This window comes from Atractosteus spatula, chromosome 1, assembly GCF_055471065.1.
Source record: "Atractosteus spatula isolate fAtrSpa1 chromosome 1, fAtrSpa1.hap1, whole genome shotgun sequence".
Taxonomy (NCBI): Eukaryota; Metazoa; Chordata; class Actinopteri; order Semionotiformes; family Lepisosteidae; genus Atractosteus; species Atractosteus spatula.
Window position 1 is genome coordinate 34,105,489 of NC_142706.1, and position 144,179 is coordinate 34,249,667.

At 35.7% G+C, this 144,179-nt stretch overlaps 3 protein-coding genes across 6 annotated transcripts in view; 1 reads left to right on the forward strand and 2 right to left on the reverse strand.

Annotated features, from left to right (window-relative positions):
- Positions 1–1,426: 1,426 nt before the first annotated feature.
- On the reverse strand, positions 1,427–64,208 carry tbc1d19 (TBC1 domain family, member 19). Its single transcript, XM_088918977.1, has 21 exons — positions 63,836–64,208; positions 56,501–56,573; positions 55,674–55,719; positions 53,123–53,198; positions 52,243–52,317; positions 49,570–49,633; positions 46,229–46,275; positions 37,980–38,090; positions 37,356–37,428; positions 31,840–31,878; positions 28,484–28,596; positions 25,960–26,034; positions 25,293–25,355; positions 15,195–15,279; positions 14,401–14,445; positions 14,187–14,219; positions 12,585–12,694; positions 12,162–12,253; positions 7,593–7,708; positions 3,923–3,993; positions 1,427–2,267 (listed from the first exon to the last, which is right to left on the reverse strand). The coding sequence occupies exons 1-21, from the start codon at positions 63,932–63,934 to the stop codon at positions 2,193–2,195; spliced, it is 1,581 nt and encodes a 526-aa protein (XP_088775103.1). The 5' UTR covers positions 63,935–64,208; the 3' UTR covers positions 1,427–2,192.
- A 7,795-nt stretch (positions 64,209–72,003) lies between these two features.
- Positions 72,004–92,567, forward strand: cckar (cholecystokinin A receptor). Its single transcript, XM_088920535.1, has 5 exons — positions 72,004–72,130; positions 72,847–73,098; positions 88,512–88,773; positions 90,455–90,582; positions 92,053–92,567. The coding sequence occupies exons 1-5, from the start codon at positions 72,004–72,006 to the stop codon at positions 92,565–92,567; spliced, it is 1,284 nt and encodes a 427-aa protein (XP_088776661.1).
- A 6,600-nt stretch (positions 92,568–99,167) lies between these two features.
- Positions 99,168–144,179, reverse strand: part of LOC148840806 (suppressor of hairless protein homolog) — an 87,030-nt gene continuing 42,018 nt past the window's right edge. For 2 of the 4 annotated variants that reach the window (XM_088919087.1, XM_088919169.1), the window contains 10 exons: positions 138,294–138,332; positions 124,703–124,798; positions 121,614–121,779; positions 118,612–118,786; positions 117,869–118,006; positions 117,231–117,343; positions 116,332–116,472; positions 115,602–115,757; positions 114,945–115,048; positions 104,049–110,127 (listed from right to left, as the gene is read on the reverse strand). In XM_088919087.1, coding sequence (XP_088775213.1) covers positions 109,812–110,127; positions 114,945–115,048; positions 115,602–115,757; positions 116,332–116,472; positions 117,231–117,343; positions 117,869–118,006; positions 118,612–118,786; positions 121,614–121,779; positions 124,703–124,798; positions 138,294–138,332 — 1,444 coding nt within the window. In that variant the 3' untranslated portion in view covers positions 104,049–109,811. Of the gene's footprint in view, positions 99,256–104,048; positions 110,128–114,489; positions 114,754–114,944; positions 115,049–115,601; positions 115,758–116,331; positions 116,473–117,230; positions 117,344–117,868; positions 118,007–118,611; positions 118,787–121,613; positions 121,780–124,702; positions 124,799–138,293; positions 138,333–144,179 lie in introns of those variants that run through there. The other 2 variants (XM_088919342.1, XM_088919256.1) reach the window with 2 other exon arrangements.

Here is a 144,179-nt window from a genome sequence, read left to right on the forward strand (position 1 = left end):
ATAAATACAGAGGACCCTGTGCTATAGGATGTGCCATCCTTTGGTTAAAATGTAAAACTCAGTGCTTGACTATTTAAAGAGGTCATTAAGGATCCCCTGGCACTATCCATCAAAATAAGGTTGTTAACTCCAGTGTCCTGGCTAAATTCCAATCTAGGCATGCTCAATCTGGCCTTCCTAAATATCTCCGTTAATTCAAGCAATGAAGTATTTTTTCTTATTTGCTGTGTTGTCAGGCTGCTAGCACAGAATGGCTTCTACAGTACGTGTCATCAAAGTAGGTGTTGCACAAGTTTGCCACCTGCTATATACTGTATAAGGTGCTTTGGGATTCAAAACGGTACACAAATGCAAGGATCTGTTCTTAATTCTCATGAAATTAGTGTTTTTTTTTCTTCTGACCAAAGAAGAGTTCTATGAGCTACAGTATGATACAAAAAAAAAATATTCAGTTATACAATGTTTGGCATTCAAAGGTTAACAACAAGATTAATGAAAAGTACAAAAAAATAGGTACCTTATAAAAGGTCTAAAAACGAATCTTAGATGGGTTCCTTCAGGTATCAAGGAAGGAATTAAATAGTTCAAAAGGACTGTATGCAAGAAGCTTGAGATTTCCCTTCCTTTGAAGTTAGGGCTTGACTTTATACGCAGCATTAAAACCAAAATTATTTGGGAATAATTTGGGAAACCAAAATTAATGCTTTAGATCATGAAAACTCTTGTTCTTTGTGGAAGATCTACTATATAGGAATAGGACCTACTTTCCATTTTCAGGAATTTATGTTCCACCCAATGTAACAACTAAATATAGCACAAAATTATAAAACCTGGAAGGCTCGCATTTACTTTTCCTTGGTTTATCTTGTTTTTATTCAGGGGCTTTTCTGGCCTTATTCTTCTTTAGGGGCCTTTTTAATGACCAGCATTTTTCGTGCTACTGCATATTCTGCCAGAGATTGCTGAACCCACAATTGGAACAATTTCCTCAATAATTGTACTGATGATTAATGAACAATGGAGTAGATTAGAAGAAAGAGTGGTCCTGCATTCAGGTATGAAGAACTTGAAATCAATGGGCCTAGGGTACATAGGGTTCTGCATTACAGTTTAAGTGATTGATGGAATTGCACGTAATCAAGGCCCTGCTGCAGATTCCAAGGGGATCTGCCAGTTTAAAGTTCACCCCACACTTTCAATAAGACAAGAACAACAAACTAATGACAGACATTGCTCTTGGAAGGTAAATGTTTACTATTAAAAGATTTTTAATATTTTATTGGCTCCAGCAAGTGCTATAATATGTTTACTATTAATGCCTCAATATGTTTACTACTTTTTAAGTACTCTGAGCATTGATTATGCATTTCTTATATATTGTGTCTAAAAGAGTATTGGCAGACATAACCTCAAACACAGCTAATGAGTAGTAATAGACATTTTTATTATTACTACAACAACAGTTTCATCTAAAGATTTTTAATTCTGTTTTAATGAGTTGACAAAGCTTCAACATTATTGGCATCTTACTAATAACTTACTTAGGTAAGCCTAAGTGTCTATTGATGTGTTTTTGATAAAGATTCAGGGAGCTCTAGAGATTGCAGATTTGAGCCTGGATTTGATCACCGGTCTTCTGTGACCAGGATTCCCCATACAGCAACGCACAACTGGGTAAGCGGTGGGAGTAGGAAGCCAGGCCACAGCAGACACGAGAATCTCTGTGGCCCTCTGGGTACTTGCAAGGGTGCGGTGCCATCAGTGAGGTACATGCCTCCAATTAGCATTGACCCTCCTGAACAAGGCTGTGTAGCCTGTGACGGCTCAAAGGAGATATGCATGCATTTACTCATTCTCTACCGTGTGTGTTTGTAGGGTCTGTAGTCGTGTTTCTGAACATGAAAATATTGTATTCACAAACCGCTAATCCAATTTGGGTGGGCTTAAAAAAGAGATTCGGTACTTAATATCCTTCTGAATACATACTGTAGGTAGTATTAATGCAAAAGAAAAAAATATATATTTAAGCACTAAGCTTTTATTACAAAGTTAGATAAAAAGAATATACATTGGAAACATAACACAAAGGAGAACATGCATATATTGACATATTCCATGCAGGATTTTCATAGTCCTTGATCATTTGCATTGGCAAAGCAGTGGCTATATGGCACGAGATTCTTGAGAACTGCTCAGATGACAGTAGCAAAGAGGAAGATCTGAAGGAGAGGCATGACCTTTAGAGTTGAAAGGTCGGCAAGCACAGCCTGTGTTATGTAAAAAAATGCACAGCACTTAATTTTGCACATCCAATAAAAACAAAGACGTACATTCTATAACAGATGCAAATTAAGACTTTCTTAAGGGTTTATGATTAGCAGTTTTCTTATTGCACTGCTGCGTAAAACCCATTGACATCTTAAACAGTCATGAGTTACACTATATACAGTATAAGCAACAATAATTTACTCAAAACCCCAACATCTTTCACATTTATTAATATATCTATCTTTGGGTAAGGAGAAGCCAAGTTTGTAATTGATCACAACAAATCAAGGTATACTCTACAAGTTCTGTCAATAAGAAAGGTTGCAGTTATTAATCCTTCACATTTACAGTATCAAACAAATTTACATTGTTCATGTGCCATGATGGTGGTCCAAATCCACAAAAATTTGTTTTGTTACTTTGTATGCATCCATAAAGCGGAAAGCCTACTATTTGTACTACAAAGCACAGATCTATCACAATTAAATGTTATCTGAAAACAAAATGCCTACAATTCTGGTAAAAAATCACAAAAGAATTGTGTTTTTGTATAAAGGAGAAAAAAGCACTGAGTAAAAAAGGCAGAACAAATCAAAATGTCTAAGACTGTTTCACAGCAGTGTACAGTATATCAAGAGCCTGATGTCTCTAAGTTCTAGAATATCATTTAATCATAAAGTTCAGATACATATATTTTCGGGGACTTAATCTCAGTGTGCTTAATACAATCATGCTGCAAATATACTGTACCCCTTCTTGGCCTTTTGGTTTAGATTAAATTTAGTGACCTATCATGCTTACAGAAAGAGTCTAATATTTCACCCTGCCCATGCTAAAAATAAAGGCATGTTATGATACCTTTTCCAGTGAACTTGATGGTACATGAGCAAGCAAATAATGTCTGACTGAAGCTTAAAACCTATTAAATGTGACGCCAATGTGTCACTATGGATTAACTAGTATCTAAAGTTAATGTTTCTGTTACTGTCCATTTTAAATGAGGGGGAACATCTCCAACATTTCAGTGTTAAAAACGTAAAATCATTTTGAGTTCTTTATACTTAAGAAAATGCTATGCATTTGGGTGGGTTTGTGACAAGGGTAGATCTGTTAAAAAATTAATAATGATAACGATAATTTCCAAAACTATGGTGACTATATTTTATGACACAATTTTAAATCACATAAAAGATTTTTTGTAAATCATACAAAATTTTCTGTCAACTTAAACTTTAACTAAAAAAAATACAAAACTACAACTTTTCATTTGTAAAACCTCCTACAGTATATTGCTTTGTAGTACTAATAAGGCAGAAACATTTAAAAAACATGCGAGTTGAACTTTGTACGAATAGCCAATCAATTGATCTTTCTCTTGTGTTACTCTTGCTGGAGGAAAATTAAATATTAGATCACATCTAAATTATTTTAAGAATGTGACTAGAATCGTAACGATATGTTTTCTGTTTCTTCCATGAAATGTAATTTTCTTAAGTAGCATCAATAATATTTTTTGCAGTTTTAATCCTGTGATTTAAGGATTTAAAATGGAAACCTTGAATTTTAAGACATCTGCATATGAAGATTGAATTACTTGGGTTGGCAAGGAGGGAGGTACTATTTCAATCTGTACTTGAGTGTAACAAATACTTACTTCAGCTGCAGCCAGTGATGTCACCTCCATCAGATTCTCTGCGCGGAAAGCAAACACAGCAGCTGCCAGTACTGAAAAATATCATACACAGCATTAAACTGCTGCCTTACTAATCTCTAGTAAATAGCAATTTATACTTGTATAATTTATAATTAACATGTGATGCATTACAGTGATGCATATTTATATATACTAAGACATATTACTTGACAAAATGCAAAGTTCTGATTTACTCATTTTCATTATTCTTCCAGCAGCCTGACAAAAATAAAAATGTTTCTCCTAGATTTGCAGATATATACGTAAAAGCCTCTACCTAGAGCTCAGTAGGAGCTTTATTTCCTGGGAGACTGCTGGTTCAAAACCAGATCAATTCAGTTCAAACAGTTCACTTCAGAGACTGCGGTCAGCAGCTCAGTGGCACCTGTAAATGGACAGGGTGCCACTGGGATTAAGAACGGAAGAGCACAAGGTGATATTTTTCGAGTTTTGTCTCTCCTCCATCTGGCTCTGCAGCTCTGCCATTCTCACTGCAGTTAGCAGGTGGCAGGGAATGACAATCACCCTAACATGACACTGTGTTAATGTGTCTTTGTCTCCCTGAAGGTCAGTTCAGTTTGAAACACTTAACTTTTTTATTATTATTATTCGTTAGGATATTATTAGCACTTAAAAAATTCCAAAATCAGAACAGGTTACTGGTGAAATAATAAAATTGTACTGAAACGAACAGTCTTGCTTTTCTTTAATTACAGTACAAAAAATCAACTGGGTTGCATAATTTACATATCTGAAGTAATCAGGGTTTCCCTCTTTCCACAAATCATACAATTTATATGGTAAAAACCATCAGAGGTGGAAGTGACTTAATCTGTCAAATTTGAACACTGTGAAGCACTGTAGTAACTGGTACCTACACTGCAACCTGCTATGGTAAGGTCAAGCATAATTTTAAAGACTGCATGCCTTGTGAAGGTATGCTGTCTTTATATGCAGGTACTCTAAAGTATGCATTGATTTCTGTATGTTAAGTGCACAATAATGTTAATGTACAAACCGCATGTGATGTGATTGGAATGCAATATCCTTGATAATGACAAGACATGTTTAAAAGGAGCAAAAGCCTTGCAATTCACCACAGTGACAACATATTTTTAGTTATTTCATTATATATACTGTATAACATTGTATACAGTGTTTAAATTCTACACACCCCTTTCAAAATTTCCACCTTTTGTTGTCTTATACCAAGGAATTAAAATGCATTAAAATGTGTTTAAAAGTTGTTTTTCACTTATCTGAACATCCTACCACATAACTAGATTGTTTTTCAATTCTTAAAATTTAAAAATAAAAACTGAAATACATTGATTGGATAAGTGTCCAACCCCCTTGTAACAGCAACCCTAAATTAGGGCAGGTGTAGCCAATCGCCATCAAAATCACACAACTGTTAAACCGTAGTGATTCACATGATTGCAAGATAAATTCAGAAGTTCCTGCTGGTTCTCTCTGCTGGGGAATGCATTTCAAAGAAAACATTAAACCATAAGTTCCAGGGAGCTTAAAAAACACTCTGGAGTTGTGGAATGGCAAAGATCTGAGGTATAAAAATTTCAAAGTCCTTGAATATCCCTGCATGGTCAAAACAATTTATTAACAATTTATTAAGACTTGGAAGGTATTGCACCACCAACACCCAGCCTAGACCAGACTGCCACTTAATCCATATACAGTCGCAGCCCTAAGATAATAACCATTAGAGTCAGCATGCTATTTGGGCCAAAAAATATAAAGTATATAAATGCACGAATAGTGAACCTCATGTGAAGAAAACCATGTTCTTCTGCATTAGGCAAAAAGGTGATTTTGTCTCATCTTAATTTAACAAGAATGCTAGGCCATTCAGCTTTTGTCATTGTCATTCGGGATTATACATTTTGTCAACAAAATTAACATTGCTTCAAAATGGAAGACTGAGAAGAAGGCAATTGATCAGAGAGGCTATGAAGATGGCAACGGTAACTTAGAAAGAGCTACAGGCTTCTGTGGCTAAGACTTGTCAAAGTGCACATGTGACAACAACATCCCAAGCACTCCATGGATTTGGCCTGTATGGCTGGATGTGTTTACTGAACAAAAACAGAAACGGAGCATTTAAGCGATACTGCAGACATGTGGCAAAATATTTTATATTTTGACCCGAAGAAGGCTCCACAACCGAAACGTTGTGTTTTCTTTCTTCTCTTTTCAGCATGGAATAAACCTATCACTTGTTCCTTTGCAGCCTACGCATGTTGAACGCAGCTACCCACCTAAAATATTTTATGGTCTGATAAAAGTTAAATGGAACTTTTTGGCCTAAATGCAAAGCATTACGCTTGGCCCTTACCCTAAACAGCACATCATTTAAAGAACACCATCACTACTATGAAGTATGGTGGTGTCAGCATTATGTAACAGGGATGATTTCCATCAGCAGGAACTGCGGGGCACTTGTCAGGATAGAAGGAAAAATGAATGGAGCAAAGTACACAAAAGTCACTTAGGAAAACCTGCTGCCCTCTGCAAGAAAGCTGAAACTGAGGTGGAAGTTCACCTTTCAGGATGACAACAACCGGAAAGCACACAGCCAAAGCTACACTGGAGTGGCGAAGGAACAAAAAGGTAAATGTCCTTGAGTGAAACTGAGTGAAAATTTCAACCCAATTTGAAAATGTGTGGCTTAACGTAAAAGACTGTTGTCAGTCATCTCTCCCCAAGAAACATGACAGAAGTTAAGCAGTCTTGTAAAGAAAAGTGGTTAAATTTTGTCAAATCTCAAAGTACAATGTTCTTATTCTAACAGTACAATGTTGATATCCTAACAGATTCACAGCTGTAACTGCTGCAAAAGGTGCTTCCCCCAAGTATTAACTCAGGGAGGTTAGGACTTATCCAATTATGATATCTCACTATTGTATTTTTGATATATAATTTTTCCCCAATAAAAAACAGTTTTCCCTTTTAAAAATCTGATTTAAATGCATCAAACTCCAAGGCTCTGACACAACAAAATGTGAAAAAGTTCAATGGGGTGTAGATTTTATACAGGCACTGCATATTAACTATTCTTAGGCGTGTTTAAGAAAGACAGATGCATGAAACCTGTCATCAGTGCAAGCAAACCCAACATTCCTCTGTGTAGCATACACAGTATCATCCAAGTGTTCACCCACTGAAGGAAGTACAGTACATATGTCTGTTACATTACTATGCAGAAGGGGTTTCATAGTATGCACAGTATAATTAGGGGAGACAAAATATGGGTTTATCAAGTGACACCGCCTAACCCTAACTTGGCACACAGTGTTTTTCTTCTCTTTGCCCCCTTAAAGAAGCACCTGCCCAGCAGACAATTTATAACTGACAGCAAAGCAGCAGACACATCTAGAGTTTTACTATGCCAGATTTGGTGTGTCAGCGTGATACACATTGCTGAAAAGGTCTGGAAACCCTAGAGAAGTGATTTATACCATATTAGTATTGGTTATGGCAGTGCATATACAGTACCAAGCTCTTTTTACTTCATTAATTGAAACACCATCACATTTACCCATCAACTGTAGAATTCTCAAAAATAATACATTACTAGTTATTATTTAATATAAATGAATAATTGTCAAACTACCTGCAAGAATTTCTAGTGAGTTATATCCAAGAATTCTGTCCCACAGGAGCAAAAGCTGATCAGTAGCCAGATATCCTGAAAATGCCCGTACCATCCATTTAAAAGCAATGCGCAACCTGCAAAAGATAATTAATTCAGAACCAGTGAGAAACCAGTCTATAGCCTATATTTGTTACCAGAGTTCAAACCTGAACCCATAGGCTAATTACAGGAGCACTCCATACATTATCTGATTTTGTTTCAGTGCAATATTTAAACCTAAATCAATTGTTTACAGATCTGCGACACATTAATAATAATCATCATCATCATCATCATCCATTATTTCAGAGGGAGACAACTACTCTGGTCCTTGAATGACAGGTTCCAGTGGATTTTAGAGGCACCAGTATAAGTTCAGGAGAATGGTCTTTTCATCCACTTCATTTGTTCAATGAAATCATTAAGATCTAGGATGGAATGACAACCAGAAACAAATGCAACAAGTGACAGGCAGAATAGATTTAATTGCAGAACTGGTTAAATACACACAAATACCTGCTGATAACAGACTAAAAGATGTGTCATACTATTTTTAAAGTTTGCATCAATAAAAACATGTAGTTCTTATAGAGCTGAATAAAATGTTTCACACACATAAAAGTGTTTAGCTCAATTTACAATACAATCCAGAAGAGCAAGGAAGCAAGAGCCAGTTTGCACACCATGTTTGTGGCTGGACTGAAGGCTAAAGGGGATGACTGGATCAAGTAAAATTGTGTCTTAAGCTAACTTTTGTCTTATCACATCTTACATAGCATATCAGAGTATGCGCATAAATTAATTTGCACATTATGACCACTAGATGGCGATATAATACTTTAAAGCCATCTAAAATGACAGCCAAATGACAGCAAAATTTGAAGATGCTTTAGAGAAAGTGTAGAAAAATTGGATCTACATACATCATATATACATAAACCATTAGAGAAAAAAATATACAGCCACCAAAGATTAACCATGTTTAACTTTTATGTATAGTAAGGTATAATGTCTATAGTTAAATACTATATCAGTAAGTCAAAAACCAACAGAAATAACTTTGAAATAAAATCTTGAGTGAATGTTTTTTCTTTCTTTAGTTAAGCCTACAACACATGTCATGTTTACATTTGAGTACTGGGTTAGCTGAGTGTGTCTTTTTTTAATTCTTACAAATATATACAGTAAAGGAGTTTTCTTCTATCTGATGTTTACGTGGCTGCTGTGCTTTCTGGCTTGCATCACAAAAAGAAGAATACAGACTGACTGCAAACATCCAGTACATGTGTGTGTGTTCACTCTACATCTCTCCAGCAATGTAGTGAGAGCCATAGTGGGAAAACCTTTTTCTAAAAAGCTAATTAGCTGTTCTCAATCCTGTGCAAGGGCTGAGAGACAGTCACTGCTCAATAATCACAAAGCTCTTTATGGAGGAATGACATTATTAATTTTTTCTGGCCATTATTAATAAGACTGTTAGAAGTTAACTGGGATTTATACCCTAATACAGGATACAGGAATGACAGGTGGACCCATAAATTTTTCTGTCATGTCATTACTTTTGAATAACAGTATTACTACTTAACCTATTCATCCATCCATATTCTAACACACTTAATCCAGTATAGGATTGTAGGGGGAATCGGAGCCTATCCCAGTAAGCAATGGCTGCAAGGCAGGGTACACCCTGGACAGGATGCTAATCCATCACAGGTAATTTTTACAGAAGCCACTTAACATACCAGCATGTCTTTGGACTGTAAGTGAAAACTGGAGCACCCAGAGGAAGCTAACATGAACATGAGCAGAACATGCAAATTCCACGAAGATAGTATCCCAAGAATTCAACCAGCAATGCTAACCACTGCACTACCATGCTGCCCTACTTAACTTATGAGGACAATCAATTGGCATATGTCTATCAGAAAGAAGTTTGTTTAATTTTTATAGAGTCTGATTTTTTTAACATAATTTACTTCTACAGCCATCAGTCAGTTAACATACTGTACAATATGCAGTACTCAGAAAACAGCCCATTTCCCTTTGCAAGACCTTCTGAAAACCAGTGTCTTTCTCTTGGCAGTTCTTGCATTTATGATCATTTGTTTTTCCACAATCAACATTAACAAGTACAAAACACAACAGAACGGATGCACACCTTGCTGCAGTATACAAAAACAGATGCACACAGAACAGATGCACACCTTGCTGCAGTCCAAAATGTCTAAACTGATCAGTAGCTGAAGCCAAACATCAACAAATTAACAAAACATAGTCTTTGTCTGGCAAATACAAATAATTCTCTGGCATGCAGAAGTTTTTGCTTAAAAAATCTGAATCTGAAACTTTTTTTGCAAACATCTTCAGTGATATTTCTGTTCCACCTCGAGAATCTGAAGACTGATACTGGCCTTAAGGTGAGTTTGAATCAATATCAATATAAAATAGGAAAAGCAGTGATCCTAAAACAGATCTCTATGGTACTCCACTAATTTCATAATTGTGATGCCTTTATCTATATGCTTTAATTCCTGTCTAATACAAATTCTTAATCCAAGTACATGCACTACCTTGTATGCCTACTGCCCGCAGTTTGAAAATTAATATTTTATTATGAAAATCATTAAAAACTAATATCATAGGCTCTATTAGTATCCAATGCTGCTGTTGTTTGTCGAACAAAATTCAAAAAAGGTACTTTATCATTGACTACATTTTCTAAATTCATGCTGAATACTCCTTCAAATATTTATTGGTCTATAATTACTTGGTTGAGTTTTGTCACCCTTTTAATGGATGGGTTCTAAAATAATACCCCTGAGTGTCAAGAGACTGACAGATTTTTTTAACAACAAATGAATAACAGCTCTTGTACCCTTAATCACAGTTGTAGAATAGAATCAGACCCTATAGATTTCTTGTAGGAGCTTCTAGCACCTGGAACACTTTTGCCTCTTCTATCTTAATATTATTTAAAATGAAAGTTTGCTGTTCCTCTTTCTAAGACAATTAAATATTTTGCCTGTTCCTGCCTTGCTGCAAATGCCCAAGTAAAATATTATTTCAATAATTTAATTTAGTCAGTACCATGGCATCACCTAAAAATTTCCTCCATTATCTCAAAGATACTTGTCTTTATTATACAGTGCCTTGAGAAAGTATTCAGACCCTTTACAATTTTTCAAATGTTGCTGGATTATAAATCATACTTACACATCCTTTTCTAATCAGTATTTGTATTGCAAACTTACATGCTCAAACAGAAAATACAAAACAAAAATAGTTATTTTGCAGCAGGTACTGTATCTTACAGATATTTGATTTATTATAGAAAATTCAGATTTCCCATACTGTGGCTCAGGCTAAAACTCATAATTCTGTAGTAAGAATCTAGAACACACTGCCTGTGTACAGTATATCTGTATATAATGTTCCATAGAGTTGTGTAAGTTATTGTTACTGAATACTTATTTATTGCATTTATGTTTTGAGTTCATTCTTACTCTAACCTCACCACTGTGCCAAAGAATGTAAGAAACACATTTTATGTTATTCGTGGTGATTTTCTGCCTGACATTTCAGTACAATATAGTTGAAGGTAGGATTCCGGAGGATTCCCCTGAAATTAATGTCCTGGTTGGCATCATCTTCCAGAACATGCCCGTTTTATTCAGATTAAAAACATTTTAGCATTTTGAAGCTGATAATAATTGCTTACACTTATATAGCACCTTTCTGGATACTCCACTCAAAGCGCTTTACGGGAATTGGGGCTTCCCTTCCACCACCACCAATATACAGCATCCACCTACTGTAGATGATACGACAGCAGCCACAGTGTGCCAGAACGCTCACTGTCTTCCTAACACGCTCACTAACACGTCTTCCAGCAGCAACCTTAGTTTTTCCCAGGAGGTCTCCCATCCAGGTGCTGACCAGGCTCACATCTGCTTAGCTTCAGTGGGTTGCCAGTTGTGAGTTGCAGGGTGATATGGCTGCTGATACCCTGGTTTCTTTCAAGAAACAGCCAGGTGAGATCCCTGGATAAATGAGCTACTTTAAAATAGGCAAAATGGGGGAATGGCCTCCTCTCACTTGTAACTTTTCTTATGGACTAGTCACCCTCTTCAACAACCTTCAAAAATTTACCCACGTAATTTTTTCTTGCCTTATCATCTATGCTTGCAGCCTCCCCTTGCATTAACACATTCCTAAGATATATCTGTTCTTTCTTGTTGTGAAATTTAAATGTAAAAAATCTATATTTTTATAAAACAAATAAGAGTAAATGTGATGTCACTAAAAACTGAAGCATGGAACTGTGAATTCACACTATGCGGGGACATGTTATGCTTATACTTGTTGTTGTTGCATGAAATAGCACCTCTTTCTCAAAAACTTCAGAAAAAAATACTCTTGACATTTTTTTGTTATTGCTCTTTTGTGATGCATTTACACATTTGACTCAGTCATTTCAAGTAAATAAATTGTCTGGACTGCAGACAATCAGAAGTGTGATAAAAACAAAGGATAGATGAGAACACTTACGGCTGTGCTCCAATTTCATGCAGGTGATAGAAAAGCTGTGGGAGATGTGTCTGGAGAAGAGTTTCAAACTGCAGGCACAACGACACAATACCCTGCAAGTACAAATTCTCAGGTATTCTTAACATTTACTCTACTTCTAAAATGTTATAACTATCTCTACAGTTTTGCTTAACCTGCAAAAGACCTGTACTTTTACATACATAGTAGAAAAGTAGCAAAAATGGTGATGACTGGTTAGTCTTGTATGTAAAAAAATAACTGCTTCATATAATATTATTAAAATAATGCTTATCATCAAAAATATGTAAATATGTGCAATATAAACTACGTATTACTACATACATGTAACAAACCATTTTGTTCTAACTACAAAAAAAAATTTGTAAAAAATTCACCCAGTACGCTCTAGTACCATTAACTTACCAAAGAAGACGAGGAAATAGAATGAAGCCTGAAGAAATAGCGCACATACATCTCTCGGAAAACACTGTAAAGCTTGGAAGGCTCATTGTAAAGAAAACAGAGCGGGGCAACTGAAAGAAAAATCAAGTCAAATACTGTGAATGAAACTCCAAAATAAAACATCTCCCAAACCCTAAACAGTACATATTCTGTATATATAAACACTTGTCCTCCCTTCGCAGAATAAAATGAGTACCCCTGAAAACAACTGCCCATTATCCATGCTGACTTCCATGTAAAGGATATAATATAAATGAAGACTGTGTAGGCTGGGTGCATAAACCTAGACTATAATCTACAATCAGAGTAGCAATGGCTATAGTAATATTTCACCTCTTACCAGATGCCACACAGTTGTCTACTTTTGATGTTGCCAAAGTCAGAGTAATTGCATGAGCTCTCATCGTATATGTGTATAATATCACCACCCAGTTTAATTACAAATGCATTAACACTTGCCAAGCAACACCCCAGACGCCTATCAAGCAGCATGCTATTTGTTAAAAGAGCATCGATATAGCCAAGAACAAAAAGATGCTCAGAAGGGATTGTCAGATGTTGCAGTAACAGCAGGCAGCAGACAAGATACAGAATGTGAGATGTTTCACAAATTTTGCTAGGTGTAGGTAGTACTTTTCCTGGGCTTCTAAATGTGTCACTATATTGGGAAGAGGACAAGAGTCTTTTTGGTTCAGGCAGTGATCTTCCCAACATGTTGTAGATGAGAATGGTCAATCATGGTATCTTTGTGGTGGTTTGTGCTGGCATTTAGATATGGTTGTACAAAGTCTGCAGGTTACATCACTATTCAGCAGACCCACATCCTGTTCCTCTTTCAACAACATTTTACAGTCCTACACCCATATAAATTTATTAAAACTGTGCCATCAGCCACATAGCCAACACAGTGTGAAAAAGGAAAAACTTCCATCATGGTTTACATAGAATTGTGATATAAACTGTTCACAATACAGAAATAAGGCATTAAAAACTTCAAGCATTATGCAATGCACATTTTAAAGCAACAGCATACTGTATTAGTACAATAAGCATCACTCCAGGCCTAATTGTAATAAAATAAAATGTAATGCCAATGTTTCATGGATGCTTATTGCATTCTGTCAAGATGCTGTATATAAAAAGTAATATGAATTAAGCTTCAGAACTGTTCTTGATCAATGTTTTGACAACCACGTCAAAATAAGCAAGGTCAGGTCAATGGCAACTGAATAAAAAAAAATAGCTAGACAAAACTCCATATGCAATAAAATTGATCCTAAATTAAAAAATAAAGTGAGAAATAGGTTTTACATAATAAGGAAAGAAAGCAGCATTCATTCTGAACAATAAAATACCTTTGAATAGAGTTCTGATACCCATACACATTGCAGTATTATGTACATCTTTGTACCTAAAACACATTATTGAGCTCACTAACAGAGCTTTAACCTCTGCCCTCTGATTGTAAAAAACTGATATGTTGTCTTTTTTTTGCATCATTGTGCATACTTGTTGATTTATTTTATCTTTTTAATATAACTGATTACAGCACACAACACTTACCATACATGGAAAATCCATGAAATGGAATGACACCTATGGGTAAAAAAAACATATATGAATAGGCAAGATGCCAGGCAAATGTATAAAAATGTATTCTAGACCAGATACTTAGCAATGTGGCTAAGTGTTATTTTTTGTAATAATACCCCTGTACCTCATTCACCTGCTGTAGTATATTATAAATCACAAGAGGTAGCTTTAACACCATTCTTACCATTTGGAGGGTAAACTACAGCATATTCTTCTACACCCAGCTTCCCTATGAATACAAAAAAAGACTTTGAAGTAAATGTATTTATTTGCAGAAAAACTTTATTTTTTAATAACTTATTATAACCACATTTTAAGTAGTTATAAAAAGATGCCATGTTCAATGATGAATTTAAAGGCAAATTAAAATTTTCTACTAAGAGCAATGTAACATTTGATGCATATTATACTGTACATGGATTAAACAAAGAGAAGCTTAAGAATTAATTTTTCTTATATAATCTTGCATTTCATTTCATTATTTCCAGTATCATCCCCTGAAAATCCAATCTACAATAAAAACATTTTTTTTAAAGTAAAATAATAAACATTTAGGTGACTATTCACAATCCTTCATTCAAAGCATGTGCTTGTGGTTTCTAATCCATGCCATTCCAACTGCTGACTGAAGCCCGGAGTGGAAATGGCCAAGCACATATGGGTTTGGACAGGGTATAGCTGTATGATGTCGTCAATCATCGGTGAACCATGATTAGGTGAGAGAGGCTCCACAAATTCAGTGTCCAATCTGTGTATGGTGCAACAGATATTTTGTTTGAATGTTAAAATCAAGTGCTAATAAACACAAGGGATCATTGATATCGATATCCCCTGATGTATAGAGGTGGAGAAGGGGGCTAAAAGGGTGAAAATAAACCAGTCATTTTAAATAAAAAAAACGAAACTGATTTATCTTATTTTCCTTTGTTCACAATTCAAACAGAGAATTAAAATCCTCAAGGCATGAATTTATTTTACCTCGTATGTAGGATTTGGGTGGAGTGGCACTGTTGTAACTAAAATGTTCCAAAACCATGGTGTCTCGTGAAAAGCAAAGTAATACCTGTATTCACAAAAGAAAAAAAGTTATGATTTATAGAACTAAAAAGGTAAACTACTGAAAAAGAAACTTGCAAACAGTTTGTCAAGTGATCTCACTCTCAACAACGCTTCTCACAACCAGACCACATTCAATAATTCTGACAGTAACAAGGCACTTTTTATTAATCTTAATCTAGTGGGGAATGGCTATATCTTTTATTGTTCCAGAAGTAATTTAAATCATGTCCTTTCAAAGCATATTTCTACAATTAATCACTAGTGTTGGAAGTTATAATTCAACTAAAATACCAAACACTTACTGTAGCACCTGATAGTTTTAGAAAATCTCTTATCCTAAAGAACAATATATCTAAAAAACTGAGCTAATGTAAATCAATCAACTGATCAGCATCAGCATTCAGAATTGAATTTGAATTTAATTTGAAATCTAAGCAAACCCAACCCATTTAGAAAAAGATGTACACGAAGAAAAGTAGTCCCTACTATCTCCAAAACAAATAACAGTTTTTCTGAACAGCAAAAATAAAAAAACAAATATAGTGCTGTTAGTCTTAGTTGAATGATGGATGAAGAGACTTAATACCTAGAAGACAGTCCTAATGATGTCTGTCCAACATATTTATATTAACATTTACTTGCAATAATTGCATTTACTTTAAAAGCAAAATATTTATTTTTAAGTAAAATGTATTTCATTTAGGCGTTGCATAATATTTTCCATTTCTGTATAATAATATCTGAGGCAGTCACATCAGTGTACAAAAATAAAACTACTATATCCTCTAAACCAGCACATATTTTTGTAAAAGTGAAAAAGAAAAAAATCTAAAAAGAATAAAATATTAACCATTGCCATGATTTAGTTTAATTCATTTTAAGGGCTGTGAATCATGCTCACTAGATTAATTAAATTACACAGTAAGACCACAAAAAGTAAACACAGTACATCATATTAATAAAAAGCTTAAAGACTACAACTACAGAACCAGAAATATATCCTCTCATGCAAACATTTCCCATTTAACTTAAGTTTAATTTTCCTCAGCCAGCTTATGCTCACAAATATTAGCTTTACAAAGTTCTATTAGGAGGCCTTTAAAAAATCAATATTTCTAAGTGGTCTCACATGCTTTATCATTTGACACCTGGAGTCTAAAGCTAAATTATTCACTTTACATAATCCGTGAAATGTTTACTGATCTGTTAACTATAGACAAAACTTTCCTTTAGGATGACGACAGGCCTTGGTGACAGAGATGCAAACCAAAGCACCCAAAGCAGTGAAAACTACTAAATTGTAATTCACAGAAGAATTATATTCTACGAGAAAAAATCCAAACTAAACTTTACAGACTTCAAAAGTTTTTTTTACATTAGAAAGACAAAATTACACGACAGTGACAAAGTCAATCTGGGACTTCAGAATGAAAACTGAAAAAAAAGAGGACACAAGTGGGAAGTGCATTTAAAATTGATAACAGGAGAGACTTTACAAAAAGTCATGTTAAAGCTGATACCCTGACGTATAAATGACATCCTTGGATCGGTTAACTACTAGCACACAAAAATGGCTGAATGGACAGAATGGTCTCTCGATTGTAACTTTTCGTAAGTTGTAGTCACCCTCTCCTCGCATTAATGACTTGGTCCCACATATTATTTTCTGGAATGTCCACAACTACAGTAGACTTTGACACTGTTTTCTTGAAGTCATGCCCCGATAATCCTAGCCCTGTGTGGTCTTGCATTGTCCTGCTGAAAAATTGATGTTTATCACAACAGTTTGCTGGAAGAAAAAAACAGTGGACTCAAGGATTTGGCTTGAAGGCTGCCTTCAGTCTGTTCCGTAAGGCATTTTTATGTTAAAGGATAGTACTCTCTATATCAGCATACTTCCATCACTACACTGGTTAACTACAATAAAGCAACCGTCAGCATTACATCCCTGCATTTTTTCCATCAATTCTATCAAAGGCAAAAATGGTTTTCATAACTGAATCACTTTCTCTGCCTCTACTTCAGATATTCTCTGACTCACACAAGATGGCAAGTTTTGTCTCTGAGAAATCAACATTACTGCTGAACAACTCTAAGTGAGTAGATGGTTTTAATATAGGTGGCAAACTACAGTTCAGTCATTCTGCTAAGACTGTACATGTTGATTCTTCCTCTCATCCTGCAAGTACTGCAGTCTGAAAATGATTATACAAACGGACCAGACAGATGTGGCCATCTTTGGCTAATGTGATGCTACAGTATGTGGTGCTACAATGCTCCTCTTACAAAATGTGACACAATGCTACCTGTTTGTATAGCAATGATCACCTACAAGTACTCTGCAAAAATTCCTGACCTAAGAGAAATAGGAAAAAAGTGCCAAAAAATCTAAATATTTCATAAACTAAATGTCTTTATTTGCATTTAACAAATGTATGGGAGAATTCTTTTAAAGAAACTATTACAATATTATATGACTGGTCTTTGCTAAAAACACTGTCTCTCAAAATGTGATGACAAAACTCTAAATAAATCTCTCATTCTCTAAAACTCTCTAAAAGAGACTGAATAAGACAGACAGCACACATTATTATTTATTAAGGACAGATGATGAGTGAAGCTTTCCTTCCAAAAACATTTATATTTGTTTCTAAGTATGAAATATAAAATTTCATCTCATATTTTGAAATATAATATATATACATACATACATTTTCTAATTGCCTCATCCAATTCAGGGTCACAAGGGAGTAGGAGCCTATCCCGGCAAGCAATGGGCACAAGGAAGGATACACACTGAACGGAACGCCAGTCTTTGGACTATATGAGGAAACCTGAGCACTGAATGGAATCCCACATGAACAAATGGAAAACATACAAACTCCACACACCCCAGGAATTGAACCCAGGGCACCAGCGCTACAAGGCAACAATGTTAGCCACTGCGCTGCCCTATAAAATACATTTGTAATATACAGTATATACAAATATAAGTTTTTTAATCAACATGAGCCACTCAGTAATTTTAGTAAATTTCATTAGCAAAAAACACAAAAAAAAACTATGTGAAGACATATAACAATAAAGAGATGGATTGTGTATGCTGTTTTTATTTTTAGTTTTATTCTCTGCCTCTTCTTCTAAAAAAAATCATTTTTTCATTTCACGTATTGGAATTCTTCTGATACACACAGGGTTCAAGAAGAACATGGAGACTCAAAATAACACATTTTTAAAACAGATTTTTCAAAAAGAGTGTTGCAATGGCATAGGAAGCTAGTAACAGTTTTTGTGTGAAGCATAATCAAGTATTTAAAAAGATTTAAAAGTATTAAAAGCTTATTACATGGCTCATCCAGCAGACCCTTTCACTCAACATTAAAGAGAATCTTCAAGGCTTGTACAGAAGAACAGAACAAGTAATAGGTTTATTCCATGCTGAAAAAAAGAAGAAAGAGAACACAACGTTTCGGCCGTGGAGCCTTCTTCAGGTGTGAGAGAGACAGGGCAGTAGGCAAAGGTAAAGTAGCGGGAGAACAAAGGTTGGGAGGGAGGAGGAGTGAGAGGCGGAAGCAGGGGACAGAAAGAGAGGCCAATCAAGAGGTGTGAAGTCAGAATGGGTGCAGAGAGGTGTGAAATGAAACTTCCAATGAATGGAGAAAATTTAAAAGAACATTAGTCTGTCGTTAAGGGAAGGGAGAAGGTGTGATCCTAGCTGCAGAATAATTTTAGTTTCGGTGGTCTTTCTGATGTATGAGTTTGGAAAACCGTCTTTGAGAACACAGACGGAGAGATTAGAGTGGTCGTGGCCGTCAGAGGTGAAATGAGAAACAATGGGCTTGGAGAGATCTTTAATCTTTACAGCCCTGACGTGTTCTCTGAAACGGTCTCCGAGTCTCCTTCCTGTTTCTCCAATGTAGATGGCTGGGCATTTACTGCAAGAGATACAGTAAACAAGGTTGCTGGAGGTACAAGATGCTGTCTGGGTGATCCGGAATTGTCCTGAGGGGCCTTGAATGAGTGTGGTGGTGGCTGTGTATTTGCAGGTGATACAGCGAGCTCTGTTGCAAGGGAAAGTGCCTGGTGTGGATGGTTGTTGAGGGCGGTCAAGGGAGCTGTGAACAAGGAGGTTACGCAGATTAGGTGGTCGGCGATATGAGATAATAGGGCGATCAGAAAAGAGGGCCCCAATGGAGGGATCATCCTGTAGGATGGAAAAGTTGTGGTTAATGGTCCTGGGGATAGGAAGTGTGTTAGGGTGGTAAGGAAGCACCAGAGGAATGCGGTTGTTACGGCGGGAGTTCCTGATCGGGTTGATGGTCCGGGGGGTGTTTTTGGCTCGGGCAAGGGCCCTGTCAATCACACTGCTGGGGTATCCTCTGTTGATGAAAAATGAGTACATTTCGAGGGCTTGGTTCTCGAAGTCGATGTCGTCGCTGCATAATCGTCGTAGCCTAAGGAACTGTGAAAAAGGAAGAGAGTTTTTAGTGTGGTTGGGGTGAAATGAGCTGTACAGGAGGTAGCTGTGTGAATCCGTGGGTTTGTAATAAACTGAAGTGGACAGTCGGGGGTAGTTGATAGACAAGTGGATGTCTAGAAACGGAAGAGTAGTGGAAGATATGTTAATCGTATATTTGAGGGACGGGTGGAAGTTGGTGAAATGGTGCAGGAAGAACTCAAGCTGATCGTTGGAGCATGTGGCGGCACCGACGCAGTCATCAATATATCGTTTGTAGAGGTCAGGGACATAGCCAGTGTAGGAAGCGAAGAAGCGTTCTTCTACCCAGCCGACAAAAATGTTGGCATAGCTGGGTCCCATTCTGGTGCCCATGGCAACTCCACTGACCTGTTGGTAAAAAAGATTATTGAAAGAGAATGCGTTCAGTGTGAGGACCAATTCTGCAAGGCGAATTGTTGTGGTGTGGCGTAAGGATCTATACATCTCTGAAGCCTCTAGACAACTAACTGACACTTCTGCCTACCTCCCTCTCCAACAGGACCCTACCACTGACTACCAAAAGGAAGTGGTATCCACCATTTCTCTTCTTATCAGCAGTAATGAGCTCCCCCAGGAGGCAAACCGGCTCATCATGGAACATCCACAGGTATCTCAATTTTACCTCCTCCCCAAAATCCACAAACCGGACACCCCTGGACGCCCCATCGTATCAGCATGTAACTGTCCAACTACTTACATCTCAGCCTTTCTCGACAGCCTCATGAGACCGCTGGTTGAAGATCTTCCCTCATACATCAAAGACACCAACCACGCGCTCCAACTTTTTAATGATTTCCAATTTCAGGGTACCGAATGCTACATTTTTACCATGGACATCACATCTCTGTACACCGTCATTCCCCATAATGACGGCCTTACAGCACTCAAGCACATGCTGGACAAACGCACAGTGCTTGATCCACCCACCCACACCCTGGTACGCCTTGCAGAATTGGTCCTCACACTGAACGCATTCTCTTTCAATAATCTTTTTTACCAACAGGTCAGTGGAGTTGCCATGGGCACCAGAATGGGACCCAGCTATGCCAACATTTTTGTCGGCTGGGTAGAAGAACGCTTCTTCGCTTCCTACACTGGCTATGTCCCTGACCTCTACAAACGATATATTGATGACTGCGTCGGTGCCGCCACATGCTCCAACGATCAGCTTGAGTTCTTCCTGCACCATTTCACCAACTTCCACCCGTCCCTCAAATATACGATTAACATATCTTCCACTACTCTTCCGTTTCTAGACATCCACTTGTCTATCAACTACCCCCGACTGTCCACTTCAGTTTATTACAAACCCACGGATTCACACAGCTACCTCCTGTACAGCTCATTTCACCCCAACCACACTAAAAACTCTCTTCCTTTTTCACAGTTCCTTAGGTTACGACGATTATGCAGCGACGACATCGACTTCGAGAACCAAGCCCTCGAAATGTACTCATTTTTCATCAACAGAGGATACCCCAGCAGTGTGATTGACAGGGCCCTTGCCCGAGCCAAAAACACCCCCCGGACCATCAACCCGATCAGGAACTCCCGCCGTAACAACCGCATTCCTCTGGTGCTTCCTTACCACCCTAACACACTTCCTATCCCCAGGACCATTAACCACAACTTTTCCATCCTACAGGATGATCCCTCCATTGGGGCCCTCTTTTCTGATCGCCCTATTATCTCATATCGCCGACCACCTAATCTGCGTAACCTCCTTGTTCACAGCTCCCTTGACCGCCCTCAACAACCATCCACACCAGGCACTTTCCCTTGCAACAGAGCTCGCTGTATCACCTGCAAATACACAGCCACCACCACACTCATTCAAGGCCCCTCAGGACAATTCCGGATCACCCAGACAGCATCTTGTACCTCCAGCAACCTTGTTTACTGTATCTCTTGCAGTAAATGCCCAGCCATCTACATTGGAGAAACAGGAAGGAGACTCGGAGACCGTTTCAGAGAACACGTCAGGGCTGTAAAGATTAAAGATCTCTCCAAGCCCATTGTTTCTCATTTCACCTCTGACGGCCACGACCACTCTAATCTCTCCGTCTGTGTTCTCAAAGACGGTTTTCCAAACTCATACATCAGAAAGACCACCGAAACTAAAATTATTCTGCAGCTAGGATCACACCTTCTCCCTTCCTTTAACGACAGACTAATGTTCTTTTAAATTTTCTCCATTCATTGGAAGTTTCATTTCACACCTCTCTGCACCCATTCTGACTTCACACCTCTTGATTGGCCTCTCTTTCTGTCCCCTGCTCCCGCCTCTCACTCCTCCTCCCTCCCAACCTTTGTTCTCCCGCTACTTTACCTTTGCCTACTGCCCTGTCTCTCTCACACCTGAAGAAGGCTCCACGGCCGAAACGTTGTGTTCTCTTTCTTCTTTTTTTCAGCATGGAATAAACCTATTACTTGTTCCTTTGCAGCCTACGCATGCTGACGCAGCTACCCACCTGAACTACTACCACCAGAAGAACAGAAGTCTACTTAGAAGCTCAAAAGAGAAACTGGACATGAGCTTTGCATTGTGGTTTTGATTATTTTCCTCATTTAATAAATGAATACTGGTTTTGTACTTTATAGCTGCACTTCTATGTATTTTACCTGGACCTTCCTATCGAAAAAATCACTGCTACAGCACCCCAAACCCTGGGTCTTTCACCAGTAAAAAAAGAATGCTCGCATTTCCAAATTTAGAAGGAAAAATGAATATCAAAGATCTAAGCACATTGTGATTGGTCATATCTAGGTATCTTCCTAATCTTATTTCCAATATAAGATAATATTTCTTTAGCACTTCCCTTGCTAAAATCAACTTTAAATAAACTAATCTGGAAGAGTCTTGTTTTAGCAAAAAATAGTTAACATAACCATAAGAAATGCTGGATTAAACTGTATAACTCAAGTAGTAAAAATCCTCAAGGGCATTAACAAAATCATTACTATGGACTTCTTCATAATCAACTACGAAACAAATCATAGGTTTTAGAATGTCTTTTTACAGTGTAGTGCATTTCCTGCAGTATATAGTTTATGGGGAAATTTGGGCTATTTTTTGAGCCCATATGGTAAAAACTGCATCAGGTTTTTACGCCCTACTCTTATGTTAAAGAATGCAAACCACATTTTTTGTTTAAATTTAGAGCATAGCAAGATACAATAGCTCTCGCATAGGTACAGTATTTTAAATGTGCCCTATCATTCATATTCATAATTACTTTAAAATGAGAGGGATTAACATTAAAATTAGCACTTGAGGTTACTGTAAAATGCAGAAGAGAAGGTACTCTCATCATTAATCAGCATGATGAGACACTTCAACAATTGTAAGTATAAGCAATTATCATTCACATCCAAGTAATCTCAGAGATGTGTTCAGCATTCCAGACATTATCAGATTATAACATATGGTATAAAGCCTTCCCAACATAAATATTCATAGCTGTTCAAATTTCATAAACTATAAAAACAAATGGTTTATTTACCATACAACAGGAAAACTACCTGTTTTTTTAAAAGAAATGCTTACAGGGCAATCAAGAAAATATTTTTTCTCAATATAAAACATGATAAAATCATGTTGAATTTATATGTAATGTAAAAGGACCACATCAACTGAAATGATATGGCAGTCTGTTTTATAGAACATTACAGTAGGTTAACACAGCTTAAAAATGCGAATGACAAAAGCTAAACAATAATGTGTTACAAAAATTATCTGTATAATCAGACAATACATATTTAAATCATTCCATTTACAATCATGACTAAACAGTATGCCAATAAAAATGTTTATAATCAAATTTTATCAGTATTATGCTGAGTTGTCAAAGAACACAAATACAGACACACACAGTCTTTCAAACATGCATTTAAAGATTTTTTAAAAGATGCTTTTACCATAATTATTATTTTTCACATTATGTAGCTTTGCTTTACTAGAAGAAAATAAAATGCATTTTTCAATGCCACATTTACTGATTTTGTAAGCATGTCAGTTCAAAGACACATCTACAAGCAAAACTAAAAAGCCATATCTAAAAAGGATAAGTATTACCTCTATTAAATAATTAGCTGTGAAATATATTAGATTGCTGCCTGTCATTGATTTTGACATTGAAATTCCATTATCTAAAAATGAGGTTCAGAAATGTGAGAAAAATTGAGCTGGAACAAATGCAATAATTTGCTAATGAATATGACCTCAAATCAAACTTGTTTCATAGTCGCCTAAGAAAGTATCAGAATGTTATATATTCAAGTAGGGACATGTATCAGTGTACAAGCTGCAAAGGAGTAAGTAGAGGTTAATACACTGGCTATCAAAAGTATTCACCACCTTTGGACTTTTCAACATTTTACTGTGTTACAATATAGAAACACAATGTGTTTATATGGGATTTTTTTGTCAGAGTGTTTTCTCTCAATTATTAGCAAACACTCTCAGTTAATATGATTTCATATTGTAATACAATAAAATGTAAAAAAGTCAGAGGGAGGTGAGTACTTTTGATAGCCACTGTGCCTTAACCTTAAAGTTACAATTTAAGTAGAATGAAATACATTAATTTAAAAAATGTTTCAACTTCAAAATATATTTTTGTTGAAACTTGTTTTGGAGAAAAAATAAATACACTTTACAGTTATCCTGTAATCAAACAAAAAATGGATTCCAAATTTATTTTCCTAATACTGTACAGAAATCTCATCTCAATAAGTGTGTGAGCTGGTGCCATTTTTATGGTTAATTTATTGTTTGGGACTCAATTTAATCATTGATCATCCACATGATCAACTACCAATCACAAAACAAGAAACCATTACTGATATAACAGTGAAAAGCTTAATTGAGTCTAACAGCATTTATAAGAAGAATGAAAAGACCTAACCAAAGAAGACAAATGGACAAGACTTATCTTCACAACTATCAAAATCAATAAAACCTTGGAGACATGGCAGCCAAAGTGATATCAATCCTTGGCTGGTTATCTTAAAGAGGAGTAGAAGAGCAGGATATTCCATCTCAAACATTCATGTGGTGGCAGAGAGAACAGAAGTAGTAAGAACACAGACTACTTATTTTAATGGTTTCATTATTTACAAAATCATCACTACTCCTTTCCCTCATTAATCAAACTCACTATTTATTGTGAATGTGAAACTATTAATGAGGTCTTTCAGTACTTTTAAACTATAATGCTACTCCTCAATATTTAGAAATATTATAAACATTAAATCTGTATTCCCACTGGTAATCCGATTCTTAACTAAAATAGCATTCTTTTCTATTTTGTGGAATCATGTGCCATTTTAGGCATAAATGAAAAACTAGATGCACCTAAAAAACATTTGTATTTTTATCACATTTAGCTTCTGTTTGCTTCAAACATTTTTAATAGAAATCAAAATCCAGCACTATTGGATTAGTAGTAGACTGCACTACTTGGAGACTACACTACTTGGACTAACTGAAGTGATGAAGCGAAGAAACAAGTACTTACCTGATATAAGTAATCTTCAAACACAAAATAGTAATCATCGTTACTGGCTGTCAGTTTAACATCCTGTTAAAAAGTGGTTTGTTCATAAACAAATGTAAATATACATCTTTGAGACTGAATAGATCAAGTCCAAAGGAATGATTTGCTTTGTCTAATATTTAAAATGTTTATATTTTTATGCTCATTGAAATGTTACTTAAAACACCAACAATTAAATTCGACAGATGAATAAACTACCTTTACGACTGGATAAATCATACTTCAAACTAGTTCATGCATGTTAAAATGCTTCTATGGCCTACACTAAACTAAATGTTTTGAAACACTTTAAACTAATACAATCTTTTTTTTTATTTAATTCACTAAATTTTGTCTAGAGGACAAAACAATGCATTATACTGGTTCTACAAGACAGCATTACATTTTCTATGAGGATTTTCTAAATAATATATAGTATCCTTACAATTGTAAAACTTTGTTTAAAACTTATACTTTGGCTTATTAATAGTTACAGTAAATATCTGTTTGTTATATATAGTAGTTAATTATCTCTAAAAGAAAATCTTAACAAATAGCAAGGACCCATTTCAACAGTGATTCACAGCTTAACCTCTACAAACAAAATTGTATTTGGGAAATCTAATACTATACATGCATGGAGCCTTACCTTGTATATTAGGTTGTCAACTAAAAGGTCATGATGGACGACACCAGATTTCAATTGCTCATAATACATTATATCCTGTTAAAGAAACATACCAAAAATAATCACCGTTTATAAGATAACAAGTGACTATTATTCCACATCAATAGGATTGAAAACAAACTACTGTACAAGAATATTTTTGAAAGAAATGCATTTATTATTTTCTCTTAGAACACTACCTAGCTCGACCCATTAAAACATTAATGGTACTTTTTATTTTGACATTTATACAGTGATTTCTACCAGTAATGTTTATAGTCACACAATGTTTGGAAGAAACATGTCTCTTCAGTTCAAAGTGAGACAGCATATACATAAACACTGTGTTCTGCAACCACATTCAGCAAAGATTAGATACACAAAAACTCTTAATACAGAAACAAAAGCAATTTCCCTGCTCACTGAACAAAACTTAAGGGATTTTAAAAGGGACAGGAAACCCAAGTGGCATAATGTTGATAATGAACCTCTGTGTCTATTGACTGAAAGAAACAAATAATGGAAGTACATACAACAATTCAAAATAACCAGTTTGAATTAGAAAATTGCATGGAATTTGTCTTAGGTAAATGCTTCTGTAAAGCTTAGAAGGAAACTTATAGAATATTGAATAGAGTGAAAAATATTCCAGGCAAGTAAGATTGATATACTACAGTTAAATTTATAAAAACTAGTAAATAACATAGACTAACAAAAATAGCTTTACTTAATTTTTGGGACATTTTGTTGAAAAGCCAGATTAATGTATTGTTTATATTTCTCAAATAAAGTGTCATCTACAATATTTTTTTTGCTGACAAACAGAACCTAACACAAAAATGCCAAATAGCTTCCTGTAACTTTAACTTGATTCCTGACTAACATAACAGCAACTTTTGCCAAGTTGTCCATTTATTTTTGTGAAACCTTTCACACAGCTTTGTCTTACTATACCAATACTTTTCAGAATAATAGTCTGTGGTGGTCACAATGTAATTTGTAAAACACGTAGTAGCTAGGGGACTTTAACAAACTGACTGGTTACTGAGGAAAAAAGAAAAAGTTTTTTTTAGTATTCTATTTTATAGCTAATTATATATGAGTTGTAGTTCTGAGGTAAATATATATATTATTCCAAACATGGAAAATAAAATTGATCCAATTATTAGGAACCCCCATCTTACATTTACTCATTAAGATTATTTCTGGTCTAACTGTGTTCAGCAATTAGCATAAACCAGGAAGCTTCTACAGTGAAAATCTGGGTTTGTATAAACAATCTGAAAGTTCAAAAAACGTTATGACATTTTGTGTGCATCATATAACCACTTGAAAACATATTACCAAGGTGCTGCTCAATGTAACATTTGCAGGGTCAAAAAAAAGGGCAAATGTTGCTGACTGGTGGTTACACAATTTCAGAAGACACTGCCATTTACCACACATGGAGTTAACTGGTGTTAAGATAATTTTGCTAAATTGCCTTATGTTTGATTACATTAGCATTTCAAAGCTAAGACAAGTTATACTGGTTCTATAAACATCATAGTGAATTTATAGCCAAGATGCAACTTGGACTCTCTTAAAAACATCAGATTAGTAGTCTATTATTTATCAAGTTAAAGGCAGGTCTGCTAATCTTCATCTCAGTAGCACTGTTGGCAGTCCTTGTTTCCATACTGATTAAAAGACAGCAACAAATGAGGAAATTATAGTTCCTACTGGAATATGCTGTAACATATTGATTCTTTAAGTATTTTAAATATCCACAACAATAGGGTTAATTAACAGATTATTAACTAAAAATAGCAAAACAAGTAACTCATGTCAAAAGTTGTCATTTGTTCTAAATATTCTGAAATGTTGTTAACAAAATAATCACATTAATAAATGCGGACAAAAGATGAAAAAGACCTTGAAGATTGTCTTTACTGTAGCTTGGCTGTCAGAATAAACAAAACATTCTCGAACACTGAGACTGTTCTATATGATAGCACTTCTTCAGAAATATCCTTAAATGAAGTACCTATGGAAAACAATGATATAATATTTAGACCATCATCCTAATGGCCCTGTCTTGTTTGTTGCTATCACTAACATAATGCTAAATCTATAAGATTATGTACAGTTATTTTTTGGTTGTATGACAACTTCTAAACTGACTTTTAATAATTACTATCAAGTCACTTCACTTTCACTTAATTTAGAAAGCTCATAAAATAGTAAGTGCAGTTCTTTCCATCTAGGTGTATCTTCACAAAGCTAAAATATCCCTCATTAACTAGTATATAAGAACAGATAGATCTAGTGTCTTGAAAATGTATGATGATAATATCCCATCTTGTTAAATAACAAATGATATAAAACAATTTTAAAAGTTATTTACAACAAGATCAAGGTTGATTTTGGTGTATTTTTGTGTTCATTGTCGTTGATTGATTTGATATGCAATATCAATGTTGTAATGGTGTCGTAAATAGTTTCACTGTGCATGCTGAAATCCTACCTCTGGCTCATTGGTAACATTGAGAATCAATGCCCAAAGTTCTGCTCGCAGACCTGTGGGGCAGCCCTGTCGACTGTACTGCTCAGCTGCAGCACTGTCTTGTTCTATTAGAACTGAAAGAAAGGAAATACAGTTTCAATCTACAGACAAGGAAATATAAATATAGGATGAGTGTACTTAGCTATAAATTTCTGGTCAGACATCACTTGAAGAAATAGATTGTTAAAGTTTTTCCACAGGAAAAAGCTTACATTCCATTCTGCTACCATAAAACTTGTATGACATGTTTGAATCTTAAAAGAACACGATGTTAGTTAAATCATGAGGAATACAACCAATGCAAATACTAATTAAGATGGTGATATAATGGCAATCTGTAAATAATGTTAAAGACAATGCTGGGTAAAAGCAAACTATATTTATTAACTCCAACAAAATTAAATCCTCAAATGGAAGTTATCTGTAAGCTAAATATATTGTGAGGGAACATTCTGAAACATAACCTTATAAGAGGAACGTAAAAAGGGTCACAGATGAGAGGAGGCATTTTGGCCCTCCTAGCCCATTTGATAGTTAGCAGTTAATTGATCCAAGGATCTCATCCAATCATATCTTGAAAGAAGCCAGGGCATTGGCATCAATAATATGGCTTAGTAGCTTGTTTTATACCCTCAAAAGTCAACTTTTTGGTTGACTTCTTCAATGTCTTTAAGGTTTTTGAAAACAGGTCTTCTCAGTTCAGGACTAAAAAGGTTCACTTCATTCAGCCTGTCAGTGTAAGACATTCCTTTAAGCACCAGAACCTATAGGTTGCTCTTTTTCCAGAGCAGCAGTATAGTTTCTATAATGTGGTCACCAGACTTGTAGGCAACATTCTAAATAAGACCTTACTAGTGCATTACACATTTTTAATATAGGGTAATTAACCTGGATTCTAAATTCTACATTTTTACTTACATATTCCAGTCATTAACTCAACTAAATCTTTTTTAATTTTATTTTGCTTTTACACTGATTGCTAAACCTCCTAAATTGGTAATCTGCAAACTCGACTAGTTTACTATTTAAGAATCTGGATCAACTACTGTATATAAATTAAGAAAAGCAGTGGTCCTAGTACAGATCCCTGTGGTAATTAACTAATTACATCATTGAGATTTCACCCCTTAACAGTACTCTCTATTTTAAATTTGTTAAATATTTTTTAAAACAGACCACTAACTGAAGGTTACAGTCCAAATAAAAAAGCTATAATTTTTATTATGGCTGTATTACATTGTTCCACAAATGACAGTGATTAAAAACCAATACTTCAGCTTTTAACTGCCATTAAAACTAGTGTTCATATCTTTTTAAATAATTTAACTCCAAAGTGACTGAAAAAATTTACTTATTTGAATACTGCACTCACACCCATAATAAGCTCATAATTAATGTGAACCCCATTTTCCAGCAAACCAATGGATGAATGTGTAGTGCTGGCTCTGTAAATTGTCTCTTTAGGACTTCACCCATCCTTAAAGCTCTCTTTGGCATTTAAGACAAGCTTTGGCCTGTGCATTCTTGCTGGAGAGACACCTTTACTTACTCAACTGGAAGAGGTTATGAAATCTGAAAAAAATATACAACACAAGGACCTATTCAAGAGTTTAACACAGTGTAACAGTCTTTCCTTCTCCATTCTGACAGACTCTCACTTGTTTTCTATTGATTCTATCATGTAATTATTCTGATTTTTTTCTTTTTTTCTCTCTCCCTTTATGCATTTCAAATTATGTTAAGATTTGGTTAATTTATTATGTATTTTTGTTCTATGACTGAAAACTCTGGCATTGGCTGCAATCTGTTTACATATTATGGACTAAATTTGTGATTGTGATCAAATAATAATTTTGTTTACCGGAATTTGTGCAAACCAGTTAAGTTTGTTTTCTACATACATATTAAAAAAGTTTGCTGTGTAGTTTACTATTAAGTGTTCCCCAACAGTTACATCTCTTATTTGTTGTTTAAATTTGTTTCAATGCACTGATCAAAAACAATACATGAACTCCTGTCTAAAGGTTTCCCAATTCTAGGCTTTATTAAGTTATTTGATTTCTACAACTGTGGTTCTAATTCACAAAAAAAGTGATATGAGCACATTAGGAAACTGTCCAATGACTAGCAACAATTCTTTTATTATTATTTTTGTAGATCTTAAAAAAATCCTGCAATTTATGCTTTCTTCACATTCTCCATGAAAGGTACAATTTCTTATTCCAAAATTACATCTTTGACTATACTACACAAACAAAAAAAATAAGAATCCTAAGTAAACATTGTTATGATGTAGTTGCTCGGGCTGACAGCTGTGTCTATCGACAGGCAGGCAATCCAACTGCAGATGCTCGGCGATTTCCAGAGATTGTGAGAGACTGCCGAGAATAAAGGAGGAAAATTGGCGGAAAGAAGTTCTGAAAAAGCCAGCAGGCAGAGCTGAACCTCAGGCAGGGAAAAAGACTGGTTACACAGGCAGGAAAATGAGACATGGGGAAATTTCAGGCAGAAAACGTTTTTTCTAGGTTTTGTTCGTAAGAAACAGGAGACGCGAGGACAGGTCAGTGTGTAGCAATCCCTGAGAGCTCAAATGACAAAGTGTCTTCCCCGTGGCAGTTCAGGTCTCTTATAGATGGTCAGGGTTGATTAAATGAGGAGCCAGCTTTGTAGATGGAGGGGTGAATTGGCACGCAACCAATAATAATTGGAGCCCAGTGAGGAATGCGTTCATTCGGGAGAGAACTACATTCCCACATGGCTACTGTGGGCTGTGAGCCGCTGCCTGGCTGGGCATGACAAACATATGTTGGAATAGATGAAAGGTTACAAACAAGAGGTAGTCTCATGTAGTTTGTTTTGTTGTTCACATCAGCCTTTATTATAATCTTACTTTGTGATCAGTTTCACTTCCACTTAAAAAAGATACAAGACATTTTACATCTTCATCAATTAACATGAACCTTAGGACATAGCTGTATAGCAAAGTAAATACTGATTCATTCTTAAACCTGCCTGTAAGCATAAAACAAAGTCAAATGGCATAAAACCATTCAACCACCTATCATGTCATCTATCCATTCTATCTATGCATCTATCCATTTTCTAGCAGATTTATCCAGTACAGGGTTGCAAGGGAGCCACAGCCTATTCCAGCAAGAAACGGATAAAAGCTGGGATATACTATGGACAAGCGTATGTCTGTGGACAGTGGGAGGAAACTGCACCAAAACCATGTGAACACAGTGTTTCATTTTGCACTTTCTACACAAAAAATGCTCTCAAACGCTTTATCATATAAAGTTTCTTTTTCATCTTACCTTTCTTTCCAATACTAAAGTGTTCACTTTCAAACATATCTGTAGATACAAAAAGAAATGTAAAAAAAAGATTAGAGAGTAAGAAAAAATATTTGACTCATATTCATAGCTAGAAATCAGATCATTTATTACTGTATGTGTTTATCACAAAGAAAAAAATATCATGGAATAAAAAAAAACATTTTGTAAAAACAAATACCTTGTCAATTTCCTTTCACCATACCCACAGGCACACTGTTAGAACTAAGACAAACCTGGGTAACTGGGCAATTACTCAAACAGCTGATTAGATTAAAGGCACTATTACTGTTGTTATTATAAAGGTCACTTAAGGTGCTGGAGAGAAAGAGAGGAGAAGAGAAGAGCCACCATACAGTCAATCTGCATTACAGTTGTGCTTTGATTGATTTACCGTTTATACACAAGTTAACACCCATGGTCTACATTTTTCATTTACAAAATATATTTTATTTTGGAACAAATGTCTAGACTAGAGCATATAACATAACAGAAAAATAATCAATAAAAAATTGAATGAATCTGGTGAAACACAACTCATTTCCTATTAAAATGGAAAAGAAGGTAAATTCTCAGTAGCTTACAAATTTTGTTTTTTTATACAAATGATATGTAGGCTGCATTGCTTTTACTGTATTTTCAACAGAAAGAAAACAATAGCACCTGCAATATATACAGTAATCAAGCACAAGATGATTATACAGTATACAGTGAACAGTGTATTGGGACAGAAAGGAAATTTATCATTTTTCTGTGCACTAATTAAATTTGCATTTCAGATGAAAAGATTAATAAGAAGCAAAAGCAAAGAATTTCAGCTCTTGTTTCTTGGTTGTTTAGCATACAGTTGTTTGCAAATGTTTGGGCACCCCTGGCCAAATTACATGCTTTTTGTTGAAGTGAAAGAAGTTAACACAACCTCTGCAGCAAACAAACGTAAACTTGACATATTTCTGCAAATTTTAATCCACAGTTACTATTGATTTGCTGAATTGAAAAAGATTGCAAAAAATAAAAGAGTAAATGTGTCATGTGCAAAAGTTTGGGCACCTCAGTACTTAGTAACACCCCCTTTGTCAGAAATCACAGCCTCCAAACGTTTCTTGTAGCCAGCTAACAGTCTCTCTATTCTTGCTTTACGAATTTTTTCCCACTCTTCCTTGCAGAACGCTTTTAATTCAGAAATATTCTTAGGTCGTCTTGCATGCACTGCATGTTTGAGATCTACCCACAAATTTCAATAATATTCAAGTCTGGGGACTGTGAAGGCCATTCCAAAACCTTAATCTTTCGTTTCTTGAAGTAGTTTATGGTTGATTTTGAGGTATGTTTTGGATCATTGTCTTGTTGTAATATCCAACCTCTTTTCATCTTCAGTTTCTTCACTGACTGTGGGACATTAGCTTCCAGGATTTGTTGATACTTAGTAGAATCTATTCTTCCCTCTACCTGCACAATACGGTCTGTGCCACTGGCTGCCACACAACCCCGAAGCATAATAGATCCACCCCCATGCTTAACAGTTGGCAAGGTGTTCTTTTCTTCAAATGCTTCTCCTTTTTTCTCCAAACGTACCCTTGGTGATTGTAGCCAAATAATTACATTTTTACTTCATCAGAACACAGCACTTGGTTCCAAAACACCTCTGGCTTATCTAGGTGTTGTGTTGCATACTTCAGATGTTGACTTTTGTAATGAGATCGAAGGTAAGGTTTCCTTCTGATGACTCTTCCATGCAGATCATGTTTGTGCAAGTAATGCCGCACAGTGGACCGGTGCACCACTACTCCCATGCCAGCTAAACCTTCCTGCAGGTCCTTTGCACTGATATGGGGGTTTTGCTTTGCATTCCTGACCAGTCTACGAGCAGTTCTATCGGAGATCTCCTGATATCTTGGTCTTTCACATCTTGTCTTGACTTTAACAGTTCCCCTTAACTGACATTTATAATGACATTTCGGACAGTGGAAATTGCAAGCAGTAAGCGTTTAGATATCTTTTTATAGCCTTCCCCTGCTTTGTAAGAGTCAATTATCTTTCTTTTCTGATCCTTAGCTGCTTAGAGGAGGCCACGGTTGTTGAGTGTAAGCACAACACCCTGAGAGGTTCGAAAAGTCAAAGAATTTATTAAGCTCTGGCCTTGATTGACTAAGATTAAGGCCTAACGAGTCAATTAAGTTCTGAGACCTTACAAAAAAATAACACTAGCGGATCAACTGGCCAAACTTTTGCACATGCCACATTTACTCTTTTATTTTTTTCAATCTGTTCAATTCAGCAAATAAATAGTAACTGTGCATTAAATTTGCATAAATATGTCAAGGCTAAGTTTGTTTGCTGCAGAGGTTGTGTTAACTTCTTTTCACTTAGAAAATCAACAAAATATGTAATTTGGCTTTTGCATACAACTGTACATGTTAGGACAATGTCATGTGTTGTGTTCTATCCCCCCCCCCCCCATTTCTAATTTCAGTAATTATATTTAATGGATAATACCAAATAATTACATAAGAATCTTACCTGGACAAAATATTAAAATGTTAAAAATTCTGTTCAAAGAAATATAACATGCAAATATTTTAAGTAGAAAGCAGGTAAGCTGTAAATTTAATTTCAAAAGAATGCAAAACAATTTTTGTGCAAATACAAATGTTAATGTGTCCACTAATGAAGCAATGGCTGTGGTGAACTGCAGAATACAGTATGTCAGCATGTGTACCTCTCTTTTTATTACTAACAGTCAAGTCATCTTTGCTGACTCAGAAGCCTAAGAGGATACATTTTGGGGATTGGCAATGCAGCTTTACACCATGTTTTTTAGAGCACATAATTATTATACAAAGAGCTACTATTCTCTGAACTGTAGTTTGGAATGATTTCTTCTTGATTTTTAGACTGAATTTCCCCTGCAAGTTTAAACTGTCTAGACTAGCTCAATCAATGTTATTCATCCATTCAGATTTAAATAGAAAGCACTCTCTTAGCAAATACATTGTAGCAGCAAGACATATTAGGCATATTATACTTAGAATTAATTGTTATCAGAGATTTCTATTCATCTTTCTTCTTTCTTAATCATTCTTTCTAGGGCTTCATTGACTTTAGTTAGTCTATTTCTGCCAAAGACCAAAGGTCAATGTTCACTGTCAATTACCCAAAGGAAGATCTGCCAAAGAGGGACCTGCAGGGAACCAGAACTATACCTGATAACATTCCAACCAATCATCAGCTCTGATCTCATACCTTATAAGCTGCACTATTTGTGGTTGGTTAACAAACTGATCACTCTTCTCTGCCCAACTGTACTGTCAATCCCATGACTACAAACAATCTGAGTCAGGACTCTTCAAGACACAAGGCCAAAAATCTGCCCAAGATATCCTTTCTACAACATAAGAAATATTGTGTTCTCAGACACAGTTATTTTCACCTGCACAACGAAATTAAGATAATTGGACTCCTTTTGATCGACATCCTTAATATCCAAGTACAGATGCAGCCATTTAAAAGCTGTGAGGTGTTAGGCGACAAACCACAACAAATGCCGCAACATAATGAAAAGCAACTGTAAATATAAGTGGGTGGGCAGCTGCGTCAGCATGCGTAGGCTGCAAAGGAACAAGTAATAGGTTTATTCCATGCTAAAGAAAAGAATAAAGAAAAAACACAATGTTTCGGCCATGGAGCTTTCTTCAGGTGTGAGAAAGACAAGGCAGTAAGCAAAGGTAATGTAGCGGGAGAACAAAGGCTGGGAGAGAAGAGGAGAGAGAGGCGGGAGCAGGGGACAGAAAGAGAGGCCAATCAAGAGGTGTGAAGTCAGAATAGGTGTAGAGAGGTGTGAAATGAAACCTCCAACGAATGGAGGAAATGTACAGTAGAAGAAAAGTAGTCTGTCGTTAAGAGAAGGGGGAAGGTGTGATCCTAGCTGCAGGATAATTTTGGTTTCACACGTAGAAAGACGTACAGTGGCGTGTGTTTTGTGTGTTTCTTAGTAACAATCATGCAAGTTTTCATTTAGTTTTTTTTATTCATATCATTTCATTTTGAAACACACAAAATTCTTTGTTATAACAAACTGCTTGTGTGGCATGCAAGAACTCCACCACTGATCCCAAGCATTACTCTGCTTGTAAGAGCTAAATTGAAAACTACAAACCTTTAATTTTCCATTATGCTACATAGAAGCATTGTATATAATATATAAATATATATAAACAAAAATTAAAATTTACTATTACCATTTATCTAAATACATTATATGTATATTCATAAATTAATTTAAAAAATGTTTAGAAACTTTTTTTTTATTTTCAGTTACCAAAATTTCATTTTAGTTGCGATTCCATATTAATATTCCATATTAAGTGGATTTAAAGTAGGACAATCGATTAAATGAAGATCCTGTCCAAAAGTGCCACCTATCAATCTTCTTTGGCCAGTGAAGACTCTTTGGGTAGTATGATTTGGCATGCAGAATCACACTGCGGTATGGTGCAGCCAGCTCATCACTCTGAATGGCTGCATGTGTATGTTCAGTAAAAGTCATAGCCAGGCCAAGCCTAGTTTCTCATTATCTCACTTGTGACTCAATACAAGCAGCAGACATATGTGAACATACTGTTTTAAAGGCTAACTTCAGTGATGTTAACTTCTGGCAGAGCTCTTCTCAACAATGCTAGGCAAAGCACTGTCCACTCTCTCTGTACCAGGACACTCCCAGCACAGAGCGAGCAGCTGACAAGTCGGACTACAAGCAAACCCAGACAGCTTCGTCTTCTCAGCAGAAAGTTGAACTCACTAAGAACGTTGGGACAACAGTCTTTGAATATGAAACTTCTATATTCACACTGCAGTTCTCAATAGTTCTCAATACTATTTTAAACATCTTTGATAGTTATATATTTACTTGTATCTGAGAATATGAACTTGATGCAATTATATGAGACTGACACAACCTAAGAGCTACACCATAATACACTTCAAAGTTCATGTATTTTAAGTCTGAAGTTATAAATTCTAAGCGATGAGCCTTCCGTATCACAGCAGATCGTTTCACAAATACATGCTGTTACATTTTCTGTTTTGTTACGCATCTCTTCGGTGTAATATACATGGAATTGTTTGGGAGACTGTAAATTATGATGTTTGATTGTTTTTCTATCAGTCATCAAATACTCTTCTAATTTACTGTTCCACTTTCTAATTGTTATAGTAAATTAAAACCCTCATATCACTACAACATGCACCCACCACATTCTTTATTGTCTTAATAGAAAACGCAATGTTAAGTGTTAAGAAACAAAAGGAAGATCCGTACTCAACAAATGCCATCAACACAGAGCAAATCAAATCAGAAAAAAGAGAAAACCGGACTCAAAGCACAATGTTAAAGGTGTTTAATTGCTGACTTGGCAGAAACCAATATAAACAAATGCACCTAAGCCTTCAGATATTCTAAGTAAATATCATTAATGTAACAGCTTATCCTTTGAACTAACCTGGAAGCACATTGGTGTGGTCATCAATCCCCAGCTGCCCACTTGTCAGATCCAATTCTGTGAAGGCTTCTCTCTAAAAATATTTAAACTGAGTTTTTATTAAAGATAAATTTACATATACTAAAATACATGATATTAAAAAATAATATTGTACTGTGGATAAACAGCTGAAGAAGAACTTTTCTTTAGAACACCTTGAAATTAATTACTTTTTTAATTTAAATTTTGTAAAAAACATTAAAACTTGATTTTCTTTTTCAGCTGTACACATTAATTATATGGATCAGGGTATCAGTAACAAATTAGTTACATGTCCTGAAAATACAATAAATAAATATTTCATAATATGTTTACTGAACAGAAAACAAAGGCATAACTGAAAAAAATAATGGAAAGCCAATTTTGCACCAATTCTAGACAATACCTTTTTGCACAGAGCACAGTTAATACACTAGAGTTGAAGTACTATTGTAAATGTAATATTACTTAGTGTACAGGAACATAACAAGCACATACTGTATAGACTTAACTCTGTTTCCAAAATTAACATTTCTTGTGTTCTCAGGTTCTGTCAAACACAGCATAACTTGCATACATTTTCAATACCCATTTACAAAAACCCACCAGCTCTGGGATATCTTTAACATTCAGTGGAACCTGGATCAAACTCCAGTGACTTTTGGAGTTAGCCTGATCACTGATATCACAGTTTGGATTTCGGAGGCTGATAAGCACCTGAGGAAAAAACACAAATATACTGCAGGGCATAGTTGCTTTTTACATTACCTAATAAAATAAAATATCTTAAATATTAATAAAAACAAAACAAACATACTGTAGCAACAATCAAAATTGCTTATAACTGAATACGACAGACACAACCAACTCAACTCAGGTTACATTCTTACATTAAAAGAAAACACTACAGTAATTCAACAAGTTAATAAAGAAGTTATAAACAGTTGAACTTTAGCATGTTGTGTTGTGCAAGCAATCATTTTTCTGTGTTTGTACAGTATGCATAAAAAACAAATTCAAGAAGGATTCCAAAGAGAGCCTATCTAGATTGTCTTGTTGCTAGCATCCAAGTGATCCAAAGATCTTATCAAGCTTTATTGAAAGAAGCCAGGGTATGAGCTTTTAAAACATTACTGGGTAGCTCTGTTCCAGCAACGCTTTGTGTAAAGAAGTGTTTCCTGCGAACCTAGCTACTAAAAAACAAACAAGCTGTGTAGGCCAAATGGACAAACACTTAGACATCTGAAAATTGCCCGTGGAAGAAAATAAAACGCATTTATGAAATATAACAATATCAAACAAATCTGGGAAAGAAGTGTGCAAAGTATTAAAGGTCCTCGTGGGATACAATATTTCTAAAACATATTCTACTGTTTATTGGATTTAGATTATTAATTTTTACATTACAAAGTAGACTAACAACTTATATACTGAGAGGCATTAAAACACAACTAATGCTATGGGTTTAAAACTCTTTTGCTGCATTTGAATAATTCTCAGTATAAATAATGAAGCACAACGTAACTGTCATTTATTAAACAGCAAATTTGAAATGATTGATCCCAAAGTAAAAATTTGTTTTACTACATGTAAATTTTATTTAAAAACTAGCAAAGTCAATATAAAAAGCACATTACAGTACACAGTTTCCAGATGTATTCATACCCAATATAAAGGGAACAAAAATACTACATTAAACCAAGATTTCCACAATGTAGTGAGGAAGAATTTTAGCATTTACCTTTTTTTAAGTGTATAAGATAGTGACTAGTTGGCTTTAAAAAATGCTTTTTACCCAGCAACAGTATGAAAGAACAATTGCAAGCATATTATTTGACATTTTGATATTAATGGTACAACTGCAGGATGTCTAGCTCATTTCACACCTTTTATTTATATACCTCCTTTTGTCTGTATGCAAGGTAGAACTGCTTCTTAAGAAGAATGTGGTCAATTACAAAGAAATGTTTGTAGAGAGAAAAAACAACTCCTAATATGGAAACTTAGAAAGAGCTTCCTGTGTGAATTTGCTGTATAAAACTCATTGCATTTATCATCTCGGTGGAGAGGTTACTCACAGATCTGTATGAGAGGCTGCTCTCAGATCTGCATGATTATATCCTCCCCATGCGCATGTATAAAGGGACTCTGCTTGACCACACCTAACCTGAGTGAAGACTTTTCTTCGACAATTTCTTGGGGTCACGAACAGGATCACAAACCCCTGTGGAGAGGGAATTTTTCCTAACGAGTGAGCAACAACAAACCACAGTGCACACCATAAGAGGTAAGGGAGCCTTTTGAAATTCCCTGAGTGGTTGCTGTTGTCGCTTGATCGTAGAAGGGATTTTCCCAATTCAACAGGGTACGTGATCCGAGTTTTATTGTGTGGTCAGGTGGACTATTAAGGAATCGGTGGGTTCGAGTCCCACTAAGTCCGGGTTCGAGTCCCGGCAGGAATAGGTGGGTTCGAGTCCCGGCAGGAATCGGTGGGTTCGAGTCCCACTAAGTCCGGGTTCGAGTCCCAGCAGGAAGAGGTGGGTTCGAGTCCCACTAAGTCCGGGATCGAGTCCCGGCAGGAAGAGGTGGGTTCGAGTCCCACTAAGTCCGGGTTCGAGTCCCGGCAGGAAGAGGTGGGTTCGAGTCCCACTAAGCCCGGGTTAGAGTCCCGGCAAGAAGGAAAATAAAAAGTTATAGTCCGGGTAAGAGTCCCGGCAGAGAAAGAAAAAAAAAATTTTAAATTAAGTTCATGAACTGTAAAGCTAGAGTAATAGGTGTAAGGGAAAGTATTTATCAACCGAAAGAGGCGCCAGGGATAATAATAGATTTTTGCATATAGTAGAATATAAGCGTAAGTATATAAAATATTTTAAAAAATAGAGAAGAAAACTGCAGAATTATATTTTGAACTACGTGTATTACTTATAAGGAACTTATTAACATTTGTGTAGGAGACAAATGTATTTGGATCACTAAACCTCTGCTGTTTAAATAATATAGGTAGTTTCTTAGTAAATATGGGAAATAATCAGAGTTCTCAAAATGTGCCAGTACCTCAAAAGGGAACTTGCACATGATTTATATATGATAATTAGGGGCCCATAACTATGAAGGATCTTTGTAAGTGGTCAGAATGGACAGGGGAAAGTGGAATTAGGAAAAAGAGGTTTCCTGAAGATGGGATATATGACAGGGATAAAATAGAAAGTTTAATGGGAAAGTTAGAAGAGAAGGAGAAGAAAGGAAAGAAAGTGAATTGGAAAGCTTATATGTCATGGAAAGAGGAATCACAGAAATGATGGGAAGCTTCAAAAAAGGCTAGTCTTGAAAATAAAGAACAGCAAGCTGCAGCTAAAGTCATGGCCATGCGTACTAGAAAGAAAGTCTCCACCGAAATTAGAAAGTGGTCCGGAGCCAGAGCCTTTTTTCCTTTGAGCACGATCATGATGACTGGAACCCTCACTATTATAAACCATATCGTCCACCTCCACAGGCTTCTCCCAGTGCACCTCCACCAGCCTATTCTGTTGGCAAATGGGGAGTTGTAATTGATCCTCCATCTGCAAACATGCGCTCACAAACGGGGCACTGTCAAATTCAACAATTGCAGCAACTTCCACCTGCTTAATCAGACAGAGGACCAGTACCTGGTGCAGTGGGAGAACACCCACTGGGTTCAGGGTTTTCAGGGGCAAGTGGCTTTGTTCGTGAAATGCCAATATGTGCTTTTCCAGGTCCAGAAGGAACTCCAGCATATGTACATTGACCTTGGTCTCCTAGTGAATTATTTGCATTACTCAAGTCTTTTCCTAAATTGCCTGATGATCGTAAAGAATTTAAAAGAAAGTTAAGCCTCGTCATTGATTGTTATAAGCCTAATTACAGTGACATTACCTTGTTGCTAGATCATACTGGTCCTAAATGTTTACAACATCCTCAAAAAAAAAACACAAAAAAAAACGAGGAGGCAGATTAGCCGATACATGACCCAAATGATGAAGGTGGCTTTGATGAGGCGGTGTGAATGAAAATAATTTCCTTAATGACTGACTTGATCAGTATTTGGTTCAGTTAAACAGTTAGAGCTCTTTGAGGACATGACCATCAAGCCCCATAGCTCTAGATGAGATTTTAATGTGCTAGGCTTCTCTTTGCTAGGATGCTCTCAGATGCTCTCTGTGTCTGACTGCTGTGAGCAGATGTTTTTTCTGCAGCAAGATATAGGATGGCTGTTTAGACAGTGTAGACTGACTTTGAGACTCATTGCCAACTTCCCTTCATTAACCTGTCTGCCTTTGTTGTGAGTCATGTAAAGAGACAGCCCTTGTTGAAATTGTCCTGTATCTATTATTCGAAAATTATTGAGATCATTAATAGCTCACACTAAATAATTACTGTATGTCCTTACCGATTCGCTCTTCAAGGCAGTGTTGTATTTATCATGTTAAATTAGCTTGTGTTTTGTTTTTGTAATAAACTTCTGATGGCTCTTTGATCTGTTCTTAAAGCTGCTAAAATGCCACCCTCGTGCTCTTCTCAACAAGCTGACTTGTTTGTTCCTACCCATGCATGTTGCTTAGAAAAAGAAAAATCTTTTAATATCTTTACAGACTCATTATATGCTTATGATGTAGTGCACGATTTTGGCACTCTGTGGAAAGAACAAGGGTTTCTTACTTCAAATGACACCCTTATCTAGCATACAAGTCTAATTTCAAATCTGCTAACTGCTATACTCTCACCAGCTTCTACTGCAGTCGTGAAGTGCGAGGTGCGCACAGGAAGATCAGAAAGTATTTTGTTGGAGCGCACTCAGACTCCTTCCTTAAGTGGCATGGCTGCTCTGCAGGCAGCTACTGATGAGAGGGAACAGGAGTCTTGGATGGGCTCTGGTTGCTGTTATAATACTGCTAAGGGACTGTGGGTCTCCCACGACGGCCGCGTGGTGGCACCCTGTTCTCTACTCCCATGGTTTGCCCGCCTGGAGCACGGTGTGGGCCATATGGGCAAAGGGGGGATGTGTCAGACGGTGCAAACTCAATGGTTTGCCCCTGGATTCACCAGTGTAGCAGAACAGCTGAGAAAACAATGTGTAATTTGTCAGCAGCATAACCCTGGAAAGGGTCCAAAAGTTGCTACCTCTGCACATCCTCCACCATGGTGACCTTTTGTACATACTGTATACATATTGATTTTGTACAGATGCCGAAGTGTTGTGGGTACGAAAATGTGTTAGTGATTGTGGATATGTTTTTTTAAATGGGCTGAGGCCTACCCTTGCAGAAAAGCTGATACCACTAGTGTTGTAAAAATTTTAATGAGAGATGTGGTGTGTAGATTTGGGAACCCAGTGATGATTTCTAGAGACCGAGGAACTCATCTCACTGGATAAATCATGAAAGAAATGTGTAAGGCCTTACAAATAACACAGCACCTAAACTGCCCATATCACCCTCAGTCTGCAGGAGCAGTGGAGAGACAAAATAGAATCCTGAAAAACAAATTAGCTAAAATTTGCAAACAAACTGGCTTTAAATGGCCTGATGCGCTGCCCATTGCGTTGATGGACATGTGGTCATCCACGAACAGAAGAACTGGACTCTCGCCACACGAGGTCCCGATGGGCAGGCCTATGAGGCTGCCGGTATCTCCTCCCTTAACATTGAAGGAAATGGATATTCATCAAATGGATGATGCAATATTGTCCTTTTGCATTGGTCTAATTCGAGCTGTCAAGGCTTTTAATTCGCAGGTGCAAGCAGCGCAGGCTGAACCAACAACCGAAGACTGTCACTCCTTTCAGCCGGGTGATTTTGTCTACATCAAGGATCACCGACGAAAGAACACACTGCAACCTAGGTGGGAAGGCCCATACCAGGAATGCAAATAATAGCACATTAAACTGTTCCCTGACTTGGGAACCACCACTGGCCAAATCAGGAGGCCCTGAAGCAGATGACACCAGTCCCGTGCCACCAGGAACATCGCAGGCCCGGAGTAGAGGCCCAGAAGAAGATGATGGGCGGAACGTGAATTAAGTACAGACTGAAAAGAAACTGTGAATTGATGAGCACACCCATGATAAGGGAGTGAACGGCATAAATACATTTTTAGCTCTGTCACATTTGTATGCAAGCAGAGAGAATTAGAGTTCGTGTTGGGTTTGCACAGCGGTGTCCAAAAAAAAAACTGCTGTCGGGGGGTTACCCTTGGGAGTGATTCCCCTAGATGCAAATGATTATTGTGGTTTGTTTGTTCATAAGATGTTTGGCAGGAACGGAACAAAGAGAAATTTTACAACTTCAGTTAGAATTGTTCTGCAAAATGTTTATTAGTTTATGCTGGGCACCAGCCCACAGGGATCTACCTGTGCTGTAAGAACTAAAGGCACAAGATTTTTAGGAAATTCCATCTGTCGATTTAATTTCACGAAGAATATAATGAGTGAGAAAGAGGATGCCTCAATAACAAGTAGCGAAGTCACATTTCGATATGGTCCTGGTGACAATAAGACCTTTATGATAACTCGCTTTAAAGAATCCACACCTCAGCCATCCCTACACGGTACTTTTTGGATTTGCGGGGAGCACTGGCTGCCTGAGGGATGGTCGAGATCATGTTATTTAGGATGTGGTGCCCCATATCAGGTTACAGAAAGAGCCCCTTCCAGTCTAAGCCTGTTTGCCAGAAAAGGAAGATCATGGAAACTGAAAGGTTCTTTGCTATTGCCTTTTCGCCATATGGAGGGGCAAAGCTGGTCTTTGAAGCTACAGTATAAATAAGGCTGATTCATTGGAGAGATTGGCAAGTGAGACGACCAAAGGTCTTCAATCAATAAATGTGGAATTTGTGGCACTGAGGACTATTGCAATGCAGAATCATATGGCACTGGACTACCTTTTGGCTGCCCAGGGCGGTATGTGTGCTGTGATAGGCTCTGAGTGTTGCACCTATATTCCAGATGATTCTGAACATATCAACAACCTGGCTGAGAAGAAATATCTTAACTATAATCCTGATGATTTGGGAATTTGTAGTTGGATGAAGAATTTATTTTGACCCTGGGGTGCTACCCTAGTGCAGTATATTTTCTATGGGTTTGTGATTTTGGTTATCATTATTGTTAGTTCTGTGCTTAAAGAAACTATGCTCACTATGTCTTATCAAAGTAACTCATCTTAAGCCTGTCCGAATATCTCCAACTCTGCTGCAACCTTATGAAAGTGAAAATGAAGATAAAGCATTTTTGGAAATGTGTGTTATAGAAGTGTAAAAGAGTGTAGTTGTCCTTAAAAGGACAAAAGGGGGGAATGAGGAAGAATTTTAGCATTTACCTTTTTTTAAGCGTATAAGATAGTGACTAGTTGGCTTTAGAAAATGCTTTTTACCCAGCAACAGTATGAAAGAACAATTGCAAGCATATTATTTGACATTTTGATATTAATGGTACAACTGCAGGATGTCTAGCTCATTTCACACCTTTTATTTATATACCTCCTTTTGTCTGTATGCAAGGTAGAACTGCTTCTTAAGAAGAATGTGTTCAATTACAAAGAAATGTTTGTAGAGAGAAAAAACAACTCCTAATATGGAAACTTAAAAAGAGCTTCCTGTGTGAATTTGCTGTATAAAACTCATTGCATTTATCATCTCGGTGGAGAGGTTACTCACAGATCTGTATGAGAGGCTGCTCTCAGATCTGCATGATTATATCCTCCCCATGCGCATGTATAAAGGGACTCTGCTTGACCACACCTAACCTGAGTGAAGACTTTTCTTCGACAGTAGCTTCTTTAAAAAGAATCATCATGTTTTCTGGAATTCACTTATGACCTATTCAGTCGTTACTTTTACAGTATAACATTTTTAGAATTTCTTTTAGCACGACATACAGTATACAGTATGTTATGCAATGTGTAGCTCATTCTGTGTTTTTATTTCCTTTTTATTGAGGGAATGAATAAACCTGAAGGGCACTGTATGTACTAAGCTGCCAGAAATTATGAATGATCTTTAGTATACAGATATGCACCATTAATTAAACATTCAATACCAAATTAAATTTCTTTCCTCTGCAAAGTGTAACACAATGACTGTGAAGGCAAAAATTTGAATGTTAGAGTAACAATGTGATATGCCACATACAGCATTCCACTAAACTTGAATTTGAGGACACTTGTTCAATATGACAGATTTCATATGTAAAGTAAATACAAATGTAAAGTAAAGACAGACATTTTTGGTGGCAAAAGACTCAGAGCACTGTATCAAAAATGTCACACAGTAGATGTTAAGTAACTTCAAAGTGTGATGTGAACCATTATTAAGTTTGAATAAAATCATATTGGATGGTATTATGGTAATTTACAAGAAAGTGGACACATCTACACTTACACTCCTTTTCATTCTGAATACCTAAAAGAAAATGTCTGATGTGCCATTGAAGCTGAAGTCACATAAAGTGATAATTTGCCAGTACTGTTTTGCATGCTTATTTAAACTCCAATATTGTCTCTGTCAAAATCTCATTTACAGTACAAGACGTGAATAGTTTCTTCATGTTCAGACATTTCTAGATTACTGCTTGCTTTCTCATTCTCATCTATCATTTCTCATATCAAACTAAGTTACGCTTCTACTAGAGAAGATAATCTTAATAGCTAAATATGTTTCCTTAAAAATGTAGGTTTCTTTCTGTTAAGAATGAGTGAATTTGTACATTGAAGTTAGTTATTATAGGAAATATAAAGCATGTTTGTATATCTAAATATTGAACAGATGCATGGAAATACTACACACACATACAGTATAAATGTTGCTCATGTGAATGTCTAAACAGAAAAAAAAATCCTTACCTCCAGAAAATCTTTAGGAGCATAAACAGGCCTAAAATGACTTAAATCTGTCAATTTAAAAAGAAAAAGCAAATGAAATATTTTATTTTCTTCAAAATCATATGATTTTATTTTGCAGTGTTTTTGCAGTTAAGAATATCAATAGGTAAAACACTGAGATAAACTAAATTAAAATGCTACTCGTCTTCAGCATTTGAAATTATCCATCTAGACATTTTCTTCAACCTATTCAGGATAGCAGGGAAGCCGGAGCCTATCACGGCAATCAACGGGTACAAGGTAGGGCAAACCCAGAAGATAATTAACCTACCAGTATGTTTTTGGATACTGGTATCCAAAGACACCAGTCTTTGGAAGGAAACCAGAGCACCCACACGAACACAGGAGGACATACAAACTCCACTCAGATAGCACCACAGGAATTGAACTCAGGGCTCCAGCACTATGAGGCAGCAATGTTAACTGCTGTTGATATTTTAAATATTTGTTTTACAGTGAAGAGCAATCTAATCTCAGGGAAGAAATATGTTTAAAATGCGGTTACATTAAACAGTTACTTTTCTTGTAATGTCTTAACATATTGTATATAAATTCCAGAAATATAACTTGGAGTTCTTACCAAAGAAATAATCGGTCTGAAAATGAATAAGGAAGCAATAGCTACTGTAAGAATAACTAAGCAGTGAACAACAGGATTATTGTTTTAGGTATCGTGCATCAAAAGGATTATTGTAAAACCTACCATCTGTTTTACCTTGGCAGTTAAGGTTGTTACCATCTCATTCATAATTAAGGTTTATTGTAAAGATAGGGGCATTACCATTACTGAAGATAACACAATAAAACAACCTTATATTCCATGTGAATACACTAAAAAGTATGCAAAAAATGATAACTGTAGATAGCTTCTATCAGCATGAAAACCCCATGTAGTCAACTTCTGGCATAACAACTTAGGCTTATTAAAAGTTTAATTATGTTTATTCAGTTTTCAGATGTTTAAAGTGTTAGTATCTGACATCATGTTTTGTAATAAATGTGTTGTTGTGTCAGTAATTTCAGTTATATTGAAGTCTGGGAGCAATTTAAATTTCTGATGGTAACCTATTGGTAACGTCCAACCTTATAAACTCAACAGAGGGCCTTATTTTGATGCTGTCACTAAAAAGAAGAACACTTTACAAGCTAAGATGTGAATTCCAAATATTCCAAAATTTGCTGTTTTCCATAACCCATTTTCTGTAAATGTATACAAGGTCTAAGAGGATACTTTATATAAATGTAAGCAATCAAACTGCAGTGTGACAAATTTTCTAGTATTGATGTTGATATTGGTATGGTGGCACACTCACACAAAGGTTAGCATTGGTGTGGACGGGTGCTGTCTGCATGAAGTTTATATAGGTTTTCTCCGGGTTTTCGGTTACAGCCTACAGTCCAAATACTGTACATAGTGGTAGGTTAACTGGCTTCTGGTAAAACTGGCCCTGGTTTGAGTGTTTGTGTGTGCCCTGATGGAACAGGCTCTGGCTCCCCTGTAACTCTGTATTGGATACAGAAAATGGATGGATAGATATTGATTATACCTTAAATTATACCTTTTATAAAAGAATGTCAAATTATTACATTTCAAATATCCTTTATAACTCATTAGCATGGTATAGTCAATCATTAAAAAGTGGAAGACATACAGACACTGTCTAGATTATGCTATTCCTTTAAAGTAAGCAACTGGGCACGAAGGAAACAGGTTAGGGATGCCACTGTGAGGCCATTAGAGACTGAGAAAGAGTTAGAAATCTGTAACTCCTGATTGTATCTAAGATAAGAACATAAAAAGTTAAAGATGTAAGTAGACCTATTTCACCCAATTCCTTTCTTGAAAGAAGCCAGGCTATCCATTTTAAGAATGTGATTTTGAAGCATATGTCTAAACACATTTGCACTGCCTTGCACAATAACTTGATATTCTAGTCTTTTCTTGAAATGTTTTTTTTTTAGTTTTCAAACATTAAGAATCTGCTTTGGTCTTCTACTTAAGGAGAGAGATTAAACAGCTAGTGATTAAATAATACTTTTGAGGGGGGATTCCGACTTAGAGTCATTCACTCATAATCCCACAAATGTTAGCTTCACACCACTGGTTCCTCAGCCAAGAACATTGAGGGGGGATTCCAATTTAGAGTCATTCACTCATAATCCCACAAATGTTAGCTTCACACCACTGGTTCCTCAGCCAAGAACACACACCAAATGTCTGTACCTGTGGTTCCTCTCGTACTGAGCAGGATTACTGCTGCAACAACGCATCATCAGTAGGGTAAAATGAACCTGTCTCATGATGGATCTAAAGCCAGCTCACAATCCCGATCAGTGAGTAAACAAAAGCTTGATTATGAAATATTAAAAGAACGGTCGCTCTAACAAAGTGTTGCCTTACTCCGCAGCCAATTCTTTTTATTTTTAATATTCCATAATTAATTTAATCTTCCAAGGAATGACTTTGTCACCACATTTTTTTTGCATCTAACATCAATAGCTTTGAAGTATTCATTTATAATGTATATGTTTTCTGGCAAACTTTTAAATCATTAAATCTTCCAGTAATAATACAGATGATTAAAACTGAAAATGCAAGTCAGAAATAAAACCAAAATTGTGGCAATTTTCAAGAATAATATTTTGATTAACTTTGTACATTTGACAAAATATGTATCAATCACCATTAAAGTCTGTATTTCTAACAGCAGTAAAGCAGTTTTGAGGTACTTTTCAATCTCTGCAGGGCCACCTAATTCTGTTCTCATCCTCTAAAATAACATTGGTATTCGTTTACATTTTAGTTACACAATCATGAACAAATGTTTGCATACCCTTTTCAAATCACACTGAGTATAAACTGCAAGCTATGTAAAAATATGCGTCTGTATAAACATAAGGTAACATATGTCAGTAGAACAATGGCCCACATATGCACAGACACTAATTTGACATTTAACAAACGATGGAACAAGTAAAGGCTAATTCCACACTTAAAAGTAAAAAGAAAAGCCACAATGTTTTGGGTGTTGTGCTCACAGCTGAAAAAGTCTCAGCCAAAACTATGTTTCTTCTACTTTTCACTTTTTACCTTTACTTGTTCCTTTGTAGCCAATGCTGACTGATGCAGCTCCCTGCTTGAGCCATTTAACAATAGTCTTTAAAATCCTGTTTGGATGGGCATTATTTAGTTCTATAAAAATGCATCTTAACAGAATATAGAATATACGTTATGTTTTTTTTGTTATAAAATGCATCTTTCAGAAATTTAAGATACATGCAGATATTATAGAATATATTACCTGGCTCATCAGTTCCCATTTCATTCCACTTGCTTAATAGCTCTTTTTGCTCACTTACAGGCCTCTAGGAGAACAATCAGTTAAAAACTCATGAATTAAGCCTAAAGCCTTATGCAGAAATTACACACTTAATGCAACATTGTTTATGAGAATACAACTAAAATTCAACTGTAAAGTCATTGCAGATCCAGTAAAATTACATGCAAATTCAACACTTTTAATTTTTATTAACTCAAACTGGGTTCATTAAGGAGCCAAAGCAAAACGTATATACTGATATACTGAAAATTCCAACAGACGTTTAAAAAATCACATCTTCCTCTTCTATTAATAAAGATGTTCAGTAAAAATTCATACATGTTTAGGTTAATTTTAGTTACTTTTAGGTGCATTAAAATAACAATAAGCACATTCATTATAAATACAAAAAATATGCTAAATCACACTGAATAAGTTAAAATAAACTGGAATAGAAACCTGACAGCTCATTACAATTTCAAGAAACATGCAGCGCCCTCCAGACGGAAAACAAACCCTAACCACAGATGAAATAGGAACAAAAAACTTAATATAGCAGAATGAGTTATGGATTGGATAATGTGTCTCATTTAAAAATTCTAATAATGTTATACTATAATTTTAACAGCATTGCACAGAGCAAATCCAAATTTGTCCAAATAAACTGAATTACTGAAGTATTCCTTTTAAATAAGTTTAAACAAAAACAAATTTGTATTAACATTATGCTCTTTCAAAGTGCAATGCATGTTTCCTGAGAGGTTTTCTTTTATATAATAAGATGTAATACATGGAAAACATTCAGTTGTAGCAGGATCACCACGGTTAAGGTCAGTGAGTTCTTCAAATGTTGTTCAAAGGCAAATGGTTTTTGACCGCCAAAAGTGTGGGAATGGTTATATAAGAATCTACAAAAAGCTGAATCTAGTATTATCTACTGTAGTGTCCATTTAAAAATATTTAAAGGTTCTGGTTTAGTACTAACACTGCCAGGAAAAGGATGCACTTTAAAACCAAAGGCAACAATTGGTTATCTCCAATACACACTGGCATCTTTAGGATAGAAAGTGTTAAAAATTACATAATAATAATACATCCATACATTTTCTAACTACCTTATCAAATACAGGGTAGTGGTGGAGCCTGAGAGCCTATCCCAGCAAGCAACAGGCGCAAGGCACAATGCACCCTAGACAAGACACCAGTTCATCGCAGGGCACACACAGACACAAACACAACCAATTTTCCCAGAATCCAGTTACCCTACCAGTATGTCTTTGGACTGTGGGAAGAAACCCATGTGAACATGAGGAAAATATACAAACTGCACACAGATTGCACTGCAGGAATTGAACCCGGAGCCCCAGCGCTGCAAAGAAGCAATGCTAACTATTGTGCCAATGTCCCATCCTACATAATAATAATCAAATTATAAAAAATCACATAATAAAATATTTTGGGGTCTAAATATAACAGGACATTTCTCAGACACTGGACAAATTCAAGATGTCAGTTCACTAATGAACACCAAGGTGCATTAAGGATTTAGAGGACTTTTGCTAGATACATATTCATACACATTCCCTCTAAAGTGCCAGAACCTCATAGTACACTAGAGAAGGTTTCTAGTCAGTGTAGCCCCTGACAGTAAAGAACTAAGTACAGGGATTTTGCTATGTGCAATTATATTAAGATTACCGTGTAATAATTTCAATTTTTTAAGGAAGTATCATTTTTCATTATCCAATATGAAAATCTATTTGTTATTTGATGTTTATTGTTCGTATGAATATGTTTTGAGGGCATTGTATCTCTTATGTCCACTATGTCTTGAACAAAAATGCTAAATGAATGAAGCATCACTCTTACTTAAATCACTTATGGTTTAAAATTCATTAAACTTAAACTCTGCCTCTCTGAGCCCCAGTCACAGTCCTCACAGATTGGACAGCAAGACTAAGTCCTGAAAACTACAGAACTTCATCTGTACTTAAACTGTACTGTACTGTAAAAAGGCACCATCCTTCGGATGAGACGTAAAACCAAGGTCCTGACTCTCTGAGGTCATTAAAGACCCCAGGGCGTTTCTTAAAAGGGTAAGGGTATAACCCTGGCATCCAGGCCAAATTCCCCATACCAGTCATGGCCTCCTAATAATCCCCATCTATGAATTGGCTTCATCACTCATGTTCTCATCCCCACTGATAGCTGATGTGTGGTGAGCATACTGTCGCATTCTGGCTGCCGTCGCATCATCAAGGTGGATGCTGCACACTGGTGGTGGTGGAGGGGATCCCCATTACCTGTACAGCGCTTTGAGTGGAGTGTCCAGAAAAGCGCTATATAAGTGTAAGGAATAATAATAAACTCTCTCCTGTTGCCTAGATTAGGCTTTGGATCCTCTTGGATACTTTCTCCTATGGGTGTTTTTCTTTTGAACTTTTCCTTATCTAATGTTTCTTTATATTCTTATTTTTATAGATATTTTTATTCCTTTTCCATTTTCATCTTATTTGATTGAATATATAATCATCCAAGCCCTGCCAACATATTGATTCATGTATCATCAAGCTCATCACTTGTAAAGCAAGTTGTTGTATAGGGTGGTAAAATTATTGATTGATTCGTTGGTTGATTGGTTGATATCAAACATACCTTTCGAGCCAATGGGACGCCTAACTCAGTGCACATGCTGTTCAAACTCTTGAGGATACGCTTTTCCCAGCTCGCCTAAGGAAAAAAATATAGGAAGACATTAGAATTAATCAGATTGTGCAAATACACATAAAAGCATGGATCAAAAACAATTTAACTTACTGTACTGTATTATCATCAAGGTGTAAATAAAATGCATTCTAAATAATTAGAAATAATTACTGTTTTTCAGTTATGAAATGATACAGATATGTTTCAGACAAATGTGTTCTAAACCTTTTTTATTGGAACTGACAGTTACTTATGTTTTTTATCCCTTCTCGATGTGGAATGATTGTGAAAGACTCAGCTTTATGTGTATGACTCCTGTACTGCTTGGGGAGAATGAGGACCTACAGACAATCTTCCATAACAAGTACACCTACACTAACAAAGCCATTACTTTTTGACATACTACATGCTCCACAGTGCCTTACGGGGGAGTTTGCATTGACTGGAGGAATAGCACTTACTGATGTCACTGTCAAGTTGGAGGAGTGAGTGTTGCACCAAAAGTCCAGAGGACCAGGACTGACTAACAGCCACCCTACTACAGTGGTGTCCTGTCATTTAGGAGCTATACAGGTAGCTTGAGAAACCACGGAGACAGTCAGCTGGTGTCTTTAAGTATCTTTACTTTTTGTGTCTCTTGGGAGCCCCCAAACCATTTTTGAATAATTTTCATTTATATGAAAAAACAAAACAGAATCAAAGGAAACAAACCTTGTGAGTGATACATTTTTAATATTGTAATATAGTCTTCTTTTCAATGTAGGGAGTACAGTTTCAAAACAAACTTGAATAATAACTACTAATCACTTCCCAAGAATGAAAAACCAACCTGTGCCTTTCTCATATATGCCAGTGGCTCCTTAATATGCTCTGGAGGTGCAGCTGGGTGGCTAGGAGGAGGAAGCCTTGAAAAAAGATTTTCAAGCGGTTAAATATAACTGTGTTGCATAATATTTACAGTAATTCATTTTAATCTTAATTATTTTAAGGTATGTAATTCCTTATCTTCATACTTCTTTTTTCTGTAGTTAATATTCACACAAATATTGATGATATTATTTTGTTACACAAAAGAGCTCACTGCACGGGACAGTGTTTTGACATTTACACTAACCAGACACATTTTCTCTCTGGTTCAGCCACTTATCAGTTAACTTCATGATTTCTACTGCCATCACCAAAAACAGAACTCTTCGTGGAGTTCTACAATAAATCTATTGTCATAAAACAGTCATTCTTTGTGTATACTTTATACAGGAATGAACGTGAAATGAACCACACGTTAAAATGAAGAAAGAATAATTCCACTTGTGTAAAACTTAATTTGTCAAGGTGTTTTCAGCTTGATGGAAGAGCCATCATAAGCGAACCTAGAAACAAACAACTTACAGTGAAACACTTGAAGGATTTCTGAGTTTGTTAAGTGATACTTTGATTAAATTGTCACATAAAAGTTGAAAATTACTAACAGTCCAGAATTGAACAATAATGCATTCATTGCAAAATTCAGAAATTTGATTGTCTGTAGTTTCATTCAGAAAGGGTTTGTAAACATTTTGGGCTTATTTTGATCACAGTAGAAAGTTAAAATTCTAGGAGAAAGCTCATTTTCATATGACTATGGTCATATAGTATGGCCCAAAGCTGATACTAAATGATGCACAAATATTTCAGTGGCATTAAAATAGTGACATATTTTGCTCTAGCTTAAGCTACTGAATACAATTAGCATTCAATTTAGTAGAGTTTCAATTATACTGTAGCAGCTCATATGAAATATGTAAATGACACATACATGTACTGTATAATCTTTATACTTCCATAACCATTCATCTCCTAACCACTTCACTCATTTCAGGGTCTTGGGAGAGGCGGATCCAATCTTGGACTTAAGGCAGGGTACACCCTGAACAGGACATCAGTCCATCACAGGGCACACATAGACTCAGACATGCATACACTCACATTCACACCAGGGCCAACTTTCCCAGAAGCCCATTAACCTACCAGTATTACTTTGGACTGTAGGAAGAAACTGGAGACCCGGAGGAAATCCACACGAGAACATACAATCTTAGAAGCAGAGAGCATAACAACCTTTACACTGACAGCACCCTAGATCTGGAACTGAACACAGGGCCCCAGCACTGCAAGGCAGTAGTGCTAAACACTGAACCACCTTGCCACCCTAAATCTACAACCTTTTTTTTAAAAACAGTAAAGTAAGATAAGTGGGGTGAAGTAGGCAGGAGTAGAAATTCTTTGTCTTCCATAAACCTGTCTGGAAAATAATGTATGCACCAAAAATGCCTAAAAATGTGGTATGTAACACTAGCTGCAGTTACATCTGCAAGGGATTTTATTGTTCCTTCTTTGTTACAATGAAAGTGACAATACTAGATTACTAGATTATCCTGACAACTAGTTTCCTTCAATGGACTTTAGATGTTACTAAAGGTGCTACCCTTTGAGGCAGCAAGTGGTACTGTATAGCTAAAAATGTTACTACAGCTTTAGTGAAATCTGCATGGCAGTATGATGCATGTCGCATGAGTTGCAACAGCAAATAAAGCAGGAGTGTTCTTTTAAAACTAAAGGATTGTGAAGAGCAGGCATCGTTTGCATATCCTATTCTAGTAAGAATATATAGAGAACTAAATGAGGAAGGAGACGGTGACAATGAGGAGCAGAAGTCCAAAGACAAACTCCAACAAATCGCTCCTGCCTCTTCTCGGCACAGAATGAACCAGTATCCCGGCTGACGGTTTTCTTATTTTTCCTACCTCTACAGTCCCAGCATAGGCTGAAGCGCAGCTCTGTTGTGAATGTACTAGTTTTCTGCTATAGAGCAAACTGTTTTTTTTTTTTAAGAGTGGAAACTGGAAAAGACACTTTCTGCTAAGTGACAGTAGATTTTTTCCTGGCTAGAAAACTGGCAAGAGCCATTTTCGGCCACAGCGCAAGGCTGATTATTTTTCTTACCAGCATCCTAGCTGGAGGAGCCACTTTTCTGTCACACGCACATATAAATACATATAAATTGTATTAAATATAAATTTAATACAATTTAAAATGTAAATATAATTTAACAAACTACTATTTCACTTAAAATCTTGTGTGTTGGTTCTTAGAATCTGAACCCTATTGTAGGGTGCATCACAAAAGCCTACAGTATACATTTTAATGTAAAATAACAATATAACAATAAAATTCAAGGAAAGTTTTGTTTGACTCTCCTTAAACATTGCTTTGTTCATGGAATGTTACAATATTTACAACATAAACTAAAAAGGTTGTCATCACAAAATAAAATCGGTAAATCATAAAATAAAGGAAAGAAATAAAGGAATTCGTTGAATAACAAACATTTGGCTACTCACACATGTAACTCACGATAAACAGCATTCTGTAACTTCTTTTCCCATCCTTTAAAGAAAGACAAATGGTAAGTGCATCCATGAATCTGCACAACATGCAAAAGCTTTAAAATGCTCAGAAACAATTTTACTTCACATCTAGAAAAATAAATAAATATAACACACATCTTTTTATGCTTTTATAAACAAATCCAAATGTTTGCCATTAAGAGATCCATGTGGATTTTTAAACAAATTTAACTCAATGTCAGTATGTAAAAATAACTTTCAATCTATCTTACTGCTTCACTAAATGACTGGAGATTATGTTCAATAGCCTACACTCATAAATGTGTTTTAAAATGTTTAAAAAACTTAACATGGGCACAGATGGGATAAAAATGTTTTTCCACCCTCATGTACTGTACAAAGGAAGATGGCAACTTATTTTTGCTTAGACATTTATAACTCCAGCAAAAGGACTTCAAAGTAATCTAAACTGCATTTCTAGTGGAAGGACAAACATTAAACAAGGGCTGTCAATTCAAGCTACATCAGAAATTCATACACAGCAAATGACATTGTTCTAACATGGCCAAACATGTACAGTATGCACAAAAACATCCAGAATTAAAGATGACAATCAGTTTGCCACTTATTTATCTTTTGATCTGAAATACAAATTTGAGTAGTACACAACAAAAATGACAAATTTCACTTTACTATCCCAATACGTATGATTTTCACTGTAGATACTCTTATCAGATTTTGTTTAAATTCTGCTGTGGGAAAGAAACTGAGAATTTTGAACTGAACACAGGCACTGGACATTAAGGGAGATTAAGATTTACCTGAGTTTCTTAGGAAATCCCGTACATCATCTTTTAGACATTCAAGTTTAATTTCTGGCTTGTGCAAACACTCCTGATGAACAAAAAGAAACAAATTTAGCTCATCCTGTATCAGAAACATCAAACATATTTCTGAAGAATGTTTAAGCTGCATGAAGTTGGCCCTACGACAAACAGTACAAAAAATGACACCCATCATATTCATTTGTGCTACATCTGTGATTTTAAAGCAGAGTTTGTGCTGCTTTCATTCCACAGATAAAATGCATTTTGGTGTGATATCACTCCATCCCCTGCAACAGCCCAGGAAAACCGAACCAGTTTCATTCATTTCTGCTACGTTTGTGCCAGTTTATGCCATTAAAAGTACAGTTTGTGCTGCTTTCTTTTTCAAGATATAGCCCCTTCTAGCTTCAAGGAGTGGCATCACTCGGCTTGTAAAGTTTCCTTCCCCTACAAATAGAACAAGCAGGGCTAACTTCCCAGATATGTGATTTTAATTATTTATAGTCACATGAATGCCTCTTTTATTGGCGTGTTTAGGAATGTGTTTCGTTAACATTTGAATTTCCCTATCAGTCATTGCTCTCTGGTATTTGTATAAATGGCTAAGGTCATACAGCTTGTTGAGATATGTTAGTGTGTCTTTGAGATGGTGAACTGTTGATGTAAATTGTAATCTGGCAGTAGTTGGGAAGAGGGGATTGTGGCTTGACTGTGAAAACTTTAATAGAGAAGGAGTCCAGCCCAGTGAGAACATAGCCCCCCACCGTGCTGCCCAGTGCTGACTGTAAGTGAATTTTCCCAAAGAGTCCCATCTGATCCTGCCTTCATCAATGTACAGGGTCAGTCCTAGACAGATCTACAGTAACAGATCTTGTCTGTTCTTGTTACGTTCGCTGTTCTTCAGTGTGCATCTGAATGAAGTGACCGGTAGACACTGTTCACAGAGGGAACTGTTCACATATATGTGGGTTCTCCTGTGTGCCAGTGTAATGTGTATGTTTGTGCACTGAACAGATCACCACATTTCCCTGGTCCTTGAAGTAGCAGACCATCCTGTGCAGACTGTGGAAAATTTCTTTACTGCAATACAGGGATTCTGCAAGGGAAATATTCACTGCGGTGGTTCTTAGGTCATTTTATTTGTGCCATTGGAACCAGCGTTTGTGCTATTTTGGTGTCTGAAATATCAGACATTCTTTTTTAGGGAAGTGATGTCACCTTCTCCCCTTACAACTTTATGGTTTAACTGAAGTGGAGAAGGATATAATAATTAATAATAATTGCTTACACTTATACAGCGCTTTTCTGGACACTCCACTCAAAGCGCTTTACAGTTAATGGGGACTCCCCTCTGCCACCACCAATATGCAGCATCCACTTGAATGATGCGACAGCAGCCATAGTGCGCCAGAACGCTCACCACACACCACACGCTAATAGTGAAGAGGAGAACAGAGTAATTAAGCCAATTGATAGATTGGGATTATTAAGAGGCCATGACTGGTAAGGGCCAATGGGAAATTTGACCAGGACACCGGGGTTACACCCCTACTCCTTTCGAGAAATGCCCTGGGATTTTTAATGACCAGAGAGAGTCAGGACCTCGGTATTATGTCTCATCCGAAGGATGGCGCCTGTTTACAGTTCCTTGTCACCATACTGGGGCATTGGGACCCACATAGACTGCATGGTGAGCACCCCCTGCTGGCCACACTAACACCTCTTCCAGCAGCAACCTTAGTTTTTCCCAGGAGGTCTGACATCCAGGTACTGACCAGGCTCACACCTGCTTAGCTTCAGTGGGCTGCCAGTTGTGAGTTGCAGAGTGATATGGCTGCTGGCTAAATGACATCCCGTATCTATCTATGACCTTTGGTAACAAGATGAGTAACCAGATATAATTACTAATAATCTACTATGGAGTAGTTACTGCAAATAAAGCAGTGTTTTAGTTTTTACTTTACTATCTATGAGAAGGACTGAGACTGTTTCACTTTTAATTTTTTTGCTTGGCACAAACATAACAAAACATTAACACTGAAAGGGAATGTTTTGGCAAATGCTGATGCCTACTAATTGGTTTCTTAGTCTGTCCAGGATTAGAAGACCTACTCCTTTTGAAGTGATACCTGAAGATTATTTTCAATGCGTCCATATGTGTGAATTAATCATAAATTGTACATTTTAAACTTCAATTAAACAGTTAAATGCAATTAAATGCATCTTCTTATTCCTTTTTTTTTTAAAGATGTTGGAAGTTAAGAAAAGCTTGGATTTTCTGGAAAATATATAATTAGCAAATCTTAATACTTCATAGCTGTATAGTTTTAAAAGGTGAAACATAGTTAAAATGGCTAAATGGCTGCCTGCAAATTACAAATTCAGTTTAATACGAGCAAATTAATGTAACTCCTTATATTAAAAGACTGGTGTTTGTAGTACTGTATTTTGTGTGCTTCTAATACAAATATATTAGTAAATAAAAAAATACAAAATATATAAAAATGAAAAGGACTAGGCTATTGGAATACTGTATACGGTGTCTTGCAAAATTATTCAGACCCTTTAAATGGATTATAGACCCTTTTCAATGGATTACAAATTATAATTACACATCTTTTTATTTATTGCAAACTTACAGGCTCAAAAAGAATTTTTTTAAATGATTTTTTTTCAGCAGATATGTTAAAGAAAGTCCAAAACTGAAATATGCTGCCTGCATAAGTATTTAGCTACCTATGTACTGGTAGCTCTAAGTTTACACAAGTGAAAAAATTGCATTAATAAGGATAGAATTGTCTTACCACTGGCCTCTGCCTGTGCACCATTGAAGTTACTGTTACATTTACTGGATAAAAAACCCATCTGTTTAGAGATCATTGGTCAGGCAGTGAAGCCAAGAAAATGAAGACTAAATTGTATTCTAAGAAACTTAAAACTTTCCATCTGATCAAGAAGGAGACTCGTGATGGAAGCCAATGAGAAGCCAGCAATCACTTTGAAAGACCTACAGAATTCACTGGCTGAGAAAAGACTAAAGGTGCATGAGTCAACTATATCTTGAGCTCATAACACTGGCCTGTATGGGAAGGTAGCAGAAAAGAGGCCATTACTCAAAAAGAACCATCTCAATACCCATCTGGATGTTTGACAGACAGCACAAGAGTGATCCAGCTAAGATGTGGGAAGAGGTTTTGTGTTAAGACGGTAGAGATTTTTGCCCAACATTCAAAGAGCTATGTGTGGTGCAAAGTTAACACTGCCTATGCCCCAAGAAACAAAGTGTAGTGGCAGAGGCATCATGTTGTTGAATCTGCTTTTCATCAAAAGGGACTGGGAATCTTGTTAGAGCTTAAGGAAAAATAGATGGAGCAAAGTACAGAGAAATACTACAAGGGAACGTGATTCAGTCTGCTAAAAAACGTGAGCTTTGAAAAATATTCACCTTTCAGCAGGAAAATGAACCTATGCACTGGGCCAAAGCAACATTGGATTGACTCAAGAATAAAAAGGTAAATGTTCTGGAATGGTCCAGTCAAAGTCCCGACTTCAACGCCATAGAGAATCTGTGGCATGATTTGAAAATTGCAGTTCACAAGCGCTGTTCAAGCAATTTGAATGAGCTGGAGCACATCTACCAAGAAGAATGGGTGAACATCACTCCTAACAAGTGGCAAAGCTGGTAGACACCTACCTCAAAAGACTTAAAGCTGTAACTGTGGCAAAAGGTGGCTCTATCAAATATTAATGTGTGGCATCTGAAAACGTATGCAAGCACTATATTTCAGTCTTTGACTTTCTTTAAGATATCTGCAAAAACTATGACAACTAATTTTGTTTTTTAAAAAAATTCTGTTTCAGCATGTGAGCATGCAATAAAAACACTGATTTGAAAAATATGTGATGCGTAAGTATCATTTGTGATCATGCAATATTTAACATTTGTAAAGGTTCTGAATACTTTTGCAAGGCACTGTATATCTGTCCAAATAATGGTACTACTATGTACTTAGTCAAATGGATTTTAAAATAAATCCACAAAACAATATTGTAAATGTTACCACCTCACAAATGTAGAAAACAATATTTCAATGGTTCTAAATGAAAATACAATTTTGACTAAACAAATTTGGGAAAAATGAATTTTCTTTGAATTGTAATTGTTTTTTACAACAACGTTTATTTATGGGAACATACAGTGGAAAGCCGTATGGGGTACTGAAGTAAAAATTTTCATTTCTGCTGCTGTGTACTAATGAAATTTGTATTTAGATAAAATATTAATATGAGGCAAAAGTATAGAAATTCAGCTTTTATTTCTGAGTAATATTTTGCATACATGTTTAGCTATGATAGAACAATGACATTTATTGTATTCATTCTACCCTTTTCAGGTGCACAAGTATTGGGGGCAAATTAATTTAAAATAAATGAAACCAGTAGAAATGTAATACGCAGTTGCGTACCCCTTATATGCCATGACTGCTTCAAGTTAATAGCTCACTTACATCATAAAACTCTTGATATATTATTTTGAGATGTTTTGCAAAGCCTTAACTGCAGCTAGTTTTGCTGTTGATTGTGGACCTTGGGTTTTCTGAGTTTAGTTTCCTACTCAACAAGTAAAATCCTTGCTCAATAGGATTCAGATCAGGAGATTGACTTTTGAGCTGTCAAAGTTTCCACTTTCTTTCTGATGAAATCCTTGGTTAAGTATGCAGTATCTTTTGAGTCATTGTTGCAGAGTGAACTGCCACCCAATTAGCTTGGAGATATTTTTTGGACCTGGGCAGACAAGATGTTAACGTACACTTCATAATTCATCCTGCTGCCATCATCAGTTACATAAAAAACACCAGTGAGCCAGCAGAGGCAGCAATGCATGCACCATGTCTCACAGATGTAGTTGTGTCCTTAGGATCATTTGCAGTTCCTCTCTTTCTCCACACTTTTACCTTTCTGTCACTTTAAAAGTTTATCTTCATCTGTTCACAGAACTTTGTTCTAGAACAGTTGTGGTTCATTTTTGTATTTTTTATCCAAGTTCTAATCCGGCCTTTCTATTTTTTATTCTGATGAGAGGTTTACAATTTGCATTGTAGTCCACAGAGATGTAAGATACTGTACTTTCACCGCTGCACTCTGGAGAATGTCTGCAATCTTTTTGGCTGTTATTTTATGGTTTTTAATTCTCTATTTTCTTCATCTTGGTTTGTGCCTACTAACTGAAAACCAGACCCAAAACTTAAACAAAAAGTTACATTGTTAAACTTGTATGCAAAATTTCCAAAAACAAGAGCTGAAATTCTATACTTATGCCTCTGTTTTCAGATCTTTTGATCTGAAATCCATATTTCATTAGTACACAGCAGAATTTGACACTACTGTCCAATATGTATGCTTTTCACTATATACTGTATATTGTCTATCTTGCAACAATTACTGCTTTGAAGCACACATCATAATAAACAAACCATAAAACATAAATATATAAAACAGTAAATAAAGCCTGAGATTTCAAGACAAAAAAAATCCACAGAAATAGAAGGTGAATATATTGCAAAACTGCCTGAATTTACAGCAGACTTCGCCCCAGCTGAAAAATTATATAATGATAAAGTCATTGTAAGAAGTATAAACTTATACTGAGTAAACAAAGATCTTAGCAGCCTAATATCTTGGAAACTAAAAAAGGACAAATGTTACTTTTAGCACCAAAACCCGGCACAAACATTATACAAATGAATGAGACTGGTCCGGCTCTCCCGGGACATTTTAGACAAGCTGAGTTACACCACATCTGAAAAAGAATATATTTTATCTTGGAAAGCACATCACAACAAATGCTAATTTCAACAGCACCAACAAATGCAGTGGGGGAAACTTCACAGAGCTAAATGTTTGTTGTTTTTACTCTGACAAAGCAAATACCATTCATACAGTATATGTATACTGTATATATAATTATGTGTGCAAATTACAGTTGAAACTTTTACATCTGTAGGCTTTCGGGAAAGACAACTCATGTTGACAGTCAACCATAACGATCATGGAGAATTAAGGAAATAAGAAGTCAATAAGAAAGTACATTTACATAACTCTCAATGAATGTAGCATGGCCCTAATATACAGTATTTTATTATAAGCTATGCTTACTTCATAGCATGTGTTCTTTACCTTAGGGTCTTCAGAACATTACTTCGTAATGCACTTTCTTATAAATTTGATATTTAGTTCACTGTATTTTTTCACATACTGAACAAAAACCTCTGTAAACTATTATATACATTTTTTAGTCTCATGTTCACCTAAGATTTACATGTTTGAGGACTAAGACATAAAATAGTCATTAAGACTTTTGAAAATGTAGTAAAACAGAAATAAGCCCAAAATATAACAAGTTTCATTTGGGAGAAACAGATTGAATTCTCTTTATGTAAACAAAATTCCAGTTAAAAAAAAACGTATTCTTCACACACAAAAAAAAAACCTTGTGTTACAAACAATTGCTTGTGGATCTAAAGTAGGATGTCAAAGATTGTTTTTTGAAAACTGCCCTTGGCTAACAAAAGAGACTACCAAGTTAAAACTACAGTTTCTTTTTTTCACCATCTTAATTCAGGTTGCCCATGTCAATGAATAGAAGCACTGTCATTGATAAATGTCCTTCCTCTACAATAAAGGAATAGAGCCTTCATAATATGATTACCTACCAGACTAGATAGAAAGCAAACGCATGATCATTTCATTACTCGTCTATGAAATGCATATATCCTATACGTTTGTGTGTGTTTCATTTCATGATTTCGTGATTACTGTTAGACCCATATCCATTTAATATATATATATCAGTTACTCGTAAAATACATAATGTTTCAATTACTGTAAATTTCTATGTTCACATAACCTTGAACACTTGCACACATTTAACTTTTACAGTACCGGTATACTTTCGAGATTCGAAATTTTTCGAAATTCGAGAGATCGAATTTTAAATGAAATTAAAATAAACAGTTATCAAAATACAGCACGTAATCTGGGTTTCTGAATAGTAAAAATATCGTGTTTTACATTAATGATTACGTAGTTTAGCGTACGCAATAAAAACATTAAGGTACCGTAACAACAGAGGACAATGTAGAGTGAAATTAGTTTGAAAATGCTAAATGCTGCAAAACTAATATTAAGATTATACATAACATTTTTGTTGTCTTTTTTCAAGCCCTGCCATACGCTACATCAGGTACTGCAGTGTACAGCAGACCACAGCTGCACTCGTCCTGCAGAGACTCCGATCAGTCAGTGTTGCGTTATGGTCCGGGTACTCACTTTGGCCTGTCTCTCCAGCTGGGAATGTAAATGGGTCCCCTTCAATTTCTGGACCACCTGTGCAATTGTCATTGACAACTCCGTTCCTTCATCCATCATTCGAAAATTTTCATGTACCTGTGAAACTAAAGGCTTGCTTTATTTTGTAGGAACATACCCTGCAACTACACAACCTGCAACTGTATCTAAGCAACCACGTCCGACTATTTTTTCCGACACGGTAAGAAACAATTTTGGAAAAAAGGTTCCTGCTCTTTCAGATGCATGAGAAACATAGAAAGCGCATTAGTAGTATCAGATGATTCTGATAGTATTACCATTCACCCACATCAGCTCTCCCTGACCTTACACTAAACCCACCTACTGTAAGCATAAACCCTAACACTAAACTCTACCCCGTCTCTCGAGTATTTTATATTTATTTTAGTCATATGCTGAGTACAATCAAAACAATTTAGAAGAGCACAGAACTCTGCAAAAAATTATGTTCACAGTGAATATGAAAATCTACTAGAACTGAAATCTTCGAGAAATTATGCATGAGGGGTGACAAAATAAAAACTGCAACCTTTAAAAACCTTTATTGTGCATTGAAATGATGTAAAAACTAGAATGTGTAATGGTCTCCGAGAGGCATTAAGTTGGTCTTCAACTGCCATTAAATCAAATCAAATCAAAGTTTATTTATCAAATGCACAACAATACAGCGTGCAGCAGTAGTTGCTGGCAATAACATTTCTTTTCTGCGAGCTCACAAAAATCACAAGAATCACAAAAATCACAAAATTAAGGTTAATTTTACATTACATTACATCCCAACCTCTCTAGCAGATGCAAGTGGTTTATATAAGCAAGAGAACCATGGAGGAGGAAGGTAATTTGGCAAAAAAAGGTGTCATTTTGGTAATGTGAAGTTTCTTTTGAACGTAAAATTAGACTTTTCTCTGTAATTTGTTAAACAGTAATGCCGTATTGGTCATGGAACAAGCATTAACTAAAACAATTTTAACAGTGTATCCACAGTCAGAATAACTCTTTAAGGCAAAGTTATGAAATCTAAACAAGAAACATAAATCAATAGTAGGACGTCTAGATAAATTAAAACCCCTAGTTATCTTAATGATATAATTTGACAGTGTATTTTAATAATAATTGCTTACACTTATATAGCACTTTTCTGGACACTCCACTCAAAGCTCTTTACAGGTAATGGGGACTCCCCTCCACCACCACCAATGTGCAGCATCCACCTGGATGATGCGGTGGCAGCCATAGTGCACCAGAACGCTCACCACACATCAGCTATCAGTAGGGGGGAGCAGAGTAATGAAGCCAATTCATAGAGGGGGCCATGATTGGTGAAGGTCAATGGGAAATTTGGCCAGGACACCAGGGTTACACCCCTACTCTTTTTGAGAAACACCCTGGAATTTTTAACAACCACAGATAGTCAGGACCTCAGTTTTACTTCTCATCCAAAGGACAGCGCCTGTTTACAGTATAGTGTCCCTCTCACTATACTGGGTCATTAGGACCCACATGGGCCACAGGGTGAGCACCCTCTGCCGGCCCCACTAACACCTCTTCCAGCAACAACCTTAGTTTTTCCCAGGAGGTCTCCCATCCAGGTAATGACCAGGCTCACACCTCCTTAGCTTCAGGGGGTTGACAGTTGTGAGTTGCAGGGTGACATGGATGCTTTAATTTTAGTTAAAACTGTGACCAAATTCCCTTTGTAGATATTTTGGCCTGTGCAGTGTGTCTTTTATATACAACAACATTGAGTTCAGAGAAAATAGCATTCAGATTAGTAAAACAGTTTATTTGAAAGCCAGTAAAATGAGTCTGTGAATATCTGAAGTACAGGATTTCCTAAATATTCCGAAATGCAAACAACTAAAATAACCCTAATGATTCAGCAAACACTGATATGACAGATAGGGCAGATCAAATCTAGTAGTTTACAACAAGTTACAGAAGTACCTCCTTGGTATTAGTCACTCCAGTCAGATGTCAGATTCCAAATATTCCAAATCATCCCAGTCTGCAAAGAATTGGATCACAAAATGGTGTTCCAGCTAGCCTAGAGCCTCTGAATGCAACACATAAACCTAAGTAAACTAGTAATATTTAAACTGGGTCTATACAGTACATTTAGGTCTGTTTTTCCAATCCATTTTAAATTCTTCAGTTTTAAACATTGCCTTACTCTTCAGCAAAATAGACTTGACTCTATTATGATTTACTGTACAGTTCCACCCTTGTTGGCATTTTTGATTGTTTAGCTTCAGAAGAAAATAGAGGAGTGTAACCTACTTCACTCCCCTTCAACCGACAACCATTTTCACTCCATGAAATCTTATGGGAATAAACTTGAACATAGATGGAGGGACTTTGGCCAGTCTGTTCATTTACATTCCCTCTGGCGTCCTTGGCAGTCCCATAAAAGCACCATTTTTAGTTTAGTGCTTTTATGGGAAGTTAATTGAAACAAGGAAAAGGTAATCCTAAAAACCTTTTCCATGATTCATCATCTCTTAAATCAAGGTAAGAAAACCATTTTAAGGGACTCTATAATATAAAGAATTTTTCTACGTTTTTGCAATAAAAAAATAATAATTTGTGGAGTCTGATTGCAAGAGGAGCCGGTCCAGGCTCCCGCGAAGCATAGTTCAGGACCCTGTGCAAACAATATAATACGGAAGCAAGTGGATAAGGATGTCAGGGAAATGTACAACAGGATTAGGACGGGTTGACAGACAGGGGGGTGTGATGTCGGTGATCCGGTGCTCGGGGGGCGTGGCAAGGGCAAACAGATCCAGACAGTCCAAAGGGGGGAATCCGGGGCGCAAGAAAGTCCAAGAACCGGGGGATTCATCCAAGACAAGACGAGACAAACACTCTGCACTTCTGCTACCAACAATAATTCATGCACTCTCAAGATCAGTGCATCTCACTTATGTTTCTTGTAATATTGTCATAGCAGCTATCTGAAATAACCACTAAAATGAAACCCACTATATTTTCCTTGGATTCTGCCCCCACTATCCTGTTATATTGTAATTTTTTTAATTATCTTTGGCAATGTCATGCATTTCAGTAATAAATCAATAAGGCCTGGTATTAATCCATCAGCCTTTACAATTCCTTTAAAATACCTCTGTTTAATAAATTAGTCTTGCCTCATCAGCAACTTTCAGCAAGTGTCTAAATGACTATTTTTAGAACAGACAGTTGCTGTTCAGTTAAAAGCTCAGTTATCTGCAAATAAGATGTACGAGCCTTTACGCTTTTGGTTCAGATCAATACATAGTACAAAAACAACTCTTTTTATAGTTATCAATGATAACTGCTGATGACTGCTGGCTGTGTTTTGTTTATCCATTCCTGTCCTGCGGATCAAGTTATCAATTCTGTACAGTTCCTTAGGATTACAAAGTAGTAAGCTTTTGTCATGTAAGTCTTGTAATTTCATAAAAATGCCAGATGCTCAGTTGTTGGTACAGGTATTTGAGCTGAATCAATCCACATGTATCGATTTTCCAGCAGCACAATACAAGTCGAACTATGTTAGAATTGCACTAGCATGACTATTGCATATATAGCATGACATGACAAGTATGCAACGCCTACAGTAGCTTTTGCTGTAGCCAACTTTTTCTCCTGTCCTAAGTCCAATATAACATTGCTCATACTCAATATTTACTTTTTAATGTTTTCATTGGTACAGTATGCCATCTTTCTAACTGAGAATGTTTAATCTTTTTTTATTTGAATACATGTTCACTTTTCTGTTTGATATCTATATTTGTAATATGTAATTAAATCTATTAAATATGAGTTTGTCTCTGAGTAACCACAGCTGTAGGAAGTATGTGATTCCATGAGCTACAGCTGTGGCCAGTCTTACAAAGCAAAAAGAGCAAGACAGGGAGTCAGTATGATGCAAACTCCAGACAGAATGGACGTAAGAGTGCACCTCCTGATTCATGTGGTGTCTTGTTAGTATTTCACCCGGCACATGTGGGGTCAGGTGAATTGAAGTCTACAGTATGTGTAAGTTAAATATTTTTGTTGAGTTAAATGAATAGGTGTGAGTAAGAAATACAGTATGTGAGGACCAGAGAGTATTCGTGAAGTACAGAGTGGTGAGAAAGGGACTGTGTAGCTACTGGTCTCTGCTTAAGACTCTGTGGGGTTGTAGCATGACCCTATGGAGGCTGTGAGATGGGTGTAACTTTTCCTTGGGTTGTGAAGTGCAAAGCACAGATTGGCGAAATGAGAGGTGAGGGATTTCCACTTGTACTACCTGAATGGGAATGGAGTGTAAGTCTAGAAGATGTCTTGCTCCCTGAGCAAAGGATAATGAGAGTGAAGGGCTTAGTGATGTTGAGTTAAAACCTCGAGTATGACCTTGAAAGAAGTCATTAAGATAGGACCGAGGCGTAAGATAGACAGGGACAAAAGTGGTGCTGCAGACGGCAGTTTATTTGGCATACAGTTCTCTGAGGCTGGGATACTGTGATGCTGTGAGTGAAGGGCCCAGAATACCTTACTGAGGCTACAGCTGAGACAGGGTAAAAGGGAAAAAACAATCCAGATGTTTTCTCACCTAAATAAATTCCTAGTTGTCACAATCCTCATCCCTCTTCTTAAAGGTGCTCCGACCCTTTTGTATTTTAGTTCATTACGTGCACCTTCCCGTTTGTCTGTCATTATTTAAGGTGGGCACTCCCACTATGCCTTGCTCAGCATTGGAAGATGGACACCACAAGGTTTGCCTACTTCCCCGGGCTCCCAGGTAGCCCGAGGGCTGGTCTTATTCCATTTGTTACTCCATTTTAACTCCTTGTTCCTGTTCTGGATTCCGTTCCGGATTTTTACCCTGTCTGTCTCAGATGGATTCCCCAGTTCCTGGACTCTGGACTGTGCCCTGGTTTTCCCCCTTTTTTGGCTGTCTGGTTTGTTTGCCTTCGCCCTGCACCCCAAGCACCGGATCAACGCCATCACTGCCATCACTGCCATCACCGCCATCAACGCCCACTATCTGTCAACCCATTCTAATCCTGCTGTACCTTTTCCTGATATCCTTCTCTGCTTAGTTCCCGATTATACCGTCTGCATAGGGTCCTGAACTACGCTTCACGGGTGCCTGGACCGCCTCCCATTACACTAGCATTTACCCAACGATGGGGACAAGCTACAGCACTACTTCTGGACGAGAATATATGAAAACGGAAATCATAGTGCAAAAAGTTTTCCCCAATGGGCTGTGAAAGAAGTATTAGTCATCATAGCCCCCCCTGGATCTCACACCCTTAGGTGGTTGCTGCCCCATGTGGCATCACACTTTGTAAAAATAAACAGAATTTCTTGAGAATTATTTGGAAAGACATATAAGTCCATAAATGTCTTTGGATAATTACATTAGAGAACATAAGGGTCCTGAAATAGAGATTTCTCTAAAATATTGTCACAGTAGTAACTATATGTAGGTACTGTACCTGACCCAGCCACCTAGCAATTTTAAAGCTGCAAAGAATTTTCTCTCCACACAACAGTCCCCAGTGCACCCACAAACTACTTCAAGACAGGTAGATGACATAATTGACATTTTTATTCCTCTAACTATAACAATAAAGTAATGTTCCCTACTTAGTTCAGGTGGGTAGCTGTGTCAGCATGCGTAGGCTGCAAAGGAACAAGTAAAAGGTTTATTCCATGCTGAAAAAAAGAAGAAAGAGAACACAACGTTTCGGCCGTGGAGCCTTCTTCAGGTGAAGAAGGCTCTTCATCACACCTGAAGAAGGCTCCACGGCCGAAACGTTGTGTTCTCTTTCTTCTTTTTTTCAGCATGGAATAAACCTATTACATTTTCCCTACTTGTCTACAATAGCATAGCAAGAATTAATATCCACAAGGAACACCCCTCCAAAAAAATAACAATTTAACACACTTTAATGCTCCTAAGAAACTAGGATAAGAAAGTAATCCCAAGAAGCATGTCCTGTCTCTCTCTGCTCATTGCCACATTCCAAAAAAATACTGCAATTCATTCTCAATTCAATAAAACTACTTTACCTTTATCCTCTCCCACACTTGTCTCCCTCTGTAGTCCCCATGAGTACTCACTCAGCTCAGTCCAGCCATCCAGCTATCCTTTCTTATGCTCTACAAAAAAGAAAAACACAGTTCACAGTTCAAGCACAGTTCTTCAGCTGTATCTAGCGTCCTCTTCAGTCCCAACTGCCATAGATATGTTCTATTATATCTCCCTGGGCACATGCAGCTATGTGGTGTAGGGGAAAAGCGAGCATGGTCCCTGTGCCTCAACTCGCTTCAGTTTTTATATATATCTTTCTGACCAGAACTCCAGCACCTGATCAAGAGAGTTAGGCAGACATAAACAAGTGGGGATCACTTGAGGAACTGACTTCATGCAGATTGCTAGGTGTCACAATGCATTGTCCCTCCTTTCTTTCCCTTTTGTCTTTCCTCCTTGTTCCAGGTCCAGTCTTCACCTGCTCAGCACCTCCACACCTCTAATGTGTTGCTTTTGACCATGTGATATTCTGACATTCAGTCTGTGAAGAATGTCATCTGTTGAAAAGCAGGAATCCTTAAAAAAAGAGGGAAGCAGGCACTAAAATCATACCAAATCCAACAATATTATATGCAAAGCTTAAGTAATGATAATGCCATTATCATAACTTGAGCTTTGCATATTAATATTGTTGGATTTGGTAGTCACTGGCCTACTCAAACCTTTGTCACCCTGTGAAATATTAAATAAAATCTCTAGATAACTAGACAAGATATCAAAATTGCTGTAAAAGGTTTGTTATAAAAATTCTGCATTGATTGAAGGTTAAGAATCACTCATTATTGGATGTTTTGCACAGCTGGAAAAATCAGATGTAACCTCAGGTATTGGTTTTCAATAGGGGTAACAATTTAACAACAACAATTAAAAAAAGTGCTCCAGGTGGCACAGTAAGGGCGTGCGTAGGATTGCTGCCTTGTAACACTGGGGCCCTGGGTTCAGTTCCAGACCTGGGGTACTGTCTGTGTGGACTTTGTATGTTCTCCCTGTGTTTGCATGTATGGTATGGTACTGTATTGGATGCTTTGGTTTTCCCTAGCAGTCGAAAAACATACTGATTGGGTAATTGGCTTGAGGGAAAATTGACCCTCGGTGTGAGTGTGTGCATGTTTATTTTAGTGTCTAGTGTCCTGTCCAGGGAATTTCCAGCCTTGCACCTTTTGCTCACTGGGACAGGCTTTGGCTCTCCTGTGACCCTGAATTAGAAAAACTGGTTCATAAAATGGATGGTTGGAAAAATTCTAAAAAAAGTTTAGTCTTACTAAAAAGGATGCAGCCTAGCGGCCATTTGTATTGGGAGTATATTTCTAAAAGGAAGTTGAAAGTACTGTATGATAACATTTATAACCATTCTGAAAGAAAGAAATCCATTATGCCTCTGAAAAAGTCGTAAATGTCTGTATTAAATATTGTAAATTTATCTTTTTTACTTTTTTATTAGTATTTGAAAGCAATTTAAAACCCCTAAATGTCAAGACGTAACAGCAGAACTTAAAAAAGCAATATTAACATCGACAATAAAAATATTTTTTCAAGAATTTTAATAAACATCTATGCTACATAAATGTTTTTAAATTGTAAAAATATTTTTTCAAAAAAATATTATTATTGAATTTATGAATGAACAACAAATTAAACAAAATGTCCAAAATGACCCGAAAAGGTTTGTTTAAATCATCCTAGAGTCCTGTACTCTCGAGAAAGGCGGGGTTACATGCCGAGCTCGTCTTTGACTCCTGTCAGAGGCTGTAACGGTGAGACATTAAAATCTTGTTAACTTTGGGAGCGCAGCAGTTGCGGGCGCAGGTAGTTTTATGTTACTGAAAACATTAAGTCTAACACTGATCGTCAAAATAATGTAATTTTCTTTTCATAAATATTGTGTTATTACTCGGTGTCTGGAATCATTTATATGGGAAATAGAGTATTTATTAAAATATAAAAAAGGCTAATTTTAGATGTGTAGCTGTAACCCATTTTTTTCTTACCTGCAAGTTACTTAAATGGATAAGATTTAGAAATTCAGTTTTTCACGCTGTTTGTTCGCGTTTGTCAAGAGCGCACAATGGAAACATTCACGCTGCACGATATGCTTTTAAATTACACTGATATGTACTCACTACTGTGTGGACTTGGATTCAAGAATGAAACGGAGTGTAATAAAGGATCCGAAGAGCCATCTCAGCCTAAAGGTAAGGTAACATAAATCGTACAGACAGGTAGTACCATGTTACGGTAACATTTGATTTTCTACTCATCACATATATTTTAATTAAATTGTAAGAAATGCATTTGCACTAATATTGTTTTACAGTAGGAATCAAGAAAAATATGCAGGAATGCTTCTGTGGTTTAAACTTCATTGTACGCTTATGGGCAAGCGTTTCCACTGCGTCTGTCTGACGGAGTTCTGATAGAAGTCGAACGTAATTTAACCTTTGGGTTATCAATAAAGCAAGATTTCTAAATTGTTTAAAACCACGTCGTATGTACAATTACTGCTTTGTACTTGTGCGCTGTAACGCATTTCTAACTAATATGCTTAAAATGCTTAAACATGCTTAACTATAATTCAAAGTAATGTTATAAATGGCACAATAATATAGTGTGTTTGTAATAGTAAAAGATTATGAAAAGACTTAATAGACTTGACACTTTTTTATGTTACTAATAATTGTTCATCTGAGTTTTGTATTTTACGTATTTATAGAGTTTATATTGTATTCAAAATAAATGATGGTCTTAGTCACACATTATGTACAAAACTGTACAGTATGTTATATCAAAAGCAGTACGATGTATTTGCATATATCTTTATTGGTACTAAAAATTGTTAGAGCTTTTCCTGTCAATAAATGACTCTTGTGGGATAAAGAAAGTGTTAACATTTATTTAATTTTGTTTGCAGATATAAATCAGACTGTACGGATATTCTTGTACAGTCTAATATTCTTGCTCAGCGTCCTAGGAAATGCCCTGATCATTGCAGTGCTAGTGAGGAATAAACGAATGAGGACTGTGACAAATATATTTCTGCTGTCCCTGGCTGTCAGCGACCTGATGCTCTGTCTGTTCTGCATGCCGTTCACCCTAATCCCAAATCTGATGAAAGACTTTATATTTGGCAGTGGTGTCTGTAAAGTGGCTGCATATTTTATGGGTAAGTACTCTATGTAACAAACATGTCAGTTATTGATAAAGGAGTGTGTGTGTTTGTGTTTGTCATGTACAGAAAATGCCTGTCTGTGTAATCTTGACTCTTATCATTAGTTTCATTTACTGTAAAACGAACACATAGTACTTAGTGTTAAATTTCAAAAAGTAATTATTTTCCATTTAAGCGATGGTTTCCAAACTGCATCAAATATACATATCTTAACAGGTGAAGTAGTAGTGGCAGAAGAAGAAGGTTGGCCCCTAAAAAGGATACTGGTATGATGCCTTAATACACAGTTATAGAAATTCAATTGCTTGTAAGACATGACTGAAGTTTTGCCACAGTGCATAACACTGCGTAAGCTAAGCTAATGTGGAAGTATTCCATGAAGTATATAAGACGTTTTAGACATGTTGAGTCAAATAAAAAATATTTTGGAAATATTCTGGTTGTTCAAAAGGTAGGAGAGCTTGGTAATACAGTATATAATGGTAATATGTTGCTGCTTAGAGTTGGAAGGCTTAGTGCTTCACTGTTTAAGCATTGTAACCACTGCTGTGGTGAAATCATGTAATGGTTCTTATAAATATAAATTATGCACCTTATTGGCCATCTGCACCCTACTAAGGGGTTGCTTTCAAAGTCAATAAGTTCTCAAAAACGATTTTTTTCATGGCAGACTGAAGCTTTCTCTTGTTAATACTCATTGTTATAACTAGAATTAGTTCATCAATCCATAAAGCATGTGATTAGAATGCCCTGTTTGTGTCGTTCAGTCATTCCATTTTCTAACCACATCATCCAATTCAGGGATTAAACCTGGGGTCCCAGTACTGTGAAGTAACAATGATAACCACTACACCACAGTGCTACCTTAAGTGTTCATATGTTTTAAAATGTATTGTATGTTTGAACATAATGCATTGATTGATTTATTGTGATAGAATTAGTTGGGTTTTCTTGCATTGGACACTAAACACTCCATAATGTCAAAGTGAAAACAAAATTCTACAAATTCTCCTAAATTATAAATCTAAAACAGAAAATAACTGATTGCATAAGTATTCACCCCTTTTTCAATTACCTAAGTTGCTAAAAATTGCTAACATCCTAATTAAATACACTATGATTCCATATTGTAACACAATTAAATGTGACACGGTCCAAGGGGAGTGAATGCTTTTGATAGCCACTGTAAAAATAATTTTATACACAATTTTACTTATATATCTGCTGACTCTCTTATTACCAATTACCTCTGGACCAATTAATTATTTATTGTAAATAGAATGAATTATATATATGAAGAATTGCCCACCCTTAGCATGACCTTTTCCCTCGCTAGAGAATTAATTATGCTTCACTTAAATGCCATAACAAAAAAATTCAAATAAATGCCAGGGAATACATCAGAGCTGAATGCAGAACTGTATATGAAATTAGAAACTATTCCAATCTACTGTATATGTAAATAAAAATGCTACCCAGATTGTACCACTTAAAAAATAGCCATTATTTATTTTAGTTTTATTAGTTTTAAGATACAGCCATAAATGAAAAGAAGTAAAATAAACAGAAAAAACAGAAAGCAATTATAATATAAAATAATACTTCCTACTATGCTTTCATGGGTTTTAGTAATCAAGAAATAAAAGTTTCTTCTGGTAATAAATTTAACCGTAAATTTTAAGCAGCCATTTACGAGGTTTTGATGATAGGGTACAATGAGGCAGGTCTAAGCTTCTAAATAAAGGTATCTGATGAGCACACATGCACACAAGCACAAATACTCACACAGTCTATTAAGCCACCATTACAATTCAAGCTGTTGCAAATAATACAATAATTATTTCATTTAAGATATATTAATAGCTGAGATGTAATGAAAACTTGAAGATACACACACCTCTACTCTGTGGGTTTGCGCATCACGATTGACAAACGTGTGGTAGTGAATGGCAGATTTGGCTATTATGGTTCTTTTTAAAATATTTTTAACTATAAATTTGTGTTATGCTGTATGATCTAAACATGTCTGCTATGTTATAAGTAAATCTGGCAGAATAATTTTATGCTAAATAATTTTATGCTAAACCAGCAGATAAAATCAACATTTATTTTACATCTCAGGCAATGAATGAGTGAAATAATCATCCATGGACTTTAAATAATTTACTTTTTATTCCACCAAGAAACATCTCTTTCAAGAGCACATTTCAAATATATGGACTATGATACAAATAAATAATTATTAATATTTTGATGGAACAACATCAATATCAATATCATTCATGATAATAATAACGGTAAGAATAATAATCCTAATCATCCTCACATGTTCAAACATTTAGCTATTGTTTTTATTCAAGGCAATTATTTAATTGCTCAAGGTAAATTTAGAAAATCTTTGCAAATACATATTACCTTTCCTGTTACTTTTAAAGCATTACTTACAGTATAAAATTAAAAAAAAAACATTACTGAAGATTATTGAGTGACTGTTGGATTCAGAGCTTCCCTTCTGTGATTCAGTTTAACTCCATTTGCAGGAAGGAAATGTGAGACAATTTGTGAAGTATGCAAGGTAGAAATCACTGCAGTGGGTCTTCTTTATAAATATGCTCCTGCTGCAACAGAAGGAGCTTGTCAAGATGTATTGTACAGCATTTATCCGTGGTGATGGGGGACCACTACTCTGAAAGAAACAACAGGCTGAAAGGGAGTTAGTTTTGCTTCATGAATGTTAACAGGTGCTCTGAAATTAGAGATAGAAATTTGTGAACTTTATGGTGAATATTGCAATCTAGGCCAAAATTAATAATTTAAAGTCTTGATACAATAAGTAAAATGCATTAGGGATGATAATGGGAATCATCTAGACAATTAAAGGTAATTGACTGATACAAAAAAAATGTTTTGCTCATAAATTTAACAAAGACAAAATTAACAACATGCCTCAGGCTGTGGAAGGACACAGTTCTATACTAAATAGCATTAGCATAGAGGGGGGAGGAATGTTTGAGGTACTAGAGGCACTTAAGATGAACAAATCTCCAGGGCTTGATAGTATTCTACCTACTTTACTTAAAGAAAGTATCCATGGACTGGAAAATTGCTAATAATACCTTTAATGAACAGGATGATAAAACTGAACCAAGTAATCATAGTCTGAAATCAAGGTATTTGATATTTATACTTATGTCTATTGCATGGAAGGTATGGAGACGGTAATTAGAGCTAAACTCTAGTTATTTGAACAAATTATTCAGTAATGGAAATATATACACAGAGCATACAATATATTACACTTTGAAGGATTTTGATAAAGATACTCATAAAAAACTGTATTGTTTCAAAGTGCAGGTGGTAGACATTCAGAGATGTGTTTTGTTAGTGCTGAATAGGATGAATGCTCTGATTAGGATAGTGTAATTCATGCTGTGCCACAGGGATCTCTAATAGAACAATTTTATATCAATAATCCAGTATAGCTGGCAAACTAGTCAGGTTTGTATATGTTTATAAAATGAGAAGATTAGCAAGGACTCTAGAAGCAGAAAAGAAATATTAGAATTCAAGAATAAGTAAAAATCTGGCAAATTATGTTTAATGTAGACATTATTACATGAAGACATAAACTTCAGATAAAAAATGGAAAGACCTGACCTTAAAGAGGCTACTTACTAAAAAGACAGATATTTATTTTGACAAATCTTTTTAGACATTGTGAGAAACACTGAAAATGCAAATGTTAAAACTAAACAATATACTAGTAAGATAATTATAAGTAATTAATAGTAATAGTAAGATAATAGTAAGTAATTTTGTGTCCAATTTTATCCACTAAGATACAAATAGTATACTGTATTACTGCTTAGGAAACAGTTCATAAAAGAATGATTAAACACACTCCCAGGTGTGAATGTGTAATGTAGTTTTAATTTGGGTTTTACAGTGTTGCATTACTAAGCTTGTTCTTTTCTTAGTTTGTCTTTTAGGTATATTACACATGTATTATTGTACAGAGTTTTTTTGGAAAATATGTACAAATTCAAAGACATTTATTGCCATGACTGATGAACTACAGTGTTACAAAAGCAATAAAAAGTACCAAAACATTTACAAACATTTAGGATAATGACATAACATTAGTATTTGAGAGGCCCACTCTCTGTTCTTTGGGCTTTAATAGGAGATCACACACTGCAATATCAGCTTTATTGAGTTTACTTTCCCTTTTTCCAGGATAACTGATAGCTGCTCAGATTCTCACAGATGTGGGAATTCTGGATTTTTATTTGTCTTTTTAGGGAAGTAAGTACAGTATTTTGAATCCCAGAGTATTTCTTAAAATGTAGTAGAAAGTGCACCACTGTCTCTGCTTGTCCCTACTGGCTATTGGAGCACAGTCTGTCCATTCTGGGTAGCCAGTTCTGACTACATAACCTGGTTTCTGTGGCCAGGTTATAGCCATTGAGCCTGTATTTCTTTAGAACCTGCTTTTTCTTGTTTTCTCTTATCCTGTTCAGCTGGTCTGCCAATGTGTAGTGTCAGTAATTATTAAAGAGCTCCCAAAAATCAGACTTTTGCCATAGCTGTGAGCAGATGGTTTGGAGCTGTGGCTTTAGAGAAAATCTGGCAAATCTAGTTATTAGATTATTACAAGAAAGCCTTCAAGAAAGCCTTATGCAGGATGTATTCCTGTTTAAATACAGTATGTCTCAGACAGTATATTCAGATCTCTCGCCTAAGTTTTCCTGCAACAAAACTTTGCGCTTGCTGTTAAAGCTTTGCTTAAAGAAAATAATGAGGGACTAGGAATCTACAAGTGTATTTTCATCGGGCTGGATCTGGTTAAAAGCTACTTAGAGGTAAAAGGGAATCTTGCTCAACCTCTCCCAGAAACCACCAGTACCATTTTACTCCTCTTGGCCTGTATCTGACTTCACAGTAAATGGACTTGGTCCCTTTGTTATAGTACAGGATACAGCTAGGCTGGGCCACTGTCTAAGGCAGGGGTTCTCAAATGGTGGGGTATGTAAGGGTACAGGGCATGTGAGGGGAGAGAGTTTTTTACATGCCGCTAATTCAGAATATGTACTTGATTTTCCCACTATAAGGCAACATTTATTACAGCAATTTATAAGTAGAAATGTAATATTTGTCTTTTAATCGAGCTTCCCCTAATATTGGTGTTTTAGTCACCATATTTACTACTAACCAAGAAATTATTTGAAAAAGTTTTAGCTTTCAAAATCCCATAGATAATGTCTGATCCCATCACAGTAATTTAATAATAAAAAAGTTTAATTAAATAAAGCTTTCACGAGGACTGCATTTACTTTGGTGATCATTTTTATTAATTTGAGCAAACAAATTAAGATTACAAGGCTCTTTGCCTTTTAATCTTAATCCGTGCTGTTAACTACACAGAAGCACAGTTTATGCAGGAATTAAATCTCACGATAACAAACAATAGTATCCACTCTAGTGGCAATCTTATGAACAAGCCAAGGTACATTTTCTTTCTATAAATGTCACATCATAATTTATGATGAGTCAGGGGAGAAACACTACCATTAAAAAATCATTATGACTCACTTCACTTCACTTTTGATGATCAAAAATAAGCACCGCAACAGACTTCAATTTGTTGAAAGTGATTGCGTTGTCATCTTTCTTCCACAGAGCCAAGAATTTCAAAACTTGTCAAATATGCAGCATCAGAGTTCACATTGATAGAAAGTGTTTCAGGCAAACTCTTAAAATAGTTCAAAGATTAATTTCACTGTTTTTTAAATAAAAAATATAGTTTTTTGATGTAGGATTAAGTTCATAAATAGCAATTGAAATTAAATCATTTAAAAAATGTTTAAATAAAATTATTAGCCCATACACTAAAGGTGGGCTGTGGTCTTGTGTTAACTAAAAGGGGGCCATCATGTTTCAAAAGTTTAGAACCACTGAACTAAGGAGTGAAGAAATGTTAAAAGGTCTCCTACTGCATTCAGACTAATCTTGTACAACGTTCAGTAATCACTGGCAATGCAGTGCCTTTCATTTAAAGCATAACCACGTACCATTAGAAAATGTAATGTACCTGAACATGAGATGTAGCAAGTGGCTGCTGCAGAAACTGTTTGAGCTTTTATACAGTTTGGAGGCAAGATGCACTGTCCTGATTAAAAGGAATCGGGGATGACAGTAGACAACTGAAAGCCAGCCTAAGCAGCTTCAGTGCCCATAAGCCCTTCAGTGTGTACAGGCAGGTAGAGTGTATGCTTGAGGCCAAGCCAAAAACATCATATTTGTTATGGCAAGGACAATTCACTTTTAGACTGTGTGTGGCCTCTGACAACTCTGAAATGAAGAGGATACACAACATTAAGTCCTGTGCCCAGTGCACAATTACATTAGTTACATTAGTCTTAAACCTCCTTTTTTACTGGTACAGTGAACAATCTACATAGTGTTTTGAATGTACTGTACATGTAGGACTGGACTGAAGATCCAAAATGTGTCTTAAAAAGTGTTGCCTGCTACAACAACAGATGAATCATATGATCATAGGAGTGTCCACAGACCCCAAAACATTATGTTGGTGAAAGAATGGCATTGGTTAACTGCTACTAAAGATGGTTAGCCGTTCCTTAACTTGCTTTCTATGTATAGGCACCCTTGATAAAGATTTTTTATGATGATTGATATTTCTTTGTGCAGACTTACTGAGAAAAGACAATGCTTTAGTTGCTTTGGGGTCATGCCTAAAACAAAGGGTACTGATAAGAAATTATTTCATTCTGGAATGAGATTGTCAGTGACATGCCACCAGGAACGGTGTTAGGACCTCTTCAGTTCCTAATTTACATCACTGATCTAAAATGTGCAGTCATTAAACTAGTAGAATTAAGCATGAGCAGTGCAAGCAATACAAAAAGACTTAGGCACAATTCACATATAGGCAAACTTCTGCCAAATGAATCTAATGCGGATAAAGACAAGGTACTGGTAAATAAGGTATTTTGTTGGTGTTGAACTAGAAGAAGTAATACTTGGGAGAGATCTGAGAATCTGTTTACTCGAGTCTTCATGTAGATAGTGTGGTGAAGCAATTAATCCAGGAGGACAGAGGCAACTGTTTCATATTGACTATGCCTGTGCCCCCAAGAAGACTGGAGGTACCCAAAAGACCCAAGCTGGTGTAAGACTAAAGGGAGAGGATTTGCCTCAAGGAACACATTGTGGGTGTGTAGTCCTTAGCTCAAGACCTCTTGTTATCATCTCTGTTGGACCATGCATGTCATCATATACTGTAGCTCTCAGGAGTGGTAAGACTCAGTGGGTAGGGAAATGTGATTGTGTTCCACTGCAACACAACTTGTCAGGAGTTTGGCACTAAAGGGATTTAAAATCATGGAAAGGATCCTTATTTTTCATATTTATTGAAATTATTTCCCCCTTTAAGTTCTGCCAAGCAAAATGTGTCACTCTTGTCTGCACTTTGTTTCATTTTTGAATAGGCAATGATGGTAGTCTCCTTTCAGCATCAGTTTAGAATGTAACCTGACCTGAATGTGGATACGTACAGTATTTATTTTATGAATACAGTCTTAATTTCCCATTTAAATGTTTGTGTCTACTTTATTGGTTTGTGGTTGTGAGTGATTGAGTGTGAAGACTGGGTGCAGTGTTTTGGACTTTGGAATGCGCTCCAACTATGCATAGTAGTCTGTAAATATTAGTTTGCGGGTTAGTTTTTGTTTAAAAAATCCTTGTCTTAATCGCCTAATTACTTCTCAAACACCAAACTGGTCATGGAAATTTAAATTCATTTGACCTAGTTTATATTCCCTGACTCAGTGGACTCAGTGGTTTTATTGAACTTTCATAATTAGCTTGCGATTAAATCTCAGACTCTTTAAACACTCTTGTTTTTATAGTGAGAAACATTAACCAATTTAAACAGTCACACCCAGTAAAATGCCAACACTTTAACATTTTTTAAAAATAAAAAAACAAATTTGTTTATTACAGTGCTTATAGAAAATCATATTGTAACATACAACCTCCAAGTGAAAAAACAAATGCCCCCAAAATTCTGAAAAGTAATTAAAATAGAAAACCTAGAAAAATGGGTTGGACTTAAGCATTGCATAAGCAGACCTAGCAAAAGTGATTGCAGTAGAAGCTTAATATTTTGATCCTCAATTTCTACAGTATCATAGATTAAGTAAGACTCTAATTATTCTAAAATAAATGCAGTCTAGAGATTGTTTGACTCATAATATAATTATCATAATCATATTTACATGAACAAGACTGTAATTTGTAGACAGGGTATTATTTGCAGTCCGTTGTTTTTAATGTTGTAGTAAGTATACTGTAAGGTGTACTGTAGATCTTGCCATATACATAAAGTGAGTTACAAATAGTACTCACACCTCTACACCCAAAGAATGGCTCCACAGCCGAAACGTTGTGTTTTCTTTCTTCTCTTTTCAGCATGGAATAAACCTATTACTTGTTCCCTCACACCTCTACTATTTGTGCTATCTCTCGTACGTCTACCACAATACCTAGGCCAGTCCCCAGACATTACCCCTATTAACATAAAGGACACTCAGCTCTGGATTTTTCTATATGCAGACAATATTTTATTTTTAAAAATATATCAGAATCTCTCCCACCACTGTATATCTTTCTGTGCTATTTTATGTTCCAAAAACTGGAAACAGTGTATTTCAGGACTGATCAAACTTTGGTTGTAGATAAATTTGATCTATTTTATAGCTCACCCTTAAATCATCAGTTTATAAAGACTTGGAACACGTGTGAATTTGAATCAGTCTAATAAGTTTATTGGTTCAGTTAAATCAATCAAGCACTCTTCTTGAGACCTTCGGGGTATTGGGAATTTTTGTCAAATTATATTTCTTAATTGAACAATCACTAGTTTAAAAATATAGTTTTAATAGGTTCCAAGGGTTTAGGAACTTGGTTTGTATGACATGGAAAGAGACAAAAAGACAAAAGAAGACAAAAAGAAGTAGAGAGAAGAAAGTCTGACAGACAAGAGATCCTTGTGCAGATCATTCACACTGTAAAGTCCAGATTCTAGTTCAGTATTTAAACCTGAGCTTGCCCTTGTGTTTTTTAGGAAACTCTGATTTTTTGTATACAGTCCCTAGGTTAAAAACTGCCTCTCCTGGTTGGTGGATGGATTTTTTTAGAATAAGGAGATATATTTCACTTTGTAGCATTCAGATTTATATAGAGAGATCTGACTAAAGGTTGTATTCCTATTAGCTTAGAGGGCAGGTTTATCTCTCTTGTTGGCCTGTTTAGGTATTATACAAGATTTGAATAGCTGTCCAGCTGTGACACCTTGTTTGTAGAAAGAGTAACTTGTATGTTGTATGTTGAGTGTTGTTAGTGTGTAATTGTCATTGTTAATAAATATTTGTTTGACCTAGTGTGCCTGACGTATTATTGTTTTGTTTCAGAGAATAAAGAACTCAGGTCTTTCTAATAATACCAATCGCTCAGGTATATTCTTGGTAAAGGCTTTTTAATTTGGGGTTATGATTATTTAATTTACTTATTGATTCTCAGTTTTGTAACCCCTATTTGTAACATTAATTTCTACTTAATACTGTGCAAATAAACATTAACAACTCAAACTTGAAATATAGTATGTTTAGTGCTCTATGGTAAAACTGGTTTAAATGGTAAGACAAAGAAAATAATGGAACATGAAATCATACAGACAAGCTGTCATGAGGAAACAACAGATTTAATTAAATGGTAATAAAGAGCATTCAAGGGCCTGTGTGGCTAGGTCACTCCTGAAGGATTTGAATCTAAGATCAATTTTAAATTATACGGTATAAGCAAATGAGTCAGTGAGGAATTAATGGGTTATTAAGGTTTACATCCCTTCAAAAGTCTTTAATCCAGTCTTGTTATCTTAAAAAATTATGTTGTACCATCCAAAATGTCAGATATGCTGAAGAGAATACTCCTTATGTACTTCCTTACCAAGTAAATATAGCTTAAAGGATTTCAAGTCCCGTGAAATAGATACAATAGATAGTTGATCTCTCCTGTGTATATATTCTTGCTAACTGTCATCAGTACATCTCTTGCACTCAGTGTTTCACTCTTGTCAGAGACGGATGTCTCTTGCACTTGGTGTTGCTAATACTTTACTTTTATTGGGTGTCCAAAACTCCCATCCAGTCTTTCCTGTTTCACCTCTCCATTTTCCCCAATTCTCCAATCTGCTGTCCCTATGGGATCCCCACAGTCAAGGATGTCCACTTTGCCCTGAGGGTGCAAGCACATGGTGTCAGTCTGCACTTGGTCAGGGCTCCTCTAAACACTTTATTAGTTGTGCACCAGTTGCATCCAAGGCTGCTACATTGACTGTTTTCTTACCCCTTTACCCACCTCTCCATTTGCATCCTATTGGTGCAGTGTTGACTCTCAACTCTTTCCCCTCCTCAAGCTTTCTACTACAAATGTAGGTGATCTTCTTTCTTCTTCTGGGGGATTCAGGTTGTACCTCATCTTCATCTATTCAGTTCCAGCAAAATTCACTGATGACTCATACCGATTCATATGGTTCATCCCAGGCTACTCTTTCCGAGTCAACACAGTTTCTTCCACTGCCCACCGCAGAATTGCAATCTCAAATGAAAGGTGTGGTAGCTATACTGTCTTCCCACCTTTCCAATGGAGAGGTGGATAAAGGGGGGAGAAAACGGTCACTGTAGCAGCCTTGGATGCGTACATGATTCTCATTCACTGCATGTTATAGTGCATATTCTCTGCTCAGTTATTTTGAAATTTTACAAACGAACTGGCTTGCTCCAATAGCTTTGAGTTGGATGAAATGTGCATCAGTGCTCTCATAAGTGACTCTTCTGGGGTTTGTGACAGCTTGATTTTTGGGCACTGCAGTTACTTCCTCAGCCAGGTGAGTCACTATGAAACAAGTATTATTATCAATTGATCATCTTATTATAATGTTATAATGAGTGTTTTGTGTTGATCAGTGTTAAAAAAATCACAGTTAAATACATTATAATTCCATATTGTAACAGAATAAAATGTGAAAAAATCCAAGGGATTGAATACTTTACAGCTACTGCAAGTGACAGACCTGACCTTCAGCCAGGGTTGTTATTTTCTCAAGTTAATGCCAAACACCAAAGTATTAAGCATTCTATTAATTTATATTCATCAGATGATTTTGTCATAATCAGAACTTGACCCAACTCCTGAATAGGTATATGGCAGCTTCCTCTTCTGCAGAGACCAATTGAAAGTGTGCTTTAATTTGTAATAATGCTGCACTGACCTCAAGAGTTAAGTAGTCGCAGAACAGGAGAGTCAATCGACTTGCTGGGCTCTGAGAAGTCAACAAGCAGACTGGCAAAGGTGAAACTAAAACTACCAAACTGAGAGGCAGGGCGGAACTCTGTCCGTGACAAAGAGCAAATCCGGGAGGCATAGGCTGTGTCCCAAAAGTCGCTCTAAGCCCTTAAAGCTTTCCTCCAGGACCACATTTTTGTGACATAGAACAGGTGTGGACTTAAGGTGTGCAAACATTCAAGGTTGCACTGTTATAAAAAGGGTTTTGGGACTTCCTCACATGACATCATAGTTGGTTACGGCTCAAGGTCAAATTGTTGATGAATGTTATCTCATCTGTCCCTGCACAAAGGCAGTGACAGTACGAAGAACATAACGTGCTCATTTATGCTGAGCAGGCTTACTGACTAAACTAAACTAAACTAAACTGACAATACCGCTCTCGGTTTATTCAGCTTTACACTATTAAATACATTTCATCTTGTCTGTCCCTGTACAAAAATAATGATAGTATAAGGAACATACGTACAAAAATAATGATAGTATAAGGAACATACAGGTTCATTCATATTGAGCAGGATTGGTGCATAATGGGCTAAGTAAATTAAATAAGGTAAACTTGGAAGTTCCTGTCTCTGTTTCTTCCGAGCTTGTACTAAACCACCATAGATAAACAAATATTCATCAGTTGAAATGGGGAAGTCAGTTAACAAAATAACAGCTTTATGTCAACAGCTCATACCTAGAATCCATATGAATCTAAAGTTGCCTAATGAAAGTGTTTGTTTTTACATAAATTATTATGAGATTTGTACAGAAAACTGTTCAAAAATAAATTTTACTTCCACTTGAATTTTTCTTCTCCATGGCAACATCACTCTGCTTTGATAGGTTAGAACATTAAATGTCACAATTCCGCAAAGAATCTGGCCTAATTCCCTTTACTAAAGTCTGGTCTAAAGCAGAGAGAGTGGTGAATAAAGGGTTCATTGGGAGTGGTTGTGAGCACTCCTGTAAAAAAGAAATCAGAAGTGGGAAGCCCTAAGCCTTTGCAGATCATCGCAGGAATGTGCATATGAAGACCACGATAAAGCAAGTGTGGATATTGGGAGATGGCCATAGTCAAAATAGCAAGCAGGGTCTAAAGCCAAGTAGATATGTGGAGTAAACTAGTCAAAGGGGAATCTGGGAGTAAGGTTGTCAGTATAAATGAGGGTCTATGCACAACGAAGCAAAGCTGGGAAGCAAACTAGAGGCTAAGAGAACCATGAAGTGCAGCTAAAAATAAACAACAGGCTCAAGGGAAGAAATCCAATGGCTGAACACAGGACTAGGGAATAAGGAACACTAAAATACAATGTACACATTAATTAGGAGCAGGTGGAACAGATAAACATCCATATCATGTTCTTACAGCACTGGTAGCTGTTTCAGACATGGCTAGCTTCTGTACCAACATTGGAGGGCAAGCCTGCATTCTCATGGGTGCTACATTCTAATTAAGGTGTGATGAATTGCGGGGAATGGGATACTTTAAAATTAATATTCTACATAGAATTGCTTTTCTTTCAGTTCATGCTCCAATGATGTTAGACGTATTTTTCTCTATTTCTGAAGCTTATTCTTGACCAATCGATAGATGCTGTCATGAATGTCATATGTTTTCTACGTTGAAGTCAAAGGAGATGAAAGCCTAATCTCTGACACCATTCTAGCAAGATGAGAAATCCTATGTGTAAAGTGAATGTGCTTTGGTAGACATGTTTAACCTATTAAAGAAATTACATTTTTTCAGCGAGACATAAATCACACTTTTGAAATATGCTTTGCCTCCAAAGGTCTTTTCTCTGTTGCTGTGGCACTACCCATATCACTATCCAATCAGTTAACCAATTTATGCAGATTTCTATGGATCATTAAAATGCCTGCCTCTGGCATTTTAGTACCACGTAATTACAAAACTACTGTATAAGTTGGATGCAGTCTCAAGCATTAAATTGGAGGATTCTTCATTCTAGCCATGGCTTAGTCGATGACCCCTCACAATCAAAGATAATTCAGGTGTATTTTCTCCAAAACTGCATAAATCTTATTACTGAAATGGAAACCAAGCTGACTGTTTTAGAACATCCTCAACTCCTCAACTTGTTCTTATGCAATTAAACACATACCTTGTTAGAAAATAATTAAATAATTTAATTTGCAATGACTGCTTTCCAGATATTCTTGCAGTTAGAAAAACACTGGAAGTATTACTGTCAGGTCCTGTGCAGATAAACTCCACTTTTTGCCCTTTTTTATTGTAAAATATACAGTTCAGAAATCTGTTATGTTCAGGAAAATCTATGGCATGGAAAGCTGGTGTCAATGGCATTAGGTATATATTATAGTACACTACAAATTCTGTTTGATTTCACTTAGTATAGCAGGAAACGTGGAATTGGATACCACTGTGGTGGGGAAAATAATTTTAAGTTATGCTAAAAAACTGAAACATAATTTGATGGTATACATTGTTTTCTTTTGCTTGTCTGCTTTCTCCAATTAACACTGGGTTTTGGATGATCTTTGAGTTTCATAATAATATGAGTTTTGCTCTGACTAAGAAAAAGTTGTGCTTTATTTATGTAACTGAGTTAATCTCTCATTTCTGTTATAAAAGATAACCCCATCTCATTATTTATGTATATACTCATCTATTCTTATTTATTTTGTTATACTACCTTTTAGTCTGAAATAGCACAAACAGTAAGTAAAAATATCTGTAATATCTTCTGTCTATAAGCAAACGTAAAATCAGATGCAGAGTGTAATGAGGTAATTATGGTATTAACTTCTCTTATGTCTTCATGTTTCCATCATGCCTTAAAAATGAATTTGTGATGATGCTTTGACAGTCTGTTATAAACGTACAGAGGAGGTTCCATTTAGGAACTGGAAAATGAAAAGATAATTAATTCATCAGCTGGTTAATTAAATAGTGGTGAAACCTCTGGTTTGAGGAGGATGCTGTAGACCTGTGTTGCTAATTCATATCTGAAGCATAAACCGAGATTTACACATCCTGTGAGAGGTGTTGGAAGTTTAATCTATTTTGTAATATTTGTTATTGGATTTTTAAAAACTGTCATGAGTATTTTTAATAAATCCCAAAAATATTCTTCATGCGTAATGAAAGTTGAAGGCCAAAAAAAAACATCCACCTTTTAGTCTGAAAAATCTCCACGTTTTATCTCTGTTTAATAATAGCCTGATAAAATTCCTATTGTTTCGACAGTCATGCAAAACAATTTGCAAACCTTTTGTTAGTAATGAGAACATTTCTGTAATTTGAAAATGTGGTTGTTTAGTAACCACAGTAATGGATTTAAATTATAAACTTTTTTTGTATTGTGTGTTTTTATGAAATTGTGTTTTTCAAACAGACAATGTATTAACTACTTGAAAAAGTTATATACAAAATATTAACAATTATTTTGTGATAGTTGAGTTTTGTAAAACTACAAGGTGTAGCACGTGTTGGAATAAAATCAATTTGCATTATTCATGTCTGTTTAAATGTGATATTACAATATTTGAAAAAAAATGAAACAATGCTAATGTGACTTATTGTAAGAAAAACAATAAAAAAGTTTACTAGAAAAATTTGTAAAGTATATATACAGGGCACTTTCTTTAGCAAAACTAGTATGATCATTTCAGTAATTATTTATTTTCTATTTTTTACTATGGCTATTTCTTCTACTGTGTACTCTTGAATGCTAGAAAACATTGCAATATAACTAGCAACATTTTAAGATGCATTGTAAGCATTCTGGCATGTTTACAGTTTGTTTCTGTTATTATTCTGTAGCATGTTTATATTTATTAGACAGTTGCTACTTTGAATAATTTAACAGTACTGGAACTGATTAGTGTTGTAGAACAGCAGTAAATTACTAAGTTGCTTTAATAAATTAAAAATAATAATAATTAAAATGTATCCATTGATCTTCTTTAGTGATTATATGAATTGATTTTCCTTCCTTTTTGTTCTCCAGGTATCTCTGTAAGTGTATCCACTTTTAACCTAGTTGCAATATCCTTGGAGCGCTACAGTGCAATCTGTAAACCTCTGCAGTCCAGAGTCTGGCAAACAAAGTCACATGCCTTCAAAGTCATCACAGCTACATGGATTGTGTCCTTTATTCTAATGCTACCATACCCAATCTCCAGTACCTTGGTGCCCTTCTCAAGAGCCAACAATAGCACTGGTAACATGTGCCGCCTTATCTGGCCCAGTGATATCATCCAACAGTCATGGTAAGATAAATATATGTTTTTACACACCTATTTCACTATTTATTCTCTTTTGTAAGGCCACAAAACAGGCAGCTACAGTATTTACACATGAGTGAAGATAGGTTCCACCAAAACTTTAACAGATAGGATAAAGGGCTGGTTAAGTTGATTAACTTTTTCAGTCTAATCTCTCGGCACACAATTCTTAGTTTCAGTTCAAGAGTTTTCAATAAACTATAAAATCTCTGAGTAAAATTTAGTTTAGTTAAATCAATTTTTTTTCTAATTCTGTGTTTCCAAAGCAAGCTTATAAAGTCACGAAGGACAACTCACATGCTGTATAAGTTAATCATACAAATATTGTGTATCTCGCACATGATTGTGCGGAACTAGAAGTAGAAAAACCAAAATTGTGCTGAATTAGAAGTATAAAAACCCACATTACATTTGCCTGTTTTACAGTTTTTATGTTTTTTTCTCTTCTGTATGTTAATATCCCTAAAACATTTTTTGAGAAAAAGTCTTTAATTATAAAGTATGTCAGAGTAACACAGGGACAGACATGTTCATTTAAGCCTGTACAAACAATTTATTTTTACACAATCCTGAAGAAGTTAAAAAGTAATTTCTGCTGAATAGCGAAATGTGGAGGATTACTGTTAATTTAATGTAAATACAAACAACACTGCCTTGAAGACTATTTCAGGAAATTGGTGATGTATGTTTTAATAAACACATCTTCATACTGTTTCTTGCTGCAGCTCTGTCTCCATGTGTTGAACAAGCATTGTTTAAAGTGGGACTGTATATTAAAGTAGTCCAAAAGATGTTTCTAAAATTGGACAAGAGCAGGGAAATTTATTGCTCAGAGATGTATTAAATAAACTTGGGGTAACAAATCCTACATTATAATTTTACATGACAAAGATCAGACTTATTTCAATCAGACACAAGCCATGTGAAGTTCAAAAGCCCTGCTTCTTTCTTGGCTTAGACTGCTAGTGTTAAATGGAAGCTGAATCATGTTTCATTAGGACCTCAAAACATAATAAAACATTCAGATGTATTCTGGCAGCTGAAGAAAGATCTTGAAAGCAAAAGTATACCTTTATTGATTAAAACCAAAGAGCCAGAATCTCCTGAGTGCCTAATGGGGTAAAACTCTCCAAAGAGACTGCAGGAAGTTGCCTACAACATGAGGATTGCTGGCTTCAATCCAAACTGTGGCAATTTCACGGCAGCAAGGATTCCCTATAAGTGTACCAGGGGATTGAATCAGAGTTTTTTCATCTCACAGTGAGCCATGGTGCCACAGAAGCATGATATCTCTGCCATCCAGAAGAGAACAACTGAGTAGTTGTTCTCTTTTATTTTATACTGTAGTTGTAGCAGGCAGGCCTAACCCGATAGCTTCTTTCTGTCATATTTTTTGGTGCCTCAAGAACCATGTGGCTTGAACAACAACTGTCTGTTTCATACTAGGATTAAAACAGAAAAATGAAAATCTGAACTTAAAAATTAAACAAGAAGATCAGTTAAAGTGCTAAGTGATATTTCTTTTTATAGTAAAGTGTTACTTTACTTTTGAAGAAGGTTGCATCCTGACATCTTAAGTCTTTTTACTATTTGACATTTCTAAACATGTCACCATTGCTTAAAACAAAATGATAAATGTTCTATATCTTTTTCCTAAACCAAACAGGTACGTTTTCCTGTTACTGCTTCTTTTTCTTGTGCCTGGAGTTGTTATGATGACAGCGTATGGACTAATTTCCCTTGAACTCTATAGGGGAATCAAGTTTGAGATGAGCCACAGAAAATCTAATCGAGGTAAGACAGCACTGTTCTCATTTTGAGGAAAGACAAAACCCATTAATTTTAGCATGATACAACATTTTAATTGATTTGTTTTAACCATACAAGATGCTTTATAATTATGATAAACATAATGATTAGGGTCAGTGTCTACAATACAGAGCATTTAATACTCCATTCTAGAGCCAAATTTGAGATCTTATGAGGAATAAATGTGATTCTGTGTAATGTAGCTTAGTATTGATTGCTTAATGTCTGACTTTGTTTTGTTCACTCACGAAAGTTCTCTATGCATTTTATTCTTTGTTGATACATTTATATTTGATTTGTATTTGATGTGCTATGTAGATATTGCATCTTAAATGGCTTCTTTAAACACTTCATTTGTACAAGGCAAATATATGAGATTGATATAAAAAATACATTAGAAAATATTGGAAAAAAGGAAGATTTAAAGAAATGCTGTAGTATAAACAAATCCAAAACTACCCCAGAAATATTTGTGTATAAAAAATGTGATAATCTTTTTATGCATATATTTTTATTTGAACCAGTTATCCATAATTCAATGTGAACTCTGCTCCTGTAAAATTATGTCAGTATTTGTTCTATAAAAGTGAGGAATGTATATTATTACAATATTCAGAAACATGTGTCTTGAAGTGAATTACATGAATTGAGCACAAATGGATGGATATGCAAACTTAGGCTATAGGCTAGTTAGAAAACATTATTAATTTACTTTGAGAGGTTTAACAAGTGCATCTATTGCATTCAAGATGTGATGAATAGTTTATATATCCTTTTCTGGGGCTGTACTGCAACCAGAATCCTGGAAATAGCACTGCATATAAACTACAGTTTCTGAAAAAGAACAGAGAAAAAAAGTGTGAAAAATGTGTTGAAAACAAATTAGTTTGTGCAGAGCCTGGGAAGAAAAGATGTTACAAAGTGAGAAAAAAGTATTATGTTATTGCTTGTAGTTGACCAAAAATATCAAATCTCTTCTATTTTTATAAAATAGTAATTATTAATAAATTAATAGGAAGAAAAAGTAAATTATCTCTGTTCTACACTCTCGATACTAATACAATAAATAATATAATCTGTAGGTGAAGATGGAGCTACAGTATTTGTAAACTAATAGTAGTAACCATAGTTTTCGAAAATAAAGCTGCAGTTGTTTTTGTTTTCTATGTTATAATATTTCCTGTGATATCACTTGGCTTATAACTATAACTATACATCTGTTTTATACTGTAGTAAAAATACTAATTTCAGCAAAAAAAAATACAATAAGTTAGTGTATTGTTTGTTTTCCATGATGTGGTATCATCCCTGAAAGTAAAACAAAAAATCTTCAACAAACAAGTAAACAAATAATATATTGGTTTTTTTTAAAAAAAACACAAACTAAACATAGGTAACAAAAAGGACTAGATTTTACAAGGAAGTTGTTTATATATACCACCATATTGCTTCCAGACAGAAAAACAAGTACAAGCAGCATTAAACACAATGACGGAGACGGCTGCTACATTCAGAAATCCAAGAAGAAAAAGATGGAGATGCAGCCACTGCCTAGCACCAATAACAAGACTAAGATCAGCAGGGTGAGAAGCAACAGCTCTACAGCCAATCTAGTGGCTAAGAAAAGGGTAATACGCATGCTGATTGTCATTGTGATTCTGTTCTTCCTGTGCTGGACTCCTGTATTCACTGTCAATGCCTGGCGGGCATTCGACAGTTTCTCTGCCGACAGACTGCTATCTGGGGCCCCCATATCATTTATTCACCTGCTGTCCTACACATCTGCCTGCGTCAACCCCATCATTTATTGTTTCATGAACAAGCGTTTTCGTCTTGGTTTCCTGGCCACCTTTGCCTGTTGCGAAAAAAGCCAAGTTCTCACACAGGATGTGGAAGAGGATGGAGCTTCCACGGGTGGCAGTCTTTCAAGGTTTACATACACCAGCATCAGCATGTCAGCCCAGGCATAGACTTGGAGAAGAATCCCCTTAAGTTGTCAAATCATTGTAACATATGGTACAAGCTTCTTCGCTTTGGAAAAGTTTTACTGTGCTTTTCTTTTTTACATATATACATGTATATATACAGCCTTGCGCTTTACTTTTCGTTGAAAAGTATTTTTCTAGCTCTCGCTAGCAAACAAGCTCTGTTGCTCAAGTCTTGTCACCAGGACAACAAAGATAGGACATTTTGCACACAGAAAATCCAATGGCAAATGCTTACCATTAAGACTGGAATAATGCAGGTTATTATATGATGGTTTAAAGATCCATTTCCATTGCAAAGCTTTAGATACAATAGTATAGCACGCACTAAAGAAAGGTTGCCAAAGCCTGTCTCTGTTTGAGGACTGATGAGTGATTTGATTTGAAACAGTGTTCCTTTTTATCCAGGGTAACAGAAAGAAGATATTTCTGCACTAAAATAAACTTGCTCTGATATGTTCTGAAACCTTTAGCAGGTACATTACACAGTGCCTTGCAAAAGTATTCAAAAACAAAATAGCAATTTAAATTTGTTATTTACACAACCTACTCCATACATTCAGAACAAAAAAACGAAAACAAGAAGAAGTAAATAGATAATATGAAAGAAAAATTTAAATGATTCCATAAATATTCAAACATTTTGTGGTGGCACACCTAACTTTATTTAGGTGGATTAAATTACATTAACAGGTCATTTAGAAGAGGGGCCTTTGTGTGCAACAATAGCGATTCTCATGATTTTAGAATAAAAACATCTGTCTCTGTGAGTTTACTTTGTCAGTGAATTTCAAGACTCAATTATGAAGACTAAAGCTTGCACATCAAAAAGAAAGGGAAGTTGCATTGTACCACCCAGAGACTGTCCCTCCAAACCTACAGTAGCAGCCAGGTAAGGAGAAAACTGGAGAGGGCTCCACTATAATGCAAAAACAACATTGAAAGAGCTTAAAAGTTAAATGAGATGGAAGGAAATGTGCATCTGTCAAAAATATCCTGGTCACTACACTAAGCTGACCAGTATAGCTGAGTGAAACACCATCCATCCTTTGAAGCAAAGAGGGAGCAGCACCATGCATTGGGGATGCTTCTCCTCAGCTTGGACAGCATTGCAAGCTTGTTAGGACTGTTAGGACAACTAAAAGGAAAACTTTTTTGTTGTCTGTTACAGATTTAAAACTGTGGAGAAAATTCAATTTTCAGTAGGACAATTGCGGTGGTCAGGTTACAGCCTTAAATAATAAAAATGGATGTTTTATTTCAGATACAGCACTTATTGTTATAGGGGACCAGAAACTCTCAATTCTGAAGTCCGGGGGGTCGAGAAAACACAGGATTCTACAATTGTGTGATTCATTGTGTGGTTAGGGTTTAAAAAGTAAAGAGAAAATTGAATGATAGAAGAAGCGGAGGAGCGACCCCCAGCTTCTCCCCCCGAACCTTCACCTCTTGGTTTCCATGTAAATATGGTGTCAATTATTTTCAACAGTAAAAGTGCTTACAGGGAATTCTGCAAAGAAGCTTTAAAGCAAGGTTATGCAATTTTACCAACATGCATTTCAGTATGATGGGGATTAGATAACATTTTAGCCATTATAACGTAGACTCCAATATAACAGAATATTAGAATAAACATATTCTAATGAACAGAGCTATAGATTAACAAGATTAAGGCAAACAGCTCAAATATGAAGGGACGACCGATTTACATTAAACTCAAGTACTTTGCAGAGCAGGAAGTGGATGTTAACCTTAACAACAGGATTAACACAATAAAGCTCAAACCAGACAACAATACGTTATCTTCTTCTTGGATTCCACCACTACTCAACTGAAATTTATTAAGCTAAAGAGACTTGTTTTCAGGAAAAAACTGAAAAGAAATGTGTTCACATTTGTATAAACGATACAGGAATATCCCCCTGCTCTGTGGATGATCCCCTTCTTAAGGTCCTCTACCAAACCTAATACAATCAGCACTGTGGCAGCAATGTGATCGAATTGATTGCTCATCAATTACAATACAGTCAGGGTCAATATGTAGGGTGTGGAACAGACCCTAGAGGGACAGAAAGAAAATAAAGTAGAATAGAATGAAAAGACAGCACACCACAACATAAGAAAGTTAATGTCCTTGGATGGCCCAGAGAAAGACTAGACTTGAATTCAACTGATTCTATTTCTGTGGAAAAATATTGAAAACTCCTGTATAAAAGCGATCCCTAAGCCTTGAGAGAGCTTGAGGAAATCTGTCAAGAAGAATGGACAAAACGTTCACCAAGCCAGCATGCAAAGCAGGTAGAGAGTGAGCCAAAAAGACAGGTAGCTGTAATTGCTGCCAAAGGTGCTTCCACCAAATATTGAGTCCACAGGTCTGAGTACATACAGTACACAACATTTTTCATTTTTTCTCGTTGGTTTCTGCTGACATTTGCAATTTATCTGTAACTTATTAAACCTCTAGAAGGCTTCAGTATGAGCATTCAGGTTTTAATAAAATAGTAATTTTAAAAATGTGTATATATATATAAAAAACATTGTAATTTCACAATATGGGACATCATAGGGAAGGGTATGAATACCTCTGAAAGGCACTGTACAGGCTCAGCAAATTTTACCAAGTGAGTATATAAATTTAAAGAAATGTCAGCATCATTCATAACATCCAGAAACAGGAATATAATGCATTAAAATGTTCAATGTGTAAGACAGATAACATCTTAGACAAAATAAAGTTCTAGAATTTTTTAACAACAATCCCTATTTCCCCAAATATTCAATGTCTCATTACATTTTTGCAAGTGGGCAACCTGCATATAACACATCAATCTTCAGTTTCAAAACAATATGTAATCTACTTTTTGTAGATGTTTATCTTTTAAACATCACTTGCAGATCCCTGCTGTTCATTAGTTTTCCACATCTGTGTTGCAATCTCCCTTCATTTGGCAGTATGTGAGGAAAAGGAAGCTTCTTATGCCATGGTTCTAGAGTGTTTTTGCTAAGATGAACTTTTTGAACTAAGATGAAGACTTTAGCCTGCACATGCAGCATTTTGCCTTTGCTAAGATGAAAATGCCTTTGCTGTGGCGATTCATGCCCATGTGCAGTATTCCTACCAATGATCAAATCCTGTGAACAGCTGGACAAAGTTACTGATTTGAATACATCATTTTAGGGACAGATTTTATAGTATGTTTTCAAATTTAAGGGCAATTTTAAAAATCCATCCTTTCTCAAAGTGACCTAATAAACATGGAGTCATAGTGTCACCCTAGGTATTGCAATATTTTTCATTTCATGGATGTTTTTAGGTGCAATCTTGTAGGATCATTATTGTCAGATAATGTACAAAATTAATCACAACCATTCTTAATATAGAATAATATTTGCCCAGGATAATATTTTTATCAACATCTTTATCAAGACAGATTTGATTTACAGTAGATCCGCTACAATGTGTCTGTAGCTGACTTCAAAATATTGCTGGGCACATTGTAATGGATCTTTTCATTTCTGTTTTTGTGATGTTAAGTGGTTGCCCAGATATTATTTTTGAAGTAAAAAATTGTGTGATTAAGATGAGACAACATGGTATTGTAAAAGCAAGGAACACAAACTTTTCTATTTCACAAAACATAATTAAACATCAGCGCAGGATATTATTGGTGAATAGTGTGCCTCAAATGTGAACTAAAAATGAGGGAAGAAATGATTATGTATTCCAGTAAATTTATGTTGACACTGATTCAGAAACTCCTTGGAAAATGAGTATTGTGACATTATACCAATCAAAATGGTAACTTTACCATGATAGAAAGGATTAAGAAAAAATATTTAACCACTCTTCACAACTCTTATTTCCAAAATACTTCAATTGTGTTGTGTTAAAAGTTAACTGAATTTCAGGCAGTGAAACTACAAGTTATCTATCTTAAACCTGTTATTACGAAAGACGTTTATTGACATTTTTCTATTCAATAGTATTGTTGTCTTTTCACTGTGCACAGATGCTCAGTTGCTGGGTTGAACAGAGAGGATCCTTGTTGCAGACCAGGGGCTAGTGACTCCGTTAGTAAAGAAAGTGGCACAAAGCCCTGCTCTTTCATTTCTAAGACTGTAGTGCAAAAAGAAGTTGATAGCTTAATGCACATTTTGGATTATATTTCTATGTTTCATTAATTTTATCTGTACTGGACAATGTTTTATAACACCTGGATACTCTTAATTAGCTTATTTTTAATCACTGTACAGGCAAGAAGCCTCAATCCTGTGATATATCCCTACAAATTCCTGTCGTCTGGGAAAATTGGCCCTGATGTGAGTGTGTATGTGTATCCTCCCTTGGGCCCTGGAATAGACTCTAGCTCCCCTGTGACCAGGAATTGGATGAAGCGATTAGAAGATGTGCGGATGGATGTTTGTAGCACTATTTGCTACTTGCTATAGGTTGTGTTTTTCCAGGTTTGATATTTTTAGAACACCATGGAAGAAAAAATCCCCAAGTCATACTAAGTGCTCTCTAAGCTTTTGAATGCTATTCCTTCAATTACAGTATTTAAAAAAGAACTAAAGATTTATTCGATTTCTAAAAGCAAAGAATAAACTGATTATATACAGTATATCCTCTAAACATTATAGCCATTTAAAAGTATATATTAATAGTGAAAAAGCTTTCTTGGCCGTGAATGTAAGTTTACTTTAAACAAGATGTGGTTTAAATTTGGAGAGCTCATGTCTTAGTGCTGTTATACGGCTATGCTTCTTAGGTTTCTTGCAATGAGGCTGACTTTAATGTCCATGCTACTTAATTGTACTTTTCAGTAATCTGTAAAAAACTGGCTTTGGCAGGTCCTAGAGGTTTGTGGCAGCTTCACTATTCTTCTTCAGGCACCTATGATTGCTGTCAAGTTTGACTTTTCCCAGACAGCACTGATGTGAAAACACTTTTAGTGCTTTTTAAACTCTCTGCTTTTGGAACACTCTGCTCTCTGTTTTAATCAGTCTAGAACCAGCAAGAAATGGAAATAAAATCAGACTGCTTTATCCTTTAATGAAAACACTTACTGTCCAATCTGCCTTTGGCCTGCCAAATTCCAAATTGTATCCATCCACCTACACTTAAAACATCGCTCTGCTGCAAAATTATTTATGTGATGATCCAGACAGAGCAATGTCTGTTGTGTGTTAACACCAGTCTGTTTACTTGTCTAGAAGTGTTATCATCTCTTCATTTATGTCTGGCATTTCCCTGGTATCTTACAAAGTTTCTATAAATGTGTAATATTTTTGTCCTTGGCCCGTGGAAGTATGCTTGAATATATGTTTGTGCATTTAGTTACAAAGTGTTATCTTGGTGAGACTTTATGCACCTGTGTTACCTTCAAAGGACTTTTTCAATGTTAACATGTCAGTCAGAGCTGTTTAATGATATAGCTTGCAGAATGTCATTTTAATATGTACTGTTTCTCCAGCCTTTTGCAACAGTTTTAAATATCTTTTTCTGTTTATTTTGCAGTCATTGTTAAGTGAGAAAAAAATGTAGGATTTAAGTAACAGACTTTTGTAAAATCTAAATATATTTTATACATTTCCCATATGTATGAATACATTTTTAGCTTTGATGAACATGTTGGTTGAAGGACTTAATTTAATTGAAAACATAACCAATATTTATCTACTTGAATCATTAAATGCATGATACTAAAAATACATCTGTTTTCTTAGATAAGATAATCCTATTAAAAGGCACTTCATTTTTTAAGCCCCTGAAACAGGGTGAGATTTTAAGCAGAGTTAGTGCACCTCCTGGGGATATAATGTTCCCATGACTTTCAAAACCATATAAGAATATAAGAAACATGACCAGGCTTTTTGGCCCATCAAGTTTATTTGGTTTGTAGTAGCTAATTGATCAGACGATATTCTCTAGCCATTTCTTGAGCAAAGCCCTAACAACCAACACTAATACTATACTAATACTAATGTGAATTAAAAGCCTTAGAAAATCAAGTCACAAGTCACAGTGCAATTCTTAGTGTCTTTATTTTCCTTTTAGTATTTTTATGAGTACAGTATATGCTTTTGAATTATATATCTTGAATCCAACTAAAACCTTAATACATTTTTTTTACCAACTAAGATACTACTGTTTTCAAATCCACAGCTGAATCAATAAGCCTTTTGGTTAAACAGAAATTGTACCTTTCTTATGCATGTCTAAAAATAAGTATGGAAGTCCTTAGTGGTTTTGAGCAGAAACCTAGATTCTCAGGGAATGCTTAACATCTAAATATCTTGTGTTAACCCTCGCTTAGAACTGTGTATGGCAAGACATACGATACACAGTCACAGTTAACAGGCTTTTTGAATAAAAGTACATTCCAAATGAAAGAGAATTTCCAAGCATCGGTGCACAATTGTCAGCACACTACTGGAGTTTATTAGATGTAGTCAACCAAAGCTCTCTGCTGGGTGAGCAGCAACTTCCTGGGCTCCTGCAGGCTTTCAGTGACGTCAGTGAAGAAGCTCCACTCTTTCAATCACCATTAACATTCCTGCCAGGCACCATGGAGTTTTTAATGTCATGAATGACCCCAGAGAGGTGGCAGGTTAAGAAGTCTGTGTGTCCATCCTCATTCTCCCAGTTGCCGGTGGGAGTTGTTGCTGTGAACTGAGATGTAAAGAAACAGATTTAAAGTAAGACAGTATGAAAAAATGATTAAATAATCATGTTTGGAGGATGATAAGTAAAAAACTAAGTCAGCACTATACAGAGCACTTTTGTGAGTGATTTCTTAACCGCTGTACAATTTACAGAGCTAGTGAAATGAATGCATTTTTGTATCTGAGGCATAAAAGCTGTAAAAACCCAGACAGGATTACAATTTTATGCATGTCTTCTTTATATAATAGGTTTTAGCTTCAGAATACAACTAGTAATCCTTAAGAAGAATTATATTTTTAAAGGAGTACTTACTGTAGGCATGCAAATAAACATTTAACTGTTTAATAGTACCTCTTACTACAGCTTACAATGTAACTGAAAAGATGATTTAATTGTTTGTTTGTAGTGGCAATTACATACACTATATTAATATTAATTTTAATTAAAAGAAATATACTATGTATACATACACATACTGTATACACTGCATTGAGTTATTTGTTTTTTACCCTCAAACAGTTAACGCTTTCTAGGGTGTATCATCATGCCTTATATAAATGTAGTGCAATATTATATTTAGAAGAAAATGCACTAGATTTTGAATCTTTTTGAATGCAACTAGAAAATTGTGACTTCCCACATATAGTTTAAGGTTGCCTTCATAAATGGTTAAAATTAGGCTGCAGTAATTTTACAGCCAAGCACTTTGATTTTACATGACTCGCAATACACATTTGAAATGCATTCCTTTCTGTTTTTTATGCTCACTAATTGTCCATAGATAATGTGTGTCATGGGTACTCTCATGTTACAACTTTAGACAGTAAAGAGAAGTGAAGTTTTCTAATGTGACACACCATATTTCCATATTTCTGACCTGTGAGACTATAAAGTCATCCTGAGTTCTTGGAGTGATATACGATTCTGGATTCACATTCGACCCACATATGCAGCATATTGTCAAAACATCTTTTTTTTCACCTCAGAAATATCACTCGACTACACCCTATTCGATCACTAACTGTGGCTGAAAAGCTGATCAACACATTTGTGTTCTCTCGAATTGACTACTGTAATGTTCTACTTGCTGGGGTATCTAAATCTACTTTGAACAAACTTCAGTATGTCCAAAATTCAGCAGCCAGAATCCTGACCAGGTCTAGTGCAAGTGACCACATTACTCCTATCCTGGAGTCCTTGCACTGGCTTCCCGTCAAATTCTGTGTTCACTTTAAAATCCTCATGCTCACCTATAAGAATCTGCATGGCTTGCCACCTCAATACCTGTCTGAACTATTATCGTCCTACTCCCCACCTCGCAATCTTTGCTCTTCAAATTCTGGTCTCCTTACTGTCCCCCAAGCCCGTCTACATTGTTTGGGTGACAGGGCCTTCTCCTGTTATGCCCCCAAGCTCTGGAACTCTCTGCCCAAGGATATCAGAGAGTCACCTTCTCTAAACTCATTCAAATCCAGACTCAAAACCTTTTTCTTTAGAAAAGCCTTTACTTAACTGTTCCATTCTTCATCCCTCTGCTTTTCTTAGTACCACCATCCACGGTCTCCTCTATATATTGTAATTGTTTTATCTTATGTATTCTTTTTATTTATTGTTGTTGACATTCTGTAAAGCGCTTTGAGAAGCCACCTTTAAAGGCGCTATATAAAATAAAGTATTATTATTGTTATTATAGTTTTAGCATAAACCTCACAGTAATATGTTCCCACTCCCAAGTTCAATCACTGGAGGGGTACTGTTTTACTCAAGGTAGTGACTAGCTTGTGAATGCTTCCTAGAGGGAATTGCCAGGATGCAGAACACCTTCGGAGACCGACCCTGAAACATTTTGAAATTAGCAGGCCTTGTCCCTTATCCCTCAAGACAGGGGAGTTGTGTAAAATAAAAACAATGCGCACAAGTTAAGACCTGGTTGCTTAGTTTAAGTACACTTAATGAAAATCGGAATTCAGTGTAACCATCCTCGATTCTTTCGGGATTAAATATTCCTCTCATTTGGCATTTAGTTGCTGCCTTACAGAGCTGGGGCTATGGGTTCCATTCCTGGGATGCTATCTGTGTGAAGTTTGTATGTTCTCCCAATGTTCACATGGGTTTTCTCCAGTTTCATCCCACAGTCCAAAGACATGCTGGTAGGTCAATTGGCCCTGGAATGAGTTTGTGTGTTTTTACCTGTGCGTGCCCTGCAATGGACTGGGGTGCCTTCTAGGGTGTATCATCATGCCTTATGCCCGTTACTTGCTAGGATAGGCTCTGCCTCCCTCACAACCCTGTACTGGATAAAGCAGCTAAAGAAATGGATGGATTGATGGACTGTGGCAATGTTAACAACACTAGTTAGTAAGTGACTCATCTCCTAATGCAAGAGGGTATGGAACAATCGTGGATAAACGCTTTGCTTTTCTAGAAAGGAGACCAGCCATATTATTAAAGTTGAATGTCTGGGATCCTTATAGAATGGCTGTATTAAATCCTTGCTGGATCATCTAATAACCACATATGCAGGACGGGGCCTATTAAACTTGGTAAATTGCAATACTCCCAGGATGGCAAATTAAAGACAAAACATATCAACATGATAATAACCCAGATCAACATGGCTTTGCCTAAATTAAGTGCTCCCCCTCATCTTAGGTAAATCATTCATGCTAGCAATTAACACTGAAACACATGGCACTGCTACTTAACATCTAGAAATTGTGTTATCCCATGCTTAGATATGTATATAGCAAAATATCCTCAAAGGTTTCATAGAGCAGTGGAACGTTATGTAGAGTAACATGCCATTTCACTTCATTTTCAGAAGCTTGAATGATTTGTTGCAAGAATGTATCCATAACATTATAAGATGTGACTTAACTGCATTCTTACCGATCTATGTTTTAATAATTTTTCATCACATTGCTTCATGCTTCATAAGACTTCAAAATCTCTCTAAAAATGTGTACACTTCAGTAAATCCTATTTACTTATGTACGGTATATAAAAAAAAATGGAAAAAATCTCTTAACCTGTGTTCTTGCCCATCTCATAATAAGTGCATTTGAGAAAATCACCATTTCATGGCATTTGCTGCCTTTGTAATATTCTCTATTCAACTTTCAAGGCACAAGCTTAACAGCAGAGTTATCACCCAGTAGTCTGGTCACATGAGCTTTCAATATCAAAGCAAGATTGGGATGGAAGACCTCCAAAGAAGAGTTTCTTCTGCAAGGGGTGAACCAACAAGTAACACTGTTCCTTCTGGACCAAAATTTCCAAACCAATAACCCAGTATAGCAACCTGATGCTGTGCTATAGCAGAAGTCATCTTTCAAATGGGATATTAAATGGAGGTCCTGATTATGTGGTCTTTAAAAATCACCTGGAAGTGTTCGCAAGAGTGATCAATCCCACTTTACCTAAATTCCACTTGGCCTTGCACAGTCTAGCACAGTCCCTTCATTTCTCACTTCTCCCCTTGAACTACTCTGTAGTATGGCTTCTAGAGCATAATGGCAGCTGTGCATCCAGGTGGTGTTGTACTTCAGTGGTGGACAAAGTGGTTACCCTCCTACACGTGAAGTACTTTGAGACGGTTTGGAATTAAAAGCAGATTATTAATACTGAATTATTAATTATTAATTATTAGATACAATGCACACTGGAAGCAGGTAATGGCAATAATAAAAAAGGAACCATAGAAAGCATACAAAGACATTTTTGTCAAAACAAATCTACAAAACTGTCTGGGTCCTGGGTTCAATTCCAGTCTGGAGATCTTCTGTCCAGTATTTAAATATTCCAATTCATTACAATCCTGCATTGGATTAAGTGGCTATTCAGGATGGATGCAGTCATTTTTATCTCATTTTTAGTAATGTGGTTTCTTCTGGAAATGTTGTAACATGAGCATAAGGTCATACAATCAAAGAGAAAGAAATTTGCTTAGAATATATAATCCTGCCCTTTTAGAGTAATTGTTTAAAATACACAAAACTACTAAACTAAGAATTTTGAACTGCCAGTTTTATACCAGTAATAGGTAACATAAAAATGCAAGCAAAGAAACAAATGCCTGTATCTTGGCAGATCTCAAACAGACCCAAATGGCTATTACCCCAATTTGAAGGCAGTCACCTGGCAACTGTCAGATGCAGGTTTTTTCAGAAGATATGAATCCCTTTAGGTTCTGAAATATCTCATGCATGGTACAACACAATTGAGAGAACCTCCAGGTCAATATTTACCTAAGCTAAAGGAAAAACAAGTTAAATTTACATGGTAGTATCATGCCCGTTACGTCCAGATCAAAACTGCATTTCAAATAGCTTAATTGCAAAGCAGGACCTTAATGCAACTTCTGCACATCCCTTTGTTCTACGTACATCACCAAACAGTGAGTTATCTCTTAGTAAGCAGAACTCACTTGCCATTGCTTGGTTCAGTAGCAACAGCAAACCTTGATAAGCATCTGTTTTATTAATTTTAGCAAGTATTTATATACTGTATACACTGTTAATCTATCTCCCTATAACTGATCTTGTAGTATCAGCGACAGCACAAAACACATACAATGTATAGTAACATCCTTGCAAAATGCTTTTTTTTATTTTAATCACTATTTTTATTAGCAAATAATTAATTTACTCTGTAAACTGAGGTAGATAACAGCTTTTAGGAATAACAATCCAAATGAAATACCACAATAGTCTGTTTTCTTTCAACTTCTACTCCATCAGTGAAGACTCTTTTGAGTTACCCATTTTCAATTTGTTAAAACAAGACACAAAACAACAAAGTGGTTTACATTTCAGTTTTTATTTCTTGATTTTTGCCAATATTGTAGGTTTCTGTTTAATGAAATATGGAACTGAGCAGGTGCAATATGTACAAAAACTTATCAAAACTGTCCCCTTGTTTCACGTTATTGCTAAAATGTTACATCTGCACATGTGCTACAACGTAACCCTTTGAGCACTGAGAACACTTTCTGATTATACCTACATATAACACAGTGGTGAGAGTACTACTCAAGAGTGCAGTGCATTATGCAGACAATGTTGTAAGGCTGAACCAAATTCAGTTCTCAAAGGGCTTAATAAGAAAACTTTTCTTTTTAAAGCTGCCTCTCAATCCCATATAGCAGTGCATGAAAATCAAAGTCAAAATTTGGCATATTAGAGTACACATATTTGTTCAGAGCTCATCTGAAAACAGCTGCTTTTGGAAAAACAACTAAAGTACATTAGAAAAGTGTCAATGAAAAGAAATGAAAAATAAGAAAAAAAACATTTGAAAAGTCTTTGTTCTGTCAGCTTTGTCACCATGAATATTTACTTTATCGACTTGATGTGTAACATTGCTCAGTATTCCCGTCCTCCAATTCGAATGATATGCTCTGGCTGCTTTTGCATAAACTGAGTGGACACAAATCATCAAGTAGTAAAGTTACTACTTTTGACTTTAGTTTTTTACTCTTAACTAGTCTTGGAAAAACAATATGTATGCTTTTACTAGTTAAAACCTTTAACAATATAGTACTCTTAATATATACAGTCAAATTAGTTTAAAATGACAATCATTTGTGTTTGCATGTATATCCTTTCAAAATTGACAGCGTTTAGGTTCATTTTACTTCCAGTTTGAAGAATTCATTACAGTTTAATAGTGTTTGAGGGTAAAAAATAAAATTAGCTTCAATGGAAATTAGATGTCCCAAATATCATGGCTTACAGCTATACATCTCAGATTTAAAGATATAATAGGAAGGCAGATTAAAATGGTTATTACTTTAAAAAGCCTGAAAAGAAACAAACGATTGTGTCTTTTGATTTAATTATGTAGAAAGCTAGAGAAACAGAATAAGAAAGGGTGGGTTAAAGTTACTGCTGTTTGCAGTAAGAACGGTATCAGTGTCACTCTGATATTCATGCAATTCTACGTAGAGATGCTAGAAACTACATTGTTATGCAGACTCATAGCAAACATTCTTAATCCATTCCTAAATCCACAGTAGCAAAAGGCCTTTGTTAACCATTCAAAGGCCATCAGGCATTAGGGGCATAATGCACTTGTTTGTTGGACAAAACAGACAAAGGGTAAGCACTATCAACAATAATTTAAAAAAACACAATATTACATTGTATACTGGGAATATAAAATGCTGCAAAAGTTGAGAATATGGGAACGTCCCTCAAATATGTTTTTCTATGAAGGAACAAAACCATAACACGCTTTATCATTCATAAAGGTGTATTATCCAAAATGCAACGGAGGACAAAAGACATATGCAGTCATTCAAATAACAGTACTAGAGTTATTCTCACAATTCACATAGTTCAGTTCTAATTCAAACCACCCACAGTATTGCCATTTTGCTAATATATCTAGGTTTTACGACAATTGTTGAGATTGCATTGTTTGGGTACAAAACCGTTTCTGATAATTAAGGAAGACATTCCAGAAGTCCAAAAAGGCGGAACTTGCAAAGACATCATGAACATGGGCTGGATGAACCTGAACTGACCACACGTATCACTGGGAACACTGAAAAACTGCACTAAACATACCTTAGCAAATGGACACAAATGATGATCATTTGTGTTTAGATAAATATTGATACAATTAGATACGCCAATAATGTGAAATTGCTACCAGAAATAAAGCTTGACCTATATTCTCTTGCCAATTATATTGCTCTTCATCAATCACTAAAATATGCCTTATATCAAAAAAACAATGGTGGTTTTTACTTCCATTATTTATTTTGCCCTATAGAACTAAATAAATATTTGTGAATGTAGCTACCTTTAGCTAAACATTTGAACATAACCCTGCGTTTCTTGACACAAAAAATTAAGTCAAATGTATTTATAATCCAAAACATGAGCAAATTTATTTTCAGGAAAAAAAGTCATTTAAAAAAAATAACCTTCATATTTTAATGTGTACATCTGAAATTTTGTTTCGCTACAGTTAGGCCAATGGGTTTGTAACTAACTGGGAGAAGGATGGCCACAGCAAATAAAACACTTGAAAACAAAATATTTGAAACTATCAGTATGCGCTGTATTTACACAAACACTTTTGTGATGCAACAAACTGAAATCACAATACAGTACTGAGAAATTTGGTTGTACAGGATCTACTACTGGCTGAAGTGTTTCATACACTGTCTTAAATATTCTGCTTGAGGCCTGCTTCAGGCAGATATTCACTCAACCTGTCTGAGTGCATGGAGGGGACTGAATCAGTCATTCCCTATTTTAATAATTTTGAAAAGTGTTTCCAATCAGTGGGATTACATACCAATTTTCATTGGGGCAACCCATACATCACCTCGTTTAATAAAAACATTAGAGCTTAATTTCAAACACTTAAGTCCATGATGAACTTTCAGAAAGGCTGTATACTCTTCAGAGGTTTCAATTGATTTTTTCAATTAGTAGTTTAAATTATTTGGAAAATTGGTTTTCAGATACTTTTGTATTTCTATTTACTGAAGCACAATTTTGTAGCATGGGAGCACTAAAATATGTACACAATACTAATCTTTTTGCTTGCATTTTTTTTATATAAACATAAATGCATACATTTTTAAAACTTATGTTTGGATTTCATCTTTCATGTTTTATTTCTACTACTGTAATACAAGTACAGTAGGTACAAGGTGTACAAGGTTTGGGTTTGGTCATTTGCTTAGCCGAAGGAAACTTGCATACAAACTTGCATACAGACCCAGATTTAATTTTGAGTAAATTGACTTTCTCAAAATTAAAAATCTTAAGGTTGTCTTACGCCTTTATTTTACACGGGCAACTTTTACTGCCAGTAACATATGTTTGAAAGCTGTTTCTATCATCCTTTCAGTTCAGTGAACTGAGTCGCATTGAAGACAAATCCACAGTTGACAAGACAGCAACATGCAGGAAACACACTAATGGGCACCAATAATAAAGTAGGTTCAGTTGCAAGTGAATAATGGACACCTACAAAGCCGAATCACTTAGCTTTATAATGCTGAAAATTTTGTAAGAAAAAACATTCCTGTTGTGAAAATGATTGAAGTACAGAAATCAAACAAAAAATGAAAGCAGAATTGACAGCTTGATGGAAGTATGGTATATACTTCTATGATGATTAAAGCTCATTAAGTTCCAGGTTTCTATATCAGGGGTATGCATTGTTTTCATACGATTTAAAAAAAAATATTACAATATTTATTTTCAGGTTGATATATTCCCGTTATAAATCCAGTTTGTAAATTAATGATTTTACCAGTTATAGGACTTGACAGGTAACGAATCTTTCACTAGGAAACCACTACAAGGGCAGTGTTCAGTCAGTCCTTTACTTCTGCCAGCATCTTATTCTATACTGATCTACAACACAGTTTTGTACATAGTTGTACATAACCTTCACTAGTCATAAAAAAACAATGTTTTGACAAAACTGTTGTCAGACTTATATTTTAAGTTACATGAATCCTACATCTAAAAAAACACTGAGGGTTTTTAGATACTAACAGAAAGAGGCATTGTACAGGGAGAAACAAAAATTTCAAAACTTTAACTATTAAGACTAGATCACTTGTTTTGAACATATGACTCTATAGTGAAAGAATACAGGTTACGAGTCAGGTTTTTACTGGACTTTTAATTTTTCAGAATTCCAGGCTGAATTTTTCTCCTGGGTACTGGTAAACGTGTACTTGCTTTACTTGCAACTTGACAGGCAATCGCTTGGTGTTTTGAACTTGCTAGGGAAGCTGCTTTCAAATTCATTTTCCATCTATAAATGGAAAAAGTAAGTGCCTTCAAATCATAACAGCTGCATTTAAAAAAATAGTTTGGGCAATTTCAGTTAATCAAAGATGGCGCCAAATCACAGACCAGCAATTCCAGTTAAAATATAAGGATGGCTAAACAGGTACAAGGTAAATAGTTAAGAGTTATAAAGCTGCAGCTAGAATAAGCCTGAAGTCATTTAATGTAATAAAAATGTAACCAATTTGTTTTCCATCAAAGGACCTAAACGATAAACTGTACAGTGCATGTTAGGCTGACATTCCATGAAACATAAAAAAATATGAAGCAGTATGAAGAATTTTGTATCCAGACAGTCTTTAGAAGATACACATATCAGACCTTTAACACAAATGTTTAAAAAAGTAAAAAATAAAAAGTCAGCTGCTAAAAATGAAAGGCAAAATAGAAAAGAGCAAATGGCTGTAGGCGATTAAAAAACACTTAGAAACACACTTTACACAAAATTTGTAGTAAGGCCACAACAAATTTAAGTATCAGTCTCTGAAACCTCATGACATTGAGCACATTATTCAGCATTTTTCTGGATTCAAGAAAATGGGGTTAAGATATAAATAAGAATGATACCAGGAAGACAAAAATGGTGCAGCAGGGATACACTAAAGAGCAAAAAAACAAAACAAAACATATATACACTGTCATGAGTTCTAAACCACTGAAGAACAAAACAGCTGCCCTTCAGTAAAGGTTAGGCTTCTTTAAATATAATTTAGATACATCTGACTGTATTCTTTACATTTACATACTATGATGGACAGAAGTAATGCACCAACACCATTTTAAAAAGCAATCATCTGCCGTTGTCTTTTGTTAATTAGGTGAATGATGTTGAGTTTCACCTATATATCACCACTGATCGTACATGGTTTCAGAAAGTGATAATGTGAATACTTTGGACAGATTTCAGGACTTACATAAGAAGACTAGAAAATAAAAAAATGGAAGAACTAGAAGGAGCAGCTTCTGCTCATGTATTTTTTTCTTTTTTAAAATTAAAAAGTGTACATGGTGTATTGCAGGCAAGGCAGAGGCATTGCTTAAAGCTTTCATTTTAAAGACTTCATATCTGAAAATAAAACAGGCCCTCTTGAGGTTCTGTGATACTGAAATTAACACACCTTCAGTTTTGTAAAAAGTCACAAGACTTCAGTTTAAAAAACAAAAAATAAAAATAAAGTTCCAGCCAAAGACCAAAATACAGGTTTAACTGGAAGAGTAAGGTAGCTATAATATACAAGCAAGGTCAGGACTGGAACCTGCACATACTTCAGAGCCAAAGCTCAGAGGAAAAATAGAAACTATTTGGTAACAAAAGTGTACTATATGTTTAATACAAAAAAGGTATGGTGAAAATGTACCTTTACTAAAGCTTATACAATATCCTTGGTCCATAAAAACTATGTTATCATGTTTTATATGCTTTCTTCTACTTTGCTTAACCTTCAGGTCCCACCCACAGTAATACATCTTGCCCCTTAAAAAAAACAAACAAAAAAAAACAAAAAGCGAAAAATAGACTTTTCTTTAATAAAGTTTTTTACATGGCTGATGTATCATTGTTGCGGTTTCATAACCGAACCTGTTTTTGATCTTGGCTTTCAATACACCACACATAAGATCAAACAGGAGTGTCCCTAGGAAACCACAAAGGGGTGTCGAAGATTAGTTTTTCTTTTTCTTCTTTCCTTATGCAGCACTTGAAAAGTCAGTTTTAAGTCTTTTGTGTCAGTTTGAAGGTTAAGATACTACCGTTGCTGCTGATGATGTGACATTGGTAGAATTTGTGGTGACACTTGTGTAACTTCCCTCGCTGTTTGTGTTGGTATCACTGGATGCCATCAGGCTCGAGTTTGCCCGAAGGATGGCCCCAGCAGCATTGCAGTGTGGTCTGGGCCCTGGCTCTGGTGTGTATGTGAAAGTAAGGCTGGTGGAATAAATAATCCCATCGTTACGGACCAAAGTGACAGGAACCTGGACCGGCTGACGAACCCACCGCCATCCCTCGCGGAATGCAGAAATATCCGGAACAACGCAAAGCATGCTCTCTGCACACCTGAGAGGAGACGGAATTCAGGATTAGCAATCTCACTGCAGTTTAACAAGGCATTCCCTCTTACTGTCAACAAGGTAAAATGGGGTTACTGCAGAATGCAGTAATGCAGAAAAACTGACTGGAAAGAAAATCTTCTTGACCAGAGGTCAAGTAATGAGGAAGTAATATTGTTTTTCATGTCATTTAAATGTTCATTAAACAGGTAAGCACAACAAAACATAAACCATGTTGCTTAACTTTTTAAACAATTTATTAAAATTTCTAGAAAGAAATTCATTTATCATGACCAATATTAATCTAAAATACATCCAAATTCCTTTGACTGATGTGTAGGTTTTCAAATGACAAAAAAAACCATAAAAAGAGTAAGTACAAAACCATTTCCATATGGCACTCAAAACTAGAGAAATTAAACTCTAAAGAAGTGAAATACTTTATAATAATATACAGTGCCTTGCAAACAATTTCCTATTGTTAGTCCCAAGTAAATTAAATTATAAAATGATGCATACACATTCTTTTAATAGTTTCTTTAAAACTTTAAGCATTCAGGTTAAGAAGTTTGCAGCAAATGCTTACAAAAACTAAAGTGAAAAAAATTGAAATATGTTGCCTGCATTAGGTATTCAGACCCATGAACTCAATATGTAGTGGAACCACTTTTGTCAGCAATTACAGCTGCAAGTCTTTTTAGGTAGGTCTCAACCAACTTTACACATCATATTTATGCAATTTTTTCCTCATTCATCTTGGAAGACTTGCTCAAACACTCTGAAGCTGCCTGGAGATTGTATATGAATAACAATTTAAAAGTCTTTCCACAAATTCAGAGTCATTTCAGAGTCATTCACTATCTTATTCTCAAGCCACTCCAGTGCAACCTTGTGCTTTGAATGATTCTGTAACGAGTATAAGAACAGGGGTGACACGTAGAAATATCACTCTATGTTGTCAAGTGTTGTGGGGTGCTACCTTTTTTTCCTGTTCTACTTTGTTTTCTTTCTGCCCTTCTGTTCCACGTCAGTTCCACACCCTACCTTGATCCATTTCTCCTTTAATACTCCTTCTCACAAGAATATTCAGTGAATATTTTTGTACCCCTCTCCTGATCTGTGCTTCCCACTGAAAAGGGTTTGAATAATTATGCAATCATGACTTTTCCGTTTTTCTTTCATTTAATCTACTTCTTTCTGTTTTGTGCTTTGAGTGTGTGGAGTAGATTGTATATATAACAAATATTAATTGCTACTTCAAACTGTCATGAGTGCATGCCTTAAAGCAGCAAAATGTGAAAAGTGTGCAAGGGTCTAAATACTGTTGCAAGGCGCTTTCTGTAATATGAAAAATTAGTACAACTTGTAGTCATAAATGCTTAACATCCTCAGCTAGTTTTCCACAGGGAGAACTCTCCAGGCATTTTTGCAACACACTTTAGTTCTTTAGTTTTTCTTAAATGATCTTGAATTTATAATATTATAATATTAAGTTATAAGTGGCCAATATTTAATTTTAGGTAATGGTTTTTGTACCAAGTTACTTATACTCCGCTAATGACAACTCTTTTAAATATATTTTTAAACCTTTTAAATGACTATTTTCATTTTTATGTTTTGTTATATCCATATTTTGTGTTTTTCATGTGTTGGATCAGAGATATAGGCTCTGTGACTGCACAAAGGAGATAACAAGGAAATGTAGGCAGACTCCTGTGACCTGCCCACCTTCACAAAACCACTAATATTTAACTTGTCATAGGTAGCAGAACTCCTGTATGAACATCTGCAAGTGCCCAAGAAGCACAGGTGTTGCTCTGTTTGCTGATAGCTGACTGAGCCTGACTGGCTAATCCAATCATGCACTCAGCGATTCTTAGACTGTGCTTCTGTGCTTCTTGCTGTTTGCTGTTAGTGACATGGAATAGGCTCAAATCCATGACGTCTGGACTGGGAGGACTCTAACTCTGTTTTTTCATCAATACTTACGCTGCTGGATCTCAGTGTTGACTTCAATACTGTTGCTCAGGCAATTTTACTTAACAGATTAGAAAGGGTCACTGGTATTATTGAGAAATTGCTTTGTTATGGTTTAAATCTTCACTAACAGAAAACAATTGGTCCAAATTGGGCAATAATGCTCTTCAATAAAGTCAATTGCAACTGGCACCCAGCGGGGCTTTGTTCTTGGTCCTACTCTTTTTAGTATTTATATATTACCATTGGAGAGGCACAGTGGTTCAGTGTTTAGCATTCCTGCCTCACAGTGCTGGGACCCTGGATTCAATTCCAAACCTAGAGTGCTGTCTGATTGGAGTTTCTGTCCTGTGTTTGCGTGGGTTTCCTCCAGGTTCTCTCATTTCCTCTCAGTCTAAAGACAGCTGGTAGGTTAACTGGATTCTGGGAAAACTGTCCCTGAAGTGGGTGTGTGCGTGTCTATGTCTGTGTGTGCCCCAGTAAAAGACTGGCATCCTACCCAGGATGTACCCCACCTTACGCCCATTTTTTGCCGAGATAGGCTCCGTCTCTTCTGCGTCCCTGAATTGGGTGAAGCGGTTAGAAACTGGATGGTTGGATGTTACTATTGGCTCAGATCCTTCATAAATAAGACATCAGTTTCCATTTCTGTTCCTATGACTACATAATTTACGTTTCCACAAAACGTAATATTAATCAACCACTAAAATTCAAAACATCGCTGCTCACCTTGCTTGAGCTTGAGTGATTTGGATCCTGACTGAATCAGTGAATTGTTAACTGTTAACTCCAAACACACCTAAACCTTGTTTGTACTCTTTGAACTTTCTTTCAGTTTCCAAACACTTTGTGCTTTCTGTTCTGCAACTCTAATGCTGTGGGACAATCTCCCAGCCCATACTAACACTTTCAAATCCTCTCTTAAAACATACTAATATACTGTGCTTTTAATTCTGGTTTAATTTACTATATTAATTTGTGTATACCTGTCTTTACTGCCTTAATGTAATATGTCTTGATTACTATTAAAGATGCTATATATATATAAAAAAAACTTTGTTGTGCTGGTTAGAAAAGAATATTACTCTCTCATGTACATCTAAAGCTTTCCTTTTGGGAGCAATATACTTCTGCAATTGTCATTATAACTAGATAATTGAAGAGTGAACTGTAAATGCCCCGAGCTACAAGCAAGGACACAATGCAAATCAAGTACAATTATGCAGTAATAAGGACTGCTGCAGAGTCATTACCATTATTACAAAGCGTTAAATCAGGTCTTCAGAAACCTTGTCTTGAGGACGCTACTGCCTTTTGGTTCCAGTTCCAAACGATCAGTTTCTTAATTGAAAATAATCACATCCCTTTCATAGATATTATTTTTCTATAATCGAAATGACATTATACATAATCTAAATATTTAAAATATCTCAATTCAGAAAGTTATTTATTTTTATGTTGAATTTCCCTAACTTGGAATTGCCTATTATTAATCAATTCAGCTTCACAGCTACAAGCGGTATACCAGCTTAGAAAGAATAAGAACCATTTACTCATTTCACTCAAGCCTATTGCCAAACTATAATATACAGCTGTTTTTCCCCCCAAATCCAGCTGCTAATCTTATAAAGCTTCATTACTGAAACTATATCCAACAGATTTTATATGTAACTTTCAGCTTTTCAACAGTTTTAAAAACACTGTCGGACACATTTACAATCATGTAATTAAACAAAGAGTCCAATAAAGTAAGCGCCTAAAGGTGGATCCACACTAGACACAAAAAAGTTATTGCAGTGCAATGAAGAACCAGGTGATATAAATATTAAGAAATATTTCTTTTGTTAAAACAGAACTGCTTTTTTTCCCCCCAACAACTGGAGTAACAAAAGTTAGTAAAGGGGAACTGCAGCTCTAATTTCTCAGACAGGTTAATACATCTCCGTAACACAATAAATTAATTGATGCTATTGTAAAATGTTACAAATTCCAAATTAAGCACAAATTTGTGAACTTGTTAAAGTACTGTATGGTCACCACCCTGTTGCAAACTGCCGACAAGAGTAAAAATTTGCGAGAATGGTGATTAAATTGGCCCTTCCTGCTCACTAGTCACCGATGACTTTTTTTCCCATCTTCACGATTTAAGTGATGATTTTTATCATACTTATGTTTAATACCTAAGTTAACATGTGCGTTAAGTATAGTTTTAAAACAAAGAGCAATATTTTAAAAGAGTTGTATTCACAGGCCTGCTTGTTTACAGTGTAACAGTGGGCCGGTTCACATCACCAGAAGTTTTGTTTCCCTGTTCTGAACGGCAGACAATAACAGCAATATGGTGCTGCGCATGCCTAGAGATGTGGTCTATTTTGCAATGTGAATTAGTGGTTTTACATCACTGTGCAAATTTTACTTTCATTGTGGTTTAAACTGCATTAATCAATGCTAATTCTTTCTTACCTCAAAATATAAAAATAGTGTTGCAGCTCCACTTTTAACTAAAAATGCATGCAGGGCTATATTTTTATTTAGTGTTTTGAATTGTTTCTGGTGAGCAGTGACATTTGATGATTTGACTTGCATCTCACAATTCAGTGTGGATATACTTAACATACAATGTAAACTAAGAGAACTAGAGTCCAAGGAAGCAGGTCTGAAAAACAAAAGCCATTTTTTAACTGTTCTGTAAAAATCTTAAAACAACACACAAAAAAGGAATCCAGGCAGAATTCACAAGCCTACAATACACTATGGATAATAATGTGTGAAAATAAAAGATCAAATCACAAGGGATATTTTTCATTTGAAAAAAAAATGTTTTAAGCTAGTAGTTCATCTTTTTACCTGTACATAGTTTCAGCTTCTACATCTCCAAACCAAACGCGAAGATTTGGGGTGAAATTCTGTCCAGTAAGTTCCAGCATTGCCACATCCCCACCACCATTTAGCTGCAGAACATAAAAATAAAAATAAATTAAAAGAACTTTATAAAGAATCTAAACCACTCATTTTCAACTGAGCATAAGATAATTAACATTAAATAATTCCTTTAAAAGTTTAATATGTATTACTAAAGTGCACAGTGCAGTGATGTGAAAAGAAAATTTAAGGTACAGTATACAGTCAAGGAGCCAAACATGCATCAAATATTAAAATATTTATTGAATTTTCAGATTAGGGGAGAATTTCTGTAGCCTTGAGTAAGTTCCCTATCACTACTTCTCTGTCTAATGTGGTGTTATTTTGGGAAACAAGAATAGGATAACCACACTGCCCTTTTATACGCAGGCTCAAAAACACCACCTGTGTGCATCTCATGGAGGAACAGCACATGTATCTGACTTCACATGTATTTTATATACTCATTTTCATAGCACTTAAGATGAAAATGTTTTTAGTTTTTCCGATCAGAAGAGAATGTTGAACTTTTTACAAAGATACATTTTTAATTTAATAATATTTTAATAGCATTTAATTAACAATATTTTTAGCATTTTTTACCTGTAAGCTTTCTACCACAGGCACTGGAGTAACTGGTGCATGGACAGGGCCCATCCCCTCGTAGAAGGTATATTCTGCCTTGTCTGTGCTGATGATTGTCCATGAAGCTCCATCATTGATCATTTCTTTGTTTGGTTCTTTTGGGCATGGAGTGGCCTAGAATAAGAAACACTAATGCAATCAGTTGATTTTCTATTGCAGATACAGGGTTTATTTCATGCAGTGTGCAATTAATTATTCAGATTAACTTTTCTGATTCACCAACAGATTTTCACTATGGAAACCAGATAATATTGGCTACAAGGAGGAGATATTTTGATATATATGTAACTCACAACAAATGATTTTCAGAAGAAAATTGACTGGCATTGTCAGATGTTAAAATCACTTTCCTTAAGATCTCTTCCTCCAATCTTTTACATATGCTAGTTAAGGAGGTTCACCTGTTTGTTATGATGCATACACTACTGCAGGACCTCTTGTTGACCCAAGAAGGTAAACTATTCCCTTAGGAGAACAAATTGCATTTAAGCTTTATTATGATTACTGCTGTTCCATAAATGGCCTCCAAAAATCTAAGATATAGATATGTTTCATCTCTGAACCTTTCAAATGCAAAAACAGGAAATAAAATGTATAGGGCTATAAATAACATTTTTAGTGTTCTTCTCAAAATAATCCTCAACATCTTTTTGATTCCAGAAGACATTAATGAATTCTCTCAACTTACTTGAAATTGGATTATCCTCTCCTGAGAAAGGCACAGATACATTCTTTCTGTATCCTTCAAATAAAAAGCGCACTTATGGAGCTGTGATACTGGGTCATCCGCATCTAGCAGTGCTGTTTGTTTATCCACTTTCCGAATTATCTGCAAAGGCACACAGGAAAGTATTTAATTACTGATACATTAAAAGATTAAATGTCATCTTACATCAGCATTTGGGGTCAATTAAACCAGGCAATGTCTGGAAAACCTGACAACAGATTTATTTTTTGATTATCTGTAAAACACAGGTGATTGATCGCTTCCATTTATTTTGATATTTTAAAGATAAAATGTTTCAATTCATTTTTCAGACAAACAGAGATTTAAATTTTAGGTAAGAAAAAGCTGCATACTGCTATCATTTCGCTAATGGAAAAAAGGCATCATTATACTATTAAAAGAGATACACCATCTGCTACCTTTACAGTATAATAGACTTCAAAAACAGAGTTTTGCCTTGAATACACAAGCCAGATAAATATGTTTTGTGAATGCTAAATATACTGTAAAAATGATATAGAATATAAATTCTGTATCCATGGCTAAAATCTGAATTAAAAGCAAATATGCTGATTAGATGAAAATCTGTTTCCAATCTCATAACTCTTGGCATTCTGAGAAAAAAATGCACCTTAAGTGTTGCTACATCTGAAATAATCATTTGAATTTTATTCCCAAGTCACTTCATAATATCAAGATATTTAAAAGCTAAAACAACAATACAGGCAAACAAAACGACAGAAATATAGATGGCACATATATTTTTTTAATAAATTGTGACGCCTTTTTTTAAAAAGAAGATGCATAAATCAAACGTACTGAAAATCTAAAATATGAATATTGAAGTAAGTATACTATACCAGTCTGGGAAGTGCCATGCCAGTTACTGAGCACACAAGCTTGACGGTCTGACCATAATGAATATAGCCATCTCGTACTGTGAATTCTTCACCTTCTGACTCCTCATCATCCACTTCAGAAAAGATGGGAGCAAGAAAGGCACTCAATAAAATCTCAAATAAATAAAGAAGTCACTCACTTTGTAGTGAATATATGAATATATGAAGACAAAATTTAAAATAGTGGAAGAATAAAAAAATCTTCACAGAAAAGCATTACGGTCTGTGAAGAAATACTCAAGACTTATCAAATAAATTTACCATCAGTGCAGGAAGTGTATGGCCCTACAAATGGCAAGTCAGAAATGTCTAAATAAAAGAAAACATAAGGGCTCTACAGAACCAAATCAAATTTTGCTTGCTCGCTCCATTTTTAAAGAACCCAATCTTAAGGATCCTAATCCAGTCAAATCAGACAAACTGAACCATGTAATTTGCAGTCTTTGTTTAAATAAACTTTCAGTAAGAAAACAAATTCTTATTGTATTTAAAAAACATTGATACAGAAATGAACATATCATTTGATTTTTCAGTCACAGAGAGAAAAAGTAAAAAATAATTTGCTGTTTCTCCATTGAATCAAAATTAAAAACACTCACACAGGTGTATGTAGAAGGCTCCCCACTGCTGTGAACTCGCATGGAAATTCCCTCCTTCAACGTGCAAATACCTGGTACTCACTGTCTGAGAGCGAAGTCGATTGAAGAGTGCCACCTTTGTGCCTGATGCAATACATACTGAAGAAGAAAAACCTTAATGTTTATGTGAATGACCCCTAATGAAATTCTTTATATGCATCTGTAAACACAGAGTGCTTCTTATACAAAAATGCATTGAGACAGTAGCCCTTAGTAACATTTAAAAAAAATACAGATAACACATTAGAAAAATAAAGTCTATTTTCGTCTACTACATAAAACAATAATGATGTTTATTAAGGTGTAATCACGGGCAATAAATTCTGACATGTTTTTCTAACACTGCCTTTAAAAATGCAACATTTATCTTTTTCCTTAATAACTACAATGTTCTGCCTGCCTTACAGCTAATGTTTATGAAAAAAACAACACATATATTTACATTGTAGCACCCTCTAGCAGGAAATCCAGGGTAGTGGAATCTATGACTATGATCCTAAATCTTGCACACATTATAAATAGATATGTACCACAATTATTAAACACATTGTTTACAAAATAGCCATAAAGTGTTCAACTTCATGAAAAAAATAAAGCATATAATTTTAAACAGAAGATATTGTATTAATCTAAGTACATTCGAAAAAATCTAATTGTAGTCTTCAGAATTATTAATTTTGTTCATCAAGTGTATCACGACTTACAGTCAGCATTTTTCAAGGACTGTTTCTTTTTGGAAGGTTTGGAGATGACTTTAATCCTTTTACTGAGGAATACGCCGATGTCATCACTATTACCGTAAAACATTTTCACAGACAACATGAAGTGCTTTCTCTTGTCAGAGTCAGATATGTACAAAGTTTTGGCTGTGCAATAATTCTGTGGAAAAGTAGAAAAGCAATTACTACAATGCACTTTAAAACATTTACTGTCAGCCATTAACATGAAGCATTTCAAAACATTACACATATTATTACAAATTTCAAAAACTTGTTTTCAGTGCAATTCTGCAACACATTGTACGCAAAGATAGAAGGAGGCAGAATTAGCCCTTCCACTGATTACTGAGTATGATTCAGGATAATACTAAATGAGGTGGATATGCATACAAGTGGCAGTAGACCCTCTTGCTGTACACAGATGTAAACCTGGTTCCTAATCAGTGACCTATCATGTAGACCTCCTCAGGACCTTTGGTTGCCATTAATATCAGCAGTTACAGTTGCTGTTATACTGTAGTTCACAAAGTCTTAAGCTGGACTACTGTACTTTCATCCTCTCTGTAGAAGTTTAAGGTTATTTTAAAAATATTTTGTACCTAAACCTATTTCTACTTTGTTTTATGCAAGAAGTTTTAACTGGATAATAAATGCAAGGATATATTTTAGGGTGTCCCTATTCATTACACAAAACATTAATACAATAAATACAGAGTGACACTCATCAAGGCCTTACTGTAAACGTGCTGGGGGAACTCAATAAGTTCATAGAACTAGGTATTCCAATTAATGACAGCACTCTGACTCATGACAAATTGTTACGTTCACAACTCAACACAGAGAAAAGTATTTTCTTTTTTCCATCTACCAAAAGTGTTGAAGAGAGGTCACATGTATCTAACTGAGCCTTCACACAAGTACAATTTTTTTCTGAAGGTAAATCTCCGCTGGGGCTGTTTTTCTATAAGTAAACAGTATTCTACTGGAAGCCCCCGAGATTAATATCAGCCATGGTTTTGGTGTGTGGCAGACTACAAAGACCATTTGTCGCACTCAAAGATTTCACTCCTTGCAATGTTAAAATTTTGTTAATAGACAAAATGAATTAAGAACATTTTGGTGTAAACTGGATAGACAGGCAGACATCTGAGTTGATTAACATAAGGCAAGAGTGTCAAACGTATGGCCATCAGGTAGGATCAGGCCCGTGTGGCAGTCAAATTAGTTCATGCCTTGTCTGAGCATGCCCACCCACAAAGCAGATGCCCTTGTTATCGTAATACAAGGTCTGGCATACAGAACCCCTTGTGGGTCTCTACCTCTGTGCAATCACCCATTGATGATGCCAAATATCTGGCTTTGACAAGGGTGCGTCTTTGCACCAAAACAGGAGGAAAATAAAGTGAGGTCTGTCCACACACTTCTCTAAATTCCTTTTCCAAAGGTTGCAGCAATGTCAGGGACTGAACCACTCAGCTACCATTACTCTCAAGAAAACAACATTTTTATGATCTTGACAAGATACTAACAATGTAGTAAGCATCTTGCAACAATTAGAAAAAATAAAGATTGACATGTGGTTCAAAAGAAGTAAAATGTCTACTTCCTTGCCTCAGTGAATGAAAAGTCGACATGTTTGATTTGTATGCAACGGATGGGTGATTCTGTTTTGAAGGATAAGTTTTACCAGTGGTGATGTTGGAACACTTTATCCATACATAGGATCAAATCATCCAAGGCTTAAGCCTTTTGTTTCAAAAATTCTGTTTGTAGGTCAGTTAACAGCTCTTTCTGTAACAAGCATAAATAAGTTAAGGCATTGCACACCTCAACTTTCCAACGCACTCCTGAACTCGGTACTTAAGTCTGCCAAAGCCCAGTCACTTTCTTCATATTCTGATGCAAAACTAAAAGGTTTCAGGCATCAAGAAGTGGTAGTAGCAGTAAATATAGTATTATTGTGATACATACTTTGTTATACATACTTATTATTATTTTTAAATTACAGTAGAAAAGCGTTCCACATTTTTGTTACACAACCTACCTTTAACCTTTGTTTTCTGTTTCCTGATTAAAAATACTAAAATGCTAATTATGAAACAAGACATTATTAGTGTCTTACCAGTCCCTAACACAGGTGATACTGATAAATAAACCGAGGCAGTTTAAATTGCATTTCAGTCCTGTGGTTTACCAATTGATATGCATATGTATGATTACACATTTTTTGTATTTCAATGATTTATACAGTTTTTAATTGAAGTTTTTATCTTCTATGTGCTTTACCACCATTTTTTTCTTTACCTAAAATAAGACAAGTAAATTTAAGTCAATACTATGTGCATATTGTCAACAAAACTGTTAGGTGACTCAGTTCCTTTTACAGCAGTTTACATTGCTGGTTCGTATCCCGTGGCCAATGGAGGAATCTTACTCTGTTGGGCCCCTGAGCAAGGCCCTTAACCCCAATTACTCCAGGGGTGCCTTATTATGGCTCACCTGGCACTCTGACCCCAAGCTTCTCTCCTTGTCTGTGTGTCTCACGGAGAGCAAGTTGGAGTATGTCAAAAGAAAAAATCCTAATACAAGAAATTGTATATGGCCAATAAAGTGATCTGATCTGATTCACTACTGGGCCCTATGAACCAAACAATAATAAAGGTGACAGAAGAACTTTTATACCAGAATTTCCTCATGCCCTTGGATAAGGGATTCACAATTCCAATTAAATACTAGACACTTTCTCATAGTACAAGGTTTCCAAAGGCATTCAGAGGCCTATCTAGAAGGGCAACACAAACAACTCAATTTTTTTTGCTTACAAAGCTGGAAGGAAAGGTTTCCCACTACACTGAAATCGAAGAGGACTATATGGAAAAGTTCAAGACACACCACGTGGTGATCAAGATGGTAGAATGTGTTCACCTGGTCATCCTGTGCATGTGTGGTTTATTAAAGCATATTAACATGGATGGCTCTGTTCCTACCTTTCCTTCCAAATTTAACTGCTGCATTTCTTGGTCACTGTTTCCAATCCCAATAAACGCACATGGCTGGGATTCCTGTTCAGAGCAGCCATCTCGTTCCATTTGTTCTTTCTTTTTCTTCCACCCACTTCCCATTAAGTAAACACATGGTGGAGGACAGAAAAACCTATAAAAACAAATCTTTTAACATAGCACAAGCAGGAACAAAACACTTCACCAAAATGCAGCCATTTATCGCGTAAAAAATAAAATTAAAAATACAAGTGTTGATAAGAAATGTTTCTTCTGATGTGCTTTGCTACTTAAGCGCATACCGTTTTAAAAATCTGCAACATACATAGTGAAATTATCCTCTATTTGTTCCTCGGCTGCTCATAGTATGAAATAGTTCTCCTCTCAAACTATTTCTATGGCTATTTTCAATCACACCAGCAGATGGCAGACTACACACATTTAGGAAATCGATTTCCAAAGTAAAAAAAATATATTTAAATATCTGGAAAAAAAAATTCATCCCACAAAAGCCACAGAAAAAAAAGGAACATGCAATGCAATAAAGCTTAAAATCACAGCTGTACATTAAATTTGTCAAAAAAGCTAATTACATACAAAAGAAACAGCAAAAAACACAATGCACTGAGAAATGTTTTCGTGTTGGTTTCTCATTCTTCTGGCTTTAAGCTTACTTTTTTATCTTTTTAGTTTGGGATAAATGGTTGGAATTAAGGCAAATTTTTCACAGACCACTGCCACAAGCAATCTTTGATTGCACTCAAAACTGGTAGGTTCCACAGTATGTGTTTTTGACTTGTTAAACTGTAAGTCTTTGTAAATGCAATCTTGAAGCTCTTTAGATACGTTCTACACAATACCTCTCCTAACTTTCTGGATTTTCTTATTTAGACTTTAGATTAGATTTAGATTTTAGGAACTTGTTACATGTTTGCAATCTTGACCTTGTATCTTCAGATTTACAAAACAGTTTTTCTTGTAAAACTAATTTTCTATCATTTATTATATTCCTTAGTATTTCCCACTATGATAGCAATTAGCTTGCTCCTAACAGAATTACTATTGTTTGTAAAGATTGACCTTTCATTGTGTACACTTTCCCCACACATGCCCAGCTGTACAAATATAAGTATGTCTTTCAACCTTGCCATCAAGTTACAGAACTCAAATTGGCATCTCTTTAACACAGACTCCACAAACCTTGATTAGTTATTTACTGGTAAAAGTACTGAAACTTTTAAACTTATGAGGAAACAGTAGCAGCTCATAACACTACATCTCTGACTAGCTGTCTACTTTCATATTCTAAAAATAGACAACAGACAGGAAAAAAAAAGGAGAAGCAGTTTAAGGCCATTAAGCAACGACGCAGCCACTTTCTATTATACGCTTGGGTAAGGGATTTTAAAACTACATGCTGGGTACTTTAATCAAAACGGGTTCAAGCTCTAGTAAACTAAAGGGAAATATACTGACTGCATGCATATGAAAATCACTCTTAGTATATTCTGAAAATTGCAAGTGTACCATTTATTTAAATATTTCAGTCCACTGTTATCTTAGATATAAGTTGTAAGCCATAAAATAAAATGATTCTATCTTGTATCTTGTTACAATTACAAATTGCACACAGTAATGTAAAAAAAGAAAAAAAAGCTGCTCCATGGGCCCTTAAGAAATTGATGTTTCAAGATTTAAAAAAAAAAACAAATCCAGGTATTGTTCCTATTTCATTAAGCATGAGAAATTGACATGCTATTCCACAGATCCTGTTTATCGACAGTTTCACTACTTGTGACGCAGGGCTACTGAACATATGGTCCACAGACAGCACAAGTAGCCATTTAAGATGATTTTAATTTAACATGAAAGCACATATTATGTACACAATAGACAATTCCCTTTTTAGAATCTAACGACTTTAGAGTAATCCTTTAATTGAAGCTGGAGTATTCGTCTCAAAGTGATTGCTTAAAATGTTCATATAACACAGAAATTGTCTTAAAATCCATAGATTAAAAAAGTTGGAAATTACCTGAATAAAAACTTTAATTACAATCAAAATAAAAAAATCATTACTTTCATTACTGCAGCACACATTGGTCTTGTTTAAATATTACCTGGAAACAACCCAACCATGTAAAAAGAAATTCATTTCTAAGAGGTTTTGTGAGTAAATTGAAGAAACAACAAATTGATTACAAGACAACATTTCTAATTTTACTTGTAAAAACTTCAAACAAACATGTAGTTTATATACATTACAAGATTTTAGTAATCTGGTTATTTACATGGAATCCTTGTTATTATGTCTCCTTGTAATGTAGAATAAAATACAGGAAGATTTAAATTTTTCTGACCATTATAAGCATCCACATTTTCACATAAATTTAAAAGAGAATGAAAAACATATATTTAAAAGCTAGTATTTCAGAACATAATGTAGTAACTGTTACCAAAGACAGAAACAATAAAAAGTGAATCAAAGGTGGTTGTTGTAAAAAAAAAAATCAGACTGGGAATTCTGTCACGCTAAAAAAATGAGGTTTGAGATGCACCAACAGTTTTTTGCACACAGCTTCTGATACAAAAATCAGATCCCCGTATCCACTACAAACTATTTAATAATAAAACCTGCTCCTAAATAGTTAATTCAGTTTTGCCTGACATGCTTCATGACTTAACAGAGAGAGCATATATAACATTAATTCTGAGGTTTCCAATGCTTAAGGACAATTTACATATTATGATATTGAATTATTTATTATAACCATGTGTAATGAACGGATGTCTAAAAGTTAACTTGCAAAATCTAAATTAAAAAATCAACTTATGACTAATTTATGAGTATTGTAATAATCCATTAAAATATAAATAAATAAAATCTTGGGGTCTTTTATATGCTGGAAACCTAAGACAACTAGCATGAGTTGGTGAGAATTAGCTAAGCGAATAATAAAAATGACCATAAAAACAAAGGATTATAGCACATATTTGCAGCACTGGAAAAATGTTTCGATCTTTTGGAAACAGGGAAAAGAAAATAAGAAGATAAAGTGAGAAATTGCATGACTTACCTTTTTTCATTTCCATAGGATTTTTGTGCAACTTTTGCATGTAGAATTAGTACTGTTTGATCTCCTCGTTCCTTTAGGTAATTCCGCATTGCTTCTCTAAAACAAATGAAACACAGGATTACATACATAAATATAAAAAAAGAACTGTCTCTACTTTGTATGTAAATCTATTCTTTCCAGGTATAGCAGAATGTACAGCAAATATATGGAAAAAAATCTAATTCTATCCTCAGAATAAAAAATTAGCCTTTTGTCTCTAACACGTTCTCATTGCACATGAGGGCAAAAGTAATACTCTGATTTACATGTCTGTTTCACTTATTCATAAGATCTTGTTTTACTGGTTCATGTTTTCTAATGTGGTTAGACTGCACTGGTCACAGTTTTCAAAGTTAATACACAGGATAAACCTTATGATTGTTAAGTAGAATGTACTATCTAATAACTGATGCACTGAAATATTCAAGGTCTAATCTTGATAAAACATTGTTCCTTACACCCTATTAGTAATAGTAATTAGTAATAGTATTACTGACCAACTCTCATCGTTATATCTTTGCTGTATGCTCTAGACCTGTAAGCTAAAGGTCTCTCAGAATCACCTTTTTTGTTAAAGATTAGGAACACTTTGAAGTTATTGAACAAATAAGTAGTATGTTCAGCTAAGGGAACTCTGGTCCTTTAAAGTTGCAGTGTGTTCTGAATTGTGTTCCAAATGATCTCAAAATCACAATTTCAAAATTCATTTTACTGATCAAATTGCTCCACATCTTTAGAAACTGATGTTACGTTAGTGGTCACCTATGTATTTTGCCAACTGGGGCTCTCTATGACCAGGATTACAGACCCCTTCAGAACACAGAATTTGAATCACATGTTCCACAATTTCATGGCATTATACAGTAACAAATCTGTGGATCAAAAGCACTGAAAAAGACAGATGTTTAGAATACTAGGCTATTTGAAAGAAGAGATGGACTGTTTCTCCATGTAATAACATGAAATACCTTTTGAATGGCATACTAGTAGTTCAAGGAAAGCCTGACTCCCAGCCACAGAATGATACTACAAAGTGCTTTTAAACTATTCACAACCTTTTTTAAAATGAGAATGCAATTGAGACATGTCATGTTTTATTCCATTTCATATTTGAACACTGACATCCCTGCTTATTTTAGTAACTGATTTTTAGTATCATCAAGCAGACATTACGATACAGACAATACAATAAGCAGTGGAGTGCAGTACTTTTGCCCTACAAATACAAGAATGGTGTGCACAGAGGCAAATCGTACCAGATTCTGCATCACCTAAAAGCAGTGCAAGAAGAAAAGGCGGTATGGTTCAGGCTTCAAAACAACCCAAAACACGATACACTGTACTGTATCATTTAAACCTTTGCACAGGTAAATAAAGTCTGATTAAGAGAAATAAGATAAATGTCCAGTGATTTAACCAAAAAGTGACACAGGCAATTTTAAAGAAAAAGAAGAGGAACTCAAATGTGAGGATGATTCAAACATATCCCTTTCCCTTTGGGAAATCACCTTCAAGATTCAGTGCAAATAAATGATGCCCCAAACCAAGATACAAAAAATACCTTGTAATGCATTTGTCTGACAGAAAATGAAATCCCCCTAAAAGTTTAAATGCACAGACAAATCCAACCACAATATACAGTGGTGTGAAAAAGTGTTTGCCCCCTTCCTGATTTCTTATTTTTTTGCATGTTTGTTACACTGAAATGTTTCAGATCATCAAACAAATTGAAATATTAGACAAAGATAACACAAGTAAACACAAAATGCAGTTTTTAAATGAAGGTTTTTATTATTAAGGGAAAAAAAAAATCCAAACCTACATGGCCCTGTGTGAAAAAGTGATTGCCCCCCCTGTTAAAACATAAATCAACTGTGGTTTATCACATCTTTGGAAAGCTGAGTTCAATTTCTCTAGCCACACCCAGGTCTGATTACTGCCACACCTGTTCTCAATCAAGAAATCACTTAAATAGGACCTGCCTGACAAAGTGAAGTAGACCAAAAGATCCTCAAAAGCTAGATATCATGCTGTGATCCAAAGAAATTCAGGAACAAATGAGAAACAGAGTAATTGAGATTTATCACTCTGGAAAAGGTTATAAAGCCATTTCTAAAGTTTTAGGACTCCAGCGAACCACAGTGAGAGCCATTATCCACAAATGGCGAAAACATGGAACAGTGGTGAACCTTCCCAGGAGTGGCCGGCCGACCAAAATTACCCCAAGAGCGCAGCGACGACTCATCCAAGAGGTCAGAAAAAAAACCACAACAACATCCAAAGAACTGCAGGCTTCACTTGCCTCAGTTAAGGTCAGTGTTCATGACTCCACCATAAGAAAGAGACTGGGCAAAAATGGCCTGCATGGCAGAGTTCCAAGACGAAAACCACTGCTGAGCAAATAAGAACATAAAGGCTCGTCTCAGTTTTGCCAGAAAACATCTTGATGATCCCCAAGACTTTTGGGAAAATACTCTGTGGACTGACGAGACAAAAGTTGAACTTTTTGGAAGGTGTGTGTCCCATTACATCTGGCGTAAAAGTAACACAGCATTTCAGAAAAGGAACATCATACCAACAGTAAAATATGGTGGTGGTAGTGTGATGGTCTGGGGCTGTTTTGCTGCTTCAGGACCTGGAAGACTTGCTGTGGTAAATGGAACCATGAATTCTGCTGTCTACCAAAAAATCCTGAAGGAGAATGTCCGGCCATCTGTTCTTGACCTCAAGCTGAAGCGCACTTGGGTTCTGCAGCAGGACAATGATCCAAAACACACCAGCAAGTCCACCTCTGAATGGCTTAAGAAAAACAAAATGAAGACTTTGGAGTGACCTAGTCAAAGTCCTGACCTGAATCCGATTGAGATGTTGTGGCATGACCTTAAAAAAGCGGTTAAAGGCTCGAAAACCCTCCAATGTGGCTAAATTACAACAATTCTGCAAAGATGAGTGGGCCAAAATTCTTCCACAGCGCTGTAAAAGACTCATTGCCAGTTATCGCAGACACTTGATTGCAGTTGTTGCTGCTAAGGGTGGCCCAACCAGTTATTAGGTTTAGGGGGCAATCACTTTTTCACACAGGGCCATGTAGGTTTGGATTTTTTTTTTCCCTTAATAATAAAAACCTTCATTTAAAAACTGCATTTTGTGTTTACTTGTGTTATCTTTGTCTAATATTTCAATTTGTTTGATGATCTGAAACATTTCAGTGTGACAAACATGCAAAAAAATAAGAAATCAGGAAGGGGGCAAACATTTTTTCACACCACTGTACATATCTTGATATTAGATTCAAAAAATATATAATAACCTTCATCATTATCTATGTGGCACAGGAAGCAGTATAGAACAGTGGCTTTAATCATAACTACAAAATGTAGACTTAAAAATCTGGGTGGGGACACTGCTATTTTACCCTTGAGCATGATTTTTGAAGTGAAATGCCAAGTGAATCACTAGATACAAATGCAAGTTACGTTGGATACATGTGTCAGCCAGAAAATAAAATACTTAAAGCAGCCAACTATTTATACTGGTTGACTGGGGTTCCAAGTAATTAAGAGATGAACATATCCCAGGTATAAGTCATAAAAGTCATAAAGTCAAACACGACTGTACATCATGTGGTCATTCCAATTCAAAACTGATTGTAACATCAACGTCGCTCTTGCAGATGATGCTAATCTAATTCTCAAAGAAGAAAAAAAGTATATACAAAGAATTTGAAATCGGGATTATGAGGAATAAAAATAGCACCTCTTGTATTAGGAGAGATTGGAACCCTTAAAAAGGGTTCCAGTGAAAAACCCACTGCCTGCTGCATAAGCCTACACAACACAAATTACCATATTGACAACTAAATCCAAATTTTCTGCACCACCAGACTTCAATTTAACTGAATCCTTCAGTTGATTATTTTTGGACTTGACTGCCACCTGGATGGCAGGCTGACATGAAAAAAAAACAACAATGAAACTTAAATGAACAAACTATTCAGAAAGCAGGGATGAAAACATTATTCCACGTGAGTAAAACAAATACTGAAATGTACAAATCTTTACATTAGAATGGTTTTACTCTGTGTTGTTGCTGTTTTTTGACAAAAATCTTTTGATTTGTGTATGAAAAGGTAACCATACTAAGGACAGTCTGAAACCTCATGAACCTCATAAAACTGAACACACGAAGGAATGGAAAGATAATTATTCAAAATAAACTCATGCAGATGGAGACAAATCAGACGCATCTGCCAAATATATCTGTTTAAGCGTCTTCAGCAGTAAGGCCTTGGTATTGCAGGACCCCCCACAGCTCCTGTGCATGAGCGGGGTCACGCTACTCATTTTACATAATTACCAGCAGCTGAAAGGCTTTCGTTTCAACAGCTTAAATCTAACATGAGGCGACTGAAAGAAATCACAAAAGACTAGCCATTCATCTCCAACACCTTCGCAGTTGCATAGCACAACACAAAACAAAATAAAAAGGCAAAGAGAAACAGATGTGTGAAAATGCACATGGTTGTGGGCAAGTAAAATTGGACATTTGTGGTAAACCCGATAAATAACAAGTATCATGAAAAACACTTAAGTCACATTAGAAAACACTGGGGTTTTAAAAAGGTCTTTGTTTACAATACCCTTGGTCTACTTACAAATACAATGACAGTTCAGAAGTAAGGAGTAAATAAATAGCAGCCTCTGATATTGTAGCCTATTCATCTCACAGTTTGGATAAAGGCAACCCTAAGATAAGAGTCAGTCTAGATGTTCTGTATGATTAGGAATGGACCACATGTATTAAAGAAGGTTAACATCAGATGACTGGCCCAGGCATGGGAGACAATGCTCTGTGTTACATACAAATACTGTCCTCCAATGACAGCTGGCCCACTAGTGTAAAGCAGCAGATGAGCTTTCCATAGAATGCTTATATATTTGGGCAAGATCACAGACCACAGGAGTGGTACGGGCAATCAACATAAGGACAGAAATACCACCGTTTTCAATTGCAGTACATACATTGTTACATCCCAGTGTGTGTTCTGTGTGTGTTTTTTTCTGTTATGTCCACACTGCTGACCCTTGATTGTTCTCCCTTCCCCATTGGCCCACCATTACACCACACTTTCAGTATGACGTCATCATCAATTAGCTCTCAGCCAATCAGAACACATCTTATTCAGCATATAACATGGAGGTTTTCAGCAAGGAGAGGCCTTTCGTTTGACTTCGGTCCCGTTTGGTTTTGGTTATCGCTTCGCTTCTGGTTATTGCTTCGGCTTCGTTTGTTGGTTTGTTTTGCTTTGTGTGTGTATTTTCGTTTAGCTTCGGCTTTGTTGTTTTGTTGTTTTTTTTGTTAGTTTCTTTGTACTTTCGTTTGTTTGTGTGTTCATCCTTGTTTTGCCATTACCTTGTCCCAGTGTTACATGTTCAACTTTTGTGTTTTTTTGTGTTCAACTTTTGCACCCTGCTCCTGTTGATTACTCTTGTTTTCCCTTATTTGTATTCCTGGTTCACTTGTGTTTTTGTGTGAACTTTTGTATATATGGTTAGTTTAGGTTGCTGGGTACACTTACACACTTAGTTGATTTTGTATTAGTATACTAGTTTAGTGCGGGTGAGTGCCGTTTGTCTTGTATGGTTTTGGGTAGTCAGTCCAGGTTAGCTAGGGTGTTGAAGACACTGAAGACCGTGTGTTTCGGGTTTACTTTTGTAGTCAGATTAGCTTTCCCTCACTGTCCTAGCCAGCTCCATTTTGTTTGTTATTTTCTTTCCTTTGGCACCACTCTAGTTCCTTACCCTTGTTATCACGCTTCCTAGTCCCTCACCAAAACCCCCCTGCTTCCAAAAGAATTATCCTAAATGTTACACCCCTTTACCCCTAGACACTTCGGGGTCGTAACATACATGCTTAAGAATCCACACACAATGTTTTTTTGCAAATTAATCTAAGGCTACTTTTATCTGAGAAAACAAGTATATGATCAGCACCTGTGTCTGCTGCTTCCTTTATGATCAATGATCCTTGTTGAAACTCTTCCATTGAAGCCAATGCTGAAGAGTTATTACCTGACTATTTTGATGGACACTTAAGTCTAAAATGCCAGTTGAAATATTGATTGACTAGGGCTGTTACACGTGTTCTTTCTGATGACACAAAATTTGTACAGTGGCCTTTGAATGCTTGCTACGAATTGCAAACAGTTGTCTTTTCCCTTTTGTTCACTGTCAAGCTATTCATCTGCATGTGAAATTTACCTGTTCTTTGTAACCTGCAATTTGTGGCACGATATCTCAAATACTGTGCATATTTTATGATCTGCCACTGGCTTTCTTCATACCTTTCAGAGGAAATTAGAAGGAGACCCTCATGCAGAATGCTAATGTTTTTGGCCAAATTCAACAAACTGTGAGCACGCACTAACCCCAAAAGCACCCTTCTGGCCTTGACAGTCTGCACTTGCCATTTCTAACCAGTCATTGAAAATATTATACAATAAGCTACGATAATACTTTGTCTGATTTCTCAGAAATTTGTTTTGTAGCCAAGCAATATGTTTTAGGTGCACAGAGATTTAACAACAAACATACAAACAGTAAAAGTAAACATTACTTTAAAAATAATATCAAATTGCATTAAAGACTATAACCCACACATAGTCATTAGATACTACTAGTTCAGGAATCTACACAGAAGTATTTAATCATAAAACAATGTAGGGCAGCCACAGTAGGCGGCTGAAATATCAGATGACTGAAATCTGAAAAAAATGAAGTATTATCGGATTTGCTGATCAAGTTGCTGTCTTGTGTGTTTTGTAGGATTTGTGTCAGATATAAGACCTAAATCAAGGGTGGAAATTTCAAAGAATTCGTTATTTTTAACGTTTAGACCTTTCCTTTGAGCATTTAACCACTAATTAGAATAACAGGTCTTAACATGTATGAACAAAAAAAAATCAAATCAGGAAATCAAGTCACACTACAGTTAAAAAAGTTGCAACGACAACTCCTAGCAACTATGGTACTAGTTTTTATTAACTCCTTACATTTATATAGTGCTTCTCTGGACACTCAACTCAAAGCACTTTACAGGTTATTTGGACTCCTTTGCACAACCACCAATGTGCAGCCCCCTAGAGCAGTCAAAGTGCACCAGTATTCTCACCACACATCAGCTTTCAGTGGAGAGGAGAACAGAGTAATGAAGCCAGTTCATACACGGGGATTATAAAGAGGTCATGATTAAGAAAGGGCAATAGGAAATTTGGCCAGGACACCGGGGTAACAACCCTACTCTTTTTGAGAAATGCCCTGGGATTGTTAATGACCAGAGAGAGTCAGGACCTCACTTTTATGTCTTATCAGGAAGACCCATCACTATACTGGGGATTTAGGACCCACACAGACTGGTGAGCGCTTTCAGCAGCAACCTTTGCCCTCCCATCTAGGTACTGGCCAGGCTAACACCTGCTTAGCTACAGTGGGTTGTCAGGTGTGATTTGCAGGGTGACATTGCTGCTGCCTAATTTAATAATAAGCATTTAATAAATGTTTTCTTCAGAATATAACTTAGTGGAGAAAAATCTGTCTAGGTATTCTAAAATACCTAATTATTCTAGAAGATAAATGTATCCTTCTGTAGTTCGTGCTTTTAAAAATTAATAAAAACATTTGAAATATTTTTGAAATTATGTATTTATCAGATAGAAGAACAACAACTTCTCATCCACTCCAGAATGTAAACTAACAGATGAATGCATAGGTTTATGGTGATTAATGAATTTCCATTAATATTTTGCTCTATTATCTCCAGAATGCTCACACAGCATTTTAGTAGCCAACAGGCTCTGGAAATAAAGGGTGCCCACTTCCTATTAACCATCATGGTGGAGGCAAAAGTGGACTCCCTTTCACACATTCCTCAGGTTTGTGCGTTTCCTTTGTTAACAAATACATAGCCTACTGCATATGGTTACGCAAGCACAATAATAGATTTCATACAAGAATCGGAGAACAGCGATTCAGTTGAAAATGAGAGACTTAGGTCATAGAGCAGGACTGTACAAAAAATAGAGGAACAAGTAAACCAGAAAATGTTGTAATAAAATAATTCCTGCAAGGGAACGCTTTAGCTGTACAAAGAGGTGAATTTGACGCAGTATTCTGATGAGTATGCTTGCTTCATCACCTGCATACAAATCACACCTTTGCAAAGTAAAAGTGATTTCTTTATTGTAGGAAATGATGAGAATGTAAAATTAAAAGTTTATTTTTTGGGGAGGCATGGGAAAAAGACATACTGATTACCGAACAGGAAAGTGAGTGAGCGAGCATCCAGAGCCACAGCACCCTCGACCCAATCACCTTAATTCTGTAAATCCAGTATTTCTAGTAAATGGTACTATATACAATTGGCATTCTTCTGAATGTAGGTTTAGAAATAAAATTTGCTTAGTTTTGTGGTCAAGCAACAGATGTAATATATCAATATTTTTGTAGGTCTTATCAAGTCTCATGCAAAAAAGGACATACTCTGTGTCATACAACTTAGTGAGAAATACAACCTACCCAAAGTATAGTTCTGCGGACCACAATTAAATGAATTATGTATTCATAGGCACAACAGGAGAATCCAGCTCCGCTAGCAATTTCATAGCTGCCCCTTTGTAGTCTGAGATTTTGGAATGTTGTCCAGAAGATCAGTGGTGCTGAATAACATGCAAAATGATCAAAACCTTATATTTTGGAGCTTTGGCTTGGTATGACAACACCTGCCAATGACAAAACTGAATGCCCCTTGATCCTGTGCCACAAAACTCAGGAAGAGATTTTAACTACAAATTAAGGTAGCATCTGAGTAGCAATGCATTATCATAACCTTGTATAAAGCAAACTTTATAAATAACCAGACAGAAATTGAAGACTTACTCTTCACTTACAGGATTGTAACCAATTCATAACTATTCATACTGAAGTGCTATCTCTGTAAGACTGACAAAGCAGCTAGCAGGGTGTTATGCATGTATTTCAGAATGTTACAGAGTATGGAAGTGCATGAAAAGTACTTGATTTCATATTGAAATTGGTCTGAAGTTATCTCAGCACACTGTTAAAGTGTCAAGTTAATAAACAGAAAATGGGCAGAGATTCCAAAATACAATTTTCATCTAAAAATAAATAAGATGTTCATTTCTAAACTGCACATACATATACCACAGAATACAGAGTTTTAAAATTTTAAAAGATACTGCTAGTGTTTTTACTACACTTCCACTTAGCTCTACAATAGACCACCTCCATATTTTTGAAATCTTCAAGGATCTGGTTAGGTCTTATCCATTTACAGAGCCCTCCAGAGGTATTCATACCACAGATTAAAGGGGAACTGCAATGTTAATTTTATATTTTGGGGTTAGAAAGAATCAGCATTGATGAGTGCACTTCAAACCACAATAAAAGTTCATTGTAACTTGCAAAATGTCCAAATTTCCAGATATGCGCAGCACTGTATTCTGCGTTTCAGAATGAGGCAACTAACTTCCAGTGATGTGTTGCAGCCTTATTACTTTGTAAAGAAGCAGGCTTGTGATACATCCCTGTTAATCCAATAGAAACAAGATGGTGCGGTGGCACTGTGGCTAAGAATCTGCGCCTATGGCTGGAAGGTTGCCGGTTCAAATCCCGTGGCCGGCTGAGGAATCTTACTCCGTTGGGCCCCTCAGCAAGACCCTTAACCCCAACTACTCCAGGGCCTCTGTACAATGGCTGACCCTGCGCTCTGACCCCCAGCTTCTCTCTGTCTGTGTGTCTCATGGAGAGCAAGCTGGCGAATGTGAAAAGACAAATTCCTAATGCAAGAAATTGTATAGGGCTAATAAAGTGATCTTATCTTACTCTCGACTTTGTTTTACCAACAAATACAAATACCAACAAATACTACTGGTGAACTCTGCTTGAAGATCACGCTGGAACATTTCTACGGTGAAATGTCTGCTGTACAACCTGTATTTATTCACTCGTATGTCCCATACATTAATCATCACAGTTACTAGTGAGCAGGAAGGGTCACATCTAGTTGCAATTCATGGGAACTCTATCTCTCATCCGTGGTGAGACCAGGGGTTTGCAACATCATGGCGACTTATAGTACTTTCACAAAGTTAATGGTTTTTTAATTCAAAATTTGTAAAAAAAATTCTATACCCTTAATGAATTCATTTTGTTGTTGAGATTTAATAACTGGTCTGAGAAATAAGACCTCCTTATTCCTTAGTCGGGCAGTACATTTCAAGCAAAGTTTCAACCATGAAGACTCACAGAGACAGGTTTTTCTATTCTGAAATAACTGAGAAACCTCTATACTGCACACAGAGGCCACTCAACTAATTGTGTGGCTCATTAAGGTAATGCTGTGCACCGAAATTAATTTAAGTTTTCTACAGCTAAAAGTCTGAATGCATTTGTGGTTTTTCACTTTTCTTACACATGATCTACTCATTCTATTTTGGCTTTGCTTTAAAATTGTGGAGTAGGTTGTGTGTACAACAAATATCAACAGCTATTTTAAAGTGTTATAAATGCAACATTTAAAGCAACAATTTGAAAACTGTGAAAAGGTCAAAAGGTCTGAATACTTTTGCAAGGTACTGCATAAGTCCTTTCCCACTCACTTATATCAAAAACAACTATATAAGCTAGGAGACAGTTTGAAGAAATATTTTCTCTTCTAAAATAATACAGGTTGATAGGGTTTGATCTTAATTCTGTTACAAATGTACTCCTGGAGTGACTGGTACCTATTTACAAATAGTTAAGGAATTCTCCATAACAGAGTGCTTTTGGTTTAATGCAAATAGTATACTATTACAACTAGTGTGTTGAACCATACAAATGAGACTGCTCCTAGGATGACTCCCAGATTGCTATCAATTTTCACACACATCACAGGATATATGCTGTCAATTTTCACATTTGTTGTTGGTGGGTTTCACCACAGCCAAAGCAATTTGTTTTGTGGAATTGGGTGGAGACTGATATGTTTTTAAATTTCAAAAGGTTGTATAAGTTTGGAGATACTGCATTTTTAGTACAATACAGCAAAATTGCATTGATTAAATCCAAACATTTAGTTAATTCACGAAACAGTAGCTCTCCATAGAACAGTGATAAGGAAACATTATCCAAATTCATTTTATTTTACTGGGTACCATACAGCTACTGTATATTTATATTGTATATTTATATTGTATATTTATATTGTATATTTGTATATTTATATTGTGATAAGGTTGCCCTTAGGCGAGCAAACCTGTATCTTAATATTCATTAAAATTGCCTCCTTATGGCTTGTGGAATAGATCTTTTTTTCCCACAAGAAAATTGTAAGGCTGATTTACTTTTATATTTTGAAGGCTAGCTGGCCTGAAAGAGCATCCAATGTCTGTTCTGTACAATCTCATAGAGAAAAGCAAAATATAGTTTTAACACTGCATCATTAGTAGTCAGTGCTATTTCTCTGAGTATAAGAAGGAACTGAATTCACAGGGCTATCTTTAAGCCAAAGGTAGTTCTCTTACAGAAAAGTCACAATATATGCTGCTTCTGAGGCTGATTGCAGACTAACTCTCTTGCCTGCCAGCTCTTTTAACTGGTACACCAGAGCCAGCACACCTGTTTTAGTGGAATTCCCACAACAATTATCTTTTTTTTTAATTCGTCATGTGGGGATTCCTGGGGATCAATTCCTGTTAATTTTTAGGTAGAGCATTGAGAATTTTGTTGTGACTTCAGGGAGAGTTACAGTTCTCTCTTATAGCCACCCAAATGAAATATGTGGTGTCAAATAATAATAATAATAATAATTGCTTACACTTATATAGCGCTGTTCTGGACACTCCACTCAAAGCGCTTTACAGGTAATGGGGTCTCCCCTCCACCACCACCAATGTGCAGCATCCACCTGGATGATGCGACGGCAGCCATAGTGCGCCAGAACGCTCACCACACCACACACAGCTATTAGTGGGGAGGAGAGCAGAGTAATGAAGCCAATTCATAGATGTAGATTATTAGGAGGCCAATGGGAAATTTGGCCAGGACGCCAAATTAGGGGTTACACCCCTAATCTTTTCGAGAAACGCCCTGGGATTTTTAATAACCACAGAGAGTCAGTTTACTTCTCATCCGAAGGACGGTTCCTGTATACAGTATAGTGCCTCTGTCACTATACTGGGGCATTAGAACCCACATGGACCACAGGGTGAGCGCCCCCTGCTGGCCCCACTAACACCTCTGCCAGCAGGTCTCCCATCCAGGTACTGACCAGGCTCACACCTGCTTAGCTTCAATGGGTTGCCAGTTGTGAGTTGCAGGGTGATATGGCTGCTGGTGCATCCTTGGGATAGCACAACAGTCAACACATACATTAGTATGCACGAACACTAGAGAAGATTTCCAAGATGTTAACCATCGTGTTTTTTTTCTCAGACTGTGTAAAATAGTATATAAAAGCTTTCATTTTTATTATACAGACAGAAATCTCAAGTATTTGAGATGGGAAGGATTAAAATATTAAAATGGCAGCGCAACTTTTGAATAACATCATTTAAAATGAGTCATTGAACAGAGACTTATAACAATGTCTATGCAAACGCCTTCTGATGTCTGATGTTGCAAACAGAAATATCCGTTAATGCTTGGTATGTTTGAGCAATGTCGGTGGAAAGGAATAAAGAAGTGCTTTACTTTTTCTACTTCTCCTTCTGGATACTTGTTTATTTTGGTTGAACACAATTATTCTGCATTGGTGTCAAAGAAATTATTTGTCCTTTTTAGAAAAAAACGTGTAGAAACAAAAACTTAATCCTACAATGTAATACTTAGAACATGAAAGAAAAAAATCTAAAAGCATGCATTATGCATTTATATACAAATATGCATTATGTACAGTAAGTCACAGTAGGATAGCTTGCAAAGTTTGTGAAATCTGGCTGCGAAAACATCATGTAATTAAAACCATAAGCATAATTTGCTTAAAGGATTAACCATGACCTTATGAGTTCCAACAGTTGTAGAAGAAAAAATCTCACAAACTAAATACTGTCCAGACCTGAAAATAGGACTTTGCAGACATTTGTTTCCCATTTACATTAGCAAAACTCAGTGGCAAACAATTTGTTCAGACTTTTTTCATCTATTTTTTAAATAATTTATTACTATATTAATGCAAAATGTTTATATTTTGAATGAATTATAATTTTCTGATATAAAGTAATGTGACCTAGATGCATATCACTTAATGCGAATTTCTTATTGGGTTATTTTAAATTATTACCCAGAGCCCTTTTACAAGAAAGAGCATTTAAATGAGCATTAATTTATAAAAATAACTTAATGAGTCCTGGGATGCTGAAAATCCTCGGGTATTTCAGATATTACTTAAAAGCAGCAGCTATTTTTCATGGTAAACTACAACTACTCTATGTCTAGTGACCCTGAATCACAAGTCAGACAAACTATTACACATGAATGATTAGAAATTCCATTACCTTGTTAGGCGTTGTGGCTGAGGTCGCTCCCCAAACTTCCTGTAAAGTTAAGAAAAAAGGAGTAGTTTATACAGTGCAATACCCGTTTTCATCTAACACAGTTGATACTGATTTGCCAACGTAATGATTTTATGAGCACTTCTCAACACATGTAATACTCATTACAATATGTAATTAAACCTATACATTTTAAATGTCATACATTTTTAAAAATAATTTAGCAGGTATTACAGGTATCCCTAAACTCAAGAGATGCATTCTTTAGAAAACATGGAAAATGAAGTTCCATAAACAGTGTTGACTTGTCCTGTTTAAAACATTAATACTTCGGATTAATTTCTATACCAATTAATTAGGAGTTTGACTTGGTTTCATTCCAATTTGACCCACAACCTAAAAACATACCTGTAACTTTTGAGAAAGAAACACAAGAAATAATAACTTAAATTTTAAAAATTAAATAATTTAAAACAAAAAGTGTGTCTTTCCCACAGTTTCCTGGGGTAGCACTTTTATTACGTTGTCTACATTATGTAAGATTGTTCTTCATGTCAATGGTGCTTAGGCTTTATAATACCACCATATTTTGGCTAAACGTTCACCTTTTTCATACCAGTTTACAATAACCATCTTCATATCTGATGTAACAGATTTATATAATCTCTTTGCAAGGGTAACTCACTGCATACTGTGCTATGGTGGTGAAGTGGCATAGTAAATTTTCACTTCAAATATTTCTACTGTGTTGTAAAAAATATAAAATATACTGTGTTGTTCTGTCACAGGAGGACGATGCTGACTTTGGAGTATATTTCTTTTCTGTTACATACACATTCACTTTCTTTAACTGAAAAGTGTCCAGAATATGTCAATTGTGTGTAGTAGTCAGACATTTATACAGCAAATGATTGGAACACGAGGGATATCTTTATATAATTATAATTAACCAGTAAAAAGAATAAATTACTCATTAAAAGCTATAATGAAAAGATGGGTCATTAAATTTGTTTTAAATTTTTGAAGTCATAGAGTCTTTGATGAACATAAATGAAAGTAAGTCTGTACTAAACGCTGCGTTGCACCCAGATATTGTGCTGCACAAGAAGTGTCACTTCTACTCACTCTATAGAGCCAGGAGACTAAGAATTTAACTTTACTCATCCAACAAGTCCTTAAGACTATATGGCACTAAATGGTCTAGCTCCAGGTATGTGAACAGAAGGGACATTTCAGGGAAGTTACAGGGAGCCATTGCTACAGTGGACAGACATTGTGATGATGCATAATACACCTTATCTTTTTTACCATACAAGATGTAGAATTCTGGACACAAACAAAAATGCAGGTAATCTGAGCAAGACGCAACATGTTGTCTCAATAATAAAACATGAACCAAGCACTGAAACCTGGGGAACACCTGAGTGTGACATCAAGTTTTAGACAGCCAAGATTGATTAACTTGGTTCTGGTATCCAAACATGAACCAAACAAATTAAGACAAGTCCCATTAGTCCTTGAATTACCATCCAGAAGGATGCTGTACTCGACAGTATCAAAACGTGTACTTCAATCCAGAACGAGAAAATTATTAAATCACCCAAAGTCAACCCTTGGGGAAGTAATGATCTGCTGATGGCTTTGGTTTTAGTGCTGTGTCTCTATCTAAATTCCTACTAGAAATGTTCAAACAGCTCAATAGATGTTTAAGATAAGATAAGACTGTAAGATAAGATAATACTGTAATTGACCTGCCACCTCCTATTCCAGTCTCTATCTGTGAAAAACCCAGACAAACATTTTAATCAGCTGTTTTTACTAAAAGACAAAAGAATGGGAACAAAAGTTGTTGGTTCTGTTTTTTGTAATGGGCAAACACTGATATTTCAACAACAAAAAAGTAATTATGAAGCCACATAATCTGAAAGTTACTTTTTCTCCATCCTGAACATGTATAAAAATTCCTTCAAAGGACACCAGAGCTCACAAACTGCTACAGTGTGATTTTGTGGGGGACAAATAGACCAATATACCATATTAGTGTATTCTGCAAAGAAACATCAAATAGAACGTGCCATTTTAATTTTTTTCATCTGATTCTACCTACATAATTCTGGTATATAATTTCATACAAATGTATTTTTACATAGGTAGATTAAGTTCAAGTACTGTTTCATTAACTGTCAAAATATTTGACTAAATAGGACAATCTAGTTTTTGAATATATTATATTAAGACTAATCAGTAGCTCAGAACAGGACTAGGTACTTCCATCTAACAGGTTTGACTGCATTAATGATTCTAATATATACCAAAAATGATTAAAGGCTCCCAGTTTACAATAATCTGTTACTTGTTACTCTGTTACTTATAGCAAGAATGAACCATTAAAATGAAAAAAACGGTGTCCTCATAACTGATTTGAATAAAATCTTTAATACTCTGCACTTACAATACACAGGATTATTCTCTATATACACAAACATTTTTAATAAATGAACCGAATTCTACTGTGACTTATAATAAAACAATTCTGATGTGACCAACAAATATCCCTTTAATGACACAAAGAAATTAAACAGAAAAAATACATGAAAACAGTACATGTTAAAAATATTACTATAAAACAAACAAAAAGAAAACAATTATGAACTACTGAAACACCTCACATTACAAACTTGAAATGACTTACAACTCACTATGAATCACAGTGAAGACCATCTTTTTTGGCTCAGTGTTCCAACTTTTCAAAAACTATTAATCTTCAAACACTCTACTAAAGCATGTGGGTAGCATGCATGTTGCTGTCACTTAGCACAACTTGTTCATTTTTGCTTCTGCTTGAATTTCCTGAAGCAAACACTTTTTTTTCTCACTTATAAAACAAGGGTGTTCCAGCTTCATTGCTCAAGTAGTTTAAAAGTTCACTATGAAGCTATATATCGTTTGCCTTACTAATAAGTAAATCCAGTTTTTAGCAAAATCGCTTAATTTCATTTTAAAATCAATTTCGCAAGTTGTAAAACAGCAGTGAATTCACAAAGGGTGCCATTATTCAGCCATAGGAAGAGCTGATCAGGTTCAGTACCAGTCATACTGAAATAAGATCAACTATGAATTTGTGTAATTAAATTTAAAAATTAACTTACACCAATATTATTGAAAATGTACAGAAGTCTACTGCATTATCTGTAACAACAAATTACATTTTAAAGCCTGTGAAAGCACTTAAAAACAAAGTGCAGGGTACTGAATGTAGTTTTCTATAGACTGTAATAAAGACTATTCAATTTGAAAGTTAAGCTTACACAATTCCAAGTCAAACTTAACACAATTTAAAACAGGACAGGAGATGTATCTAAGCTACTCATGGAAATAAAAAAGATATCCAAGGTAGAGAAGATAAATATTTCTATTTCTATTTCATAGGCTAAAGTTTGTTTGCAGAGTACTATGGTAGGCTTTCTGTGGCTTGGAGATATCAAATGTCACAAATAGGTTCTACCACTGCTGACATCTAGTGGCTTGCATTGGCAGTTAAAATTCTATTAAGGATTAGAAAAAGTGAAACAGGATTATGGATCAAAAGTTTGTAAACAAGGCACACAGAATATTTAAATAAACTTTATAGGTGTCCTTTCTGAAATACCTATGTTTATATGAATCAAGACAAACATATTTCTCAAGCTGCTGTCAGAACATAACTTAGTAGAAGTGTGGGACAATTAGCAGAGGGTAACCAGCTCAGCCAAAGATCTTTGACCAATGACCATTGGGACAATCAGACACTGGCTTTTTTCAAACCACCATCCAATCTTCAGCTTCTAGAAATAGGGCTAGCCAGGGGAAAGCACATTATTTAAATGATGTATTGGTTTTAAAGGTAAAGTTCTGGATTTATTTCCTGAAGTGATAGGAATTTCATCTAGTAAGGAAAACATCTTAATCTAGCTTCTTTGGAAGCTACACTTATGTTGGAAGAGACATCTACACACACTAATTTCATGCTGACTTACCTCTGCTGTGAGGACCCTCAGCAAACAAACCTTTGTTTTTGGGTGTGTCAAAGACTTTTCTCTCCCTCCCATGTCACTTCAAGTTTAATTTCACTTTTGCACTGTTCCAGTGGTATGTTCTCCAGGCTCACCTTATCTCTGGGCTTAAAATGCAGATGCTAAATAGCTTAATCTTCACAGTGATTCGTGTTTTTGAAGCTCCCGAACTGTTTACGTTAAAATTTTGCATTCCTATAAAGATGACATTGGGTACTGTGCAAAAAAAATTGCTTTAAGGTAGTCTGGATTTTGCCAGTGTTTCACTGCACTGTGTCTGAGCATCACCCCCAAAAGTTTTAAAAGTAGTCATGTGCCACTGGTCAGAACATACACCTTTGTTGTAACTGTGTAACCTCTGGAAGTGTGAATACAGTTTCTCTGTGAATAATAAACTCTTTGTTTTTCTGATTGAGTGTAGTAAAGGATTGATGGTCACTACTGATTAAATTAGCTTTTGGATACTACACCTAATTTGTCAAAATAGTCACACTCATAAAGCTATTATCACTCAGAAAACTAAAATTGCAAAAAAGCTTGTTTCTTCATTTCCGAGATCACAGGTATTTCAACTGAAATAAAAACACTAAGGAAAGCATTAACTACAAATTTTATTGTACTGAAATTTGCTGCATTTTTCTTCCTTGTCCACAATCCAAATAAAATCTTCTCCACAGCTCATGTGTTGTATCACAAGCAAAATCTGTTTCAATACAGAAATATGATTACTGTTCTGTAAAAAAAAGTGCTTAAAACAATTTATAGTTATAACCTGATAACAATTTTAAAACAAATATATGTTTTTAGCTAGCACATCACAAGTTACTCAAGTTCCTATCAAAAGTTCACAAATTCATTCAGAAAGGTATTCAGACCACTGACAGGGAAACATAACCCTTCCTTATAGTGTAGTAACACAACCATATGCGTTTACCAAAACCTCTTGCTAGACACCAACCACATCTCTATGCAGATCTTTCTAAATATTAGCAACTTTCAAAACAGTTTCAAAATATTAGTCTCATTTAGCAGTATTAGTATAACTGTATGCTGCTACTCAGTTGTATCCGTTCTATTTATGCTAGCAGTGCTTTGACTGCTCACCAATAGCTCAAGACAATACTTGTTATTTTTGACTGCAAAATGCCAATAAGAATTTACATCTGTATACATCACTACAGGCTCCGGTACTATGGCTCTAAAACCCGAGAAAGATGTTAAATGTGAAGATGAAACAGAGACTTGAAAGCTAGGGCACTGTTATGCTCTAGCAAATAAAAAAAATGAGAAGTTGTGCATTTGTGCTCTCAACATGTCCATCAAAAAATAATCTCCACATAAGGGCAAGTGTTACACAAAAGAAAGTAAAAAACAATAACTTGAAAATTAGAGAAAGTGCAATTTTGCTGTTTCCCTTTTAGTGTTAGTACTAGGGGTGCATAGAGGAAAAGGAAGTTCTGTTGAATAATATTTTTATCTGTTTTTCTCAGTATTATCCCCTTTCACTTCCTTCCTCCCCCTCCAACACCCACAGTATCCCGTGGCTAAGATGACAGAATAGTACCGCAAAATTAATTCATGACCTCAGGATTAAAAATGGGGTAACGCAGGACACCAGGTGCTAAAAAATAAACTTAAAACTTGTTTTATTTTTATTGAAGATACCTTCAAATCTGCAAACCTGCAAATTTTGTGGAAGCAGCTAACTTAAAAGAGCATTGTGAAAGCCTAATCAATCAAGCCTTCATCCATAAGGGAAACCTATTCCTGAAAATCCACAAGTGGTTAACCCATAAATGAAATGCATAACCACAGAGCTTCTTCAAGACTTAAGAGA

Bases quoted from the DNA above. Each gene is read 5' to 3' on its own strand.
- tbc1d19 (XM_088918977.1), bottom strand. From the start codon at position 63,934: ATGATGGATGAAGGAACGGAGTTGTCAATGACAATTGCACAGGTGGTC. The intron at 12,695-14,186 runs GTAAGTGTTGTG...TTTTTCTTTCAG, and splicing joins TCATGGATTTTCCATGTATG to TTGCCCCGCTCTGTTTTCTT. The intron at 2,268-3,922 runs GTAAGTATTTGT...TACATAACACAG, and splicing joins CATCACTGGCTGCAGCTGAA to GCTGTGCTTGCCGACCTTTC.
- cckar (XM_088920535.1), top strand. From the start codon at position 72,004: ATGGAAACATTCACGCTGCACGATATGCTTTTAAATTACACTGATATG. The intron at 73,099-88,511 runs GTAAGTACTCTA...TTTGTTCTCCAG, and splicing joins AGTGGCTGCATATTTTATGG to GTATCTCTGTAAGTGTATCC. The intron at 88,774-90,454 runs GTAAGATAAATA...TAAACCAAACAG, and splicing joins GATATCATCCAACAGTCATG to GTACGTTTTCCTGTTACTGC.